Source organism: Bos mutus, chromosome 2 (assembly GCF_027580195.1).
Source record: "Bos mutus isolate GX-2022 chromosome 2, NWIPB_WYAK_1.1, whole genome shotgun sequence".
Taxonomy (NCBI): domain Eukaryota; kingdom Metazoa; phylum Chordata; class Mammalia; order Artiodactyla; family Bovidae; genus Bos; species Bos mutus.
The window spans coordinates 8,805,403-8,947,163 of record NC_091618.1 but is presented as its reverse complement, the minus strand read 5'-3'; the positions used below and the strand labels follow the sequence as shown (position 1 = coordinate 8,947,163).

The 141,761-nt window shown below is 48.1% G+C and overlaps 5 protein-coding genes across 18 annotated transcripts; 3 read left to right on the top strand and 2 right to left on the bottom strand.

Moving 5' to 3' along the window:
• The first annotated feature begins 11,123 nt into the window (after positions 1–11,123).
• Positions 11,124–41,740, top strand: STMN1 (stathmin 1). Of its 2 annotated transcripts, none has more exons than XM_070383179.1 (5): positions 11,124–11,235; positions 37,945–38,017; positions 38,521–38,693; positions 40,615–40,806; positions 41,217–41,740. In XM_070383179.1, the coding sequence occupies exons 2-5, from the start codon at positions 38,005–38,007 to the stop codon at positions 41,286–41,288; spliced, it is 450 nt and encodes a 149-aa protein (XP_070239280.1). In that variant the 5' UTR covers positions 11,124–11,235; positions 37,945–38,004; the 3' UTR covers positions 41,289–41,740. The 2 variants fall into 2 exon arrangements, with proteins under 2 accessions (XP_070239280.1, XP_070239278.1); XM_070383177.1 differs by lacking the exon at positions 11,124–11,235 and adding an exon at positions 36,183–36,256.
• Positions 41,741–70,355: 28,615 nt separating this feature from the next.
• PAQR7 (progestin and adipoQ receptor family member 7) lies at positions 70,356–81,759 on the top strand. Of its 7 annotated transcripts, none has more exons than XM_070383156.1 (6): positions 70,356–70,924; positions 74,970–75,065; positions 76,855–76,943; positions 77,573–77,622; positions 78,256–78,346; positions 79,649–81,759. In XM_070383156.1, exon 6 carries the CDS (start codon positions 79,670–79,672, stop codon positions 80,720–80,722), a length of 1,053 nt encoding a protein of 350 aa, XP_070239257.1. In that variant the 5' UTR covers positions 70,356–70,924; positions 74,970–75,065; positions 76,855–76,943; positions 77,573–77,622; positions 78,256–78,346; positions 79,649–79,669; the 3' UTR covers positions 80,723–81,759. The 7 variants fall into 7 exon arrangements, with proteins under 7 accessions (XP_070239257.1, XP_070239262.1, XP_070239271.1 ...); XM_070383161.1 differs by having other exon boundaries at positions 77,557–77,622; XM_070383170.1 differs by lacking the exon at positions 77,573–77,622.
• A 271-nt stretch (positions 81,760–82,030) lies between these two features.
• Positions 82,031–97,526, top strand: AUNIP (aurora kinase A and ninein interacting protein). The gene is given in 5 exon segments (XM_005895859.3): positions 82,031–83,543; positions 93,127–93,268; positions 94,741–95,559; positions 97,460–97,471; positions 97,474–97,526. Coding segments are annotated over 5 exon segments (1,110 nt in total). The 5' UTR covers positions 82,031–83,459.
• MTFR1L (mitochondrial fission regulator 1 like) lies at positions 93,941–111,770 on the bottom strand. 7 transcript variants are annotated; one of them, XR_011466967.1, is made up of 8 exons: positions 111,620–111,738; positions 108,196–108,339; positions 107,686–107,790; positions 104,828–104,937; positions 104,133–104,344; positions 102,563–102,884; positions 97,385–97,691; positions 93,941–95,127 (listed from the first exon to the last, which is right to left on the bottom strand). XR_011466967.1 is itself a non-coding variant. In XM_005895856.3 (7 exons), the coding sequence occupies exons 2-7, from the start codon at positions 108,208–108,210 to the stop codon at positions 97,586–97,588; spliced, it is 870 nt and encodes a 289-aa protein (XP_005895918.1). In that variant the 5' UTR covers positions 108,211–108,339; positions 111,648–111,770; the 3' UTR covers positions 96,149–97,585. The 7 variants fall into 7 exon arrangements, 4 of the variants coding, with proteins under 4 accessions (XP_005895918.1, XP_070239241.1, XP_070239248.1 ...); XR_011466968.1 differs by having other exon boundaries at positions 93,945–95,101; XR_011466969.1 differs by having other exon boundaries at positions 93,953–95,072.
• Positions 111,771–114,490: 2,720 nt separating this feature from the next.
• On the bottom strand, positions 114,491–131,844 carry SELENON (selenoprotein N). The gene is given in 13 exon segments (XM_070383137.1): positions 114,491–116,974; positions 118,405–118,506; positions 118,596–118,708; positions 119,815–119,920; positions 120,295–120,483; positions 121,087–121,168; positions 122,770–122,907; positions 123,482–123,606; positions 123,786–123,998; positions 126,772–126,905; positions 130,860–130,977; positions 131,648–131,769; positions 131,772–131,844. Coding segments are annotated over 13 exon segments (1,671 nt in total). The 5' UTR covers positions 131,830–131,844; the 3' UTR covers positions 114,491–116,803.
• Positions 131,845–141,761: the final 9,917 nt, after the last annotated feature.

The window sequence follows — 141,761 nt, the reverse complement described above, 5'->3', positions numbered from 1 at the left end:
TATTTTTGTTCTGGCAGCCTGAACAGACTGGCACAGTTGTTGTTCAGTCACCCAGTCGTGTCCAGCTCTTTGTGACCCCGTGGACTGCAGCACACCAGGCCTCCCTGTCCCTCACCACCTCCTGAAGTTTGCTGAAGTTCATGTCCATTGCATCAGTGATGCCATCCAGACATTTCATCCTCTGACACCCTCTTCTCCTGCCCTCAATCTTTCCCAGCATCAGGGACTTTTCCAGTGAGTCAGTTGTTCACATCAGATGACCAAATTACTGGAGTTTCAGCTTCAGCATAGTCCTTCCAATGAGTATTCAGGGTTGATTTCCTTTAAGATTGATTGATTTGATCTCCTTGCTGTCCAAGGGACTCTCAGAAGTCTTTTCCAGCACCACAGTTTGAAGGCACCAATTTTTTGGCTGTCCACCTTCTTTATGGTCCAGCTCTCACAACCATATGTGACCACTGGGAAGACCATAGCCTTGATTATACAGACCTTTGTTGGAAGAGTAATGTCTCTGCTTTTCAACACACTGTCTAGGTTTGTCATAGCTTTCCTGCCAAGAAGCAAATGTCTTCTGATTTCATGGCAGCAGTCACCTTCCACAGTGATCTTAGAGCCCAAGAAGAGGAAATCTGTCACCACTTCCACCTTTTCCCCTTCTATTTGCCATGCAGTAAATATTTGCCCTGGGGCTGGATGCCATGATCTTAGTTTTTTTAATATTTAGTTTTAAGCCAGCTCTTTCACTCTTCTTCACCCTCATCAAGAGGCTCTTTAGTTCTTCTTCACTTTCTGCCATTAGAATGGTATTCATCCATTCTAATATCCAAACATATCTGAGGTTTCTTCCGCCTATCTTGATTCCAGCTTGTAACTCATCTAGCCCAGCGTTTCTCATGATGTGCTCAATGCATAGATACAAACACCCTAGGGTATACAAAAACAAGTAGGGTGACAGCAGACAGCCCTGTCATGCCCCTCTCTCAATCTTGAACCAATCTGTTCCATACAGTGCTCTAACTGCTGTTTCTGGACCCATGCACAGGTTTCTCAGGAGACAGGTAAAGTGGTCTGGTGTTCACATCACTAACAGCTTTCCATAGTTTGTCATGATCCACACGTCAAAGGCTTTAGCGTAATGGATGAAACAGAGGTAGATGTTTTTCTGGAATTCCCTAGGTTTCTCTGTGACCCAGAAAATGTTGGCAATTTGATCTCTTGCTTCTCTTCCTGTTCTAAACCCAGCTTTGACATCTGGAAGTTCTTGGTTGCATAATGCTGAAGCCTAGCATGCAAGATTTTAAGCGTGACCTTACTAGCATGGGAGATGAGTATGATTGTCTGATGGCTAGCACATTCTTTAGTATTACCCTTCTTGGGAATTGGGATGAGGAGTGACCTTTTCCAGTCCTGTGGCCACTGCTGGGTCTTCCAGATGTGCTGGCATATTGGATACAACACCTTGATGGCATCATCCTTTAGGGTTTTGAATAGTTCTACTGGAATTCCATTGCATCCACTAGCTTTATTAACAGCAGTGCTTCCTAAGGCCCACTTGACTTTGCTCTCTAGAATGTCTGGCTCTGGATGACTGACCACACCATCATAGCAATCCGGCTTATTTGGATCTTTTTTTGTACAGTTTTTCCTTGTATTCTTTCCATCTCTTCTTGATCTCTTCAGCGTATACTAGGTCTCTACCATTTATGTCTTTTATTGTGCCCATCCTTGGGCAATATGTTCCCTTGATATCTCCAATTTTCCTGAAGAGATCTCTAGTCTTTCCCCTTCTGTTGATTCCTTCTAGTTTTACACACTGTTCGTTTGAAGAAGGCCTTATCTCTCCGTGCTGTTCTCTGGAAACCTGCATTTAGTTGGATATACCTTTCCCTTTCTCCCTTGCTTTTCACTTCTCTTCTTTCTTTAGCTATTTGTAAGGCCTCCTCAGATAACCACTTTGCCTTCTTGCTTTTCTTTTTCTTTGGGATGGTTTTGTTTGTGGCCTCCTGTACAATATTATGGACCTCCATCCATAGTTCTTCAGGCACTCTGTCTATCAGATCTAATTCCTTGAATCTATTTGTTACCTCCACTGCATATTCATAGGGGACTTGGTTTAATCCGTACCAGACTGGCCTAGTGGTTTTCTCCTCTTTCTTTAAGCCTGAATTTTGCTAGTGAAGCTGATGATCTGAACCACAGTCAGCTCCAGGTCTTGTTTTTGCTGACTGTATACAGCTTCTCCTCAGGCTTCCCTCGTAGCTCAGTCAGTAAAGAATCTGCCTGCAATGCAGGAGACCTGGGTTCAATCCCTGGACCAGGAAGATCCCCTGGAGAAGGAAATGGCAATCCACTCCAGTATTCTTGCCTGGAGAATCCCATGGACAAAGGAGCCTGGCAGGCTACAGTCCATGGGGTCGCAAGAGTTGGACATGACTGAGCGACTAAACCACCACCACAGTTTCTCCATCTTCAGCTACAAAGAATGTAATCAGTTTGATTTCAGTATTGGCCATTTGCTGATGTCCATGAGTGCAGTTCAGCATCTTAGCCACTGGACCACCAGGGAAGTCCCAAGTGTTCATTTTTTAAACCACTCAAGTCTATGGTATTTTTGTTCTAGCAGCCCAGACAGACTGACACAGTTACACATAGGGCTATATGGAATCTCTTAATGTTATTTCTTAAAACTGCATGTCAAGTTAAAAAATTAACTCGTAATAAAAAGTTTCTCTAAATCCACTATGGTGGACCTCTTTTGTATGTTCATGTATATATCACAACTCCTAGTTATTTCCTTCGGGTAGATTCCTAAGAGAGAAATTACTCTTAAGAAAATTCAGAGCTCTCAATCACAGCACCCTGGGGTTTATTGGCTACCACCCAAGAAGCCTTGTGGGCATAGAAAATTGATCTTTACGTTAGCGGAGGAGGAGTGGCTTAGCCATACTCATGGACTGTTCTACAAATCCTGAATGCCTCTTCACTATTTACAGTGAGAAATGTGAGTGGAAGGGACCAGGCCCTCCCTCTCTCTCCCTGTAGGCCCTCCCGGGGTAAAGCCATGTTCTAGTCAGAAGATTGATTGGTGATTGGATGCAGTTAGAGCAAGGGGAATTAGGTGACATGATGCAAATGTTAAAGATATCAGGCATAAGGACTGCCGCACACATCTCCATAGTAAGGGCTAAACCATTGCCACCAGGGACAGACAAATGGTTTTTTTTTTTTTTTGCTGCACCATGTGACAGGCAGGATCTTAGTTTCCCAACTAGAGATTGAACCCATGCCCCCTACAGTGGGAGCACAGATTCTTAGCCCCTGGACCACCAGGGAAGCCCCACAAATGGGTTTTTGGACCAGGGCACCTTCACTTAGTACTGCTTGAATGGGGCCAGCCTGTATTTGCCTTTGTAACTCTCCATTTCTGTGCTCCTGAGGTTTACTAACCCTGTCCTATATACTACATTGTCTGTTTAAGTGTGTGAATATATTCTAGCAAGTTACAGCCAAATGTTGCTGGCCTGGGAGTCCATCTGTTTCTTTAAGGCACTTGTCCTTAACTCCTGATTCAGTGGTCCTCTGGAAGGTGCCCATCCCCTCTGAAAGTATATGCAAAGTTTTGAGTGTATGGTCAAATGTACATTCTTCTGGGGGGAGAGTTTTCTGTGTTTATTAGATTATCAAGAAATTATATTAATTTAATAGTAAATATCAGGTGGCCCCCAGGGTCCAGGCTTTGTACTGAGGGTTTTACATACATTATTTCATATAATCCCCTCTGAGGTTAAGAAATTTTTCCCCAAGTTATCAGTTTTGTCAAGTTAAAGAACTACTGCTTTAAAGTGACTTCACTGAATTGCCTGGTGGTCCAAGTTAGGACTCAGAGCTTTCACTGCTGCGGCCTGGCTTGGATTCCTGGCTGGGGAGCTAAGATCCTGCAAGCCATGTGGCATGGTGGGAAAAAAAAAGTGACTTTGTAAATCTCTTCTCTGTTACAGTCAATGTCTGTGCTGCAGGGAAATCTTGTGTGCACCCCCCACCCCCCACCGCCATTTTATCTTCCTAAATGAAGAAGAAAGTTATTGGCAACGAATGAGCATACACATGATCCATGCCAAACAAAGCTGTGGAATGGCTTTGTTAATTCTTCCTAGAGACTGAGCTCCGTTGTCTGCCCAGCATCTCTAATTACCTGTTTTATTTTCTCATACACAGATCCCTGTGTGCACTCAAATTAACTTGTGAACTAGCACCTCGTATCTGCATCTCACCCACTTTGACAGCTTGGATGTCAGCTCCTCATATAAATGCCCTTTCTTTTAAAATGCAGGCCTGCTGTCTGTTTATTCTCCCTTTTAGTCTGTCAGAATCTAGAACCTTCAGGTTTTCTAAAGGACCATTGGGTTGCTTTTTATCAAAAGTGGAGGGCATTGGTGCCAGCATTCCAGTAGAAAGTCAGGCAAGAGGTTATTCCACATTCACTTATTCACTGACTAATTCATTCATTTTTCCAGACGCTGTTCCTTGACACACTGGGACTATGGGTAAAAGTCCTTGCCTTCATAGAGCCTAGGTTGTAAGGGGAAGAACACAGACAGTAAACAAACAAACAAGTAAAGTTATAGTAAGCCAGATGTTTTTAAGTGCTGATGGCTCAGATGGTAAAGAATCTGCCTGCGATGCAGAAGACCTGGGTTCCATCCCTGGGTTGGGAAGATGCCCTAGAAAAGGAAAAGGCACCGCACTCCAGTTTTCTTGCCTGGAGAATCCCATGGACGGAGGAGCCTGGTGGGCTGCAGTCCATGGGGTCGTTAAGAGTCCCGCATGACTGATCGACTTCACTTTCACCTTTCACTTTCATGCATTGGAGAAGGAAATGGCAACCCACTCCAGTGTTCTTGCCTGGAGAATCCCATGGACACAGGCCCCTGGCAGGCTACAGTTCACGAGGTTGCAAAGAGTTGGTCACGACTGAATGACTAACACAAGCCAGATGCTTTCAAGTGCTGAGATGAGAAATAAAAATAGGGGCGGGACATAGAGAGCGCCAGGGAGAAGGCAGCACATGTCTACTTCAGGAGTCAGGGAAGGTCTCACTGAGAAGTCGCAGTTGAATAGAGATCTCTGTGGTGTAGTAGAGAAAACAGGGGTTTGGGGGTCAGACCCCTGTTAAGCTAAGTTCAGATCTTGGCTCTATACTTTCAATTGTGTGACCTTGGGCTAGACCCTTACCCTGAGCTTTAGTCTCTCCATTTATGGCAATGCAAGTAAAATACCTACTTTATGAGGATGTTGGAATGCGATAATATATATAAAGTATCTGGCATCAAAACCATACATGGGAAACACTGTCATAGCTTTTGCTACATGACCTGGAGGGTCCATCCAGTCCAGGATTCTCTTATTTTTGGACTGTGTTACTTGGATCCAGAGGCCCAAGGGGAGGGACCAGAATCTCCTTCCCTTTCTGAGTTCAGCACCAGCACGGGGTCTACACCTTCTCCAGTGAAGATTTAGGTGAAAGTCACTCGGCAGCAATTGGAACACTCCACTCTGAAAAGAGGCTCTTCCTTTTCAAGAAAGACTCCTCATATTTCTCTCTTCTCTCTCTGAGAAGGGTGTGGTCGATCCAGTTCACTGATTGCAAAAACCTGGGTTGATTCAACACACTTGATCTATTTTCATCTCTTTATCACTTGCTTAAAATAAGGAGCTCATTGCTATTCTGCCCACGGCTGCATCTAAATCATAACTGGGTTGAATGTTTAATGCATTTTTCTCTCTTCTGTTAAGTACCCAAGACCTGTTTGTCTCTCACTGAAAATTCTTCTATACCTGCAGCTAGCCAAAGCCACCTTCCAAGCTGTCACCACTTCCTCCTTCTATGGTCACCATCTTTTTCACTCCTTGGTGGTAGTAGGAGGGCTTTGTGAGCCTTTTGAGTCTCTTGTTTCCCTGCGAAGGCTTACATCATAAGTACCCTCTGGACTTAAGTCTCCCCCCTTTTGACTCTTGTTATAAGAGATAGGAAATCAACAAAATGAGAAATTCAAGAAACTCCAAAAAGCAGTTTCATAAACATGAGTTAAAAGAGACTCTTGACTTCTAAAAAGAATGATATCATGCTCTAAATTCAGCCTGAAACTCTTGCTTTTTCATCTCTAACCTCCTCATGTCCAAGCTTTAATTCCTCCCACCTACCTCCTCTCCTCCTTCCCAGAAGGGTCAGTGTGATTGTCATCATTTTACAGACAATCACATCAGTCCCCCGGGGAGGGAGTCAGTGACTTGGTCCAGATTAGGATGCAAGGGCTCCCTGAGGACAGACGGGAGCCTGAAGTGTCCCTTGACTTCCTCATCATTTTAATCACGATGAAGCTTTTCTTTTCCATCAGCCTCCATGCACTTGTGATAAGAAATCCTTGCCCCCACCATGCAGACATCAGGTATAAAGAAAGGAAAAGGAAAAGTGGCTCATCCTGCTACTGGGAAAACCAGGAGTAAGATCCCCAGATAGTACAGGAAAGAGAATCAGAGCCAGCCTTTGCCTCTCAGCTAGAGAAATGGCTGTATGAAGGAAGGGGTTTCCAGCAGTGGAGGTGGAAGGCAGTGAGTCAACTACAAGAATGGCAAGAAGACAGACTCTGAAGCTAGTCAGCCTTTATCCAATCCTGATTCTAATATTTCCCAGCCTTCTTACCCTGGATAAGTTATTTTGCTCTCTGAGCCTCAGTTTCTACATCTGTAAAATGGGAATGATGATATTTTTACCTTGTAGAGTTGTAAGGATTACATGAGCTGACACATAAGAAATTGACTAGCACAGTATACAGTAAACAACAGCTATGATTATTAAATGTTTACAGTGTGCTAGGTACTGTACCAGTTCCTGGAAATAGTTGAGAAAGGCAGATTCTTCACCTCCGAGGAGTTTATTTTGTGGGTAGAACAGGCAAGTGAATATTTATCAAACAGTGCAAAGGAATGGCAGTGTCTATAGCTTTGGGGTAAATCTCCTTGTCTCTAGGTGAAGTTGATTGTATGAGAACAGAGGCTGAACTCATGACCTTAATAGGCACATAAATAATAATAACAATAATAGCAGATGGGCTTCCCAGGTGGCTCAGTGGGTTAAGAATCTGCCTGCAATGCAGGAGATGTGGGTTCAATGCCCCGGTTGGGAAAATTCCCCGGAAAAGGAGATGGCAACCCACTCTAGTATTCTTGCCTGGAGAATTCCATGGACAGAGGAGCCTGGCAGGCTACATCCACAGGGTCACAAAGAGTAGGACGCGACTGAAGCATTTAATAGCAGATAGCAACTAGCCATTTCCAGGAAGAGGGTATACAATGTCACAGTGGCCAGATATTTCATTTTATCCTCAGCAAGGCCTTAAACAGTTGAGTAACTGAAGAAGTTAGTGTGGCTTTTCCTATAATCGCCCTGTGAAGCAGACACATGCCACTTCTTAGGAAACTGGGGCTCAGAGAAAGTAAATGACATATCCAAGATCAAATAGCTAGTAAGTGGAAACCCCAAGACTGGACCCAGCTCTGCTGGCTCTGAGCCCAGCGCTTTCATCGTTTCAGATGCCTCTTTCCTTGGGCTGTGGATTTGGGCTTTGGCTAAGAAGGAAGGCTTCCCTCAGAGGACCAAAGGATCCTTGGCCTCAAGTGCTCTTTCTTTTCCTGATGTCCCTTTTCATGTGGGAGGTCACAGGAACATGAGGAAGCCAACCCATGACCTTGAGCAAATTGCTGTATCTCTCAGCATCTTGGGGTCCTTGTGTACCAGAGGGCATCCTATTCCTCCCCCTGCCTGATTCTTGGGTATGATGAGAATCAACGTAATGAGTGATGTCAGAAATGCTTTGAGGGCATTAAAAACATGGTGACAAATGCAAAGTATGATTCTAAACTTCTTCATACAAAAATGAGGACTGGTGGCCTTCAGACTGTTTCTTTCATTCATTCACTCAGTGATGGAAAATTGTCTGTTGAATACTTCCTTTTTGCCAGATACTGTGGTGAGTACCGGGACCCAAGGAAATCCCCAGGCTTTGAGGAATTTGAAGCGAGGAAAGACAGATCTAAAAAAATAATTAGCACATAGATGTGAGGGCTTTTAAAGAGATGACCACAATTGGGGAGACCGTTTACTCAGCTGTCCGGAAGTGCTATGAAGTTTAGAGAGGGGTACCATGAGCAACAATTAGAGCTAGAGAAGGTCCCCGAGTGGGAAGATGAAAAGGAAGCTACTAGAGTCGGGGGTGGAGGGGGATGTGCAGGGGAAACCAGATGCACAAGGCATGCGGGCGTATGTGAGTAGTTTAGCGCTTCCTACTCCAGGGGATCTTCTAGACCCAGGGATGGAACCTGCATCTCTGGAGTCTCCTGCATTGGCAGGCAGATTCCTGTCCTCTAGGAAGCTTATAGCCAGGGTATCAGAGCACAGATAGGAAAAGATATCTGTCTAATTAAACATGGCCTTGGGGGAAGCCAGGCAAATTAGGAAGTTAGGCAAATACTACTATGTCAAAGTGAAAGTCGCTCAGTCGTGTCCAACTCTTTGCAACCCCGTGGACTATAGAGTCCATGGACTTCTCCAGGCCAGAATACTGTAGTGGGTAGCCTTTCCCTTCTCCAGGGGATTTTCCCAACCTATGGATCGAACCCAGGTCTCCTGGATTGCAGGAGGATTCTTTACCAGCTGAGCCACAAGGGAAGCCCAAGAATATTGGAGTGGGTAGCCTATCCCTTCTTCAGCAGATCTATGTCAAAGGGAGAGGTCTATAAAGCTCTGAATACCTGCCTGACCCTCTGTGACCTTCTGAGAAAGGGTATCATCAAGATATTTTATATTTCAGTATTGTTAGAACTGGAAAGGCCATAGTAGGACTCCTGGATCCAGCCACAGGTCAGCAAAGAGCAGTGAGGAGCCTGAGGGAATGGAAAGGAGTAGGATGGGGGAAAACAACAGAATGGGAAAGACTAGCAAATTCTTCAAGAAAATTAGAGATACCAAGGGAACATTTCATGCAAAGATGGGCTCGATAAAGGACAGAAATGGTATGGACTAACAGAAGCAGAAGATAAGAAGAGGTGGCAAAAATACACAGAAGAACTATACAAAAAAGATCTTCACAACACAGATAACCATGATGGTGTGATCACTCACCTAGAGCCAGACATCCTGGAATGTGAAGTCAAGTAGGCCTTAGGAAGCATCACTATGAACAAAGCTAGTGGAGGTGATGGAATTCCAGCTGAGCTGTTTCAAATCCTAAAAGATGATGCTATGAAAGTGCTGCACTCAATATGTCAGCAAATTTGGAAAACTCAGCAGTGGCCACAGGACTGGAAAAGGGCAGTTTTCATTCCAATCCCAAAGAAAGGCAATGCCAAAGAATGTTCAAACTACTGCACAATAGCACTCATCTCACATGCTAGCAAAGTAATGTTCAAAATTCTCCAAGCCAGGCTTCAAGAGTAAGTGAATTGTTAACTTCCAGATGTTCAAGCTGGTTTTAGAAAAGAGAGGAACCAGATATCAAATTGCCAACATCTGTTGGATCATGGAAAAAGCAAGAGAGTTCCAGAAAAACATTTATTTTCTGCTTTGTTGACTATGCCAAAACCTTTGTGTGGATCACAAAAAACTGGAAAATTCTGAAAGAGATGGGAAGACCGGACCACCTGACCTGTTTCTTGAGAAATCTTTATGCAGGTCAGGAAGCAGCAGTTAGGATTGGACATAGAACAGCAGACTGGTTCCAAATAGGGAAAGGAGTACATCAAGGCTGTATATTATCACCCTGCTTATTTGACTTATATGCAGAGTACATCATAAGAAACACTGGGCTGGAAGAAGCCCAAGCTGGAATCAAGATTGCTGGGAGAAATATCAATAACCTCAGATATGCAGATGACACCACTCTTATGGCAGAAAGTGAAGAAGAACTAAAGAGCCTCTTGATGAAAGTGAAAGAGGAGAGTGAAAACGTTGGCTTAAAACTCAACATTCAGAAAACTAAGATCATGGCATCTGGTCCCATCACTTCATGGCAAATAGATGGGGAAACAGTGGAAACAGTGAGAGACTTTATTTTTGGGGCTCCAAAATCACTGCAGCCATGCAGTGCAGCCATGGTGACTGCAGCCATGAAACTAAAAGACGCTTACTCCTTGGAAGAAAAGTTATGACTGACCTAGACAGCATATTAAAAAGCAGAGATGTTACTTTGCCAACAAAGGTCTGTCTAGTCAAAGCTATGGTTTTTCCAGTAGTCATGTATGGATGTGAGAGTTGGACTATAAAGAAAGCTGAGCACCGAAAAATTGGTGCTTTTACTGTGGTGTTGGAGAAAAGTCTTGAAAGTCTCTTGGACTGCAAGGAGATCCAACCAGTCCATCCTAAAGGAAATCAGTCCTGAATATTCATTGGAAGGACTGATGCTGAAGCTGAAGCTCCAATATTTTGGCCACCTGATGCAAAGAACTGACTTATTTGAAAAGACCCTGATACTGGGAAAGATTGAAGGCAGGAGAGAAGGGGACAACAGAGGATGAAATGGTTGGATGGCATCACCGACTCAATGGATATGAGTTTGAGCAAACTCTGGGAGTTGGTGATGGACAGGGAGGCCTGGCATGCTGCAGTCCATGGGGTGGGAAAGAATCAGACTGAACTGAGTGACTGAACTGAACTGAGGATGGGGGAACCTCAGTGCAAGTGACCTGGCCCCCTAAGCCATCTGTTGCGAATCCCTACTAGCAGCCCAGGGCAACTAGGGAGAGGGACCGGGGCGTTTGAATGACAAATTACCAGCGATTACAAGGCCATTGGGCCTAAGGCTGCTTTTCCTCTCTCCAAGGGGATGAGGTTTATAAAGGATAAGTAGTGCGCTTTTTCTAGCTGGCCCAGGGTGCCTCCCACGCAATGGCTAGAGGATGCTGTTGGAGGCTCCTGGGAGTGTCAATGGACCGGCTTCCAGAAAGACGCACTAAAACCCAGCTCCGAGGTAAGCTCTAGAGCCTGGACACTGGCAAATCAGGCTTTTGGCCTGGTTGCCATGGAGACAGACAGGCAGCAGCTGCGCGGGAAGAGGGAACAGCAGCTTCGCCGACATCCAGGATTGAGACAGCCCTGGTGGGGGAGGGGCTCGGCACCGCCCTTTCTCCCCCAGATACAGAGGCTCCTGTCTGCCCCCCAACGTCCGAGACTCCCAGGATCTGGTGAGTTGCCAGGGTCACAAAGGGAGACGTGGCAGTTCTGGCGCCTCAAGCCTCGATTTTCTGCTTCCAGGCCAGCGCCCTCCCGCTGCCCTGTTCAGCTTTTGGAGCAAACAGATCTTCCGGAGCTCCTGGGCCCCGGGAGGGTTCCCAAGCTCCCGCCTTGGAGGTGATAAGTCACTGGAGGTGAATCCCAGAGTGTTGGCCACCGGAGGCCAATTTGGCCCCGTGCTCTGTCGCGGTCTCTCCGGAAAACCTGGCAGGGGCTCTGACCAGCCATTGTCTGGGAAGGGAGCTTGAAGCTGAGCCCAGAGACAACGCGGTAAATGATGGGGTTTATTGTTCCCGCATTTGATGCTACACTGATATCATTAATTTGTGGCTTCAAGCCCTGTCCTCCCTTGCCTGGCTCCTGTGGGTTATCTCTGGAGACTGAAGGTGGGAGAGAAGGGGCCTGGAATCCAGGTTGCCCGAGTCCCCTTTCGCAGCCGAGCTGCCAGAAGGCTGTGGCTCAGCATCTCGGGTTCCTCCTCTCTGGTAAGAGGAGAAACGAGGCTGAGGTCCTGGTGTCATCCGGGGCTTTGGGCTACTGGGCGTCGCGTGTCAACAAGGAGGTCACCTGAGAACACAGCCTTAGCGTGGAGGAAGAACAGAGAGCCGGGGAAATGCAGAGGCTACTGCCGAACAGACAGGCTTTTGATGTTGCTGCTATAATTATGAAGGTAGTTCACATGTGGGCGTAATTACAGAAAAAAACTCACTGTATATAGAGTAAATTGAGAAAATGACCCATCACCTTAAATCCCAGTCCCTCATGCCTGCTGGAAAGTACTGATAATTTTGTTGTGTATCTTTTCCGACTTTCTCTATGCTTGTACTTATCCTCCTATGTTATTACTGTTTTTTAACTACACAAATGATATAACACATTTATAAAAGATGCAAATACCACAGATATACATCAAGTCAAAAGCAAAGATAGTCTTTTAGTGTATTCCTTTTGCCAGAGAGAGCTATTGTTAACAATTTAATGCCCTTCATACATTAATGTCCAAACACACAGAGCTTCAGCTTTTCTTTTTTGTGCATAAATGCAGCCACAGCATCCATGTTGTTTTGCAAGTTGCTTTCCCTGCTATGATAATATGTTAGTTACTCTGCAGATTTTTGCATGTTGGTTTACCTACCCCATTCTCCATAACTGCTACTTCATATTCTGCATGATGGATGTTCTGTACTTGTTGAAGTCGTCTCCTTCCATAAACACTTGAGTTGTCTACCATCTTTTGTGATTAATAACACTTTGCAAACTTGTTCATCGATTTATGCAGGGTTTATTTCTAGAAGTAGAATTTGTGGGTTACTGTGTATGTCTTTAATTTTTCTAAGTACTAGGAGGTTTTATTCTTAAGTTTTTGTTTTGTTTTTTAAATGCCATTCAAGGCATAGATGCCCACTGCAAAAAACTGGAAAGGTATAAAAAGCTATCTGGGGAAACAAAATCACTTACAGTCCCTCCACACAGCAGTCCTGACTGTTCACTTTTTGGCAATTATTGTCTATGCCTGCTATTGTTACAACGATCAGAGCATACTGCATAGATAATTTTCTACCTGGCTTTTTAAAAAAAACTTAACAGTATAAGCATCTTCCTACGTCACTAAGATATTTTTGTAGACATCCTTTTTATGATTTCACGATAGTGTTACATGTACACACCATAATTTTTTCTCCATTGTTGGACTTCTAAGTTGCCTACATTTTTTCACTATGATAACCAGTGAATATCTTTCTGCATAAATCTGTCTGAAATCTGATAATTTCCTTAAGCTAGATTCTGAGAAGGAGAATTACTGGGTCTAGAGATAGAAATTTTGCTGAATCTGTTTTTTTTAAGTTGAATTTTGAATTGCTAATATGTGCACATGATACAAAATTCCAAAAGTACTAAAGATTACACAGTGGGAAAAAAAATGTGTCCCTCAGTTGTGGTTTTCCTTCTTACAAGCAACAATATCACCTGTCTTTTTGTGTATCTTTCCTAGGGAAAAAAATATATGTACATGTGTATATATATATATATATACACTCTTTTTTCATATAAAAACAGTAGTACATCATATACATACTTTTTTCTCTTTTCACTTAAAATTTCTTGATGATTGTTCCACATGTAAAATAGAAAACTGCCTTATTTTCTAGAAATAGTGCATAGAATTGCCTTAAATGGGTGTGCCCTGGTTAAACGAATCAATTCTATTGGTACATTTTTAGATGTCTCCCATCTGTTGCTATTCGAGCAGTGCAGTAATGAATGTCCTCACATATATGCCGTTTTGTCCATGTGTTACTGCATCCATCTGTAGAATACAGGCCTTTGGGTGGAACTGCTGGGTCCCAGGGAATATGCATTTTACATCTTGATAGCTATGGCTATCTCTATAGAGGGTGACCATTTCTTCCCTGAAGGGTGTGGACAGTTTTTTAAAGCTCTTGATTCAAATGGCCAAACTGCTTTCCGGAAAAGTGTTACCTGTTTCTACTCTCACCAGCAATACAGTGCCCTGTTCATTCCTCCCACTCAGTAGAAAGAGTATGGTGATGTTTGCAGTGTTCTTTTTTTTTTTTTTCCCAAAAGGATCTGTGTAAGATCATCAAAAGTGAGCAAATAATTACTTTTTTAAATAAAAATAAATAAAAACACAGGATATGGAAGAAATTTCTAATCCCAGTGTTGCCCCTCTATAGGTGTGACCCCAGGGAAATTCCTCATCCCCTTTGAACCTGTCCTAAGAGTTGTCATGGGGAGGAAATGAGCTAATACACTTAGTACAGTGCTTGGCACATAGCAAGGTCTCAAAAGGTGGTAGCTAAGAAGAAAATTTTAAAGGGGAAAAAAAAAGAAAATGCCAGCCCTCTAAGTAATCCCAACCGGGAGAGGAAGGGAGCCTTCCAGGCTCTTGAAGTGACCTGGGCGGTGCCAGCTTTGTTCTTTTCCTCAAATTGTCCCACTGCTCTTTCCTGCCTTGGGGAGGAAAAGGGAAACCAGGCCACCAGGTCCTGGGGAGACACAACCCCACACCAGGACTGACCCTTAGGAAAGGCTTGGGGTCTGGGACCTCACCCAGCTTCACCGGACTCCACTCGGAGGGGCCCAGGCAGAGCTTAGTCGTCGCCCTCCCTGGAGGTCCCTGCTGCAGAGCTGACACCCTGATCGGAGGAGACTGGTTAGAGAGAAGTGTAGGTCCAGCCTTCCTCGTCTCCCGCAAAGCTAACGGCGGGCGGCGGCTGCCTGTGCTCCGGGATGGACCCTTTCGGAGCAGCCCCGGTGGGCGCGGCTGGGAGGTCCGCGAGAAATCGTCGTGCGGCTCTCGCCCCCTTCCAGCCCCTCCGGGCGCCGGCTGGAGGTGCTGCAAGGAGCTGGGAGGTGTCGCCAGGGCTGGTGCTGGATGCTGCGGTCCAGCTCGGATGCAGGGCGGCCACGGGGGGACCCCCACTCCCAGCGAGGCTCGGCCGCCCCCTCCTCCCAGAACAGAGCCGCTGCCTTGAAAAATCAGCTGCCGGAGACGCCATTTCTGGTCCCACCCTGAGTCGGCCGAGGAAGAGCCAATCACCACCCTGGGTGCAGCTCTGAAAGCCGCAGGTTGCAGCTGCTTCGGGTGGGAGCGCGGATCTGCGGGGTGAAGCCATTTTCTGGGAGGAATTTGCAGTCATTTCTACTCGCGGTCTAATCACCATGTTGAGAATTTTAGTCATCCTGCCCCCCCACCCCCACCCCCTTACACTGGGAGCTTTTCTGAATTTTCCATGGAGAGCTGACAAGGGGAAACGCAAAGTGATGCAAAACGTGTGTCTTGGGTGCCAGTTGAAGTGGGGTCTAAGCTTGGCCCTGTCCTTAACCTGCTCCGTGATTGCGAGAAAGCAGTACAGCCCCAGACTTCATTCTTCTCATTTTAAAAAATGCAGAGAAGGAATAAAAGCAGACCATATCAAGGACTGGTGAGGTTGTGGGGAAATGCATTCTCTCGATTTGCCCTTATCTAGTAAAACTGAAAATATTCATGCCCTGTGCCCTGACGATTCTCTTTCTTGGTTTCTACCCTGGAGAAATACTTGCACATGTATTCAAGAAGGCTGTCCATTGCAGGATCATACCTAGTAAGAAACCAGTGAAACAGCTCAATGGCCGTCAATAGGGAAAGTACAAATAAAATAGGGCCCGTATTCATAATGAGTAACTATATTGCAGTTAGAAGGAACAACTTAGATCCATACATGCAGAGACATGGATAGAGCTCAAAATCTATTAAATAAAAGCAAAGTTATAGGATAATGCATATAATGCAGTTTTTGCAACATATCAGAACTGTGGATTTTCTAGGATATCTTCAAACATATGTAAAAAAAAAATTTTTTTTTAGTGAAAGGACTGTAAAATATACTCGTAGCTCAAGAGTGACTTTCTCTGGGGAGGAGGGGCAGGGAGTTGGGAGAGTGAGTAGAGGTGAACAGGAACTTCAACTTTCTTTGTAACTCCTAATTTTTTCTTTAAAAAAAAAATGACACTGCATTACTACCTTAAGGAATTTTAAACTGCACAGTCATAAAGAAAACACTGGAAACAAATGTCAAAATGTAAATGATGATTAATTCTAGGTGATGGGAAATATGAGTAACCGTTATTTTCTTCTTTGTACTTTTGGGGGTTTGCTTTTGTGTTGTTTTTTTTTTTAATGCAGGGATATTTGTACATAAGTGTCCATAGCACCATTATTCACAATAGCCAAAAGGTGGAAGCAGTCCAAATGTCCATCAGTGGATGAATGGATAAACAAAATGTTGCAATGGAATATTTAACTCTGCCTTAAAAAGGAAGTAATTGCTGACATATGCTACAACATGGATGAGCCTTGAGGACATTATGCTTAGTGAAATCATGCAGCCACAAAAAGACAAATAGTGTATGATTTTGCTTATGTGAGGTACCAGGTAGTCAAAATCACAGAAACAGAAAATAGAATGATGGTTGCCAGGGGCTGGGGGAGAGGAGAGAGGTATTGTTTAATAGGGGTAGAGTTTCAGATGTACAAGAGTTTTGAGCATGGATGGTGCTGATGATGGTTTCCCAGGTGGCTCTGTGGTAAAGAATCTGCCTGCAATGCAGGAGAGGCAGGTTTGATCCCTGGGAGGGGGGAGGATCCCCTGGAGGAGGAAACAGCAACCCACTGCAGTGTTCTTTCCTGGAAAATCCCATGGACAGAGGAGCCTGGTGGGCTACAGTCCATGGGGTCACAAAAGAGTTGGACACGACTGAGCAACTAAACAACAGCAACAAATGGGGCCGATGCTTGCGCAACAGTTTACCTGTATTTATTTATTTATCGGCTGTGCCACAAGGCTTGCAGGGTCTTCGTTCCCTGACCAGGGATTCAACCCAGAGCCATGGCAGTGAAAGCACTTGGTCCTAAACACTGGACTGCCAGGGAATTCCAAATACACGTGTTTAGTACCACTGAACTGTACACTTAAAATGGGTTAAATGGTAAATTTTATGTTATGTGTATTTTAACAGAATAAAAAATTGTAAAAAAAAATATAGTAGGAGACGATCCTATTTAACAAAACCCTGCTATTAGACAGTCCATCAATCTAGTACCATACATCACCAAATATAAGATGACGACTGCAGAATGCACCATTATTTTATGTAATACCAAGAAAGAAAAACTGGTACCAATTAAACTCTGATATCAACTGATTAAAAGACACGTTCTATTCCAAAGATGGTAATTTTTTAGATTCAAAAGAATATGGTAAGCAGTTTATACACTAAATGATCACCTTTAAAATCCACCCGCACAGTTCAGATTGGTTGTTTTTTCTTCCATTTGGTTGTGCTGGGTCTTAGTTGTTGTGTGTGGGATCTAGTCTTAACCGCTTAACCAAGAGGGAAATCCCCAGATTGGTTTTTAATTGTAGCACACCTGTCCTTTGTTTTTTTAACAGATTGTGTTTGCATATCATCTCAGACAAATAAATGGTGATTTGTCTACCTAAAAAAGAGAAAAAAAAAAAGCAGCAGTGGGGTTCAAGAGTGACTGTGTGTGTGTGTGTGTGTGTGTGTGTATGTGTGCGTGCGCGGGTTCATGCTAAGTGGTTTCAGTTGTGTCCCACTCTTTGCTACCCTATGGACTGTAGCTCTCCAGGCTCCTCTGTTCATGGGATTCTCCAGGCAAGAATACTGAAGTTGAGTTGCCATGCCCTTCTCCAGGGGATCTTCCCAACCCAGGGATTGAACCAATGTCTCTTATATCTCCCTGAATTGGCAGATGGGTTCTTTACCACTAGTGCCACCTGGGAAGCCCAAGAGTGACTGTGTGACCCATGAAATCCCCAAGGTCAGCCGTGGCAGGGATGATGAGAAAGTGGAGTTGCCCAGTGGGTGTGGTAATGTAGATGTCATTGGAGATCCTGGCAAGAACAGTGTCTGTAGACAGAGGTGGAGCGTGAGTCTGCATGAGGAGGATTTGAAGAGTCAGAGAAAGCAACAAAGACAGCCTTTTTGGAGAGCCTTGTTATAGGGGTGAGCAGAGAAATAGGGGATTCTGGAAGGAGTCATCAGACAGTTTAAGGCAGAATGAATTGCAGCCTGGAAACATACTAACGAAGGGAAGACTGATGCAGGAGAGAGATGTGACACAAGCGTGGGTCCCAGGTCCTCTTTTTTGTACCCCTACCCCTCCTCTTTCTCCGGCTTTGTTTCCCCAGGTTTTCTCTGACTTTCTTCTCCTTACCCCACTCTCTCTTCTTGTAATGAGCCATTATAATCAACCTTAAGATTATCAACCCTGAATATTCATTGGAAGGACTGATGCTGAAGCTGAAGCTTCAATACTTTGGCCACCTGATGCGAAGAGCCGATTCACTGGAAAAGACCCTGATGTTGGGCAAGATTGAAGGCAGGAGGAGAAGGGGGTGACAGAGGATGAGATGGTTGGATGGCATCACTGATTCAATGGACATGAGTTTGAACAAACTCTGAGAGATAGTGAAGGATGGGGAAGCCTGGCATGCTGCAGCCCTTGGGGTCACAAAGAGTTGGCCACGACTGAGCAACTGAACAGCAACATAGTCAACCTTATCTCTGTGAGCATGCAGCACAGCAATTTGCTCTTCCTGCAAAGATTTGCCAAGTTATCCTGACCTTTCTTCATATAAAGCAGTCCTTCAGGCCATTAAAATAGGATCTTTTCTGTCCCGGATGAGGATTTGTTGACTCAAGAAGACTCTTGACAGTCCCTTGGACTGCAAGGAGATCAAACCAGTCAATCCTAAAGGAAATCAACCCTGAATATTCACTTGAAGGACTGACACTGAAGCTGAAGCTCCAAACTTTGGCCTCCTAATGTGAAGAGCCGACTGACTCATTGGAAAAGACCCTGATGATGGGAAAGATTGAAGGCAGGAGGAGAAGGGGATGACAGAGGATGAGATGGTTGGATGGCATCACCGACTCAATGGACGTGAGTTTGAGCAAGGTCTAGGAGATGGTGAAGGACAGAGAAGCCTGACGTGATGCAGTCCATGGGGTCACATGACTTAGTGACTGAACAGCAACAATAACAATAGGCCCCAGTAGCCTCTTCTTCTGCTAGTTGTCAATACCACCAGTATGGTTTGTCTTTTCTTTGGTGTGTATCTTATGAACCCAGCTGGACTGTAAGAACCTTAAGGATAGGGACTCCACATGATGTTTCTTCGGGTCCCCCATGATACTGATTGGCTGTGCAGAGTATTCATTTACTCCTTATTTACTGAGTACTTGCTGTGGGCTGGGATCTGTGCAAGGTGATCCAGATCAACAGTCCCTACCTTCAAAGAGTTCGTGGTCCAGACAGGAGGCAAACGGGTAATCAAATAATAGCAAATCAAATGTCAAGTGCTGTACTAGAGAAATGTAGGGTGCAGTGGAGGCTTAGAGAAGGAAGAGGTTAACTCCTTGGGAATGAACAGGGAAGCTTTTGCTGGGGAAATGGGAGTGGGTGGCAATGACAGAGCGCTTGAAAGACGGCCAGGAGTTTTCCGCTGGACTGGAGGAGAGAAGGCATCAGCAGAGGGAGGACGCAGAGTCACAGAGGTGTGGAACAGCACGCGTGTTTGGAGAAGGGCAGGTCTTTTGATGTGGCGGTACGGTGGGTGGGGAAAACAATGGTAGGAGAAGATCCTGGAGAGACGGGAAAGAGTGGACTGGGGAGAGCCGCGTGTGCCAGGCTAGGGAACTTGGCCGTACACCCAGGGTTAAGGGGAAGGACGGGATCAGACTTTAGAGAGAACCCTGCGGTGACAGTGGACTAGAGGCTCACTTGCTTTTGGCAGTCATGGTTTTAGAAACAGTTTGAGTGTGAGCTAAGTCGCTTCAGTGGTGTCCGATTTTTTGTGACCCTATGGACTGTAGCCCTACAGGTTCCTCTGACTATGGGATTCTCTAGGCAAGAATAACTGGGGTGGGTTGCCACGCCCTCCTCCAGGGGATCTTCCTTGACCCAGGAATCCAACCGGCATCTATTACATCTCCTGCATTGGTAGATGGGTTTTTTCTTTTATCCCTAGCACCACCTGGGAAACCCTAGAAACAGTTTGTGCCTGTGTGCATGCTAAATTGCTTTAGTCATGTCTGACTCTTTGCAACCCAGGCTCCTCTGTTCATGGGATTCTCCAGGCAAGAAGTCGGTTGCCATGCCCTCCTCCAGGGGATCTGCCTGACCCAGGGATCAAATTCATGTCTCTTACCTCTCCTGTGTTGGCAGGCGGGTTCTTTACCTAGGAAGCCCATAGAAACAGTTTACTTATATTTAATTAGGTGCTGATATTTTAAAATCAGGAAATTTCACAAGAAAGCCTAAATTCCAGCTTCTTGAGCCACACATTGTTCTAGGATAGACTTCAGCCAAAGCTATCTGTTAATGGAAGCTGTTATGAATTGAATTGGATCCCCGCCTCCCACCGAAATGCTGAAGTCCTACCTGTAACCTTGAACGTGACCTTATTTGTAAATTGGGTCTGTTCAGATAACCAGGAGAAGATAAGGTCATCAGGGTAGGCCCTCTTTTTTTTTGGCTGCACTGGTTCTTTGGTGCATAGCTCTGGCTTTCTTTTGTTGCCGGGGCATCTCTTGTTGCAGAGCGAGAGGCTCAGGCTTCAGTCATTGTGGCACCTGGCCTTGGTTGCCCTGCAGCACATGGGATCTTAGTCCCCAGACCAGGGATGGAACCCCTATCCCCTGCATTGGAAGGCGGATTCTTAACCACTGGACCACCAGGGAAGCCCCCAGGGGAGTCCTTAAGCCAGTACAACTGCTGTCCTTATATAAAGGGGAAGTTTGGACAGATAAATGCACAGAGAAGAAGATATGAGGATGTGGGCTCGGGGAGGGGGTTGCTATCTATAAGCCAAGCAACAGCTGAGGCTGCCAGAAGCTAGAAGAGAGCGTGGCGGATTCTCCCTCCCATCCCTCTGAAGTAACCTGCTGTCATCTAGATTTTGGGTTTCTGGGCCCTGGAACCATGAGAGAAACATTTCTATTGTTTGGGCCACCCGATTTATGGCACCTTGTTAAGGCAACCCCACGAAAGTAGTACACCCCATTCCTCCCCCTTAGATGGGGCCCCCATCCTCCAGTGGTTTGAGTTGTTAAATTTGAGTTGATGCCCTTGTTGGGAATGGATTCGAGGTAGGGGGCAGACTGAAGCCCATCTAGGCGGTGGTCTGTGGTGACCCAGTCAAGTGGTGGGAAGGGGGCAGTCATGAGCGCACCGCGGTGCTGGTGCTCACTGACTGATGTAAGGGCTTAGCAAGAAGCCCAGAAGGGCTGGAAATCAGCTCTGAGTTCCAGAGACACGGGCTTTTCTTTCACTCGTGTCTTTTCTCTTACACAGCATCCTCCTCCATCTGACACCCCAGCCACACCCTCCTCTTCCAGGCTTGAATGCTACTCCGTGAACACGTCCTCCTGGCCTCCGGGGTTGGGGGGGTGCGGTTCAGCAGCCTTGGTCTCAACTTCCTGTGACAGCTGTGACCTCTGTTCTCACTGAATTGCTAAGATTGCTGATAAGTGCCAACTGCTTGGAAGTTTTTATAAGTAACTGGGAACATGTTTTGTGCCAGTCCACGGGAAAATGGGCTATGGAATGGCCCAGAAATTTAATGAATTAAAAGTAATGCTGTTTTTAGGCTCACGTGTGTCCATTCAAGAAAAAGACTAGGTCTCAGATGAAAATCATCCTTCCCTGTTCGAAACCCCAGCAGCCCAACAGAGGGCGAGTGCTGCTACCTCACCATCCCCATGCTCACATTTTGATTATTTGGAAAAGGATTCAAAGAAACATAGAAAGCAATCCAACCCTCCCATCCCCCCGGCCCCAGCCTCACCAGTAAAAGAAATGTCAATGGCCAAGGAAATAAGCGACCCCATGGACTACAGCCTACCAGGCTCCTCCGTCCATGGGATTTTCCAGGCAAGAGTATTGGAGTGGGGTGCCATCGCCTTCTCCCTAAGGAAATAAGATGCTACATGCAAGGTGGTATCCTGAATAGGATCCTGGAACACAGAAAGAACCCCAGTAGGCAACTGGGGAATCCAGGTAAAGCCAGTCACTTAGTTAATAGTATTGTGCCAGATTTAATCTTTTGGTGTGGATAAATGCACCATGATTATGTAAGATGTTAGCCTAGCAGGGAGCTGGCTGAAAGGTCTGTGGGAACTAGGTGTACTACCTTTGCAACTCTCTGGAAATCTAAAATGATTTCAAATTTAAAAGTTTAAAAAGAAGTTAAATATATATATTTTATAAATATATTTAAATGTCTCTGTGATAGTTGGTGCAGAATATATATATATATATATACTTAGATTTATGCTGTTTGTCCCTCAGCCTAAGTGTGGTTTAATGGCCAAAAAGACATCAACCAGATGGTTAACATTTGGTGAGTTCATGGCACTGTAGGGATACAAAGACAAAACCACATAGAATCCTGCCCTGAAGACGCTTACTCTCTACTGAGGAGAACAAACATACTTATGGATAGCTATAATACAGGACAGTGGATGGGGATCAGAAAGATTGATCAAGACCTTGAAGGTGGAAAGAATTTCAGTACACACAAAACCAAGGGCTCAAGGCTGAGAGTTGCTGTCAGCAAAACACACAGGAGTGTGACTTTTTAGGAAGTGACTCCATGGACTGTAACCTGCCAGGCCCCTCTGTCCATGGGATTCTCCAGGCAAGAATACTGGAGTGGGTTGCCATTCCCTTCTCCAGGGGATCTTCCTGACCCAGGGGTTGAATCTGGGTGTCCTGCATTACAGGCAGATTCTTTACTGTCTGAGCCACCAGGGGAGCCCTACAACAAGAGAGACCACAACAATGAGAACCCCATCTAGGACTAACCCTCCCCCACCTACCCCCCACCCCCGCAACTGGAGAAAATCCATGCACAGTCGCAAAGACCCAGTGAAGCAAAAAATAAATATTTTTAAAAAGTAAAGCACAGCTTCAGATTTTTGCTGTGACTTGAGTTAGTTGTGTGATCTTGGACAAATGTCTAAAGTTTTCTGTATGGCTTTTCTCCCCCATTGTAAAATAATAGGGTTAGGCTAATAAAACAGTTTACAGTGATAGCTAAAAGCCTAGACTTGGAACCAGACTGCAAAACCTCTGTGCTCCCCTGTGGCATGGTTACTCACATGACTTAAATCTCTTTTCGGGCCTGCTGCTAGCATTTGTTAGACCTACGGCAGGAGTATAAAAGGGAAGCCCACATATCTTATGTCTAAGTATTTAAGAGTTATAAGTCAAGCTAACAAACAGTTTTTTAAAAAATACATGTTTTACCCTTGTACTGAGTTGGCCAGTACAATTTGGTATAGCACAATTGCCTGGAGTAACAGGCAAATGTGGCCTTGGAGTACAGGATGAAGCAGGGCAAAGGCTAATAGAGTTTTGCCAAGAGAACACACTGGTCATAGCCAACACCCTCTTCCAACAACACAAGAGAAGACTCTACACGTGGACATCACCAGATGGTCAACACTGAAACCAGACTGATTATATTCTTTGCAGCCAAAGGTGGAGAAGCTCTACAGTCTGCAAAAACAAGACCAGGAGCTGACTGTGGTTCAGATCATGAACTCTTTATTGCCAAATTCAGACTTAAATTGAAGAAAGTAGGGAAAACCACTAGACCATTCAGGTATGACCTAAATCAAATGTCTTATGATTGATTATACAGTGGAAGTGAGAAATAGATTTAAGGGACTAGATCTGATAGACAGAGTGCCTGATGAACTATGGATGGAGGTTTGTGACATTATGAGACAGGGATCAAGACCATCCCCAAGACAAAGAAATGGAAAACAGCAAAATGGCTGTCTGAGGAGCCTTTACAAATAGCTGTGAAAAGAAGAGAAGCGAAAAGCAAAGGAAAAAAGGAAAGATATACCCATCTGAATGCAGAGTTCCAAAGAAGAGCAAGAAGAGATTTAAAAAAGCCTTCCTCAGTGATCAATGCAAAGAAATAGAGGAAAACAATAGAATGGGAAAGACTAGGGATCTCTTCAAGAAAATTAGGGATACCAAGGGAACATTTCATGCAAAGATGGGCTCAATAAAGGACAGAAATGGTATGGACCTAACAGAAGCAGAAGATATTAAGAAGAGGTGGCAAGAATATACAGAAGAACTATACAAAAAAAGATCTTCACAACCCAGATAACCATGATGGTGTGATCACTCACCTAGAGCCAGACATCCTGGAATGTGAAGTCAAGTAGGCCTTAGGAAGCGTCACTATGAACAAAGCTAGTGGAGGTGATGGAATTCCAGCTGAGCTGTTTCAAATCCTAAAAGACGATGCTATGAAAGTGCTGCACTCAATATGTCAGCAAATTTAGAAAACTCAGCAGTGGCCACAGGGCTGGAAAAGGTCAGTTTTCATTCCAATCCCAAAGAAAGACAATGCCAAAGAATGCTCAAACTACTGCACAATTGCAGTCATCTCACACGCTCATAAAGTAATGTTCAAAATTCTCCAAGCCAGGCTTCAAGAGTAAGTGAATTGTTAACTTCCAGATGTTCAAGCTGGTTTTAGAAAAGAGAGGAACCAGATATCAAATTGCCAACATCCGTTGGATCATTGAAAAAGCAAGAGAGTTCCAGAAAAACATTTATTTCTGCTTTGTTGACTATGCCAAAGCCTTTGACTGTGTGGATCACAAAAAACTGTGGAAATTTCTGAAAGAGATGGGAATACCAGACCACCTGACCTGCAACTTGAGAAATCTGTATGCAGGTCAGGAAACAACAGTTAGAACTGGACATGGAACAACAGACTAGTTCCAAATAGTAAAAGGAGTTCGTCAAGGCTGTATATTGTCACCCTGCTCATTTGACTTATATGCAGAGTACATCATGAGAAATGCTGGGCTGGATGAAGATTGCTGGGAGAAATATCAATAACCTCAGATATGCAGATGACACCACCTTTATGGCAGAAAGTGAAGAAGAACTAAAGAGACTCTTGATGAAAGTGAAAGAGGAGAGTGAAAGAGTTGGCTTAAAACTCAACATTCAGAAAACAAAGATCACGGCATCCAGTCCCATCACTTCATGGCAAATAGATGGGGAAACAGTGGCAGACTTCATTTTTTTAAATGGCTCCAAAATCACTGCAGATGGTGACTGCAGCCATGAAATTAAAAGACGCTTACTCCTTGGAAGGAAAGTTATGACCAACCTAGACAGCATATTAAAAAACAGAGGCATTACTTTGCCAACAAAGGTCCATCTAGTCAAAGCTATGGCTTTTCCAGTAGTCTTGTATGGATGTGAGAGTTGGACTATAAAGAAAGCTGAGCACCAAAGAATTGATGCTTTTGAACTGTGGTGTTGGAGAAGACTCTTGAGAGTCCCTTGGACTGCAAGGAGATCCAACCAGTCCATCCTAAAGGAAATAAGTCCTGAATATTCATTGGAAGGATTGATGCTGAAGCTGAAACTCCAATCTTTGGCCACCTGATGCAAAGAGCTGACTCATTGGAAAACACCCTGATACTGGGAAAGATGGAAGGCAGGAGGAGAAGGGGACGACAGAGGATGAGATGGTTGGATAACATCACCAACTCAATGGACATGAGTTTGAGTAAACTCCAGGAGTTGGCGATGGACAGGGAGGCCTGGTGTGCTGCAGTTCATGGGGTCTAAAAGAGTCAGACACGACTGAGTGATTCAACTGAACTGAACTGAGTTGGCCAAAAATTTCATTCGAGTTTTCCCATAAGGTGGTATGGAAAGACCCAACCGAACTTTTTGGCCAACCCAATACTTTGACAAATATACTTGCAAAGTAACCTAGAAACCGGGTTTTGAGTTGAGAATCCTTGAGTTCCTTGGAGTTCCAGGTCAGAATGTGGCTGAGCTAGATCCCGTCTCTTCCTATTTATGGCTCCTGTATGTACCTTCCACACCCCAGACCTCATGGCCAGAGTGTATCCACACCCGTTATGAGTAGCCAGCCCTGGGTATAGGGTGTACTCAATGGCAGGGAAGTTTGCCCTTGGGAGGACAGAGCCAGGGAAGAGGTTGGTACAGTTGCTGAAAGTGGACCCTGGCTATTTGGACAGGGCGTTCTGGAGTCCTGGTTCTCACAGTGTAGTCTAGACCCATTCTCAGGGTGGGCATGGCTCCTTGGACCCAGGGGACTCCTTGCCTATGAAAATGTGCACAGCAGGAAATGGGTCAGAGTGAATCCCTTGGAAGTGCAGAGCCTAGGACAAGGACCCTGTTGACATGTCTAGGAAGATGCTGTCTCTTTGGGCCTCAGTTATTTTTAGAGGGACCCACTCACTAGGGTTTACCCAAGGCTTTCATGGTTGTGGCACCGAAAGTCCTGAATTCTAGGGAAAAACCCTTAGTCCCAGGCAAACTGGGACGACTGGTTACCCTCACTTCCTCATCTTTACAATTCAAGTTAATAAATCTCATAAGATTGTTGTGGGGTTAGCATGAGTTAACAAACTTGGAGTGTTCAGACCAGTACCTGCCATGTGGTCAGTGGTCTATGACTATGTTAAGGCTATGAACATATTTTTTCAAATTTTTTTATTGTAGTAAAACATACATAACGTAAAAAGTACCATCATGACCATTTTATACAGTTCAGTGATATTAAATACATTCATAATGTTGTGCAACCATCACCACCATCCATCTCCATAACTCTTTTCATCTTAGGAGACTGAAACTCTATCCTCATTAAACAGTATCCCTCATTCGCTCTTCTCCACCAGCTCCTGGCAGAGGTATTCCCAGAACTGTACTTGCTGGAACATAGAATATGTCTGCTTTTGTTTTTGGTTTTTGGCTGTGCTGGGTCTTCGTTGCTGAGCATGGGCTTTCTCTAGTTGCTGTGAGCAGGGGTTATTCTTCATTGCAGTGCACAGGCTTCTCACTGAGGTGGTTTCTCTTGTGGAGCACAGGCTCTAAAGCACAAGCTTCGTAGTTGCTGCAAATGGGCTCAGTAGTTGTGGAGCATGGGCTTTCGTTGCTCTGCGGCACGTGGAATCTTCCTGGACCAGGGATCAGACCTGCGTCCTCTGCGCTGGCAGGCGGATTCCTATCCGCTGTACCACCAGTCCATGATAGTTCCCTTTTTAATTTTAGGGTGAACCTCCATACTGTTTTCCACAGCAACTGTGCCATCTTACATTCTCACCAACAGTGCACAAAGGCTTCAATTTCTCTACACCCTAACCAACACTTGCTATGTACTGGATTTTTGATAGTAGTCATCCTCATTTTGATTTGCATTTACCCAATGACTAGTAAACCATGAACTTCCTGATGTTCAAGCTGGTTTTAGAAAAGGCAGAGGAACCAGAGATCAATTTGCCAGCATCCGCTGGATCATAGAAAAAGCAAGAGAGTTCCAGAAAAACATCTATTTCTGCTTTATTGACTATACCAAAGCCTTTGACTGTGTGGATCACAATAAACTGTGGAAAATTCTGAAAGAGATGGGAATACCAGACCACCTGATCTGCCTCTTGAGAAATTTGTATGCAGGTCAGGAAGCAACAGTTAGAACTGGACGTGGAACAGACTGGTTCCAAATAGGAAAAGGAGTTCGTCAAGGCTGTATATTGTCACCCTGTTTATTTAACTTATATGCAGAGTACATTATGAGAAACGCTGGACTGGAAGAAACACAAACTGGAATCAAGATTGCCGGGAGAAATATCAATATCCTCAGATATGCAGATGACACCACCCTTATGGCAGAAAGTGAAGAGGAACTCAAAAGCCTCTTGATGAAAGTGAAAGTGGAGAGTGAAAAAGTTGGCTTAAAGCTCAACATTCAGAAAATGAAGATCATGGCATCTGGTCCCATCACTTCATGGGAAATAGATGGGGAAACAGTGGAAACAGTGTCAGACTTTATTTTTCTGGGCTCCAAAATCACTGCAGATGGTGACTGCAGCCATGAAATTAAAAGACACTTACTCCTTGGAAGGAAAGTTATGATCAACCTAGATAGCATATTCAAAAGCAGAGACATTACTTTGCCAACAAAGGTCCATCTAGTCAAGGCTATGGTTTTTCCTGTGGTCATGTATGGATGTGAGAGTTGGACTGTGAAGAAGGCTGAGCGCCGAAGAATTGATGCTTTTGAACTGTGGTGTTGGAGAAGACTCTTGAGAGTCCCTTGGACTGCAAGGAGATCCAACCAGTCCATTCTGAAGGAGATCAGCCCTGGGATTTCTTTGGAAGGAATGATGCTAAAGCTGAAACTCCAGTACTCTGGCCACCTCATGCGAAGAGTTGACTCATTGGAAAAGAGTCTGATGCTGGGAGGGATTGGGGACAGGAGGAGAAGGGGACGACAGAGGATGAGATGGCTGGATGGTATCACTGACTCGATGGACGTGAGTCTGGGTGAACTCCGGGAGTTGGTGATGGACAGGGAGGCCTGGCGTGCTGCGATTCATGGGGTCACAAAGAGTCGGACACGACTGAGCGACTGATCTCTGATCTGATCTGATGTAGCAAAATCATTACCAGAATAACATCTAATTAATATCTGTCACTCTGTATGTCACAAAATTTTGTCTTCTTGTGATGAAGACTTTTTAAGATTTACTTTCTTAGCAACTTTCAAGTGTGCAATGCAATATTATTAACTCTAGGCTCCATGCCGTACATTACATCTCCATGACTCATTTATTTTACGACTGAAAGTTTATATCTTTTGACCCCTTTCACCCGTTTCACCCACTCACCCCACCCCCTCTACTCCAGCAACTACCAGGCTTTTTCTGTATCTATGAGCTTGTTTCTTTTTTGGGGGGAGTGGTTGTTTTAGATTCTACATACAAGTAGGGAATTGTCTTTCTTTGTCTGACTTATTTCACTTAGCATAATGCCCTCAGTGTGATATTAATGCCTTATCAGATATATAATTTGAAAATATTTTCTTACATTCTATGGGTTGCCTTTTTACTCTGTTGATAATGTATTTTGACACACAAAATTTTTAATTTTCCCGAAGTTCAATTTGTCTGTGTTTTCCTTTTGCTGGCTGGTGTCACATCTAAGAAATCATTGCTAAATCCAGTGTTATGAAGCTTTTTTCCTATGTTTTCTTCTAAGAGTTTTATACTTTTAGGTTTTATATTTAGATCTTTGATTGATTTTGAGTTAATTTTTTTGTATATGGTGTGAGGTAAGAGTTCAGCTTCATTTCTTTGCATGAGGCCATCCAGCTTCCCAGCACTATCAGTTGAAAAGACTGTCCTTTCCCCCACTGAATGGATCTTAGCGCTCTTGTCAAAAATCATTTGACATATATGCAAGTGTTTATTTCTAGGCTCGACACTCTGTTCTATTGGTCTGTATGTCTATCTTTATGCCAGTACCTCATTGTGCTGACTCCTGTAACTTTGCGGCAAATTTCAAAATCAAGCTTCATTCTTTTAGTTACTATCATTTTAAATATTCCATTGTATTAGAAGGGCTTCTCTTGTGGCTCAACTGGGTAAACAATCTGCCTGCAATGAGGGAGACCTGGGTTCAATCCCTGGGTTGGGAAGATCCCCTGGAGAAGGGAAAGGCTACCCACTCCAGTAATCTGGCCTGGGGAGTTCCATGGTCCAGGGGGTCACAAAGAGTCAGACACAACTATTATGCCAGTACCACACGTTTTGATTCCTGTAACTTTGCTGCAAGTTTCAAAATCAAGAAGTATGAGTCCTCCAGCTCCATTCTTTTAGTTACTATCATTTTAAATGTTCCATTGTATTAGAAAATGCTGTTTCTATAAGTGGAAGCTTACAGAACGAGGCAAGAGTTGACTGTCTTTTTGAGGGCCCTGGGTTTCGTTGCCGGGCACAGGCTTTCTATAGTTGGGGAAAGCAGGGGCTGCTCTAGTTAGTGCGTGGGCTTCTCACTGTGCCGGCGTCTCCTGTTGCAGAGCTTGGGCTCTGTGTGCAGGGGCTTCAGTAGTTGTGCTGCACAGGCTTTACTGCCTCGAGGCACGTGGGATCTTCCCGGACCAGGGATCGAATCCTTGTCCCTTGCATTGGCAGGTGGATTCCCAACCACTGAACCACCAGGGAAGTCCATTTGTGTGTCTGTTTTTAAAAAATTTTGGTTGTGCTGGGTCTTTATTGTGGTACATGGGCTTTCTCTAGTGGTGGCATCTGGGAGCTTCTCTTTAGTTGCAGTGTGTAGGCTTAGTTGCTCTGCTGCATGTGGGATCTTAATTCTTTGACCAGGGTTCAAACCTCCATCCCCTGCATTGGGAGGCGAATTCTTAACGGACCATCAGGGAAGTTCTGGAAGAGTTGAATTTGACTGAAGTTTTAGGCCTGAAGGGTGAGAGCCTACCAAAGCCTCTAACAGAATGGAGAAATGAGATATGGGTGATGGGAAGATGTTAGTTCAGTGTGGGGGTCATACCAAATTTGAGGGCTTTATGGAGCATCCATGAGGAGGTGTCCTTTAGGTAGCTGGAAATGTTTTTTTAGAGTTCAGGGGAGAGATGGCAGCTCAAGAAGGCATCCCCATAAAAAGGAATCATTAGAAGACGGCATGGACTTAGATAAGAGGGATGAAGGTTAGAACACAGAGTGAGAAGATGGCAGGGGCAGTGACATCTTGGCCCCATTCCACTCACATTTAATGTGTGTTCAGTTTAGTTCAGTATCTCAGTCGTGTCCGACTCTTTGCATACCCATGAATCGCAGCATGCCAGGCCTCCCTGTCCATCACCAACTCCCGGAGTTCACTCAAACTCACGTCCATCGAGTTGGTGATGTCATCCAGCCATCTCCTCCTCTGTCGTCCCCTTCTCCTCTTGCCCCCAATCCCTCCCAGCATTAGAGTCTTTTCCAATGAGTCGACTCTTCGCATGAGGTGGCCAAAGTACTGGAGTTTCAGCTTTAGCATCATTCCTTCCAAAGAACACCCAGGGCTGATCTCCTTTAGAATGGACTGGTTGGATCTCCTTGCAGTCCAAGGGACTCTCAAGAGTCTTCTCCAACACCACAGTTCAAAAGCATCAATTCTTCAGCGCTCAGCTTTCTTCACAGTCCACTCTCACATCCATACATGACCACTGGAAAAACCATAGCCTTGACTAGATGGATCTTTGTTGGCAAAGCAATGTCTCTGCTTTTGAATATGCTGTCTAGGTTGGTCATAACTTTCCTTCCAAGGAGTAAGCGTCTTTTAATTTCATGGCTGCAGTCACCATCTGCAGTGATTTTGGAGCCCAGAATAATAAAGTCTGACACTGTTTCCCCATCTATTTCCCATGAAGTGATGGGACCAGATGCCACGATCTTCATTTTCTGAATGTTGAGCTTTAAGCCAACTTTTTCACTCTCCACTTTCACTTTCATCAAGAGGCTTTTGAGTTCCTCTTCACTTTCTGCCATAAGGGTGGTGTCATCTGCATATCTGAGGTTATTGATATTTCTCCCGGCAATCTTGATTCCAGTTTGTGTTTCTTCCAGTCCAGCGTTTCTCATGATGTACTCTGCATATAAGTTAAATAAGCAGGGTGAGAATATACAGCCTTGATGTACTCCTTTTCGTATTTGGCACAAGTCTGTTGTTCCATGTCCAGTTCTAACTGTTGCTTCCTCACCTGCATACAGGTCTCTCAAGAGGCAGGTCAGGTGGTCTGGTATTCCCATGTCTTTCAGAATTTTCCCCAGTTGATTGTGATCCACACAGTCAAAGGCTTTGGCATAGTCAATATGTATGTACTTTACCATATTTTGTTGAGTCAGAAATCCCATTTATTTTTAAGATGTTATTTTATGTGCCACTAAGAAAATATGCTGTTGGCAATTATGAAATGGTATTCATGGACTTGAGCACACTGATTTTAAAGACACACAAATCCGGGGACAACATACATCTTAGAACTGATTAAATACGATATGTGCCAGCCACTGTGTCAGGCATCATGGAGGGGGGAGTGGGATACAGCTATGAAAAAGACTCTGCCTTCAAAAAGCTTCCAATCTCATGATGACACTTGCAGATACTTCTCCCACAAGACTGAGACACTGATACAGTGTAGGCACCGAGCTGCTCTAAGATCAGGTGCTGCTTATCAAGTGTTTATAGGCATTATTAACACAGACAAAACTGACAGCGTGTCTTTCTCGGAATTTCTAGTCCTCCCCCTCCTTTTCCCTAATGCCTGAAATTTCTGGGGACAAAACCTTTCAAATCATTTTTGAATGAACTGAGATAATGAACTAAAATACCACATGGTAGGTGGTGAACTGGTACAACTCCTATGAAAGGCAGTTTGGCACTATCCAAATTACAAATGTGTTTGTCCTTTGACTTAGCAATACTACTCTAGGAATATATCTTTCAGATATACTTCAGTCACTCAGTCGTGTCCAACTCTTTGTGACCCCATGGACTGTGGCTCATCAGACTTCCCTGTTCATCACCAACTCCCAGAGCTTACTCAAATTCATGTCCACTGAGCTGGTGATGCCATCCAACCATCTCATCCTCTGTCGTCCCCTTCTCCTCCCACCTTCAATCTTTCCCAGCATCAGGGTCTTTTCCAATGAGTCAGTTCTTCGCATCAGGTGGCCACAGTGTTGGAGTTTCAGCTATACTTACCCCTCGGATATACTTACCCAGATGGAAAACACCATCTATATTAGCTTGTTCATTACAGCATTGTTTGAAATAGCAAATATTAACCTAAGGGCCATGGACAGGGCACTGGTTAACTGGATTATGGAGCGTTCATACATTGGATCCCAGATCCAAGAAATGCTTGATATATGAATACGGAAAAGATCCCTGATATGTGTTCTGAAGTGAAAAAACGCTAAGTGCAGAACAGTTACAGTAGACTGACATTTTCTTATGAAGGGGGATTAAGACTATGTGGCCACAAATTTGCTACCATACATGTAAGCAAAACTGCTTACGTGAAGAAAACCCTAGACACACAAGAAACTAGTAACAAAGGTTAAAGTAGGGGAAGGGTAAGTAGAGGATTTGGCAGATGGGGATAGATGAGGGAGGGAAGGAGAAGGAATTTTCATACTTTATTTCTCAACTGTGTGAATGTGTTTATTTATTCAAAATGTTAAATTAATTGAATTTTAAAAAATACTCCATGGGAAAAGAGTTAACCCAGAGACTATGATTTCCACCCAAAGGAGAAAGTCTACTAGTCATCATTCATTCATTTATTCAGTAACCTATAGCAATCAAGAAACTTCTCTAGCAATAATGATTAACAAATCAGCACTGAGAGGGGCCAGGCATCGTGCTAAGCACTTTCACATACATTATCTGATTTAATCCTCACCACCTCTGCTAGTGCAGGTGTCGAGCATCACAGAAGTGGAAGCTGAGGATGGGTGAGGTGGTTCTTGCCTAAAGTCATCTGCAACCAACCAGGCCCCACCCTCCAGGGCCAGCTTCCGTTCTGGGCAGGTACAACGGATACCAGAGACACAACTCCTGCCTTCTTAGGCTTAGTTGTCTAGTGAGGGAGACAAGCAAGTAAAATAGCAGATTCACAGAGAGGTTTTGAACAGGGAAGGGAGTGTTAGAGCATGATGCCTAAGGATTAGGGGACAAAGGGAACAGCGAGGCTGGGGACAAGGAGAAAACCTCTCCCACGACACCTTCGGCCAAGGACAGGCCCTGTAAACAGCAGTGGAACTCAGTGGCGCCTCTGTGGGAGACAACCCTGCAGCCTCAGAACCAACAATGAACAAAGGCAGCCGGTGCTCTGTAAGAACAGAGCAGATCTGACAACAGCCCGACTTGTTTGATCAGCGTAGACATCCTTTTGGACTTTGAAGCCTGAAGGGCTCTCCTTTAGCTGTCTACACAGATCAAATAAGCTGGATGGCTGCCATATCTCAACTTCACTTTGTGTTAATCCATAGTCACAGCCAGCTCCCCAGCAATTCGACCAAACCATCTGAGCAGAGGCAAAAATAATTCTCATCGGCAAAGACAGATAATCCCAAGATGCAAATGTTAACTCCTTGCTGCCACTTCAGGAGGGAGTGGATTTTGAAGTTAGTTCTTGGAACCTTCCAAGAAAGGAGCTTCTGCCCCTTTCCAAAGTGAGATGGCAAAGCTGTTTTCTCTCTCACAGTTGAAAGCCATTCCGATTCCAAAGCTCATTCATGAACACTCAGAAGAACTGACAATACATAGCTGTGGTCTAGCTCTCAGAAAGGCAGCCCCACCCCAAAGCCCCACCAAACCCTTTTTTATTCATAGGATCATTCTTGGGGAAACCCGACTCCAGTCTCCTCAGTCCTCAAGCAGCAGTGGGGATCTCAGGAAATCCTCGTCACAGAGACTGTCAGGACCAAGCATCTAACAACAAACCCAGAAGCCAAGTGGCATCGTTAAAAAAGATGAAAAATCTACATGAGTTCTAACATCTTCGTTCCTAGCCATGGTTTCCATGGAAATAGACATCTGCTCTAGGGAGAAAGAAAAAGTGGGGGGGGCGGGTGCGGTGGGAAGCGGTATAAGTGCTTTAAAATAATCAGTGTTTTGAAAGATTTATTTTTTTTTCTGTCATAACATTAATAGTCAGAAAGGTGAGATTTTTGTGGCAATTTCTTGTATTAAAAAAAAAAATGCATCAAATGGGTGGGACCTTCCTCTGCAAACCTCCAGTTCAAGTACAAAGACTTCTAGATAAAGCATGGTTCAGGGTATAACAGACTTCTCAGCCTTGAGTTTCTTGCTCGTGTGTGTTGCCTATTAATCTGTCACTTTTCAGTGAGGTCTTATCCCGACTCCCCTCCAGTCTTCCTGACGAATTCTGAGATTTCGCTCAGAAAACTGACAGATGGAAACACCGGATTGTTTGGTGGCTAAGTTTGGTCTGAGAAGGAGAAGGTTCTCAGGGCTCAGAATCTGAATTATTGCTGGTCCCGCTCACATGCTAAGGGAAAACCACTTAGATTGGGGGCGGGGGAGAGGCCGACCCCACACAAGGGCAATTGTTGGAGAAAATGCTGCAACAAGCATATCTCAGGCAACAGTGTATTGCTAATTGTTTGCTTTGTGTGGTGTGTCTGCTGCCTGTATAATCCAGTTTTCCTTGTCTCAAGCACCTATGAATTACATTTAACTCCTGCATATCCATAGTAAATAGCAGAACATGGGGAGTCTTTAAATGAGGACTCCTGCTCCATCAAAGAAGGTCATGTTTGTTTCTTGGTTTTGGGGAGGTGGAGCCCATCGAGCAGTAAAATGACCGTGTCCTTCTACCTTGTCAGTATCTCAAGGCAGGTGCTTTGGTGTAATGACCACCACCAAGGACAGAGCTTTGACTGGGAGAATGGGAGAAGGGGCTTGGGAACCATGTTCATTTTATTTATTTTTCCTCTGGCCTTTCTGTGTTTAAGAATGAGGCCAGCTGTTCTAAGATAGCCAGGGTCAGAGCAATTTTCTTTGTGTTTCTGCTGTGCATCCCATCTATCCAGGGCAGGGGGAACCGTGACCTTGTGGCTTCTTTTGTTTTGATTCTTTATAATGACCCAGCACCGATGTGGGAGCACGTGCTTCAAGAACAAAAGCAACACTTAACTGCAGTTTGTGTAGTCTAGAACTGCAATTGAGCTTCCTTCCCTATCGTCCGGTAAAAGGCTTGGCAGAACAGATGGAGTCTGCATTTAAGCCCAGTGACTTTGTTAGACCAGAGGAGATCAAATTCCAGATCCTTTTGCTTTTCCCCCACAGGTCTCTATAGAGGGTCACCAGCTGGGGGACCCTAAGACGGTAGGGAGAACGCACACAATGAGTTAAGGGCCACGCCCGTGCCCTGTTGGGCAGAATGGGTTAGATTATGATGATGTCACAATACAGGTGACAGGTGGAGGCATGAAGTGGCATTGTCCCGTCACAAGGGCTTGGGCGTCTTAGGTGGCTGCACCGAGGGGGCTCCGGAAGGGCAATGCGCTGTCCCAAGGGAGGGCTGCCCTTGGGGTGTGATGTGGGGCAAGGGGCTCCACAGAGGTGGAGTCCAGGGGGACCACTGTCTTGAGAGGTGGAAAGGGACCTTGCCCCACCCTTTTCCTAAGAAGGGGAGAACTGGTTCAAACCCAGGCGGGGGCTCACCGCATCACCCCCTTCCCCTGCCAGATGACCGTCCCGGCCCCCCGGCTCATACCTGGAGAACCCCCCGCCCCAAATCAGCCCTCACCCCTGGCATTGTCCGCTGGTCCCACCAGCCTGAACTACACTTCCCGAGGTGCTCCGGGGTCCCCAGAGGCGGGGTCCACTTGGGCTGTGGTTGGGGGGGGGGTGGGAAGGGGTCGGCACGTGCCGCCGCTCCCAGCCAATGCGGAGCCCGGCGGGGAGGTCACGTGTCGCTGTTTGGCGCTTTTGTGCGCGCCCGGGTCTGTTGGTGCTCAGAGTGTGGCCAGGCAGCTCGGACGGAGCAGGTGGGTGTGGGACTCTCGGGAGGAGGCGGCGGCGGTCGGCCGGGGGCAGTGAGAGGGACGCGGCGAGCGGGAGGGGCCGGCCCTGGGGCAGCGACCCCCTGCTGGAGGCCGGCGGGCGGGGCCGCGGGCCGTAAAGGGGCTGGAGGGCGGGGTGGGGGGTCGCTCCGCTTTGTGTGTGGCTCGGGCGGAGCCTGGCTTTGTCCCTGGCTCCCTGGGGGCGCGGCTGTGGTGGGGAGGGGGTGCGGCCAGCTGGGCGAGCCCGCCGAGGTAGCCCCGAGATACCTTCGAGGAGACAATAGGGGGCGTAGGCCCACCCTCCCCCGCCTCCCTGCAGGCGCGGCCCCCGCTGGGGTCCCCATTGTTTGAAGGGGCGGGGCGGCGCCCCCAGGGAGCGACCTGAGGGCCAGACTGCGGGGCCGGAAAGGGCAGCGCCCCCGCTCAGTGTTCGTGAGGCTGCCCACGGATGGCTGACACCCCCACGAGAGCTGTCCAGTCCTCTCGGCTCAGGGGCGCGGACGGCTTTGGGTGGCGGAAGACTGGGAGCGAAGGAAAGAGGTGGCGAGCCGATGGCGGGTACCCCACGGTTTCCTCCCGAGTACTAGCGCCTCCCGGCCAGCTGCGGCGGGGCTGGGGGCGAGGGGGGCGGGGGCCCGCCTCAAGGTGTTTTTGGCGGGAGTTGATGGGGGGCTACTCCGCGCGGGGAGAGCCCGGGGTGGGCGGAGTTACCCGGATGGGACCGTTAGCCCCGCCCACCCCTCCCCTTCCCACGCGCGCGGGCTCCGGGGTGTTGAGAGTTCGGGGAGATTCGAAAAGGCGCGGGGAGGAAGGGGCGGGGCCCGGGGCCGGAGTGCAGGGCGGGCTCTGATTGGCCGGGGGGCGGCCTGCCGCTATTCCTCGCCCGGACCAGGGCCACGCCCATCCTGGTTCTGGTGCGGGGAGTCTCATGCTCGTCCGACGGGCTTAGACAGTTTCCCTGTTTCCGATTTTAAGTTCCCGCTGTTGAGAACTTGTATTCCTACGTGTTTGACACTAGACTTGGGTCTGCAGGAATCATGACCTTTGAAAAGATCAAGGAATGTAGTTTTTTTTTCGTGGAAAAATACTGCACAAGGTAGCAAATAGGTGTAACCTAAGACCTAAAGCTTCATAAAATTGTTGATAATTCATGTTAACCCGCTGTTGAATGAGGACCTTAAACCGCAGGAACAATAGGAGTGAGACATTATTGGTTAATACTAGTTTGGGCGTTTTGTTTTCCACATGGCAGACACAGACAAAGCAGGGGTGGGTATTTCTCGTTTGCACAATGAGTGGTAGGCAGTGTTAAGATGGCTCCGGTCTCCCTAGGCGTTGAATCTGCACTATCTTCTCACCAGGAGGAGAATATACTGAGGGGCGGGGACCTTGTGATTTAAATCCCTGTCTAATTTTAAAAATCTTAAGTATATTTTGAACGGGCAAGCTCACTTAACCTCTTCTACAACCAACATTCTATTCAATTCAGGTTTCCCAGTGTTTGAGTATTTTATGATTTTTAAATAATTTTCTAACTAATGATGTCATATTTAATTCCACAGTAGTGGGGTTTTTTTGACATTGATTTATATGGATGTGATTTGAGATCCCTTTGAATCAATGACATGGAAATGCAAAGAAATTGATTGCATGCTTTTGAAAATCGTTTTCAGGGTTTTCCTTGCCAGTGAATCGTGTAGAGTACACTGCCAGTCTCTTGTCTTCTCTTCACCATGGCTTCTTCTGGTAGGTGATCTATGTGGAAAAGCTGAAATTGTGACGGGCTTCTAATTTTAGAATAGGAGATGGCTCAGGTCTTAAGCCATCTTAATTTGGCACTTGTGTTTTGGTCTTACCAAAAAAAATCTTACTTTATAAATTGGAGAGCAACTAAAGCAGAAAAATTACCACTTGAATGTACTGAGAGTACATAGTTAATTGTTTCATTATTAGACGATTTGGTTTGGTCTAAAGCAAAATGTGGAGTTTTGCATGTTTTTGTTCTGTTCAGGGAAATGATTGTCAAATACTGATGTCTCAGAATGGTATTTATCAATCCAAAAATGTTGAGCTTTGCTTTTCTGGGACATGGTATTTAGATAATAATTTCTTGCCTGTAAACACAGCTGCTTCACCAGCCCTCATTCTATTCATTAAATTGATTTGGTTTTTAGAAAACGATAGAACAGTTTATTAGAATAGGAAAAACTCCATTTTTCTGAATATATTATAAATATGATCAAATCCAGATATCCAGGTGAAGGAACTGGAGAAGCGTGCCTCAGGCCAGGCTTTTGAGCTGATTCTCAGCCCTCGATCAAAAGAATCTGTCCCAGAATTTCCCCTTTCCCCTCCTAAGAAGAAGGATCTTTCCCTGGAGGAAATTCAGAAGAAATTAGAAGCTGCAGAAGAAAGACGCAAGGTAAACACCAATTTACAGAAAACCAGATATTTATTAATGTAACATGGCCAGTCTGCTTTGTAAGAGGAGGAAAACAGAATTGTAGCTAGGTGGTGACTATAACTATGAAAATTACAGCCCCAGTGGCGGGGAGAGAATACCAGCCATCATTTATTGAGCTCCTATTGTGTACCATCTCCTTTAACTTACATAGTTCTCCTTTCTACTTTGACCCTAGAGGGTAGGTGTTGTCTGAGATACTGGATTAGAAAATGTTCTCAGGAAAGCTAAATCATTTTCCTGAGTCATACAGTTAGTGAGTACTGGAGCTAGAGTTTAAGCCCAGTTCTGTCTGAAACCAAAATTCATACTTTTCATGCTTTCTCTTTGGAAAATAGATTGTTGTTGATTCATTTTTTTGTCTCTTAAGGTTTTGGGGTTTGGTTTTTTAAGTTTGTGTGTAAGTCTGTGGTTTTTTAGTTTTTGTTTTGTTTTTTGAGAGCGGTACAATAAAAACATTTTAAATTGCTAGTGACATGATTGTGTTGCTCAGCTGTCATACTGGTATTATGGTAGCTTTTATCTAGTACTTCTATATTGAAGTATGTATCTTTAAAAAGAACTAATCAGAAAAGTCAGCAAATATTAATATGCTTGTTATAGAAAAACTGAGAACCACAGAAGTTTATAAATAAATTAGAAAATTCATATCCTACTTCGCAGAAATAACTATTGGTAACATTTTGGTGTATTTCTCTCTTCAGCGTCCTTCTAGTTGTTAAGAATGATACATAAATTCTCATTTAGTCCCTCTTTCTAGCAACTCTTGATTGGGGTGCATGGGTCTAATTTTAAAATTAGAGAAATGAAGGCACAAAAAGGTGAAGTGGTCAATGTGCCTGCAACCAGCGCAGTTTGGTGCTTTGAAGTCTGGTACCTTTAACCCCACACATGCATTTTGGGGCCCTGTTGAGCTGCCGTAGCGTGTGCTGGGCACGTTTCAGTGCCACGAGTGTTCTGTGTGTGCGCTGACCCACTGTCAACAGTGAATTACCTCCCCAGGAAGAGTGGCTGTATTTGCAACAGTTTTTCATCTGCTACCTGCTCTTCTATTTAGTCCAAGTTGATGCATTCCATGTAGTTTGAGTTTGTGGAAGAGATGCAGCTGAAGGCAGGACAGAATTTTTTTTTAAGGAATCAACACTGGCCCTGTAGTCATTAGCCAGAGCTTTACATAGTTATTGGCTAAATATAGTGAAACTCTTATCATGACTGGGATTTTGAAGAAGAGAATTAACAGAACCAATGGCAGATGCTCTGAAGTTTTCCTGCAAGTTGATGCTTCTAAAGACATCGGAATCTGGTAATAAGCTATTCTGAGTCTGTTGAAGGAGGCACACCATGGTAACAGAGCTCCACTGGTCTCAAAGTTAACACAGTGTCCATAGAAAAACGCTAATAAGCTTTTCCTTAAAACAAATCCTTTGGCTTAAATAGTAATCTGGAGGTTTAATCTTAAATTTTCTATGATATCTGTGGATTTTCTTTTTATCAATACGGTTACATTTTTTACAAGGAACTCATTTTCTTTAGGTAGCCTTTGAAGTTAAAAAATCAAAATTCTTTACAATAAAGTGCCATTTCTAAGTATATATCACTCAAATCATCTTGATACCATTATGCGGTAAATCTTAAAAAGATTTCCTTAAGGAGTAATTGGGCAAGAATCTCTGAACAAATATGAGCAGTTTTCCAAAGTAAATAAAAACACTAGAAAATATAATTTTTACAGTATTCTGATACGGATAATTCAGGTCCTGACTTCAGTATTATTTAAAGGGATCTAACTTTCTATCTTCAGTCCTCTCAATAATTTCTTCTGTGATTTGACCTAATTCTGTATAACATTTCAGAGAGCCTAGCCTATTAAACTTTTTTCCAGTCCCATGAAGCTGAGGTCTTGAAGCAGCTTGCTGAGAAACGGGAGCACGAGAAAGAAGTGCTTCAGAAGGCGATAGAGGAGAACAACAACTTCAGTAAGATGGCGGAAGAGAAGCTGACCCACAAGATGGAGGCCAACAAAGAGAACCGAGAGGCGCAGATGGCCGCCAAGCTGGAGCGCTTGCGGGAGAAGGTCGGTGCCCCGGCCCGGGAGGCGCGGGAGCCTGGGTGTGATGCGCCACTGAGACGGCGTGAGCTCTGCCTTGATCACGCGTGCTTGGTGTCTTTGTCATTCATTTTGTGGTTAACAAGTTAAATCAGAGATGTCTTATTTTTAAGTAAGGAATATTCACTAATTTGCAGCACAGTTGCATGTTCTTGGGAAGAGCAGTAGAAGGCTGAATCATTAGGTTCAATGAGTGACCTAGGAAGTTTGAAGATGATGACTTAGAACTCTAATTACGTGATTCCCATAATATATATAATAATAGTATATTATTACACATGTCATATAATGTATGTACTAATGCTGATTTGGGCCTCTTGGGGGCATGACCTTGTAGGCTTTTTCACTTGACTGGTGGATATACTATTTCTTTACAGGACAAGCACATTGAAGAAGTGCGGAAGAACAAAGAATCCAAAGATCCTGCTGATGAGACTGAAGCCGACTAATTTGCTCTGAGAACTGACTTTCTCCCCCTCCCCTTCCTAAATATCCAAAGACTGTACTGGCCAGTGTCATTTTACTTTTGCCCTCCTGACAAATATTCTAGAAGCTGATGTAGGACTGTATAGGTAGATCCAGACGGTATGATGTTGTTTTAGGGGCTGAAGGGGAGAAACGAAAAGTGTTTTACTCTTTTTCTAAAGTGTTGAAGTCTTTCTAATGTAGCTATTTTTCTTGTTGCATCTTTTCTACTTCAGTACACCTGGTGTGCTGGGTTAATGGCTAGTACTGTATTGGCTCCGTGGAAACATGTCTGTGAAAAGAGTATGTAGTGGCTTCTTTCAAATTGTTAGATGCTGAATATGTTCACTTTTAAATCCCAATTCTGTCCCGATCTTACAGACGCTACTGTACTTGAATGGTTAATAAAACTGCACAGTGCTGTTGGTGGCAGTGACTTCTTTCTGTCCAGGTGATAAGTTGCCCAGTGATAGAGACCCTCTAGTTTGTATTTGCTCCAGATGGGGCCTCGAGGCTGCTGGAAACACCCCGCACACACACCACTGGAGTTCTCTGCCCTGGAGTTTCTTGCTCCGGAGTTGTTTGCATTGTCCTCTTCCACAATCCTCACTTTGTTGTGATGCCTCAGCCCAGATCAGCTGTTATGATAGTCTTTCAGATGTTTATTTGCAAACAAGCATTTTTTGTTTTCTGTGTCCCCATTAAAAAGGCAGACTGAAAGGCGCAAATGCTGTTTCTAGAGAATAGTTTAGAGAAACCTTAAGATCCTAGTTAGAGATATCGGATGCTTTATTTGCTTTACGTTACAGGCTGGGGTTGGGGGTGAATCCTAACACTTGCCTGCCTTAGGAACCGTTTCTCAAGAATCAAAAGATTAGTAAAACTTTCTGTACCCCTCTAGCAAGCCCTGTAACTGATGGAGGGAACCTGTTCTCTGGAGCAGCACTGACTTGGGCGGTGAAGGCTGTGGTTGCTTCGTCTCGCGTCCAGAGGCTACAGGGTTATGGTTTTCACCGGCTTGCCTCTGAATTCCGGGAAAGCCTTTGGCAGCTCTCCTAGGCTATTTGGGAAATAGCCTTAATTACATATGATTATTTGCTTCTCAGACTATCTGCAGAAAAGCTCTTGGAAGCCACACACTTCCAGTGAAAGAGTTTCCAGGATGACTGCTAATACTGCAGTGGGGTCAGCATGTTGCCACACTTATGCCTCTGCAGCTCTTGATTTGGGTTTTATCAAACTTAGAAGGATAGCCTATCAACCTTCCTATGTGGCTAGGATTAAAGGAATATGTGTGTGTGTGTGTGTGTCTGTACAGTAGAGCACACTTAAAACTATTTAGTATATATATATATCACTAATAATGATAACCGTTTTTAACCAAAGGCTAGTGAGGGAGCTAATAAGTTTATATTGAGTTGCAAATGACTGCAGCTTTTAAGTGGCTTGAACTGACTTAGAAATTTATAAGGTGATCAATTGTAGGGGTTCTGAAAGAAGATCGAATTTAAAGAGTCATGGCTGTATAGGGCAAACAGGAAAAAGATCAAGTGTAGTTCAGTATAATGATGGCAATACCTAAACACATAGGCCGAAGTGAAGCTTGTGTGCAGAAATGCACCACTGTCCATCTTTGATCTGTCCTATAGTAGGTATTAGAGGTTTGCGTGGGTGAGATGGTACCCATGGGAACCTTTAAAGCACCAGTTGTGAGTAGCTTGGATATAAAGATGGCCTGAAAGTAGAAATTCATCAGAGTTACGATACTAGATGTCCTACAGAGAGCAGTAGGTTTTTGTTCCTGTGGGACATGTGGGGAACGGAACAGAGATCAGGAAAAAGAAGAGGGTCTAAGATACGCCTGAGGAGGGATCCCCCAGTTGGTTACAGCCAACCCCATGGTGGCCCTGACAGTGTCAAAAGTTCCCACCTTGTGATAGCAGTTGTCACAGGGAACTGAAGGAGATCCATCTTGCCCATAAAATCAGACGCCCTGGCTTTTCTATTTTACCTCTGACCTTCGGAGAGGTACTAGTCCTGGGCCTCAGTTTTCTCAAACATAAAAAGAGAAGATTGAATTAGGTTAAATAATTGCCACTTAAATTCTTTGCCTATGACTTGGAAGGAGGGCTTCCCAGATGGCTTAGTGGTAAAGAATCCACCTGCCAATGCAGGAGACTCAGGTTTGATCCCCTGGAGGAGGAAATGGTAACCCACTCCAGTATGCCCGCCTGGAGAATCCCATAGACAGAGGAACCTGTCCTCTGGGGGTCTCAAAGAGTTGGGCATGACTGAGCAACTGAGCATACACACATGTGCACAGCTTGGAGGAAAGGAAGAGGGGGTGTCCAGGAGCTCCTGGGGATTGTCAGAGCCCTGGGCCGAAGGACTCGGTCCTGTCTTGAGTGAGCCAGGTCAGCCTCTCCTGGCAGCTCTTCTGTCAGAGGTCAGAAGTGGTTTGACTGCAGCCTGGGGGCTGTCGCCATAGAACACACTCTTTCCTTTGACTTGAGTGGAAAATGAGGTGCATCCCTTCCTCTTGAGGCTTTTGTACTTGGACATGGTGATTGGCCTCGGCAGAAAGGAGGGGCTTGAGGGATGGGAAGAAAGCCCTTAAATCCACATTTAACAAACAGCTAGAACGTGCCCAACTTTGAGCTATGTGCTAGGGACGCAAAGATGAAATGGGGTCCCCGCGCATCTTGTGTTTATGCCTGAAGCAGGCGGGGGGTTGTGGAACGCCTTGGTGAGAATATGGCCTCAACCCCATGCTTGTACTCGGCCAAGTGTGTTTCGGTGGAGGGTGTAACCACAGGATTCAGTGGTCTGGGAAGCTTAACAGCGGAGAGAAGACTTGAGCCAGTCCTCTGAGAAATCAGATATGGACTTGATAACACTTCACTGGGAGGCTTTTGCAGAAATTAATCTGCGATTTGTTATATGAGTGAATTTTTAAACTGGTCAATAACGTTCGGGTAACAAAGGACATTAATATGTCTCTGGTGAGTAGGTTGTTAACATGTACTTAATGAGGACCTTTCATGGTTACTGGATCACGGCAGGCTCTCATAGAGATGCCCTCTCCATTCCCTTTATCCTGAGCAGTGGGGGCTTCAGAACACGGAACAGGCGTGTTCTGTGAACAAAGCCATTCTGAGGGAGAGAATGGAGGCGTGGGGCAGGGTGAATTGGAGAGAAGGTGACCGAGACCACAGTTGTAAGGCTGTGGAAGCACCACGGGGGTGAGGTGATGAGCCTCTGAGCTGGATGGGGCCACTGGGCTCTGGAGACACCGTACCAAGGAACTGGGAGACTACTGACAGTGGGCAACGGGAAGAGAAATAAACCACTCCAGGGCTGGCTGGGGAGTGGTGCTGCCCATCTGAGGCTACTGTGGGGTGAGCAGTTCCTTTCGGGCATTGTGACGTCTCCTCGGGTCCAAACGTGTGAGGTGGGTGCTGCTACAGGACAGAGAAGTAAACAGGTCTAGGAAGGTGAGGGAACGGCCACAGGTCTCAGCTGGTCAGGGTCTAACGGGCACTGAGTCCAGGCGCTTCCTGGGAAGGCGGCTGCTCTGGCATTTCAGCATCCCCTCTGCCCCAGATTCAGCCAGTGCTGCCGCCCTCAAAAAGGCCACGAGTGACCATCTTCTGTTACTCTAAGGAAGAAAGATCTCACCCCCGCCGCCAGGCCTTTATAGAGGTGTTGCTTGCTTCTGTGTTTTCTTCCCCATGAAGAGTTCGGATTTCCAGCAACGTGTTAGCACTGCTTTGCCCTCCCAGATAACCGCTTGGCCCCCTTACTGTTAGTTGGGTTTCTGAATCACTGTTGAAAGTGATTTGCTTGTGAACAAGAAGATAAGGCCAGGCTCCTTAGAGAGGAGCTTCCCGCTTTGAATGGGAGGTTGGAATAGGTACCCTGGAAATTACCGTCCACGTTCAAGCCTAATTCCAGGTCTTCTCTACCCGATTAGATCAGGGATCCTATCTTGGCCATTGAGGGTTCCTCCACTGAGCTGAACTTGAAGGCACCAGAGGCATTACTGGCACTTAAGTCTCTTGCCATCTGCCTTCCTCTTTGCCCAGGTCAAGTATAAGGTCCACAGTGTCCCAGTGACTGAGGTCCCTGCCAGTGGAAGCTAGCATTCTGCACTTTGGTAGCACAAGGAAGGTTTTCTACCTCATTTTATACAGGCACCCAAATTTGTAATACTTAATTGTAGAATTTGATGAGCTCTGAGATGCGGCAGTCTCAGCGGGAGGGGCTCTGGCCAATGGTGGGAAAGGCCTAGCCTTCTCCCAGTGAGATCAAGGGCAGTACCTTCCTTGGGCACCAAATCCTACCAGGGGCAAGTGCGGGAGATTACCCAGATGCCCATGGCTGCCACAGCAGAATGGAGAGCACACGGGCGACTAAGCCCTAGGGGTGCAGCAGTCCCTGGGCCCAGACTTCCAACCTGTGGCCTCACACCTATCGGGGGAGAAGCTTCTGGGATTTGGGAGGGGCCTGATGGGGTTCTCTGAGAAGCCTATGCTCCCTCTTAATGCTCTTTACAGCTCTCTCTACTTTGTGGCCATGACTAATAATTATTTGCATGATCTCATGGGATTCCCCAAGACAACCCTGTGACATTATCATGCCCATTTCACAGGTAGGAAAGGAGGCCACTGAGACAGATTAGGGTATTTGCCAGAAGTGACATAGCTGACCAAGGGTGGAATCAGGAATCCAACCCCAACCTTGTGCTATACCGCAGCTCCTCATGTTTCACAGTGAATTTATTGTCGTGATTATTTGTTTCAACCGTGTGTCTCCAGTTAGAAGGAAGTGTTCCCCCAGAGCAGGAGCTGTGCCTGTCATGTCACTGGGTCTCCAGCACTGAGCCTGGCACATAGTGGGAGCTTAATATGTGCTGAATTATATGACTATGAGTGGGTGGTGACTCCTCTGGGCACCTGAGTTGTTCCTGTCCTGTGTGGACCTGTGGGGAGTCAACCCGATTTTCTAGAAGCAAAGGCTGGCTCTGTCCTGGCTTTGCAGACGGGCCTTGAAGGTACGCAGTCCTTAACATCATTCTCAGATTCAAGATTCGAACGCACCAACTGCTGGCCTGCAGCCAGAGTGAGTCCACAGGCTTGTTGGCTTCACTCTGTGCCGTGCTTTAAATTTTTTAAAATTAGTTGACAATTAATTACAGTTGAAAATGTGATTTCAGTCTTATCTTCAAACCCAGAAAATCCTGCAAGCCTGTGCTCAGTCCCACCCAGAGGCGATCAGCAAGCTCTGAGCAGCTGCTGCCCCCGTGAGGTGGTGCTTGCACACTGCAGCGCTTCTGTGCCTCTGGCCCACCCACTTCTGTCCTTACGATGCAGGCCCCAGATACAAATACAGGCCAGAGTTCGCAGGGTTTTTTTTGGCCACCGTGGCATGTGGGAGCTTTGTTCCCCAACCAGGGATTGAACCTGTGCCCCGCGCATTGGAAGCACAGAATCTTAACCAATGGACAGCCAGGGAAGTCCCTGCAGTTCTTGACATAAATGATAGCCATTTTATCAGTCCATCAGATTTTTTTTTTAAGTCAAAAGTCCAATTGGCACAAAAGGATAGATAAAAGTGACACTCCCTTCTAACGTCCTCCAGGCTGGAGGTCCCTGTGTTCCCTTCTTCAGGCGTGCTGCATCACGGCCACCAAACCACTCACTGGTACCTCTCACGGGCCAGACACCAACTGGGCATCAGAGTCACACGGCACTTTTTCAAAATACAGAGACTCAGGAGGCTCATCAGACCTTTGCAGGTAGACTTTCTAAACTGGAGCCCAGGTGTCCAGATGTTTCAAAAACCCACCATGATTTCTTTTGCTCTGCCAAGCAGAGACCACTGTATTCTGACACAAACACAAGTCCCACTCTGCAGTCCCCACAGCCTGGTGGAGATGTGCCCAGAGTCCCAGCCATCAAGGCAGCTTCTCAGAGCTGTGCAGACTATACCCTGTGCACAGGAGCACCTAACCAAGACCTGAAATCTAGCCAAGCCCTCAAACTAAGGCCCACCCCACCCCACCCCACCCCAGAGGAGCAGGCACTACTTTCAGATTTTCCATGTCAACCATTCAATGAGAACACGTGCAGGAAGACTGTGCAGGGACACAGATGGGGGCTCCTCAGTTCTGCTGTGAGCCCAGGATGACTTCCTGTAGCAGGTGATGCTTGGGCCAAGTTGGCTGTAGGAGTTAGAAGCAAAGAAAGCCAACTTTACTTCTCTCGTGTAGTTCACCCCACTCCTTCCCCTACCTCACAACTCCCTATGCCTATCAGGGGCCCCCAACAGGGGCACTTTATTTGTAATGCACATCAAGAAGACCCTTTGAGACAGGCTAGGGTGGAAGGAGGGGTCCAGGCATGAGTCAGATCAGTGGCCTGGGGCTGCTTGGGGTTGGCTGGCTTGGTATCCAGAAGTTTCTGCTTGAGAAGCAGCGTGTACAGAAATGTTCCTTCTGGAAGGTCTCCTGAGAGACTGCAAAACCAGAGTCCACCTCTGAGCAGCCTGAATCAGTCTATCAAAGAGCAGCCCTGGGACTGCTACCAGTCCATAAAACGTTACTGGTCTGCAATGAGATAAGAACAGAAATTGAAAGTAAGCATTTAGGAACTTTTATAACAGCCTTACAAGGTCTGTTGAAGACTATCCAAGTTGAGGCCAGCATTTTTTTTAATTTCATCAAAAAATGTTTATTGTAAAATATACAAAACATAAAATGTACCATATTAATCATTTTAATCATTAAGAACATTCACAATGTTCTGTAACCATTACCACTATTGAGTATATTTAATTTTATAAAAAATCTAAGTTCTTAGATTAAAAACCTTTTTTTTTTAGTTGGAGAAGCCCTGATCTAAATCTCGACCTGTGGGCTCCCCAAAGCCTTGAAGATTTGGGGCAAATTGAAGGGCTTAATTCATTGTTTGGTTTTGTTTCCCCAGACCATTGAGATTTGCCCTGGAGAGTGATGGGGGCTGAGGCCCAGGCTCCCTGGGCTGGAGGTGGGGGGGATGGGCGCCACCCTGGGAGGGAGAGGAAGGCGGCATTGTGCTGCCTGGGCCAGGGCGGGACGAAGGGGCTCTCCCTGGGTAGGGCTGCCCAGTGCTCCGGGGCAGGAAGGCCAGAGGAGAGCTGCGGGGTGTGTGGCAGGCCTTCCTCCTGCCTCAGCCGGGGGAGGCTGTTGTTCAGAATTCTAAGAATGTCAGCTCCAGCTGGAAGGGCCCTCAGTGACCAGTGCCTACCCTCCTTGTTTAGAGGAAGAGCTTGAGGCTGAAGAGAAAGGATTGCCCAAGGTTACAGCCTTAGTTTTGGTCCCACATCCCAGGCAGAAGCGCTGTGCAGCTTTTTGGAATCACACAGTATGGAGCCCTGTTAGCTCTTCAGGGGCCGGGGGCTTCTGTGCCCTCACCTGTGAAATGAGGGTAATCCCTCGCAGGATGGATGAGTATTGAGTCTGTGCTGGGTTAAGTGAAGCGCCTAGCGCAGGGCATGGGCAGGATCAAGTCCGTCCCCTGCCCCTCCCCATCCCTTCTTGCCCAGTGACCCTCTTCTCAGTCTGCCATTTTCTCTCGCTGTGGCCGAGGGGACAGAGGAGGGCTGGCGCTCTCCCTCTGGACGTCGGAGAACAGGAAACATAAACCACTGCCCCGGCCCCCCTGCGCAACTCCTCCCCAGCTTGCTGTCCCTCCGCGCAGGGCTCTTCTGCTGACTCTCTGGGCATCTTAGAGACATTTTTGTTCCTTCTGGGGCTCAGAACATTTGTAAAAGGAGAGTGTTGAACCAGAAGAACTCAAGTCAGTTTCGGGGAGTGGGTACTCCAGTTTTGGGTGCTTTATATTTCTGTATCTTTCGTGGGAGAGTCAAACTCCCAGCGGGCCAGATTGGGCTGCCCCTGGTTTACAGCTGCCTGCCTCTTTTGATTGTCATCTCTTTCTTTTTGGATTTTCTGACCCTTTCTGACTCTTTCCTATCTCTCTTTCCTCCTTTTGTGGTTAAGGAGTTTTGAGCGCGTACTATTTGCTCCACACTGTATAAGCGTTTTGCATTTTCCATTTTACTGAATCCTTAATAATAAATATTATTATTCCATTTCCATGGGAGGAAACTGAGGTTCAGGGGGCTTCCAGTCACCGACCCAAGAGCTGGTTAGTGGCTGAGCCAGCAGGGGGCGCTCTCAACATTATTCCCCAGATGGTGAGGTCATCTGGCCAGAATAGAGCAGGCTCCACATGGTGTGTCTGCTGCTGCTGCTAAGTCGCTTCAGTCATGTCTGACTCTGTGCGACCCCATAGACGGCAGCCCACCAGGCTCCCCCGTCCCTGGGATTCTCCAGGCAAGAACACTGGAGTGGGTTGCCATTTCCTTTTGTGCTCATCTCCTCCCTCCCGTTTTCCCCAAACAGGCTCTCACTCCCACCCCAGAGACACTGCCTGGCAGGATCACTTGGGCAGTCAGTTCAGTTCAATCGCTCAGTCGTGTCCAACTCTTTGCAACCCCATGGACTGTAGCACGTCAAGCTTCCCTGTCCATCGCCAACTCCTGGAGTTTACTCAAACTCATGTCCATTGAGTCGGTGATGCCATCCAGCCATCTCATCCTCTGTCATTCCCTTTTCCTCCTGCCCTCAATCTTTCCCAGCATCAGGGTCTTTTCCAGTGAGTCAGTTCTTTGTAACAAGTGGCCAAAGTATTGGAGTTTCAGCTTCAACATCAGTCCTTCCAATGAATATTCAGGACTGATTTCCTTTAGGTTAGACTGGGATCTCCTTGCAGTCCAAGAGATTCTCAAGAGTCTTCTCCAACACCACAGTTCAAAAGCATCAATTCTTTGGTGCTCAGCTTTCTTTATAGTCCAACTCTCACATCCGTATATGACTACTGGAAAATCATAGCCTTGACTAGATGGACCTTTGTTAGGAAAGTAATGTCTCTGCTTTTTAATATGCTGTCTAGGTTGGAAGTCAGCGGGAAGGGTTTGGATGTTGGTGGAAAGATGGTCACTCATTGGTTCCTGTTTCTGACTTGAATCTCAGGTTATCACGTTCCCTACCCTCAATCTCCTTCCTCTCCTTATTTAGATGTCTAAGAGCCGAAATGTCCTCTAAGGGAACACCCAAACAAACCTCTCCATTATTCATTCATTTATTCACTGAACAAATACTGAATCCTCTGCCATGCCAGGCAGTCTTAGGCCTTAGGGATATGGCTGTGCAGAAGGCAGACGGGGTCCCTGCCCTCAAGAGCTTACATTCTGGTGGAGGAGAAAGACAATAGGAGAGCTTATGAGGAGTGCATAGAGAAAATGAAAGGGGTGATGTCATAGGCAGTGACCCGTGGCAGAGGGTGAGGAGCCTCCTCGTATGGATGGGCAGGGGATAGTGCATTCCTGGCACATGAAACAGCTCGTGCAAAGGTCCAAAGGCAAGAGCCCGCAGGTGTGAGGAAAGGGCGTGCAAAAGGCCTGCTCAGCTAGATAGGGTGAGCAAGAGGGTCTGCTGCAGGGAGGCAGTCAGGGCCCAGCCATGCAAGCCTGTGGGCCAGGGTGTAGGGGTGCAGTATATATATTCTGCATAATGTGAAGCCTCTAGGGGCTCTAGGGATGTGATGGGGTTATGTCTGTAAAAGAGCCTTGAACCACTGTGAAGAAGAGAATGGATGTAGAGTGATCAGGAGTGCAGGAGAGAGAGAGGAGGGAAGTTTGGCCTAAGGTGGGGTCAACAGGCTGGAGAGAGGCAAAGTTGGATTCAGGATCCGTGTCACAGTGGAGACAGCAGAACCCTGATGGGCTGGATGCGGGCTGTGGAGTAAGGGATGGCCCTGAGATTTTCACCTGGGCAGCTGAGTGGAGGTGTCATCTACTCCAGTGAAGAAGTCTGGAGATGGAACATACGTGGGGGCTGTGGGCTGGGAAGAACCAATGATTCCGTCTAGCCATCATAGCAGACCTTGCTGACTGCCTGTCAGTACCCATTCTCTCTTTCCTTGTAACAGAAACCTGATGAACTTTTCTTTAAGTACCGATCTTTTGCCCTTTTCCCATCCTCCTCCTTCCTGCCTGGAATGGAAACATCACACTAGAGATACAATATCCACCTTGTGACCATGAGGGTAAAAGCCACATGATAAGATGGCTGGAGCCAAGTGGTAGATGGAGCCCGAGTCTGTGGTTATACTCATGAGCTGACATACCAGTTTTGGACTGTCCGCCCCCGAGTTCTTATTCTGTGAAATAAGTTAATCCTTTTACTAGTTCAAGCCACTGTTTTGTGGCTTTTCACTGTGTGTCACTGAATACAACTAGAGCTAACGGAGTCATGTTGAGTTTGAACACACCCAGCCCAGGAGGAGGACAGGTAATTAATATGCATCACAGTGTGATGGATGTTAGTTATCCGAGGAGTCAACAGAAGCACAGAAAAGGGAACCAAGTCAGACTGGTGTAATCTGTCTGGGGATCAGTCAGGGAGGGCTTCCTGGAAGAGTTCACATCTGAGCTGAGGATCAGAGAAGTAGGAGTTGGGCAGGGTAAAAAAAAAAAAGCAGCAATGAGTGTTTCAGACAAAGGAGCAGCACATGGAGGACTGAGTGAGATGGCAATGTGAGAGTGATTGGACTGTAGATGGAGGGGCACTAGGGAGGCAGGGGTCTGGGAGGCCGTGCAAGGTGTTGTCAGTCGGGACATGGGGTTTGGGCTTGACTGGGGAGCCACCGATGGATGGCAAGTAGGGTGGGTCCAGGTCAGACTTGTCTGGGCACCCCATAAACACTTGTTGATGGAATGAACCAGGGGAAGAAGGAATGACGACTGTGGGCTTCCATGCAGGGAGGGAGCGGTTGAATGGCCTGACAGCGTAAGGACAAGCCAGGCAGACACCTGGATGCCAGACCACCACTTCTCTCACCTCCTCTTCCACGACTCCCCGACCGGACCAGCACCATCAGTCTCCAGGATCCTTCGGGGAGCCTCCACACCAGCCCCCTACAACTACTGCCCCAGCCCCTCTACAGAGCGCCCTCCAGGGCAGCCCCATGATCCCTGGAGTCAGATTCTTCATCCCGGCACCTTTGCCACCTCAGTTGCATCCACATGGAAGAAGCCACTGCTCTCTGGCCCTTCACCCTCACATGCAAAGCTGGCTTTAGCAGGAATGATGCCCCAGAGTGTTGCGATGAACATGGGACAGAACGGATATATGAGCGATGAACTCAGAGCAGGAGAATCGTCCTGACCCTGAAGGGCTCCCTCGACCTGGGCTGACAAAGAGGAAGATCCGGCATCATCCCCTGTCCCGTGGCTTCACATTGCTCTCAAGCTCTGAGACCAAGAGAGAAAATGACCCAGGTCAGGCATGAGATGTCCAACATCCCCTCGCAGGTGCTACTGCCCAGGTGGTGCCCTGCCAGGAGCCTCTGTCCAGGCCACCAGGATGGCCGCGGGCTCCGGAGCAGTGCCAACCACATGGGGCCCAGAGTGAGAGCTAGTCCCGCCCCCGCCAGTGTCTGGGCTTGATTGGCAGTGACTCGGGAGACACCTCATAGAGGTTCGACAAGAAGAGGCTACGACTTCACTCCCTCAGCTGGGAGGGAACTGGTGCTTGATGTTGCGGGGAGCAGGGGGTGGGGGCACTGAGTTGGACCCGGGGCAGGAGAAGGCCTGCTGTGTCCTCAACCTCCTTCCTGGAGAAGGGCTGAGCTTCTGATGGAAAGGAGGTCGCCCTCGGTAACGCGAGGTCCAGTTGCTTAGCAGGAAACCCTCTGATCCCGTCACCTACTCTTCTCCTGCTGTCCTCAACATGCCAGCCAAGGCCCTGCTTCAGGGCTTTTGTACCAAAGTCCCCTCTTATCTGTGGGGGATATGTCCCAAGACCCCCAGTGGATGCTTGAAATCTCAGTATGGAACCCTATCTACACAGTTGATGTTTTATCTTTTATCCTACATATACATACAGGCATATGATAAAGTATAACTTATCAGTTAGGCATCGTAAGAGATTAACAACAATAAAAATAAAATAGAACAATTATGGGCTTCCTGGGGGGCTTAGTGGTGAACAATCCGCATGCCAAAATAAGAGCACCCAGTTTGCTCCCTGGGTGAGGAATATCCACCGGAGGAGGAAATGGCAACCTATCCTAATATTCTGGCCTGGGAAATCCCATGGAGAGGGGAGCTTGGCGGGCTACAGTCCATGGGGTCCCAAAGAGTCAGACATGACTTAGCTTCTAAACAATAACAAGAACAATCGTAACAATATATGGTAATAAGTTATGTGAATGTTGTTTCTCTGTCTCAAAAGTTCCTTTTGTACAAATTCAATGCCTTTTCCATGTTTTGTGGCTGTGCCATGGGGTATGTAGGATCTCAGTTCCCCGACAAGGGATCAAACCTGTGCCCCTTGCACTGAAAGTGCAGAGTCTTAACCTCTGGGCTGCCAGGCAAGTCCCATGCCTTTTTCCTATTAATTAAGCATTTATCATGCCCAGTACCCGTAACGTTTGCAATTTGAGGCACGATGGCAGAACTAGCACACATTTCTTCACCTTCTTCACAATTTCATGGAGAGAAGATCCAGTCAGCCTCAGCATAGAATTTTTTTTTCTTTCCTTAAGCCCACAGCTTTTACCCTTTCAGTTAAAGGAAGCACTTGTCTCTCTGGCATATCTGAATTGTCAGCATCACTACTCTTGCGCTTTGGGGCCATTACTACGTAAAATAATGGTGACTTGAACACAAACACTGCATCACCCAACAATCTTTCTATAACCCAAATGGCTACTGAGTGAGTAACTGGTGGGATGTGCTGGACAAAGGGATGATTCTAGGCCTGGCGGGACCAAACTGGACCACACGAGGATTTCGTCATGTGACCCAGAACCTCACATGATTTAAAACGTATGAGTTGTTTATTTTTGTAATTTGTTATTAAAAAAAATTATTTACAAATTTATCTGGTTGGTCGTGGTTGTGATGGGTAACTGAAACGGGAAAGGGAAATCGTGGATAATTGGCAACTGTTGTACTTGCTGTTCCCTTGGTCATCTCACAAATGTTGCTTCACCCACAGCAAGGCCTTCTCTGTCACCCTCCCTAAAACAGCCGCCTCCCTGCCCCCAGAACCACAGTCTTTTCTTTACCTTCCCTCATTGTATTCACAACATTCATGCTTATTATTGTCCCCCTGTTAGGAGACAGGTGTCTGTCCTGTCCTGAGTCTGTCCTGTCCTAAGTCCCTGGCTCCTGGAATAGGGCCCAGAACATAGTAGGTTTTGCTGTTCAGTCACTCAGTCATGTAACAACTTTTTGTGACCCCATGGAGTACAGCACACCAGGCTTCCCCATTCTTCACTATCTCCTGGAGCTTGCTCAAACTCATGTCCATTGAGTCGATGATGCCATCCAACCACCTCGTCTTCTGTCATCCTCTTCTGCCTTCAGTCTTTCCCAGCATCAGGGTCTTTTTCAGTGAGTCAGTCTTCACATCAGGTGGCCGAAGTATTGGAGTTTCAGCTTCAGCATCAGTCCTTCCAATGAATATTCAGCACTGATTTCCTTTAGGATTGACTGGTTTGACCTCCTTGCTATCCAAGGGACTCTCAAGAGTTTTCTCCAACACCACAGTTCAAAAGCATCAATTCTTTGGCGATCAACCTTGTTTATGGTCCAGCTCTCACATCCATACATGACTACTGGGAAAACCGTAGCTTTGATTATATGGACCTTTGTTGGCAAAGTAATGTTTCTGCTTTATAATATTCTGTCTAGGTTTGTCATAGCTTTTCCTCTAAGGAGCAAGCATTTTTTTAATTTCATGGCTGCAGTCACCATCTGCAGTGATTTTGGAGCCCAAGGAAATAAAGTCTGTCACTGTTTCCATTGTTTCCCCATCCATTTGCCATGGAGTGATGGGACTGGATGCCATGATCTTCATTTTTTTAATGTCAAGTTTTAAGCCAGCTTTTTTACTCTCCTCTTGCACCTTCATCAAGAGGATCTTTGGTCTGTCTCCACTTTCTGCCATGGTGGTGTCATCTGCATATATAAGGTTATTGATATTTCTCCTAGAAATCTTGGTTCCAGCTTGTCCTTCATACAGCCCAGCATTTCACATGATGTACTCTACATATAAGTTAAATAAGTAGGGTGATTGAAGGCAGGGGAAAATGGGACGACAGAGGATGATATGGTTGGATGGCATTGCCGACTCGATGGACATGAGTTCGAGCAAGCTCTGGGAGTTGGTGATAGATAAGGAAGCCTGGCATGCCGCAGTCCACGGGGTAGCAAAGAGTCGGATATGACTGAGCAACTGAACTGACTGAACTGAAGCAGGGTGACAATATACAGCCTTGACATACTCCTTTCCCAATTTGGAACCAGTTCATTGTTCCGTGTCTAGTTCTAACTGTTGCTTCTTGACCTGCATACAGGTTTCTCAGGAGGCAGGTAAGGTGGTCTGGTATTCCCATCTCTTTAAGAATTTTCCACAGTTTGTTGTGATTCACACAGTCAAAGGCTTTAACATAGTCAATGAAGCAGCAGTAGATGTTTTTCTGGAATTCTCTAGCTTTTTCTATGATTGAATGGATGTTGGCGATTTGCTCTCTGGTTTCTCTGCCTTTTCTAAATCCAGCTCGAACATCTGGAAATTCTTGGTTCACATACTGTTGAAGCCTAGTTTGGAGAATTTTGAGCACTACTTTGCTAGCGTGTGAGATGAGTGCAGTTGTGTGGGAGTTTGAACATTCTTTGGCAGTATGGTGAATGCTGTAGGTGAGTTACTCCATAAACACTAGTTGACGGAAGACGCCTGGGCCACTGACGAAGCCCGCGTGGCCTATAACCAGATGTGTCCCTCCCCCCACCGTCATTGCCATGACCTCTGTGTGTCTCCAGCTCCAATGCACATGTCTCCCACCAGCTGTCAGAGGGAGAGTGGAAATTTCCATTTGACACTGAGCCACGTTCCCTGAGCTAGAGGGGCTGAGAGGAAATTTCCATGAACCACATCTAGCAGCCTGATGGAGTGGTCAGGGAGTCCAGGGAGGGACCATGGAGGACCTCTCTCATGGACCTCGTACCTGCCCAGGCCCAACCTAGTATGCAGCAGCATCCTCTAAGATCTGCAGATTGGGACTCTATCCGGGCTTATCTCACACTAGCTCCAGCCTGCCGGGGTCTGGAGCGTCCTCCAACCCTGGAGCCAGAGGGACCCTTAGCCATCATCAAGTTCAAGTTCATCATCAAGTTCATCATCCCCACCTTTTCAAGATGGAGACACTGAGGCCCAGAGAGGGGAAACAATTTGTCTGAGGTCACACAGAAAGTTCATGGACTCAAACTCAGTTCTCTGACTGCATTTTTGCTTCTTTTCTCTTTTGTCCCTCTCCTCCCTCCCAGAGTCCTCCAGCTAATCTTTCCCAAGGGCCACTTTGGGTCAGCCCAGTGCCCTGGGCCCTGAACTCCCTCCCCTAGAACCCCAGGCCTTGAGGCCATAATATTGCCACTTCCTCCGGAGACACCTCCAGTTGCCCCTGCCCCTCCACCCCACATATCCTGTCCCTGCCACCAACTTTACAACCCATTTGAACATCCTGTTGCCCTAATTGCTTCTCATATCAATTCAATTAAAATGTCTGGGGGTGGGGTCCAGTCATCAGAATTTTTTTTTTAGTCCCTGCAGCAAAGTTTGGAAACCACTGTTTTGGCCTTGATTAATATCACCTCCTCCTCCTGTCCCTGGGTCCCTAGGTTGCAGATTACACAGTGATATTTATTTTTTCGATCCAGATCTACTCTGGGCACAGGGACCTGGGCCTCAGGCCAGATTTCAGCTGAGCAAACCTCTCCCGCTTCTGCTCCTGTTCTTTGCCCTGCTCTGGGCTTCCAGTCTGACTAAACCGTGTGGTCTGACTTGTCTCACCACCAAGTACTCATTAAATATTTATTGTTAATGATGGCAGTGACCTCAGTCTGGCCAATAGGAACTTTGGTGTAGAAGAAAGAAAATGATTTTGGTGTCAGGCAAACTTGGGTTCTAATTCTGGATCTGTTCGCTCTTTCTCCGTCTTAGTTTACTTAGCTATGAGGCTGAGCGGGGGGTGTGAAATGCCTACCGTGTCGTTTCTGTAAAGCTCAAAGATCCTGCCTGATATATGAGGGCCCAGCAGCTCCGCATCCCAGTTCCTCTGGGGCTAGGCTGCTCTTGCCCAGATGGTAGGGAAGCACAATGGTTTCTGTGGGTGGAAAGTGGAAAGGAAGGTGGCTGTGACCCTGCCCAGGGGCGCTTCCTCCCAGGGCGAGGCACCCACAGTGGAGAGGTGCAGGGGGTGCAGAAACAGAAGCGGGGGGTTCGAAGGGATCCACTGGACAGGGCCACCACCCTGCCTGGGATGCAGCATGAAGCTTTGGTAGGGCTGTCTCTTGGGAACCCACAAAACCACCCCGTAAGGACAGAATATGCATTTGGGTACCAGCTGCCCGGAAGCACTAAACCCCAATCACAACCACACTAGACAAAGAATACCTCTTCTACTTCTATCTCCTCCTCTGACTTATCAGAGAGGGGATGCTTTGGGCCCAAAAGAACATGATAACATTAATGGACAACAGGACTGGACTTTGGGGGACCCATAAGTTGAGACTGTTCTTGTACACCCGAGAGGAAAAGGCTAGAGAAGCATCTCAGGTTGGGGCAAGATCTTCAGAAAGATTAAAGGGGCGCTGGCAAGAACACACGATGGGGCTGCCTGTGCCAGGCTGAAGCCAGATCGGTTGTTCAGTGACTGGTGTTTGTATTATGAAATCAGTCTTCTGCTGGTCATTGATGGAGTTGTTGCCAAGTTTCTATGCTGCCGTGGGAAGAGCCTTTATTTCTCTGAACCTCAGTTTCTCTAGCTGTGAAATGCCCCTGATTTTAAGGGCCCTGCAAGACTTTGCCAGTTTGTGTAAAAGACCTGAGTTGTCTTATTTCCAAGCAGGAAAATTAAATATGTCCTGAGCACAAAGTCTGAAACAACCTCAGGAGGTCAGGTAGCAAGCTGAAAAATGATCTCTCACACTGAGAAAATTAAAGAAAAAATTAATTTGTTGTTTAGAGGTTAATTGAGACATTATTTTTAACAGTTTTATTGAGACATAATTTACATCCCATAAAATGTACCTCTTTTAAGCATATAATTCAATGGCTTAGCGAGTTTACAGAGTTGTACAACCACCATCACAATCTAATTTTAGGATATTCAATCATCCTAAAGAGATCTCTCATGCCAGTTCCCACCCTCAGCCCTGGAAACCACTAATCTGCTTTCTGTCTAGAGATTTGCCTTATCTGGACACGTCATGCAAATGGAACCATGCAGTGTGTGTTTTTGGTATCTGGCTTATTTGACTGAGCACAGCATTTCTGAGCTTCATCCATGTTGTACTGTGTATCAGGCCTTCATTCTTTTTTATGGCCAAATGATATTCTATTGTATGGATATACCACATTTTACTTATCTCATCATCAATAGATGTTTGGGTTGTTTCCACTTTGGGAAAATGCTTCTTTGAACATTTATCTATAAGTCTTTTTTTTTTCTCTCTCTCTCTCTTCTCTTTTCTTTCCTTCTCTTGGCCAGGCTGTAGGGCTTGCAGGATCTTACTTCACTGACCAGGGATTGAACCTTTACCCTCAGCAGTGAAAGCGCTGAGTCTTGAGCACTGGGCCACCAGGTAATTCCCATTTGTCTTTGGAAATTCCCATTTCCACATAAGTCTTTGTGTGGACATGTGTTTTCAGTTCTTTTGGACATAGCCTGTTTCTCTAGCTGTGAAATGCTCCTGTTTCTGAAGGGCCCTGCCAGACTTTGCTAGTTTGTAAAAGATACCTGAGGTCTCTTAGTTCCAAGTGGGAAAATTAAACGTGTCCTGAGCACCAAGTCCTTGTGCGGACGTGTGTTTTCGGTTCTTTCAGGCAGACTCCTAGGAATGGAATTGCTAGGTCATATGTAGATGGCTCCACGTGAAATTCTTTGAGGAACTGCCACATTGTTGACCAAAGTGGCTGGATCGTCTCTACATTCCCATCAGTAGTGTATGAACACTGTTCCAATTACTTCTCATCCTTGACACTTGTTTTCTTTCTTTTAAATTATAGCCGTTCTAGTGGGTGTGAAGTGATAACTCACTGTGGTTTGGATTTGCATTCCTACAATGACTAAAGATCCTGAGCGTTTTCTCAAGTGCTTACTGGCCATTGGTAAATCCTCTTTGGTGAAATATCTATTCAAACACTTTGCCCATTTAAAAATTGAATTATCTATTGTTTTATTAGTTTTAAGAGTCCTTTATATATCCTAGATACAAGTTCTTGAGCAGATACATGATATTTAGGAATATTTTTCTCCCAGTCTTGACTTATCTTCTTTGTAGTTAGTTATCATAAATGTAAGAGTTTATTTCGGAACTCTCAATGCTATTCTATTGATCTATATATCTGTTGTTATGCCAGCACCACGGTGTTTTGGTTATGTGGTTTGATACTATATTTTGAAATCATGAAGTATAAATCCTCTACTTCATTCTTCTTTTTCAGAATTGTTTCACTTATTTTGCATTCAATGTATTTTCATATTTTAGGAACAGCTTTGGAGGTTGGATGAGGATCCAACTTGGATCCAGCTTGCCAATTTCTGAAAAAGAAAAAAAAAAAGTTTTCTGGGAGTTTCACAGAGATTGAAGTGAATATATAGATCAATTTGGGGAGAACTACTGTCTTAACAATACTTAGTTTTCCAATCCATGAACATAGATTGTCTTTCCATATATTCATATCTTTTAAAATCTCTTTCAGCAACATTTTATAGATTTCATTGTACAAGTCTTGCACTATTTTTTTCATGATAATTTCTATTTATTGTTGAGAACAGAAAATATGGTTTTATTTAGACTCTCCTTTAAAATATTTTTTTTTCTTTTTTGGAGAATCTGAACAGATCTTTTTATTTTATTTTTACAGAACAAGATTACCTATAGTTCCACTATATACTGCAATTATTTTTTAAGTAGATAAATTAAGATTTTTAGTTGGAGTTTCAACATCAGATTCTCAAAAACTCTTAACATTCATTAATAGAATGAGTATACAGAGAAGTAGAAGGATATAGTAGACCTGAAAAGCACTATGAACCTATTCAACATAATTAAGATTTATACAATTTTCACATAACAGTAGGATACAAAGTTCCCATAGATTATAAACTAGGAGACACTGGAACATTCCAGGGACATAAAATAAGGTGCAAAAATTTCATGGTCTAAAAGTATTGAAATCATACAGAGTCTGTTCTCTTATCACTATGGAATTATGTTAGATATGAATATCAAAAGATATTTGAAAATAACCCACATATTTTCAAGCTTGAACTATTTTTATTCCTCAGTGTTTACTTATTTTTGATGTGATTATGTGCAATGTTATTTATTTTTTATTGAGATATTATTGACATCTAACATTATATTAGTTTTAGGCATACAACATAATGGTTCAACATTTGCATATATTGTAAACTGATCATCACAAGTCTAGTTAACATCTGTCACAATACATAGCATACATTTTTTTTTTCTTATGATGAGAACTTTAAAGATTTTTTCTTTTGGCAACTTTCAAATAGGCAATACATTATTACTAACTATAGTCACCATGCTCTATATTATATCACTTCAGTCAAGTTCAGTTGCTCAGTTGTGTCTGACTCTTTGCGACCCCATGGACTGCAGCGTGCCAGGATATATTATATCCCTATGAGTAATTTATTTTGTACCCAGATGTTGTACCTTTTGACCTGATTCACCCATTTCATCCATTCCCTATGCCTATTTCTGACAACCACCACTCTTTTCTCTGTGTCTATGAGCTTGTTTTTTTTTTTTTGGTTGTTGTTGTTTGCTGTTGTTCACATAAGTGAGATCATACAGTATTTGTCTTTCTCTGTCTGACTTATTTTACTGAGCATAACGCCTTAAGGTCCATTTATATTGTTGCAAATGGCAAGATTTCATTCCTTTTTATGGCTAAATAGCATTCCATGCTGTGTGTGTATGTGTGTCTGTATATAGATATATGCCACATTTTCTTTATCCATTCATCGTCCATTTATCATCCATCGATACTTAGGTTGTTATTTTAATGCTGAAAGCAAAGGAGAAAGAAAGGAAAATACAATTATCCTGAGTAGGCTTTTGATAAATGATTAAGCCCATTATGGACTGTTCTACCAGTGAGATATTCTGGGATTATTAAAAGTGGTTGTTGTGTGTTTCCCCCAGAAATATCACTCTGACCATGGAGAATGTTGAGTATAGGAACAACACGGAATTCATCTCCCTTTTCCCGAGACTGAGCGGATAGCCCGACACAGACTAGATGCTGCATGTGGTAGCAACTCATGCTGACCACCAAATATCTGTTTCTTCTCCTACTGCACTTCCTTACCCCTTGGAGTTAGTTGTGGCCATGTGACTTGCTTTAACCAATGAAACATGAAAGAATGTGCTATATGTCACTCCTGAGCAGAAACTTTAATAGCCAGTGTGCAACCTTCCATACTTTAACCTCTGCAGAGGTGGCTGGATGCACCTCAAAGCTGCTCCATCAGCCTGGCCCTGGAGTGAGGATGACAAGGAATAGAGACACTGACAATGGACATGTAGAATGAGCAAGAAATACAACCTGCCTTAAACTGCTAAGGTAGTGTTGTTGTTACTGCAGCAAACCTAACTCATCCTGACTAGTGTAAATATTTATAACTAGGATAGATATTTGTTGAAAAAGATAAATGAAACTAAAAAGTAGAACATTGAATTCTGTCTTGTCTAAAACTATGAAAAAGATGTCAGAAAATCGGCTGTAAACTTCAGGAAGTTAAAGTCAGAGTGTTAAAGGAGGGGATTTGGGGTGAATTGTTTCTCTTTCAAAAGTGTCTTTTGGGACTTCTCCGATGGTCCAGTGGTTAGGAATCCATTTGCTTATACAGGGGACACACGTTTGATCCCTGGTCCAGGAAGATCCTCCGTGCCTTGGGGCGACTGAGGCTGTGTGCCGGAACTATAGAGCCAGCGTGCTACTACTGAAGCCCACGTGCCTGGAGCCTGTGCCCTGAAACAAGAGAAGCCACCACAATGAGAAGTCCATGCACTGCAACTAGAGAGCAGCCCCCACTGGCTGCAACAAGAGAAAGCCCTTGCATAGCAATGAAGACCCAGCACAGCCAAAAATAAATAAATAAAAAAAATTAAAAGTGTCTTTTGGATTCCTGGACCCAACCCAATGTGTATGTGAGTTGGGGGAGGGGCGAACTCCCACACAACACTGGACGATTCTCAGGCACAGCAAGGCTTCTGAGAATTCAACTCAGTTCTGATACTCTCTACCCAGAAACAGCATCAGATCCCACAGGTTTAAGAACTCAGTCCCATGAGACAAGCCCTCTCTCCCATTTCAGATGCCAGTCACAAGCTTAGGTTAGCACCTGTGCTTCTGACCAACCAGCTATGGGTCAGAGGTTCCAATAACCCCTTCCTTGGGTCTGATTAACTTGCTACAGGGTTTTAGAAACCCTGTGTCAGGAACAGGGTCAAAGACAAATATTAGAACAAGAGATGCTCTTGTGCCCGCATCACTTAGGACAGGACAAGGGTTTCAGAAGCTCTATGTCAGAAACAGGGCCAAAGATCAAATGCATTTCTTTTAATAAATCACAGTATCACAGTGTGTTTTAATGGATATTCAGCCTCACTCATAAAAGGAGAAATGTGAAGCAAAAGAAAACCGAGATTCCATTTGCACATAGCACTTTGGCAAACATCAAAAGATTTGACTCACACTCAGTTGGTGGAAGTGTAAATTAGTCCAATGCGAAAAAGTGTACTTTAGTGATAACTATCACAATCCCCCTTGATCTGATAATTCTGCTTCTAGGAACTTCAACTTACAAAAATCCTTGCACACAGGCAAATGTTGTACTGAAGAAAACATCTTTGTCTTTTGCCCCCACTGCCTGTGAAGATACTTTCTGCAGCTGGGTCGTCTTGTCCCTTGGTTGAAGCCAAGAGCAGATTCCATGACTTCACTGGACGTGCTCAGATTTTAAAAGTTTCCGATCATGTAAGTCATGAAATAGTTTCAGTAATTTGAAAGAGTTGAGTCACAACTTCAGGCCTCTCTCCCAGCCCAGGCTTGCTCCACAATGAAGACATCTTTCCTTTCCCCTTCCTCCCTCTTTTCCTCCCTCCCTCCACTCCATTAACCTCTGTTGAGCACCTACTATGTGTTAGGAACTCTTCCAGTTTGGAAATAGCAGGGACCAGGAAGGACGGGTGACTCTGGGGTCATCAGTATGGCAATGATAGGGACAGAGTAAAGGGACAAAGTAGGTAATGAAATAGTTAATCCCACTAGAGAATTGTAAGTGAAAAAAAAGAAGAAGAAGGTGTGGGAGACCCCTGTAAGTTAATGATTACTCAAGAAAGAAAGTTAATGATTCAGTTCAGTTCAGTCGCTCAGTCATGTCTGACTTTTTGTGACCCCACGGACTGCAGCACCCCAGGCTTTCCTGTCCATCACCAACTCCCAGAGCTTACTCAAATTCAAAGTCCCTGGAGCTTACAGTCTAATGGAAAAGACAACAATAAAATAGGAAATCAATTGCAGAAGTTAATGATTACTTAACCACAAAACCAAGCAGGTTACTTGGCATAAAGCGCGTGCAGCGGAAGCACGAGACATGCCCCCAGACAATAAAGATGGCGGCATGAGACCCACATCCTGCCCAGTGAGCTCAGCTGAGTTAATGACCCCTTGGACATGCTCTGTACACACACACACACACACACACACACACACACACAATAACTATGGAAAGGTGACATTTCAAAGCAAAGACTCTCACTGTACTGAGACCTGGAACTACTTTTCCATTGTGCCATGACAGCCCTGGCTTGACCCTGTAGGGCCAAGAAAATTCCCCTGCCCAACCTGGAGAAGGTGCTGATGATGGAAGGGTGATCTCTATTCAAGAATGAGGAAGAAGGTGGTCTTTCCCCTCCCCACTTGTCCTTTGATTGTATAACAGTAGCCCACCAAATGCTCCATGTGCAGCACTTGCCCACTTGTAAGCCTCATAAGCATCCTGTTCTAATAAACCACTGATCTACCGCTTTGCCTTTCGTGGAATTCTTTCTGTGCTGAGACATAAAGGACCAGAGTTTCTTGGAGCTCCCTGAAATGCCACATAGCATTTTCCGCAGGCATGCTGAGTGTCCAGAAGGAAAATGAGACTGGGATGGATTATCAGAGGTACTGGGTGGGATAGGGGTGCCGTTGAGGATTCGGTGCCAGTTGATATAAGTGGTCAGGGAAAGCCTCTGCTGCTAAGGTGACATTTAAGTAGAGATGTGAAGGAAGGGGCAGCCAGACATTCAGCTTTTTGGAGCCAGGCCCAGATTCATGGCCATGGAACCCACGTAGTCACATGGGGCTCTGTGTTCTGAAGGGTCCCATGCTTGATTTAATACTCTGCTATTGCTGTCTTGAAATTTTTAAGTTTTGAACAAAGCCCTGCATTTTTGTTTGTACAGGGCCCCAGAAATTAAGTAATAGGTCCTGTCTGGGGCAAAGTGAGCTTCAGACAGAAGGAACATCCGGTGCAAAGGCAAAGAGATGGGGATGTGTTGGCAGCTTGAGTCTGGAGTAGGAAAGGAGCCAGGGTGGCACCATGACTGGCTCCTTTATGCCTGCCGTATGAGGCTGCACCCCTTTCCGCAGCAAGTTATAGGATCAGGAAGTGTCTGACTTAACCCTCTGATTTGAGCTAGTTTTCTTGCTTTCCAGTTTTGTTGGGCTTCCCTGGTGGCTCAGATGGTAAAGAATCTGCCTGCAAGGCAGGAGATGTAAGAGACTTGGATTCAATCCCTGGGTTGGGCAGATCCCCTGGAGAAGGGAAAGGCTACCCACTCTAATATTCTTGTCTGGAGAATTCCATGGACAGGGGAGCCTGGCGGGCTACAGTCCATGAGGTCGCGAAGAGCTGACAAGACTGAGCAACTAACACTTTCACTTTCAGGTTTGTTGTTATTGTTGTTGTTATATAGTCGTTGGGTTGCATCTGACTTTTTAGGGACCACACAGACTGGGGTCCGCCAGGCTCCTCTGTTCATGGGATTTCCCAGGCAAGAATTCTGGAGTTGGGTTGACATTTTCTTCTCCGGGGGATCTTCCTGACTCAGGGATTGAACTGGAGTCTCCTGCGTTGGCAAGTGAATTCTTTTTTTTTTTTTTTAGCCATGGACTTTATTGTTTGAATATTTGCAATTATTATTCTATACACAAACGTTAATTTCTTACAAAACTCTGTATTCCATATTGCTAGGTCACTTCACTCTTCATTTTATGTCACATTTCCATCAAGAACTATTTCCCCAAATCACAATCTGCCTGATTGTGTGTTGTTGTCGCTCAGTTGCTAGGTTGTGTACAACTCTGCGATGCCATAGACTAGCCCACCAGGCTCATCTGTCCATGAGATTTTCCAGGCAAGAATAGTGGAGTGGGTTGCCAGCAAGTGAATTCTTTAACAGCTGAGCCAGAGGGAAAACCCCAGGCTTGGCGGAGATTTAAAACTGACTCTTTCTTCCTGTGGGTGGGTCTGCTTTCCTGGAAGTCCTGCTCTGGTTTTCCCCCAAATCAGAGCCTGAAACAGAGACTTAAGTGCAGATAGTTTATTTGGGAGGTGATCGCTGGAAGTGAAGGGAGGGAGTGGGCAGAGAGACCAGAAAGGACGCAGAGCACAAAGGAGGAGGTGTCTGCCGGTCTGCCCTGCAGACAGTGCCCTTTGGAGCTGTCTTCTCTTGGACAGGAGGCTGGGGCTTTTTCCAACAGCTCTGACACACCGTGGGTGAGGGCTGCTCCCAGGGTGTTGGCCGTCTGCATTTCTAGTCTGCAGCTCAGCTGGCAGGCTGAGCTAGAGCTTCCAAGAGCGCCCTGAGGCCAGAAAGGAGAGGCAGGCTTGGCGGGTGCTTGGAGTGGGGCTGGGGTCCTCACGTTCCGAACAGTCCGCCACTGCTGAGGCTGAAATCTTGGTGGGCCAAGAAAATATGGCCTGGGCCACTCCTGTGTTTGCCACACGGAATGGTCACTGCGGGGCCTCCCACCTGGCGATCCCTTGCTTCCCTTGCTGAGAACAAAGTGCATCCACCAGCCAGCTGCTTACAGTGAACCTGCCCTGTTCCCAACATCTCAGGACACCTGCAGCCTCCTTCTGCTGAGGCACTGGGCCATTTCTGGAGACCTCTGTGGGCGGGATCTAAGGCTGCCCCAGGCTGACTCTCTCCTATGACCCAGTTCTGGTCGGGGGCAGCACAGACCCATGACCTGCTCACGTACGAGTGCAGTTCCCTCCTCCCACTGCCTCCTCCTCTGCTGCTACTCACACCTTGGGATCCTTAGGTAAGAGTTAGAGACCAGCCACAGAGTCCAGCCCACTACCTCTCTGACTGGTTTCCCTGAAGCCACCTCACTAGGCTTGAAATGAGAAGAAAGCCACCCCATCCCACCTAACTCTTGCCAGAAAAAAACCCTCTCTCTAACTCGTCTCCCCACTGCCCTCAGGGTTGAAACCGTCCCGCCTTGACTCCCTACATTCTAGCATCACCAACGCCCCTACCTTTCCAATGTCCTCTGCTGCCACCAGGTCCCCTATGTTTAAAGTTTTTCATCCCCTAAACTTACCCTGCCACTCACACCTCTGCGCCTTTGCACATATTGTTCCCGCTGCCTTGAAAGTTCTTCCTCCTCCCCAGGGCTTGAGGAGAAACTCCTCATACTGTAAGAGTCGCCCCAAGTGGCCTTGACACAGAGAATCTCTGTAGGAAGCCAGTCCCTCCTGCATTGCACTCCCCATGCACCAAGCATGGTTGAGGTTATGGTCTTGAGTCAGATTCCCCGGGTTCCAACTCTGGCTTTGCTATGTGTACGAGTCAGGAATAGCTTCAACCATGCTGTGTAACAAACCATTTCAAAATTTGGGGGCTTACCACAAATTTTTCTTTACTTTATTTTATTTTTCTCACCTATTTGCAAGGGGATGGAGTAAAGAATTGAAACAGACTGATAGTTGGCCTTTATCGAGCAGTCCCTCTGTGCCAGGCTCTGTGAACATGTCACATGTATTATTTCATTTAATCTTCATGCCAACCCTATATGGTGGGTATCATTAACCTGTTTTAGAGTGAAGGAGATACATAACTTGCTGGTAAGTGGTAGAACTAAGATGTGAACCCAGGTAGAACACACTCATGTGCCTCACGGCTTTGCTGCCTCCAGAGGACGGAAGCACTTGCTTGGGGGAAAAGACAAGAATGTGTTCCAGGGACTTCCCTCGTGGTCCATTGGCTAAGACTCTGTGCTCCCAATGCAGGGGGCCTAGGTTCGACCCCTGGTCAAGGAACTAGATCCTGCATGCCGCGACTAAAACCCAGTACAGCCAAGTAAATAAATAAATACAAAAAAAAAAAAAAAGAGATTGTGTTTCAGACAGCTCAGGTGCCCCCTTCATCCTTTTTCTTACTTCGAGTCCACTGAAGCCCTTCCAGATGGCCTCCCTACTCAGAGCCCGACCTCTGAGGCCTTTGGTTCCTTAGGCCTGCCCCAAAATTCAGTCTCCCTGTTCCTTCAAGGGCCGAGCCCGGCACCTGGGAGGGCAGGTGGATGTTGCACAGGTTATAGAATAACTCTGGGATCCTGGAGCAGTGGAGTCACTGGGTCTCAACCAGGTGGCCTGAGCCAGGGGAGGACAGGGAAGGGAGGTGCCCTTGGCTGCCCTGGGGCTGCTCTCACCCTCCCTGGGCTGGAAGGAGTCGGAGCAGAGGGCAGTGAAGGACGCGTGCTGGCCCCACAGCTCCACCGTTTGATACCAGTACTGTGTAGCAGCTAAGAGCTGGATTTGGATCCAAGTCTGCCACTAGGCAACTGGGTGACCTCGGGCAAGTAGGATCCTCTCGAGTCTGCTTCCTCATCTGCAAACAGAGATAACGACAGCACCCCGTCACGGGCTTACAGCGTGTCTAGCGGGCTTTGCACATGGCAAGTGCGTCATGACTGATCACTGTTTCTACTTGTATTACTTTTATCATTCAGCTGTCAAGTATCCAAGCCAAGTTTCCTGGTTAAGTGCTTTTTCTCCCCCAAGCACAAATACAGGTTCACTGACGCACGTGTGTGTGTGTGCGTGCTCAGTCACTTCAGTCATGTCTGACTCTTTGCGACCCCATGGACTGTAGCCCGCCAGGCTCCTCAGTCCATGGGATTTTCCTGGCAAGAATACTGGAGTGGGTTGCCATGCCGTCCTCCAGGGGATCTTCTTGACCCAGGGATCGAACCCACGTCTCCTGCATCTCCTGCCCAGACCCTAAATACACTGTGAGTTATGAGACCTGGGATATGTCATTTCTCTTCACTGGGCTTCATGTTTTCTAGCCATAAAATGGGGAACAACACATTCAATGTGCAGGAATGCATGAGGCCAAATGAGAGAATTTAACAGTCTCATGTCTCCTTTCTGAGCCTCAATTTCCCAATTTGTGAAATGAGTAAATAGGATTATCTGGATCAAAGGAGGTAGTTTTGCCCATGGCAAGAGCTTAATAAACTATAGCTTTAAAAACAAGTCCAGGGACTTCCCTACTGGTCCAGTGGTGAAGACTCATTGCTCCCAATGCAGGGGGCCAGGGTTCGATCCCTGGTCAGGAATCTAGACCTGACATGCTGCACCTAAAGATCCTACAGGACGCAAACAAAAAGAGTCCACATGCCACAACTTAAAGAACCTGCATGCTGCAAAGAAGATCGAAGAGCCAGCACGCCACAGTTAAGACCTGGTGCAGCCAAATAGATAAATAAAGAGATATTAAAAACAACACAAAACAAACAAGTCCAGGACAAAGCAGGTGTTCCACAAACGGAAACTGAATCCAAATCACCTTTCAAGTTCTTATTCACTATGGTAGAATATGTTTCATCATGTAGAATGTAATCTCCATAATGTCCTTACTTATTTTCATTTGCTATACCCTACCTGTTCTAAATGATCAGATTTTCTATGCCACTCTTCCTAGCTATAAGAGCAATGGAGATTTACGTAATTCTTGTGTGCTTGTCTGAACCTGTAGAAGTAAAGACTTATTTCATCCTATTACATTATGATTATACAGGTTTTGTTATAAAAGAGAAGTGTACATTCCTCTAGTACATTGCAGCTGACAAACAACCTTCCTATCTACTTTAGTTTTACTTACTTCTCCTAACACCCCTGTCAGGTTGGTATTATTAGCTCTGTTTTACAGGTAATAAACTAAGGCCCACTGAGAACAAGGAAACTTGCCCAAGATCACATGGTTAGTTGGGGTAGCACTAGAACTTGGATCCTGTATCATGCCTTTGCCCCACAACTGTCCCTCTGAATAGGCTCAGAGCTCCTGAGGGCAGGGGGTGTCCCCCTGAGGCAGTCTCCCCTCAGTTCCATCCATCAGGCTGATGCTTCCAAGACAGGTCCGGGTTTCTCCCCACTCTGCCTGGTCCAGATCTTTACATACCCGAGGAGCAGACAAGCCCTACCAATGTTGGTCCATTATCTTCTAAGGGCCTACCCTTCAGGTACTCCCTCTCCTGCGGGGAGATGTTACACCAGGGAGTAGAAAGAGGGCTTTTGTTTGGCCACATGGAAAGGCCTGTGGAAACTTGGATCCGTGACCAGGAATTGAACTCGTGGCCTCAGCAGTGAAAGCGCTGAGACCTAACCACTGGACCACCACGGAATTCCAAAGCAGGTGTTTTAATGGAAGTCTAAATAGTGTGTCTTGGGCTGGGCAGGGTAGGTTAGGAAAAGCTGCCGGAAGACAGCGCTTTAGGTGGGGACTTGAATAAGACTGAGGTGCAGGGTTGGGGTGGAGCTCCCCAGGCAGCGAGGTGAAGATGGGGGAAGGTCAGGCGTATCTGACCAGAAGCAGCCTAGTGAGGTGGGCTGTGTGGGTTTACGTGGCTTCAGGGCTGGGCTGCGGGCTCTCACTGGAAAATTCGGGTGCTCCAGCTCCAACTCGCCGCCTCCCTCTCGGGTTAGCCAGGTCCAGACTCCGGAGCTTGCGGCTCAAGTCGCCGGAAGTGGGAGCGACTCCTCAGCTGAGCAGCAACTTCTGCTTTCTCGGCCTCCTAGTCTCCCTCGGCCCCAAAGACGCAGGACCTCGCCAGGCTGTCGTCGCCGGTGTGGATGACCCCTCTTGCCCCCGTGTGCAACACGTGGGCGCGGGGGTGGGGGGCGGTGGAGGTGCTGCTGGCGCCCTGCCAGGCCGGCTCGGTGGGCGGGCGGGATCACCCAGGCCTGGGCAGGCGGCGGCGGTGGCAGGGTCCTGAGCCCCGAACCCAGAGTCTGCGACCAGTTCTCCCCCGACTCGGGGCGGGGCCTCCGCCCGGCCGCCCCCTTTTATCTGCGCTCCGGATGCCTGGATGCCGAGGGCAGCCTCTCGCAGATCGGCTCGGCCTCAGGTACCCGGCTGCCGGAGAGCTGGCGGTGTTGGGCAGCGGGGCCGGGCGGGGCGCAGGGTGCATCCGAGACTCGGGGTTGGGTGTCTTGGTTTGGGGGGGTGGCGGGCGGGGAGAGGCATGTGGGGAGGGAGGGAAGACCCACAGGACCGCGCCGGCAGAGAGGGAGCATCTCCGGCTGGAGCGGGAGGCTGACTGTGAATCAGCTGGAGGGGGCGCCGCTGCGGAGAGACTGGATTAGGAGGAGCGGAGCTGGAGGGGGAGCCTCTCGGGGAGCAGCGGGAGGAGGCTGGAGGCCCGGGGCGATCAGAGCCGCAAGGAGGAGAGGAGGCGGGCGGTGGGGCGAGCTGGCCCCGGGGAGGACCGCAGTGTCGGAGGACGATGGGCACGGACCATGCTCCTCCCACGGAAGGGGGAATCTAGGGAGATTCTGGGGGTGAAAGGGGGTGTGAGTACCTGGAACTGGGTGGTGTGACGGACTCCCAGTTGGAAAATCGGAAACAGTGGAAGAGCACGGCATGGGGCTCAGAGGGGCTCTCACTCCAAAGGAGCGCAGGTCCGTTGAGATCGGGGCTCCTTTGGTGTCAGGAGACTATAAGGGATTCCCCCCACTCGTTGAGGGACGCACTTGTCTCGAGACTATAGGCTTTGAGGACCTATAGGGAAACCAGAGGTTTCCCTGGAGCATCCGCCCACCATTACCCAACTAAGCCTGGCAGGAGTGAGAGGTCCGGTCAGACCAAGACTGGGGAGTTGAGTGTGATATATTTTCAGGGCCTGGCTGCTCCTAGGGGGATGTCCGTGACATTGTAGAGGGACCCAGCCTCCCATCTTGGGGCTTATACCACCGCGGGGCCCCTTAGTGACAGGCTGCTTTTCTCCAGCTTAGTTCCCCTGCCAAGAGGTCAGTAGGGAAACTGGTCAGTGATAAACTCAGGTCCCTTTTCTGTCCCCATGTCCTGGGCAATTGTAGCTAGCTCACCTGGGCCTGCTTTCCTCCAGCAGGTGTTTCCCTGTCCTCAGAGCAGTTGTGAGTCTGAGACCCGCAGAGGAATTCCTTTAAGAGTGATTTATTTCATTCTGATCACACGGTTCAGTACAAATGGAGGCCCAAAGTGCAGTTACAAAAAACAAAAGAGGTTTCTGTTCAGTTTTGGAACACATGGAGGAGCTTTTTCTTTAAACTCAGTGGGAGGAACTGGCGAATTGGTTTGCATTGAGGGAGGTGACCTACTTGCTGAGATATCAAGAAGCCAGCCAGGGATGAAAACTTTGCTTGTATAATCTGTGGCCACTCACTGGGTGCCTGGGAGTTGACTGCAGTGGATGAAGGGCAAGAGCACTGGTTTTGGAGTAAGATAGGCATGCTCTGTCATCCTGCCTCCCTCCGGGGCTGTGACACCAGCGTAGCCACAGGTTCAAAGAGTTGCTGAGAGGGAGAGGTGAAATGTGTGTAAAGCCATTGTAAACGATGACTGTTAGTGCCTAGTCTTAGTAATAATATTTCAGGTTCTGCCATATTGTGTTATCCTTGTCAGGACCTCTCAAGAGGGTTTACTTCTGACAGCCGCATTGTTAACACTGGCCTAGCCTTAATTGTTTTTGTCTGATGAGGTTAAACAGCCTTCCATGGCAAGATGAAGTTGTCTTTAAGAGAGTGTACTGAACTGTCAGGGCCCAGAGAAGCAAAGATGAATATTTTGCTTGACAGGAAGGAGGCAAAAGAAGTAGAATTATAATCAAATATACTTATAATAGATGCTATTTAGTAAGACTGTTATGGAGAAGGAAATGGCAACCCACTCCAGTATTCTTGCCTGGAGAATCCCATGGACAAAGGAGCCTGGTGGGCTCCTTTGGGGTCCCAAAGAGTCGGAGACAACTGAGCGATTAACACACACACAAGGCTGTTAAGCTCCAAGAGGGCACGGTATGAATACCCTTAGGTGTTACCCTTTAGCTGTTAATTAACTGGGCTATTAGTTCCCTGAGGGTGGTGTTTTAACTGTGTTGTTCACAGCTGAAGCTCCAGCTTCTGACACTGAGTAAGAACTGAACTGAACTGAAGCCTAAAACAAATACTGTTGGAATGTCTCAGGGCCTAAAGGGCCCTTTGAAGTCACCGGAGAATGCATTCTGTCCTTTGACATTTGGAGAAACAGGGCCAAGAACAGAAGGGACTTGTCAGGGCCACACAAGGATTGAGTAGCTGAGTCAGGACTAGAATCAACAAAGCTGGTGGAGCCAAAGCCGTGCCAGAGCCAACATCCAGCATCTGTGACTTTGTTTTTCTTGAGGTAGCTATTATTATTCTCAGATTTTAAATGGATAGGTACAGAGAGGTGAAGTAAAGTCACACAACTGGTAAGTTCCAAACCTGAAATCCCATCCTCACATGAAAACAAGGACCTGGCTTGTCTTGAAATAACTGCCCGAGGAAACAGATGAGCAGATGCCCTCCCTGGGAGCAGCAGCTCTCTGCAGTTCTCCGTGATTACCAGCCAGGGGGCTTCTCTCTGGGCTTTATTTATTTATTTTCCTGGGCTCAGGGGTATTTCAGTTGTGTGGGTGAGCCCCATCAGGCAGCCTGTCTGCTTCGTTCACCATATGCCCCCAGCCCGGCACCCCTATGCCCCGCGTATAGTACTCATTGAGTAAAATCTGTGAGATTGGTACAACCCAGGGCTCTCCCACTCCGAAGCCCATTCACCACCTAATCCCCACAAACTGGCCTGCTGTTTTGCCCCCAGAGATATTAAGGAGCCTCTCTCTGACAGTGTGTATCAGGGGGAAACCAGGGGAACTTGGGGGGTGGCAAGCTTTGGTTGAGGAAGCAGGTGAGGAGGTTGACCTTAAGTTTAGAAAAGGGAAATGTGAATTGGAAGAGCTGAGGAGGTGGGAGGGGAGAAGAAGAAGATGATGCTCAGGCTGACAGAAGACTTCCCACTGGTGGTCCAGTGGTTAAGAATCCACCTGCCAGTGCAGGGGACACAGGTTCAATCCCTGGTCGGGGAAATTACCACATGCTGCAGGGTAATTAGGCCCACGCACCACAACCACTGAGCCCAGGTGCCCCAGAGCCTGTGTTCCGCAACAAGAGAAGCCACTGAAATGAGAAGCCTGCACCCCGCGTTGGAGAGTAGCCACCATTCACAGCAACTAAAGTCTGCAAGCAGCAAGGAAGATCCAGCAGAGTCAAAAATAAGTAAACTAAAGAAAAAAAGACATCCCACTTGGGCCAGGGAGATCCCAGTTCTGAAGTTCAGTCAAACCAGAAGGCTCCCGAACCTGCAAGACAGGCCACATATTACCGGCTAGCACAGTCTTCCACCTTCACCCTCCTGCTCAGGGATGGGGCTTCTGGGGCAGCTGGGGCTGAGGCCCCTTTTCTCTGGGGATTTCACTTCTCTTGGGTCAATGGGCAAGTGCAAATCTTCAGGGCTCTGTGAATCCAGAGAGGTTATTCTGAATGGCCTTTGCTAAGAACACTTTAATTATTAAATAAGGTCAGTGTCCCCAGAAGTCCAAACTCCAGCCATATTGTCCTGGTCCCTAAATGTACCCTCAGAGGAAGGTAAATGTTTAAAGAGATACAGATAGTTTTGTAAGGCCTCCAAACCCAGTGGAACCAGATATTGAGGCCTAAAAGAGCACTGAGATTTTTTTTAGAGAACCCAAAGCAAACTTTTCAACTTGGGAATGTTTTAAATACTAATATTCAGGCTAAGAATATTTCAAATACTACTACTATTAATAATTGATACTAATAATAGGAATAATTTACTGAATCCCTAAACTGTGCTAAAACTGTTCTCATAGATTTCATATTTGTAGCAGTCTATGAGGTAGATAATGTTAAAATTCCCATGAGGGGGCTGAGGATTAGAGACGGTAAGTCACTTGTCTTAGGTCACACAGCTAGTGTGTTATGGAAGCAGAAGTCAACTTGGTTTGTCTGAATCTGAAGTCCATCTGCTTCATGAACCTTTATAGTGTCTGTTTTCTCCTTGATTCCTAACTTCCTTCCATTCTGCTTCCTACTGAGTAGGGGACAGAAGCCAGTCAAGTTTGCCTGATATCCATCAACCAGGCCCTGGACATTTGGTCTCAGCCCAGCTTTGCCTGCCTTGCCGTGTGATCTTGGGTAAGTCACAACATTTCAGCTAGCTCTCAGTCTCCCCAAATATTTCATGCAGAGGTTAACCACGAGCTTCCTTCTATAGCTGAGGCCTGGCTAGTGGGGGCAGAGTTCAGCCTGGAGTTGACCAAGGTAGTAGTGGTAATAGAGGGGAGGGTGGAGGGTGGAGGTGGTCTTTAGCCCCACCCTCTGGTGACATCACACAAGACACCTACAGTCCCTGGAAGCCCCACCCCTAGTGACCCTCACGTATGGAAGTGCCATCCAGTGCCTGGCATCTGGCGAATTTTTTCTGTTCTATAGCAGAAGTCATCAGCCCTAGTGTTCAAGAGAAACCCTTAGGTAACTAGTGCAATTAGGGAGACTTGGAGGGGGGCCCTGGGGCTTCCTAGGTGGTGTTAGTGGTAAAGAACCTGCTTTCCAATGTTTGATCTCTGGGTTGGGAAGGTCCCCTGGAGAAGGGCATGGCAACCCACTCCAGCATTCTTGCCTGGAGAATCCCATGGACAGAGGACCCTGGCGGGCTACAATCCATGGGGTTGAAAAGAGCTGGACATGCTGAAGCGACTGAGTGTGGAGGAGGGCCATGAAGGTGTACTGGACGGGGTGGGATGCCTGGAATAAGACTGGGGTGGGCAAACTGCTCAGAGGATGCCTTGAGCCTGCCCTCTGGGTGTCCGCCCTCATCCTTCTGGTCATGCTAAACTCCTGCCCCTGCTTCTTTCCCCTGGATCCAGGGCCACTTTCATGGAGTCAGGAGATGGGAACCAATTCTGAAAATAGAGCTGTTCACATGGAACTGGGCTGCTGGCTGAGGTCTAAAGGAAACAGGGCGACTAGACCTCTGTCATCCCAGGATCTGGTGTCTGGGTTCTGCGCTCAAAGTCCACTGTGTGTGGGGGAGGAGGAGGACAGTGAGTGAGCTATCCCCTGCTGAGGAGGTGGCTGTGAGCCAGGCTTCACTGGAACAGAGAGTAGGGAGCTGGTAACTGGGTGAGACTGAGGTCCTTGGATGCAAGTCAGTTGCTAGAAGCCTAAGGAAGCAATTTGCAGGAAAGGACCTAGTCACCTGCTTTAGAACAGAGTTTTCCAAAGTGGTTCTTTGGGATGCGGTTGGCTGTGACAGGAAGCAAGGCAACAGGAGTGGCTGAGAGTATCTGGGCTCTGCAGTCACAGAGCTGGGTCCAGATCCTGGCTTCACCTCTCTCTATCTACCTCACAGGCTAGTTATGAGAGTTGCAACAAGGCTATGAGTGAGAAAGTGAAAGTGAAAGTCGCTCAGTCGTGTCTGACTCTTTGTGACCCCATGGACTATACAGTCCATGGAATTCTCCAGGCCAGAATACTGGAGTGGGTAGCTGGTCCCTTCTCCAGGGGATCTTTCCAACCCAGGGATCGAACCCAGGTCTCCTGCAATACAGGCAGATTCTTTACCAGCTGAGCCACCAGGCTATGAGTGAGCATATCGTAAACTCTTACTACATTTCAGCTAGCTTTATAATCATTACTGGGAAAGGAAATCCTTGATCATGTAAACTTGGCAAATGTATTGAGCTGTTCAAAAAGTATTTGGGTTTTCCCATTAACATCGTATAGAAAAACCTGAACAAAGTTTTTGGCCAATCCAATAGGTTCAACAAAGTGAAGCAGGCTTCTTTGGTGAAGGCCTTCTCTGATCTTTTAATATGCTCTTAGGACTTGGGAAGTTCCAAGAGTGGGGATGGAGCACTGAACTGGATGGGACAGATTTTAGGGAGCCAGGAACTAAGGCACTGCTGCATGTCATCATTCCCAGGCCTTTGTCCTCATGGTGGAATGGAAAGCTAGCCGAATTGGGCAACTCTCGGGAAAGCCTTCCTGTCTCTGGGCTCCTGTTTTCTCAAGGTAAAACAAAGGAACTGCATGAGATGCTTTCAGAGGCCTTTTCTTGGTTCCCTGAGGTTCTGAGTTGGGAAGACAAAGCTGTAGACAAGGGTGGAGGCCAGACTGTTGAGGTTAAAGACCTGTCTCTCGGGGAGGAGAAGAAATCCAATTCTGGCAAGTGGATTCAACCAGCAAGTGGGCTGGGGGGTTCTTGTGCTCTGCACAGAAGTGGCCCCACTACGGTCATTAGCAAGGTCTTGCTGATGAATTGGTTCATCAGCAGGGTCTGATTCCTAAACCTGCCAGGCCATCTTGGAATATGAAGTAGAAGACTCTTGTACTCCCCTGTTGTAGCACCTCCCATGCAGTGGTGTAATGACTTATTTAACTCCTACTTCGCTACCAGGCTGGGAAAGGTCAGAGGCCAGAGCTGACTCCATAATGTAATGCAGGAGGAACTAAGGGATGCAGATCAGGCTGGGGGTGAGGTGGAGTGTGGGCTGGGGGTGGCTTGATGTTGCCTTTGCACAACAAGCACCCTGTGTTTGCTTGGACTATGTGCGAATTACTGGGGCTTTGGGGGTGATCATGGTGCTGCTGATGGTGGAGAACTTGAGTGCTTTATCTTGCCCAGATTTCTTGCATTTTAGAATGACTGGTGCAAAGGAAGTTGCAGTAAATATCTGATGAATGAAAAACAGTAAGTTTGGTTGCTGCGTCCATTAAGCTTCTTGGGGAGAATTTGAGGGAGGGGAGTTGTCTGTCTAGCTAGTTGTCTGGATAGTTTATCAATACATATTTGATTTAATGAACAGCACGGTGAGTAATGATAAGCCTGAATTAAGCAACTAGTGTCAGGCAAAAACAGTATATAATTATTAAATTATTAATAGTACTTGCCACCTTGATTGCAGAGGGCAGTTTTGGGACGTGGTTAAAATTACAGAGAGACTTCCCTGGTGGCCCAGTGGTTAAGACTCCACGTTTCCAATGCAGGGGCTGCATGTTCGATCCCTCGTTAGGGAACTAAAATCCTACATGCTGTGCAGTGCTGTCAAAAAATAAAATAATAGTAATAATAATAAAAAGACTGCAAACTGAATTTATGTCATGCCTTTACTGCTTCTTAGGCAGGGTACTCAACTTCTCTGTGCTTCAGTTTCCTTGTCTGAAAAATGGGCATATGATAGTACCTATCTCATAGGGTGTTGTGTTGATTAAATGAATCAAATATGCATAAATTGCTTAAGACACTGTCTGGCACATAGCACATGCTGTGTAAGCATTTGCTATGCTTTGGTTTCCTCTCTATAACCTCTACCATATTATGAAGTTCCTGAAGGCAAGGATCAAATTCTTTTCCACTCTCCTCCCACCCTACACTCTGGGACCCAGCACAGGACGTGAGGCAGAGAAGGAGCTCAGTAAGTGTTTGCTAAATGAATAAATGAATGAATATGTTTTAAATGATAACTTGTATAATCCATTATAGATCTTCCACAGGGGAAAGTGAGGGGGCATTAAGGAGGTGGCAGCTTGTACTGGTCTTAAAGGACTTCAGTAGAGGGAAAGGAAGTTGGCACAGGGTCTCACATTTGGGTTAGGTGGAAATGAGGGTGGGAGCAGGTCATGGGGTCTTGAATGCAGGGTGAGGGGTTAGATTGGATTTATTTGCAGTTAGCAGTGTGGAAGGTCTAGAGGCAGGAACTTTTCAGCAGGGGTGGGGCAAGGGCTGTTTTTATAGGATCAGTTGTTACTAGGGACTTGCAGGGGGAAAAGTGGCTTTTTGAGTTGGGCCTTCAAGGCTACGAAGTATTATCAGGATGCTATTATGCTGATTTTTCATTCCACAAGCATGAAATGAATGAAAATGAGCACCAGCTACCTGCGAAGCACCAGGGGTTCACAAAATAATAAGACAAATAAGCCTACCCTGGAGGAGCTTGCATTAACAACTTAATGCCTATGAGAAATGTTATAATGGTCAAAGGACTGTGGGCATTCGAGTAGAAGGGTCAGCATCAGAGGACTGGGGGGCCAGGGGAGCCCGGGAAAATATCACAGAAGAAATGGGTTTTGAGGAATGACTAGGAGCTTGCCAGACAGGCAAGATGAGGTAAATGTCTCAGATGGAGGGAACAGCTTACCCAGAGCTACAGACATGTGAAACAGCAGGTCCAGGGGCTTGATGAGGCTGTGGCTGGGTGTGATGTGTGCTGTGGTTGAGTACTAAAGCTGGGAAAGGCAGTAGGGACCAGATCATGTAGGGTAATGAGGGTTAGTGGGAGACCCAGGCCATTTGGAAGAAGCTAAACGTAGAGGTAGCAAATCTGTTCTTAGCAAGGACATTGTCACCACCATGTGAGCACTGACGGCAGCATGAACACGGGAAGAAAACAATGGGGGCTGCTGCATGGAGCCTGGACTGGAAAGGAGTTGGCTGACATAGTGGCCTCTAAGTAACGCCTGCCTCAAACATTTATTGAGCACCTTCTATATGCCAGGCACTATCCTAGGCCCTTGGGATAGATCAAGGAGCAAAAGAATCGTGAGTCAGACCTGAGGTCTCTCTGAGGACAACTCTGCTCCTTTTTAACTCATGTAGGGATAAGGGGGTAGGGAAGATGGAGAAAGAACTGGGCAGCAAAGCCCCCCCAGTTGCTGCTCATGGGGCAGGAGGGTGAGGACACCAGCTCCCTAACTTTGCTCGGGCCTCTCTCTTCCAGCCCCCTGCCCAGCCCACAGCCATGGCCACAATTGTGGCCCAGAAGCTCAGCCACCTCCTGCCCAGTCTGCGGCAGGTCCACCAGGAGCCTCAGCCGTCTGTGCCATCAGAGCCTGTGTTCACCGTGGATCGAGCCGAGGTGCCGCCCCTCTTCTGGAAGCCGTACATCTACGTGGGCTACCGGCCACTGCATCGGACCTGGCGCTTCTACTTCCGCACGCTGTTCCAGCAGCACAACGAGGCAGTGAACGTCTGGACCCACCTGCTGGCCGCCCTGGTGCTGCTGCTGCGGCTTGCCATCTTTGTGGGCACCGTGGACTTCTGGGGAGACCCACATGCCCTGCCTCTCTTCATCATCGTCCTCGCCTCCTTCACCTACCTCTCCCTCAGTGCCTTGGCTCACCTCCTGCAGGCCAAGTCCGAGTTCTGGCATTACAGCTTCTTCTTCCTGGACTATGTGGGTGTGGCCGTGTACCAGTTTGGCAGCGCCCTGGCACACTTCTACTATGCCATTGAGCCTGCCTGGCATGCCCAAGTGCAGACCATCTTCCTGCCCATGGCTGCCTTTCTTGCTTGGCTTTCCTGCACTGGCTCCTGCTACAACAAGTACATCCAGAAGCCTGGCCTGCTGGGCCGCACTTGCCAGGAGGTACCCTCCGCGCTGGCCTACGCACTGGACATCAGCCCCGTGGCTCACCGCATCCTTGTGTCCCCCGACCCTGCCACAGATGACCCGGCTCTTCTCTACCACAAATGCCAGGTGGTCTTCTTTCTGTTGGCTGCGGCTTTCTTCTCTGCCTTCATGCCTGAGCGCTGGTTCCCTGGCAGCTGCCATGTCTTCGGGCAGGGCCACCAGCTCTTCCATGTCTTTTTGGTACTGTGCACGCTGGCCCAGCTGGAGGCCGTGGCTCTGGACTATGAGGCCCGGCGGTCCATCTATGAGCCTCTACACACCCGCTGGCCCCACAACTTCTCTGGCCTCTTCTTGCTCACAGTAGGCAGCAGCATCCTCACTGCATTCCTCCTGAGCCAGCTGGTACGGCGCAAACTTGATCTTCATCGGAAGACTCAGTGAAGGGGGTGGCAGCTGGTAGGGAGGGAAGTATAGTGGGGGCCCAAAGGTCCGGATGGGAACAGATGGGAATAGATGGGAACTTTGGCTCCAGGTGGGAACAAGTCCTGGTAAAGGTGTTTTTGTCTGGCCCGCGGTGATTCTCTGTGCATTCCTCGGCTGCCAAGGGCAGCACTGGCCAGTCCTTGGATTGAGGATTGGCTGGAGCTGCTGGGGTCTACTCTTGGGCCTGCCCCAGCTGCCTGCCCTGGGAGAGGGAAAGAGAAAGAGAAAGATGTGGGCCACCCTGGTTTTGCCTCCCCTCACTGCCTCTCTCACTTAGGGGTGAGGATGGGGGATCAGCTGGGGCCAAGACCCTGACTTGGGGCTTCCAGATTATCTGGGAGGGGGTGAAGTTGGGATTTAGGTTAGAGTCAGATCTGAGCTGAGGGACAGGGAAAGCATCAGCAGTGCCCTCTACCCAGATCCCCTTGGGAAAGGACAGCCCTCTGTTGTGTGCAGGACTTTAAGGTTCCTTGAACTCCAGCTTGGAGTTTGGGTGTTCCAGAGAACCCCCAAAGGTCAAAGATTGTGCCGGGTGGAAATGGATCCCATCCAGTGCCCCACAGCTCTCAGTCACTGTCCCAGTGAGCTCCACCCTCCTATCACTGGACTCTGTGTCCCACTCATCCTGTTCCCATCTTTCCTGGGTCCCTCATTCACAGCTCAGTGTTTATCCATTCAGTGTTTCTTGGGCCTCTACTCAGAGACAGGCTATTGATGGGGCCCTGTGGATTAATGCAGGATTAAAGGCTTTACTATCGAATGAACTGTCAGGGGAAACACTGAGGAGGGAATAATTAGTGCTGCCTGGGACCCTCAGGATCTTGGGTTGAGAAGGGTGAATAGGAGTTTGCAGATGGAGAAGAGGAAATGTATTCCAGGCAGAGGGAAAAACCTGTTCAAAGGCCAAGAGGGATGGAAGGAGGAGTCACTGGAGCTGAAATCAGGGGTGGTCTGGACTCTGATGTCCTGGATGCAATAAAATGACTGTGCCAACAGTTGCCTCCTTCTTGTCTCCTATCCTGGAGAGAGGGCCCCGGTGCACCCCTTGGGCCTGCTCATTGTGTTGGAGGAGGTTTTCAGGGGGAGCTTGGGGGTGGGCAAAGGGAGGAGATCCTGTTTTATCTTTGCCTGGGGGTGGGCCTTATTTACTGTATATGGGAACTTTGTTTTGATAGGAAAGGTGAGGTAGTTTTATTACTAAATAAATATTAGACGTTAAAAGAATATGTTTAAAATATATAATTTGACAAATATTTCATTTCTTAGTCTTTTAATCAAGGAAGATCTTTATGTATTGCCTTTTCCCCAGTACATAAGCAATAAATGGCAATATATGTACAGTGAAGGAAAATTAGGAAGTACAGGTAAGAAAATCAAAAAATCTTGAATGAATAAGGAATATCACTCCACTGCTAAAATATCCTGTCGTGCATATATTTTATCTGTGGAGATTGTGGTTATGTGTGCGAGCATTTTTATATTTCTGAGGACTTAGAACAATGCTAGGCACGTGTGTGTGTGTGTGTGCACGTGCTGCTCAGTCGTGTCCTACTCTTTGTGACCCCATGGACTGTACCCCACCAGGCTCCTCTGTCCATTGGATTTCCAGGCAAGAATACTGGACTGGGTTGCCATTTCTTTCTCCAGGGGATCTTCCTGACCCAGGGATTGAACCCCCATCTCTTGTGTCTCCTGCATTGGCAGGCAGGTTCTTTACCAACTGCACCAACTGGGAAGTCCAGGTGCATTTCTGAGGGGCTTTCAGAATTTGCAAAGTACTTTCACAAACCTTGCTTGATCCTCTTTAAAATTCAAGGCCACACAGTGAGTACTGAAAGCTAGTTCTTGACTCCAGAGTTTTAGTTTTCATTCTACTTAACGTTTTCTAAATCCTTTCCCATGAGGTTTCCTAGTTACACTTAGTTTTTTGTTTTGAATTACAAACGTAATCCGTTTAAGGTAGTGCTGAGGACCCCAGCTATGGAGTTGGCAGACCAGAACCTCCTCTCCTCTTTTTGAGGTGTTCCTAGGTTTTCCTAGGCTTCCTAGATGTTCCTTGGCTTCCCAGGTGGCGCTAGTGGTAAACTCACCTGCCAATGCAGGTAGGCCATAAGAGACACAGGTTCGATCCCTGGGTCAGGAAGATCCCCTAGAGGAGGAAATGGCAACCCACTCCAGTATTCTTGTCTGGAGAATTCCATGGACAGAGGAGCCTGGTTGGGTACGGTCCATAGGGTCGCAAAGAGTCAGATACGACTGAAGTGACTAAGTATGCTTAAGAACTCAGCGATGAGACAAGGAAAAGCTCTGATGGTTATGAGTAAGAGAGTGCAACTAACTCAAGAAAAAGAAAATGCATATTCCTTGTGCAGCGTCGCGAACGCGTTCACACAACACAGTTCCGGAATACAACTTTTGGATCAGAAAGCCAGAATGAACTTGGCCTTGGTAATCCGCTCCTCGCCTCACAATTGTCCTGGTTAAGGCGTAAGACCGCAGAGCTGGGGAAAGGGGGCGGGGCTTGGTCCGGGGCGGAGCTGACGCTGAGGGCGGTGCCTGCGCCGGGGAGGTCGCGGCGTAGCTCCGCCCCCATCGTGGCGGGAGATCCGAACGTCTGCAGAGTCTCTGATGGCGGTTGCGTGAGGTGGTTCGAGCTTCCAGCGGGTGTCCCGTTGGCTTGGTCTTCTCAGCGGCTATGAGGCGCAGAGGCCCGGAGAAGGAGGAGGAGGCCTGCGGCGTGTGGCTGGACGCTGCGGCGCTGAAGAGGCGGAAAACGCAGGTGGGTCGTTGCAGGAGAGAGGGTGGTTCAGGAGGGCCTAGGGGCCCAAAGGCGTGTGAAGAGAAGCGTTTGGGTGAACCTGGAGATGATGGAGATAGAGTCGGGGGGCGACAACGAACATATTTAGCAGTTGAGGGGAGAGAGGGGCCGGAGTCTGAAAAAGGCTGAAGAATGGGATTTGGGAAGGGTGGAGAGAAGAAAATGGGGTAGGAAGGCTGACAGGCAGGCTGTGTGGGGCGGCATGTGAAGAGGCTGGGACAGCGAGGTTTCGAGGTGAGAGAGAGTTTGGAGAGAAAATCTGCTTGAGGAGCGAAATGGAGCAGACAGACTCCTTAATGTAGAATCCCTGCGAGAAGGTAGCAGAGGCTCAAGTACGCGGAGGGGTGGGTGCGTATGCAAAGGGAAGTTCTCGCCGGGAGGGTCCGCTGCCCAGAACTGGTAACTTCAGGGGGGGGGAAAAATAGAAGAAAGGAAAAACAGAAAAATAGTGAGCATCCACTGATGTCACATACTGTATTAAGTATTTAATATGTATTATTTGTATCATCATCTTTATGAGAGTAAGGAGACTGCCGCCGCCGCTAAGTCGCTTCAGTCGTGTCCGACTCTGTGCGACCCCAGAGACGGCAGCCCACCAGGCTCCCCCGTCCCTGGGATTCTCCAGGCAAGAACACTGGAGGGGAGGGGAGGTTAATTAAGCCAGGTTCAACCAACTAGGAGAATTGGAAATCAAACACAGGTTTGGCACATATGCAAGATTCTGTTAGTCATTACAAAGAAACAAAAGTATGAGATAATAATATTTACTGTTTATTGAGCATTTTAAGCCGGACATTGTGCTGAATATTTCCAACGAGTTATTTTGTTTGGTACAGTTCTATGTAGTAGTAATATATGTAATGTATGTAGTAATATGTTTAACATATGCAGTGAAATATCTAACATTTATAACCTTTCCCTGTCTCAGAGGCCACAGCTTTCTTGGGTATCCTTCCAGAGATAGTCTGTGCATCTACAAGCAAATGCATAACTATTCTTTTAAATAGTAGCATCATATATGTTGTTCTGCAGCTTGCTTATTTCACTCACTGTATCTTAAGGATTATTTCATATAGCTCACAGAAAGCTGCTTCATTCATTTTAAGGACTACATAGCATTCTGTTATGAAATAGTATCCATTATAAGCAATAATAATGTCTTAGTCAGCTGGGCTACCATAACAGAATACCATAGACTGGGTGGCTTAAACCAACAGAATTAATTTTTTCATTGTTCTGGAGGCTGGAAGTCTGAGATCAGGGTGCCAGTATGGTTGGATTCTGGTGAGGACTTCCTGGCTTGAAAACAGTTGCCTTATTCTTGTATCCTCAAGTGGTCTTTTCTTGGTGTGTATGTGTGTGTGTAGAGAGAGACAGAGATATATGTGTGTACTTGACCTGAGGCCACAAGAAGGCTAGTGTTGCTGAAGCAGAGTGAGGCAAACAGGAGTAGATGAGATCTAAAGAGTGTGGAGAGCATAGGTGGCCAAATAATGTCATGTCGGTATTAGAGCCTCAACATAAGAATTTTGGAGTACACGATTCAGCCATCGCAAGTATATATGTGCTGTGTTTAGTTGGTCAGTCACGTCCGACTCTTTGTGACCCCATGGAATGTAGCCCGCCAGGCTTCTCTGTCCATAAGGATTCTCCAGGCAAGAATACTAGAGTGGATTGCCATGCTCTCCTTCAGGGAATCTTCCCAACCCAGGGATCAAACCCAGGTCTCCCTCATTGCAGGCAGATTCTTTACCCTCTGAGTCATAGGGAAGCCCGCAAGTATATATAGTATTTATGTTTACCAGTCTTTTCTTGATAAGAAGCTGTCTCTGCTACTGCTGCTAAGTCACTTCAGTCATGTCCGACTCTGTGACCCCAGAGACATCAGCCCACAAGGCTCCCCCGTCCCTGGGATTCTCCAGGCAAGAACACTGGGGTGGGTTGCCATTTCCTTCTCCAATGCAGGAAAGTGAAAACTGAGAGTGAAGTCGCTCAGTCGTGTCCGACTCTTAGCGACCCCATGGACTGCAGCCCACCAGGCTCCTTCGTCCATGGGATTTTCCAGGCAAGAGTACTGGAGTGGGGTGTCATTGCCTTCTCCAGAAGCTGTCTCTAATCTTTTGCTATTAAAAACACTTATGAAATGAAGAGTTTTATACACACATCCTTTTGTACATATGCAAATAAATCATCTGCAGGATCAATTTCTAGAAATGAGATAACTCGTTAAAGAGTGTATATTTTTAAAATTAAGAACATGAAACATGTAACCTTGTTTAGTAAATACAAAAGTCTCTTTCTTCTATCCAGTGGTTAAAATATATATCACTTCAGAAATCTGAAACATATTTCCTGTAGCACAGGAGTTCTCCAGAGAGAGTCTGTGTCAGCCTTATATTTTTTGTTGACTATGTTTGTCGAGCCTGGTAGGCTGCAGTCCATGGGGTCGCTAAGAGTCGGACACGACTGAGAGACTTCACTTTGACTTTTCACTTTCATGCATTGGAGAAGGCAATGGCAACCCACTCCAGTGTTCTTGCTTGGAGAATCCCAGGGACGTGGGAGCCTGGTGGGCTGCCGTCTCCGGGGTCGCACAGAGTCGGACACAACTGAAGCGACTCAGCAGCAGCAGCAGCAGCAGCATTTTTGTTGAATTAGTAAAGTCATCTTGCTTCCTTGTCAACTTTTTTGTTCTTCTCTAGTATGTGAATGAGTATGCTCCAAAAATAGGAGTTTTATCATATTATAGATAGAATGGTGACCTTTTCCCCCACATATAGGGGAAACGGCTAATTAATGGGTGGTAGGGAAATAAACGTATTTATCAAAAATGACCAAAATATGCAATGGGTGTTTTTTACTTCTGGAGTTAGGAATGAGCCTTTTATACTTTTAGAATAAATACATTCTTGATTGATGTGAGATGGATGGGAAATCTGTGTACCAGTTTAATTTAGAAAGAGAAGCAGAAGAGAGCTAAGAGAGAAAAAGGGATTACCCCTCAGGGAAGAGGAGAATCAATATTTATTTCTATGTCTGTAACTCTGACACTCCAAGTCACACCTTTTCCTTTGATGATGTTATGATGAAAACATTTGTCTGTTGATCTGGTGCGTGGCAGGAGTCCTCTCTCCAGGACCTCTAGGCCCTTTCCTCTGATTTCTGGAGGCCTGGGCCTTACGACTGTAGTCACTGACGCCATTATTCCTAAAGATACTTTTGTAAACATTTGTTCTTCCACTAGTTCCTGTTCCTCTGATGTTAAGATTTCCAGCCCAAAGCGAAGTCCTAAAGATTCCCTTTTACAGGATGTAGAATCCTGCTTCTTCCTAGATTAGCTATCCAATAGGCCTGAATGAGTTTTAATGTCAAGTGTCAATGAAAAATTAATAGTCAATTTAAGAAAGAAAGGGAAAATTTTATTTGGGCCAGCTTGAGGATTATAATCTGGGAGACAGTTTTTCAGAAAGCTCTGAGGACTACTCCTCCTATACAGGTCAAGGCAAGGTTATATTAGTTTTTGAGATAAATGATTATATATGCAAAGTAATAAATTGAATTTACATAGGCAGGAGGAGAAGGGGACGACAGAGGATGAGATGGTTGGATAGCATCACTGACTCAATGGACATGAGTTTGAGCAAGCTCCAGGAGTTGGTGATGGACAGGGAAGCCTAGTGTGCTGCACCTCATGGGGTTGTAGAGTCGGATACGACTGAGCAACTGAACTGATTATGAAAAGAACATCTTTTTTTGGTGTTAGTTCTAGAAGGTCTTGTAGATCTTCATAGAACCGTTCAGCTTCTTCGGCATTAGTGGTTGGGCCATAGACTTGGATTACTGTGATATTGAATGGTTTGCCTTGGAAATGAACAGAGATCACACTGTCGTTTTTGAGATTGTACCCAAGTACTGCATTTCGGACTCTTTCGTTGACTATGGGGGCTACTCCATTTCTTCTAAGGGATTCTTTTCCACAGTAGTAGATATAATGGTCATCTGAACTGAATTTGCCCATTCCTGTCATAGCTTTTCTTCCAAGGAGCAAGTGTCTTTTAATTTCATGGCTGCAGCCACCATCTGCAGTGATTTTGGAGTCCAAGGAAATAAAATCTGTCACTGTTTCTGTTGTTTCCCTATCTATTTGCCATAAAGTGATGGGACCGGATGCCTTGATCTTCATTTTTTTAATGTTGAGTTTTATGCCAACTTTTTCACTTTTCTCTTTCACCTTCATCAAGAGGCTCTTTAGTTCTTCACTTTCTGCCATAAGGATGGTGTCATCTGAATCTCTGAGGTTATGGATATTTCTCCCTGCAATCTTGATTCCAGCTTGTGCTTCATCCAGCCTGGCATTTCGCATGATGTACTCTGCATAGAAGTTAAATAAGCAGGGGGACAGTATACAGCCTTGACGTACTCCTTTCCCAATTTGGAACAAGTCCGTTGTTCCATGTCTGGTTCTAACTGTTGCTTCCTGACCAGCATACGGGTTTCTCAGGACGGAGGAAAGGTAGTCTGGTACTTCCATCTCTTGAAGAATTCTCCACAGTTTGTTGTGATCCGCACAGTAAAAGGCTTTAGCGTAGTCAATGAAGCAAATGTTTTCTGGAACTCTCTTGCTTTTTCGATAATCCAACAGTTGTTGGCAATTTGGTCTTTGATTCCTCTCCCTTTTCTAAATCCAGCTTGAACATCTGGAAGTTCTTGGTTCACGTACTGTTGAAGCCTAGCTTGGAGAATTTTGAGCATTACTTTACTAGCATGTGAAATGAATACAAGTGTGTGGTAGTTTGAACATTCTTTGGCATTGCCTTTCTTAGGGATTGGAATGAAAACTGACCTTTTCCAGTCCTGTGGCCACTGCTGAGTTTTCCAAATTTGCTGACATATTGAGTGCAGCACTTTCACAGCATCATCTTTTAGGATTTGAAATAGCTCAGCTGGAATTCCTTCACTTCCACAGCTTTGTTCATAGTGAGGCTTCCTAAGGCCCGCTTGACTTCACATTCCAGGATGTCTGGCTCTAGGTGAGTGATCACACCATCGTGGTTATCTGGGTCCAAAATGCAGTACTTGGGTACTTTTTATTGGCCATCTTTGAAAAAAGACAATTACAGTTTTTTGTAGTTTTCAGCAAATTCGAAAAAATTAGGGCTATTATTTTTAAGTATATTTTCTGCTGTCTTTCACCTTGTTTTTTGGAATTCTTGTTATATGTGTGCTCCATATTCCACAGACCATTAAGAATTTATTCTTTTCAGTTTCTCACTCTGCTTCGTTTTGGATTGTTTATATTGTTATAACTTCAGGTCCCACTGTTTTTTTTTCCTGTAGTCTCTATAATCTATTAAGCCCATCTACTGAATGTTTCATAACTTATATTTCTTTCATTATTTTCACATTTTCCTGTAAATGCTTGAGCATATTTAAAGTTTGCTAATTCTGTCATCCTTTATATGTACACACACACACACACACACACACACACACATACATACATACGGGCCTAACAGGTCAGCTTGCAGTTCCCTGGATCTTAGTTCCCTGACCAGGGAGTGAACCCAGGTCCTCAGCAGTGAAAGGGTGAAGTCCTAACCACTAAATTGCCAGGGAGTTCCCAGTCATCCCTGGTTTTTCTGAGTCTGTTTCCATTAACTGATCCCCCACTCCACCCCCACCTCCCCATTATGGGTTATTTTCCTGCATTTCACATATCTAGCAATGTTTTGTTGGGTACTTGACCATGGTTCTACATTGCTGGGGGTCTGGATTTTGTTGTCTTTAAAGAATATTGAAATTTGTTTTGGCAGGTAGTTACTTGCTAATCACACTGCTCTTTTTTTTTCTAAAAAGTATTCATTTATATTTATTTTTGGCTATGCGAGTCTTCATTGATGCATTGACTTTTCCTCTAGTTGCAGAGTGGAGGCTACTCTAGTTGCGGTGTGAGGGCTTCTCCTTGCTGTGGTTTCTCTTGTGGAGCAAGGGTTCTGGGGTGCACAGGCTACAGTAGTTGCGGCTCCTGGGCTCTAGAGCACAGGCTCAATCAGTACTTGTGGCGCATGGGCTTAGTTGTTCCTTGGCATGTGGTATCTTCCTGAATCAAGAATCGAATCCATGTCTCCTGCATTGGCAGGTGGATTCTTTACCACTGAGCCACCAGGGAAATCCCAGTCAGCTTGTTTTTAAGCTTTGTTAGGACTGGTTGATTCAACAAACATGAACTTGGGGAGACTCTGGGTGATGATGAGGGACAAGGCAACCTGCTGTGCTGCAGTCCATGGGGTTGCTAAGAGTCAGACATGACTTGGTGACTGAAAAAATAGCAGGACAGGTTTGGAATAGTTTTTGTTCTGGGGCCAGTTTAGAATTGCTAAGGGGTGATCCTTCTAATTCTGCTAAATGTCCCTGATGTTAAAAAGGTCTTTCTAGGAAGAAATGTGTCTTTAGGTCTTCCATCCATTTTTTGATTGGGGTTTTTTTTTTTTATATTGAGCTCCATAAGCTGTTTGTGTATTTTGGAGATTGGTCTTTTGTCTGTTGCTTTGTTTGCAAATGTTTTCTCCCATTCTGAGAATTGTCTTTTCATCTTATTTATGGTTTCCTTTGCTGTGCAAAAGCTTTTAAATTTAATTAGGTTCCATTTGTTTATTTTTGTTTTCATTACTCTAGGAGATGGGTTGAAAAAGATCTTGCTGTGGTTTATGTCAGAGTATATTTCCTATGTTTTCCTCTAAGAGTTTTATAGTGTCCGGTCTTACATTTAGGTCTTTAATCCAAGTATCATATATTAACATATATATGTAGAATCTAGAAAAATGGCACAGATGAACTTTTTTCCAGGGCAGGAATAGCGATGCAGATGTACAGAATGGATGTGTGGACACAGGGATAAGGTGAGGTGGGATGAACTGGGAGATTAGGATTGACATACATACACTACCATGTGTAAACCAGGTAGCTGATGGGAACCTTCTATATACTACAGGGAAATCAGCGTGGTGCTGTGATGACCTAGATGGGGGCATAGGGGTGTGGGTGGGAAGGAGGTCCAAGAGGGAGGAGTTCTATGGCTCAAACAGTAAAGAATCTGCCTGCAGTGCAGGAGACCTGGGTTTGGTTCCTGGATTAGGCAGATTCCCTGGAGAAGGAAATGGCCACCCACTCCAGTATTCTTGTCTGGAGAATTCCATGGACAAAGGAGCCTGGTGGGCTACGGTAAATGGGGTCACGAAGAGTCAGACCCAACTGAGCAACTACCACCTTCACTTCTCACTTAGTTGTGCGGCAGAAACTAACAACACTGGAAAGCAGTTATACTCCAATTTAAAAAAAGTGTTTCTACGTTGGCTAGTGAGAACCCTCCCAGCCCTGTGTGAGCTCTAGAATTGTTCATCTTGTGCTTCCTGGCATTTTTTGTCTGACCTCATGGGGTTTTGCCTACCACACAGGTGGGTTTGTTTTCAGTAATGAACTGAAGGGCTCTCTATGTAGATTTCTGGATGTGCTTCTCTGTGCTGCAAATCCCAGCCACCTCATCTTTCCCCAAATTCCAGTCTCAGCCTGCTCAATTCATCAAGATGGCAGTGCTCTGCCTGGGTATCTCTCTACATACAATGCAGTCTGACAAGTGCTACCTAGGGCGACCCAGGGTTCACCTTATTTTTCCTGCTTTTGGGGATCAGTCCTGCACTGCCTGTTATCCATCATCCAAAATCAGCTGTTTCTATATCTGATTCAGTTTTCTAGTTTTGTATGGTGGAAGGAAATACTCCATACTAATACTACAAGTCTATGAATTTTATGCCCAGGATTTTCCAAATGTTAAAATGAAGTCAACTTTGGGCTAGAATTAATAATTTGGCTCAAATTTCAGGCCTACTTCCAAATTGGTACATTGTTGTTGTTCATTTGCTAAGTTGTGTCTGGCTTTGCGACCCCATGGACTGCAGCAGGCCAGGCTTTCCTGTCCTTCACTGTCTCCTGGAGTTTGCTGAAACTCATGTTTATTGAGTTGGTGTTGCCATCCAACTTATGTCCAACCATCTCATCCTCTGCCATCCCCTTCTCCTCCTGCCTTAATCTTTCCCAGCCAGGGTCTTTTCCAATGAGTCGGCTCTTTGCATCAGGTGGCCAAAGTATTGGAGCTTCAGCATCTATCCTTCCAATGAATATTCAGGGTTGATTTCCTTTAGGACTGACTGGTTTGATCTCCTTGCCGTACAAGGGACTCTCAAGAGTATTCTCCAGCACCACAGTTTGAAAGCATCATTTCTTTGGCACTCAGCCTTCTTTGTGGTCCAACTCTTACATCCATACATGACTACTGGAAAAACCATAGCTTTGACTATATGGACCTTTGTTGGCAAAGTGGTGTCTCTGCTTTTTAATATGCTGTCTAGGTTAGTCATAGCTTTTCATCCAAGGAACAAGTGTCTCCTTGTCAAGTGGGCCTTAGGAAGAATTACTACAAACAAAACTAGTGGAGGTGATGAAATTCCAGCTGAACTATTTCAAATCCTAAAAGATGATGCTGTTAAGCTGCTGCACTCAATTATGCCAGCAAACTTGGAAAACTCAGCAGTGGCCACAGGACTGGAAAAGGTTAGTTTTCATTCCAGTCCCAAAGGCAATGACAAAGAATGTTCAAACTACTGTTCAAATGTGCTTGTTTTGCATGCTAGCAAGATAATGCTCAAAATCCTTCAAGCTACACTTCAAAAGTACATGAAACTGGTACATGGATATTGGCAAATCTCATTCTTTGACTTTCACAGCCAAATTGAATATAATCCTACTTTCCCTACTGTTTGGGCATTCCACAACAAGCAAATGGAAACAAAACCAAATCACAAATAAAGGAGCATGGGATGAGTGTAAGTGTAGTGAGATTTGTGCTGCTGCTTTGCTCCTCCTCTTATTAACAGCCAACTATTATTGTTGTCTGAGAATTGTGTAAGCCTTTTTTATATCAATCAACTCACCAAATCCTCCTAACTGCCCTGTGGGCTTGGTACTGTTATTGTCTCCATTTCACAGATGAGAATGATACAGAGATCGAACAACTTCTAGAGGGTCATGCAGTTAATAGGCTGTGGCAAAACTGGTGTTGATTTGAGCAGAAGCTGTGTGACTTGGGAGCCATGCTGTTAAACCACTATGTGACTATTTGAAAACTATTGAAAATGAATCAATTGCTGCTGCTGTAGAATCATAAATTATCTTTAAGTATAAAGGAGAGAATATCTTCTGTGGAATCCCTTCAACAGATCCTGTTTGTTTAGTCAGCCTGCTGATTTCCACGGGGAAGCACAAAGAATGGGCTAGAATTGGAATATATGATTCTTGAGGAAAAACAGACACCATCAGTATGGCAGAAAACGGTGGAAGGAGAGGTACAGCCAAAACTAGAGAAGCGTATATGTGGAGTCCAAAAGATCTAGTGTGGTTCCAAGAGGGCAACTGCTGTTTATTGAGTCTTTCCTGTCTGAGCTATCTTGATATTAATCGTTTCTATTATTCTTTTTCTCCCCTTCCTTAGACACAGTTAATCAAGTCAAGCACCAAAATGTTAACACTCCTTCCTGGAGAGAGAAAGGCTAAAATTTCTTTTACTCAAAGAAGCTGTCCATCTGCAGGCACTCGGCAGACCAGCATTGCTTCCTTCCTCACCTCGCAGCAAGGTATGGTGAGCACACTGAAAGCAATCAGGGTGCGAAAGGGAGTGCACGCATTCTTCCAAGCTGGAACATTTACGAGAAGTGGTGTCACCAGTGCTTTGCGTTAAACTTGGCTGACTTATTAGACGAGTTATAAAGCACAAGAAAACATCGTCTTTTGGAAAGCAATATATACGTGCTTTTACAAACATGCTTTTCTGGTTCTGTTTATCACAGTCTAAAATTAAATATTGGTATTCTTTGACAGAGCAGTGAGGAAAGGTATACTTGAGGGTTGGGGGTGGGGAGCCATTAGTAAGGTATATGTATTAGTAAGGTATATGTCTTGGATTGGCCACAGTTAATAGTCTGTATAAGATTAATTGATAATTGATATGTCTATATGAAGCTTCTCAAATTAATCAAAGTTCAAAGGTGTTTTTTTCTTAGAAAGCTTGGCATAAAGTTGGCTTGTGTCTCATCATTCCTTGGCAATTCTTTGTTCACATGTTCCTCTTTGGGGACCAGCTGCCTCAGAGCAGGCTGGGGCTTACAGAGCAGGATTCTTGTCAGTTGAAGGGTGCTGGGAAGAGTTCTAATTCTTGGTGCCATTCCCAGGACTGCTTTGCCTAAGCCTTCAAAATGCTTTCTCCCTACCAGAAACAAAAACTTAAAACGATCTTTTGCTTTAAGCAACGAGTGCAGATTTTTTCAAAACCACTTTCCAATTCGAAATTCTTGTATATTCTATATAGTCTGTATTGAAATCTTAGAAAAAGTTGAGAACGCTTTTAAAAAATAATTTCTGTAGTATATTTCTTGGAGAAAGAAAGAAGAGTTATCAGCTTTGTTTATAATTAGATCTTGGCCTCATTTGTGGGGGAGTAGGAATTTCATGTTACATTTATCCTTAAGGCAGACAGGATCCATTCCACACCTGATAAAACATACAGGCTGGACACTAATAGTTTTTTTAATTGTCCTTTCTACTGATTGACTTAGCAAATAATTGTATCTTTATTCCATTTTCCATGAATATTTGGGGAGCAGGAGACTTACATTCTGTCAGAAGATTTCTGAGTTGGCTGGTTAATGTGATCTCTGAGACTTTACAAAAATGGTATATACTGAACATGTTTCTCAAAGGATAATATCCAGGAGTAATATTTGGCCAGCATCACTATTCAGAAGAAACTACATGTTAAATAAAAAACAAAAGCAAAACTGATCTTCCCTATTGTGTTAAACAAACCCATAACACGAAAATGTGAAGAGTAGGCTGTGGTCTGATTATATGCCATGTTTATTAGGTAGGTCAAAGCAAGCACCCATATATTTTGAGAAGGGGAATATAAGAGCTGTGTTTTAGACTAGAGATTGAAAGCAGGAAGGTCAAAGGTAGTATGGTGGCTGATACTGATTACAGAAAAAGCCACCTGAATCCTACTCAGGTGGAGTTTTCCTGCAGAATAATATTTGTTCATCTGTTTTACTAGGAAAGACAAATGGTGCTGACCAGAGGAGTGTTTCATCTCATACAGAAAGTCAGACCAACAAAGAGTCTAAGGAAGACGCAACCCAGTTGGAACATCTGACCCAGGGCTTGCGGGCTGACTTCATGGCACCCCGTTTAGCCACTTCAACCCCTGCAGACATCCAGGAAGCTAGACTTTCTCCTCAGTCTCTCAAGGCTTCTTGCCAGCATGGAATAGGAACCCCATACTTGACTGTGCCATGTTTGTTCCGGCCTGATACCTCAGTCTGTGCTGGAGAGAGTAAGGCCTCACTGGCCTGCTCCTTCGCCCACGACCTGGAGAGTTCTTGCTTGCTGGACCAAAAAGAGGGAGAGGATTCTTCCTGTGAAAGGGAATGGCTTCATGGATCTAAGAAAAATAATTATCAGAGTGTGGAGAGACACAGTAAAACAACTGGGCACAAGGGCCATCAGCTCTTGGATAAGACTAACTTGGAAAATGTGTCTGCCAAAAGAAGCAGGCAGGCCCCTGTCCTTCAAACATACAAGGATTCCCGGCGCGGAGCAAACATGAAAGCAGTAAAACAAAGCTCTTGCCCTATTCCTGGGTTTTCCTGGGACAGTGAAAGGAATGACAAGGACTCCTGGAGTCAGCTTTTCACTGAGGATTCTCAGGGCCAGCGGGTCATTGCCCACAACTCTAGAGCTCCTTTCCGAGATGTAACCAACGACCAAAATCAGGGCTATGGGCGGGTCCCTAATAGCCTTTGGGCTCAGTGCCAGGACAGGACCACCCAGTTCAATCTGCAGCCTGATTCGCTCTTTACCCAGGACTCTGAAGGTAATCAAGTTATCAGGCACCAAGCCTAAATGTCTTTGTGAGGGTTTGGGTGTTTGGTTCTAAAAGTACCTAGAAATGACATAAGAAAACATCTTCAGGGGGTGAGTATGTTTGAGGAGGGGAATGTAAGATTTTCGTTTTAGAAAGGTCTTTCAGGAGAATGATCTTTGGTGGGAGGGAAGCATGGGATGAGGCTGTCGTTACTGAGCATTTTGTGTCAATAAAGCAGGTGGTACCACTTGTTGAGACAGTGTGACTGGCTTCATGTCTTGCTCTGAGGATGAGGTGGCTGGTGAATTCCCTGCGTGAGTTTGGAAGCACGGAAGGTGAGCACGGAAGGGGCAGGGCAGGTACTCATCCCTCCACTAGAGCCCACTACGCAGCCTGCACAGAGGGACCTCTTTGCCCTTTTAGATGCTTCTGACTTGGAAGCTGCTTCTTATGGATATGTGTTTTTCTAATCTTTGGCTGTAATTTTACCCATTCAACCTAAGCTTGTCACCATTATTCTTGACTTTTTTGAGTGATGAGGCAATTCTCCCAGACCAGGCATATAGGGACAGGGAGGATAGACAGAGAAGTAGAATGATTAGGTAGTTTTGTTATTTTATTTTTGTGGTAACTTTACAGTACTTTAGGATTATAGATGTTTAAACATCTCCCTGAAAAGGGCTGACTTATAATGATCTAAACGGGAGAGAACCCCCTTTGAAAACTATGAATCCAAATAAATGACTGTTTACAAAGCTGGCTCTGATGGTAACTAAAACATTACCAATTTCGTTTTTTTGAAAAAGCAATGTTCCGTCACTGCCATGGGTCTGATCTGAACACAAATCCAATCTGATTTGTGTTGTATTCAAGACATCATCCACCGGGCAGCAGTTTCCCATGTTGCAGGTGTGGTACGTAGGAGGCTTAAAAATAAGCCTCTAGGGGGCAAGCGTGCAAGTTATAGGATGGACTGGCTTTAAGAAGTTAAGTGTTTCTAAAGGGAACAAGAAGCTCCCTAGGTAAGAAGCTTCCTCCTATAAAGGCAGGAACCTGTTTACAAAAGCTCATATACCTTGAAATTAATAGGAATTCTATACCTGTAGGGGATACTGGGTGGTCACAACTCAAGAGATGGACACAACCAATGCAGTATCTCTCCAGATCCTTCCTTTAATGTCAGGTAATACTTCAACCCAAACACACAGCATACATACTGTAGTGAAAAGGACCTGAGGGCATCTGAGTCATGCATGGTATAGTAAGTACAAACCTCGGCCCCAAGCAAAGGAGCTGTCAAGGGCCTGGAAGATTCACTCTTCATTTCTCTTTCCTGCTCGGCTTAAAGTCCATGGAAGAGAAAGAGCTTTCAATCAGTGGAACCAATGAGGCATCAGGGCCTTGGAGGGTAGATTTGGTTGTACAGTATTACAAAATATATTTAAGAAAAAAAACACCCCAGGCCTCCCAGCAGTATCCCAAGCCTCAGCTGGTCCAGTGGCCCAACCTCTACATGTAAGTGTTAAGACAGGGAAGGGGGAGAGAATGATTGCTGGGCATTGGTGTCAGTTCATGATGGAGCAGCATAAGATTTTCCCTGCCCTGTGAATGTGCACATACATTTATAGCCCCCTCCCCTCAGCCCTGCTCTGCTGCAAGGAAGCGGCTGAGAGTGATTGACAGCTGGGCACAAAGTGTTCGGTGAGACCAGTTATGGGGTCTAGTGCAGTGAAGTCAGTCTTTCATTTAGGACCTACTTTCACACAGGAGAAAGGACAAACCAGAAAGTTCTATCTCACCCTTTAAATTGAGAGATTCCAACGCATATAATTACCTGTGTCTCAGCTCAAAGCAGTCCTTTAGCTTCTAAGGTTTGAGTATGGAAAACATATAATGCAGCTCTTCTTAGTCCAAGCTCTAGCTTTCGGCAAGACTGTTGCAGATTTCTAACTGATAGGCAGAAACATCTGCGGTGAGGGAGGCAGCACTGAAGGAATTCCAGGAGCGTGAGACTGAGTTGTAGAGCTGAGTGATATCAGTTCCCTTTTCTACTGATATCTTCTTCCTTCAGAGCAAACTTCCTCCTTAGGACCTCAGAGATAAGAACAGCAGGATCTTCCTCCTTCAGTGAACTCCGGCTCCTAGAAATAGAATAATAGCTTATGTTTATTGAGTACTTTGGTTTTTCCAGTAGTCATGTATGGATGTGAGAGTTGGACTATAAAGAAATCTGAGTGCTGAATTGAAGCTTTTGAACTGTGGTGTTGGAGAAGACTCTTGAGAGTCCCTTGGACTGCAAGGAGATCCAACCAGTCCATCCTAAAGGAGATCAGTCCTGAGTGTTCATTGGAAGGACTGATGCTGAAGCTGAAACTCCAATACTCTGGCCACCTGATGTGAAGAGCTGACTCATTTGAAAAGACCCTGATGCTGGGAAAGATTGAGGGCAGGAGGAGAAGATTGAGGGCAGAGGATGAGATGGTTGGATGGCATCAGCGACTCAATGGACATGAGTTTGGGTAAACTCTGGGAGTTGGTGATGGACAGGGAGGCCTGGCATGCTGCAGTCCACGTGGTTGCAAAGAGTCGGACATGACTGAGCGACTGAACTGATTTAGCACTTATTCTGTCCTGAGCAGTGTTTTGTGTGTTGGAATACAATCTTATTTAATCCTCACAACACTCTTTATGAGGTAGAAGCTATTACAATCCTTTTTTACCAATGAGGAGATTGAAGCACAGCAATGTTATGACTACGCCCAAAGTCATTAGTCAGTAAGCAATGAGTCCAGAGTTTAAAACCAAGCTTGCAGATCTCATCTTTTAATTAGACATGGTTTTACTATTTCCTGCAATGGCTATAAAATGTGGGCAAAGGACCATTAACCTGTTGGTACTGGCCTGTCGTGGCTAAGCTTCTGATCCCACCTTCTAGCTCTATCTTATAAGCAATCCAGAATTTACAGTTAAATGTTCACATTATAAGACCCATGGGAGCAAAACCAGTTCCAGATTAGGGTAGGTTCAAATTACCTGATAACCTCAGGTATCTTCCCAGAAAGTAGTTGCTTGAAATCCTAGTGAACTTACATATAATCCTCATGAAGGCATTTTATTGGTCATTATGCTAGATATAAGGGCTAAGATTATTATTAAACCTCGAAAACCAAACCAAGAGGAACTACCTTCAGTCTGTCACATTTCTGAACCGTGAGGACAGGACTACTTTCCCATTCTTACTCATCAACCCAGCTCCTCCTATCAACAAAGGAGAAAAGATCCCAGGGCATGAGTGAGAGAAAAGGCTTAGCTGTAAGGGATCATAGATCTAACTGGTACAAGAGGCAAGTGTAAGAAAGTTGGAGAGTCAGTCTATAAAATACTGATCAGAAGAAGAAAGCAGCAGCAACTGAATTTGGGAATGCTGGAGATCAAAGAACTGGGGGGATCTGTATGACCAGCCTGACTAGGGACAGGTAGTAGGATCCACTACCAGCACCCTTGTCTAGTTTTCAGAAGAAAATGGGACCAGAAAACAAAAAGGGATCTTGTGTGAGGTGAGTCACTGTCCCTTTAAAAGTAACTTTATCATTTCAGGAGGCAGCCCTCACCTCCCCAGCCCTGAAAACAGCTTTTTTTTTTTTTTTTAAAGGCAAAATAATTTTTAATGGCATAAATGAATAAGCAAACAATGTACAACGTCTGAGCCCTAGTTAACTCATGTGTAGCTACAGATTGATTAATCTGTTTGTAGGTTTACAGATGGGTTCTGTAACTAGGACACTTAACAAAGGATAATTCTGAAACGTAAGATTTACACGTCTGCAGATACTGGCTTCGGAGAAGGCAATGGCACCCCACTCCAGTACTCTTGCTTGGAAAATCCCATGGACAGAGGAGCCTGGTAGGCTGCAGTTCATGGGGTCGCTAAGAGTCGGACACGACTGAGCGACTTCACTTTCACTTTTCACTTTCATGCATTGGAGAAGGAAATGCCAACGCACTCCACTGTTCTTGCCTGGAGAATCCCAGGGACGGGGGAGCCTGGTGGCTGCCATCTATGGGGTCACACAGAGTCGGACACGACTGAAGTGACTTAGCAGCAGCAGCAGATACTGGCTTATTTGCATCCACCGAACAATTTTTCTTTATTTTTTATTGAAGGATAATTGCTTTACACAATTTTGCTGTTTTCTGTCAAACCTCAACATGAATCAGCCATAGGTATACATATATCCCCTCTCCTCTGAAGCTCCCCTATCTATCTCCCCACCCCACCCCTCTAGGTTGATATACAGCCCCTGTCGAGTTTCCTGAGCCATACAGCATACAGCCATACAGCAAATTCCCATTGGCTATCTATTTTACATATGGCAATGTAAGTTTCCATGTTACTCTTTCCATACATCTCACCCTCTCCCCATGTCTGTAAGTCTATTCTCTGTTTCTCCACTGCTGCCCTATAGATAATTCTTCAGAACCATTTTTCTAGATTCCATATATATGTGTTAGAATACAGTATTTATCTCTTTCTGACTCACTTTACTCTGTATAATAGGTTCTAGGTTTATCCACCTCATTACAACTGACTCAAATGTGTTCTTTTATGGCTAATATTCCATTGTGTATATGCACCACAACTACTTTATCCATTCATCTTCGATGGACATCTAGGTTGCTTCCATGTTTTATCTATTGTAAATAGTGCTGCAGTGATCACTAACTCCCGGAGTTCACTCAGACTCATGTCCATCGAGTCAGTGATGCCATCCAGCCATCTCCTCCTCTGTCGTCCCCTTCTCCTCCTGCCCCCAATCCCTCCCAGCATCAGACTCTTTTCCAATGAGTCAACTCTTCGCATGAGGTGGCCAAAGTACTGGAGTTTCAGCTTTAGCATCATTCCCTCCAAAGAAATCCCAGGGCTGATCTCCTTCAGAATGGACTAGTTGGATCTCCTTGCAGTCCAAGGGACTCTCAAGTCTTCTCCAACACCACAGTTCAAAAGCATCAATTCTTCGGCACTCAGCTTTCTTCACAGTCCAACTCTCACATCCATACATGACCACAGGAAAAACCATAGCCTTTGACTAGACGGACCTTTGTTGGCAAAGTAATGTCTCTGCTTTTGAATATGCTATCTAGGTTGGTCATAACTTTCCTTCCAAGGAGTAAGCGTCTTTGATGGACAGGGAGGCCTGGCGTGCTGTGATTCATGGGGTCGAGGAGTCGGACACAACTGAGTGACTGAACTGAACTGAACAATGGTGTATGATACATGTCTCTTTCAATTTTAGTTTCCTTGGGGTACATGCCTAGGAGTGGGACTGCTGGGTCATATGGTAGTTTTATTCCTAGTTTTTTAAGGAATCTCCATACTGTCTTCCATAGTGGCTGTATCAATTTACATTCCCACCAACAGTGCAAGAGTGTTCCCTTTTCCCCACGCCCTCTCCAGCATTGTTTGTTTGTAGACTTTCCGATGAGGGCCATTCTGACTGGTGTGAGGTGATATCTTGTATTTTTGATTTGCATTTCTCTAATAATGAGCAATTTTGAGCATCTTTTCATGTGTTTGTTAGCCATCTGTATGTCTTCTTTGGAGAAATGTCTGTTTAGGGCTTCCCCCCACTTTCTTATTGGGTTGTTTGTTTTTCTGGCATTGAGTTGTAAGAGCTGTTTGTATATTTTGGAAATTGATCCTTTGTCAGTTGTTTCATTTGCTATTATTTTCTCCCATTCTGAGGGTTGTCTTTTCACCTTGCTTCTAGTCTCCTTTGCTGTGCAAAAGCTTTTAATCATGTCCCACTTGTTTACTTTTATTTCCATTACTCTAGGAGGTGGGTCATAAGAGAATCTTGCTTTGATTTCTGTCATCGAGTGTTCTGCTTGTTTTCCTCTAATAAGAGTTTTATAGTTTCTAGTCTTACATTTAGGTCTTTAATCTATTTTGAGTTTATCTTTGTGTGTGGTGTTAGGAGGTGTTCTGATTTCATTCTTTTACATGTAGCTGTCCAGTTTTCCCAGCATCATTTATTGAAGAGGCTGAAAACAGCTTTTTAACTGCATTAAAAAATACAGCTGCACGCCTGGCCTCTGGACTTTGAGGTTAAGATGTCAAATATTTCAATGCCCAGAATCTACATTTAAATAAACACTTCTGGTATGTCCCATGCAGTAGAGAAACACTGCAGGCAGATGACTCTCAGGCTGGAGCTCCAGGGCTTCTCTGCTAGATGAGTTTCTCATGGTAGGTATTTCCCAAATCCCCTCACACTCCCATCAGAAACACCTAGAGTTCTACTCCTTGGGTGTTCTGCTTTGGTAAGTTTAAGGTGTATTTTGAACAAACCCAAGCAATTCTGATAGGCAGCCAGAGTTAGGCACTAGGCATCTCAAAAGCTTTGTTCGTAAATCTGTGTTTCCAGGGTTGGTTTGAATAATGGACCACTATTTAAAGGGAATTCTCCTTCCACCAAGTCTACTTTTTGAGATACTAAAATAACTATTATGCAACTGTACTTTGAAGGATGGGGCACAGGGACAGTTATTACTAGCAGTATGAGAACTGGAGTGGTGAAGCCTTGCTGGAGGACAGAAGCTGGATTAGATGAGCCTTCTTATTAAACCTCTGTTTAGTAACATTTGGTTGGGTTAGATCATCCCAACCAAATGTAAAGTGCTGCTCTTTTTTCAAACTGGGGTCCCCAGGCACTAGCAAGCGGGCAGCAAGCTTTGTGAATGAAATTACACATTGCTACTAATGAGGATTTACTATGTAAGTATTTACTTTCTATTAGATAATTGGCCACAGGCAACTTAAACAGTAGGGGATTCAGTGGCTAAGACTCTGAGGTCCCAATGCAGGGGGCCTGGGTTCAATCCCTGGTCAGGGAACTAGATCCCACATACCACAGTGAAGATCCCATATCCCGAGTGGCATAATGAAGACCCAGCACAGCCCCCTTTCCCGCCCCCCAAAATGATCATCATAAGCTCCTTAAGGTATACTTACAGGTCTTGGCTCTGCTTCATCCGGTGGAAGTCCTTTAGGATACCCATCATATCTGCAAAGCTGCTGGCCTTGGACAGAGAGACGCAGTCATCCTCTTCAGATGAGCTGCAGGTAGCTTTGTGTTCTGGTTTGCAACATTCAGGGCTGGCAGAACAAAGCAGGGGGACTGATGGAAGCTCAGGGACCTCTATCTCGGTCTCCTCGGTGATGTCACTAATGACAAAGGAAGTTGTAGAGTGGAATGAGGATCCAAAACAAGGTAAGGGAGAAGAGACATTTGAACTTCCTGGAGATAAGAAATCTGGCGTTAATGAAGCCGAAGCTGAAAGAGAAAACAATAGGCATGGATGGACATTGGGGCTAAAATACAGCAGTTACATCTCCCCACAAGCACTGCCTACCAAATATTCATTTCCTGGGCTGACACCATGACATTCTGGGTTCCTCCACTACCTTCCCCTCTCAGGATCTCAAGAAGATGTAGCAGTATTATGCTTTTCCAGTGTTCAGAAGGGCAGAAAAACCCACCCCATAAAGGCCTTGCTTCCTAAAAGCTCCCATTTTGCAGCGGGCAATGGAATGACAGCATTCTTTAGACTGAAGCAATAGTGTAGAACCATGGCCTGATTTTGTCCTTTTCTCTAACTAGGCCAGTGCTTCTGACTGTGCTCCTTTAAATGCAGCTATCTGTGACTGGAAGAACTGTTCTACAGACAAAAACCAGAATGGTGATAGTTCTCCCAGTTCCCAAATTTTAATGGAGAGAATTTCCTCAATTTCTAAGTTTCTAGGGAATATTTTTGGATTTTTCCTAAACTACTTCAGCATGTCTCTTGGATGATTAAAAAAAAATGTAGCGAACAAATATAAATGGAAAATTCAAGTCCATTTTCTCTATAAAACTGCCACATGAGAGAATTAAATACATAAAAATTTTCAAAGAGAGAACCATGATTTTCACATGTTCTACCAACTGACAAGGTTTGGGAGCTATAACTTTGAGTCAATGAGTAGCAAAAAAGTGAGAATGGGAGGAATATGAGGGTTAAACACTGAGCATCCTGGGAAAGATCCACCTGTTGGTATTTCCTACATCTGGTCAGCCCATCCATTCCCAGTGATTCTCCCTTAACTGCAGACAGAAAGGCTGAGGGATGGAGAGGTGGTCTCTGGTAGAAAGTCAGAGTGCAAGGAAAAGGAAAATATGCTTATAAAGGGAGATATCTCTCAGTGGTGGGGAAAACTTATTTCTCATATTGAAAAGGAAAGCCACTGAGCACTCATGGAAGACATGATCTTAAAAGACATTTGGAAGAGAGGTGGTTTTTGTGGCTGAGGGAGGGAATCTGCCTGGGGCCCCAGATTAAGTGAAGATTTTGTTCTTAACCCAACCAGTCTGCCCCAAATGGCTGACAGAAACCATCCAAAGATTATATAGGCTAGCCAGGCTTTAGGGCAGTCCCAGAGCCCTAGACTCCAGTACCCCCAAATCAAGGACCATTCTTATCCTGTCCAAAAGCTAAACAAAAACAAACAGCCTGCTATTTGGTCCTGGCTCAGGGGCTCCTACCTGCATCAGCTGCCACTATTTTGGCAATCTGGCTGCGCAGGTGGCTCAGCTCATCCTGCAACTCGGTGGTACGGCTGAGGGCTGGCAGGGCTGGCTTCTTCAGGGCCAGGAGCCTCTCCTCTGACCCACGCAGGTTGGGCACTGAGGCATTGCGCTGCATGACGATCAGAGGGCTGGGCTTCCAGGTGTGCCTCAGGGGGCGTGTATCGCTCCTGGACCAGGGAGAGAAAAGTGTCAGAGACATGGGCCACTGCACTGCTTCCAAAATTCCTTCATACACTCCTGCAAGAGTTATATAGCTAGACTTCCCTGGTGGTCCAGGGATTAAGAATCTGCCTGCCAATGCAGGGAACAGGGTTTCACCCCGATCTGGGAAGATTTCTCATGCTGCAGGACAACTGGACTGTGTGCCACAGCTACTGAAGTCCATGCCCCTGGAGCCAATGCTCCACAATAAGAGAAGCCACTGCAATGAGAAGCCTGTGCATAGCAACTAAGACCAAGTGCAGCCAAAAATTAAACAAATAAAGGAGATTAACTTCCTTGCTCTTAAAAAATAAAAGTAACACAGCCAGGTTCTACTCCCACTCCTAGCTCTCACTCCTGTTGCCCTCCGTCTCACTCTTCTTCTGCCTACCACCTCATCTGTGAAGAAGCTTTTCATTCCCCAGTCGGCAGGCTACTGCCTCAGCTACCTGACCCGGGCATAAGTCTCCTCTTCATCTGCAGCAATCCAGGCGATGTCAGCCAGGGTAGGAACTGGGGGCACATCCCTCAGACACAGGTCAGAGATGTTGGGCAGGGTCTATGGGGAAGGAAAATTCATTAACATTTACTGCCATCGTGATGAGACAACTGGAAACTGGGCAAAATACATAGGGGAACACCTAATCCAGCACTGGGTGTAGGAAGACTTCCTAAAGGATGTCCAGTTGGAAGCAGTTTGAATAAGAGGCCAGAAGTAAGAGTCTATGAAATTACAAATAATTCAGCATGGCTGGAACAGGAAGGATAGAGTGGTGGGGAGTTGGGAGAGATTGGGAAGTGAGTTAGGAGCTTTGAAATAATGAGCCATTGAAAGGTCAAGTAAGTAAGGATTAGATGTGAGCTTTTAAAAGATTACTCTGGCTACGGTTTGGAGCATGGATGGGAAGGTGGAGAGCAATCATAAGATTTTACTGGAAAAAAAGAGTCACACTCATTTAAGTCTTACCTGTCATGGCTTTTAAGCTATAACTGCAGAAGTAAGTAGCTGTAATGGAGACCGGTATGTCCCAGAGCCTAAAATATTTACTATCTGGTCCTCTGCTGACCCCTGGCTAGAGCAAAGAAGTCTTCAGTGGGACTGGCAAGAGTTACTTTTTAACAGAGATGCCCACTGTCTAGCTTTCTGGTTGTGAGAATACAGGTGCAAGGACATGGACAATCTGTTGTATCAACAGGAGATTTCTCCTGGCAAGCTCTTTACAACACCTTTGTAGCATATCGGGATCTACATGTTATAGCAACACAGTCAGAAACAAAGTTGATAATTTGACTATTTAGATTTAAATTTTAAAAAATGGCTAATTAGACAAAAGGAATTGTAATGTAGTTCCTTAAAATAGCTCCTCCACCCAAATGAACAACTAGGGAACAGGGAGATTGCGTGACACCATGTTAAATGAAAAATTAGGAAGGTTCAATTATATTCTGACTGTTTACAACAAAGAAAAATACATGCTTAGAAAAAGACAAAAAAGAACTAAAATGTGTGTCATGACTATGTGATTACAGGCAACTTGTTTCCCCTTTTTCATAATATTTTCATATGGATAAATTAAAAAATAAATCAATAAGATTCCCTTAAAAATATTTAAGGTAATCAATTTACAACACGGTTTCTCAAAAATCCACCTGTATATGAGTTAAATTCAGATGTTTCTGCTACAGACTGTTCAGTAGGTAGATCCAGAACTGATAGCTCTGACGTTTTGATAGGGAATCTGGGTCTCACAGAAGTGAAGTGATGCTCCAAGATTACAAACGAGCTAATGACGCAGGAGTTAATGCTAAGATGGGCCATTTAGGGAACGCCTCCATTGGCTTTCCTTGATTAGCCAGAAGGCTCCTCTGCTATTGGCAATTAAATGAATTAACAAATAAAAGTACTTAGCACAGTGCCTGGCACATAGTGTGGGCTCAATAAATGTAGCTATTTATTACTGGTATTACTAATACTACTTCTGCTCTGTGGGAGCCTGTGCCCTTGATTATCTGCCCAGGAGCATCCAGCCAAAGGACTAGAGAAGCTATAGTCAAATGTGGGGGCAACCATAACTGATTCATGCTTCCAAGCTGTCCTTTCCTGTGTTCCTGAGGCTTGAGGCAGCCAGGGCCACATTCAGCCCTAGGCAATAACTGGGTCAAGAGACAACACCCTGCACCAAACCCCAAACCCATTCCAATTCAGACTCCAGATAAGCTCCTACACAGTTTGCAGCTCAGCATCTGATATACAAACTCAGCTCCTTCATTTTCAGGCACATATTTCTGTCTCCTTTGTGTAGGCAGAAAGCTGAAGTAGTTCTTTTGTGTTCCAGCTCCCCAAAGGCACAGACCTTAAGCATCTAACTTGGAGCTGATGCTTAATCATTAGTTCTTACAGGGAGGCAACTAGGACTAACAAATGCTACTTAGCTTTCCACTGCACAAGGGAGTCTTACTCACCTGGGTCAGACAAGTCTGTGCTATAGTGAATGCTAAAGGCCCTTTGGGCACAGAGGTGAGACTGAAATAGCCCAGTAAAGGAATGGCTAAACTTGGCTAGAAAAGAGAGGATGAGGAATAAAGACATAAGGGAAATACTGTAAATAGGTAGCTAAGCAGGGCAAGCCTTAGGCTAGTGAAGAAAAGCAATTTAATTGTTAGTCGCTCAGCTGTGTCCGACTTTTTGCGACCCCATGGACTGTAGCCCACCAGGCTCCTCTGTCCATGGGATTTCCCATGCAAGAATACTGGGTGCCATTTCCTTCTCCAGGGATCTTCCTGACCCAGGGATCAAACTTGGGTCCCTCACGGTGCAGGTAGATTAGATTCTTTACTGTCTGAGCCACCAGGGAAGCCCTGAGTGACAACACCATATTAAAAGAAAAGCAGAGTTCATCTCAAAATCACACACAGCACTCAGTGTTCTGTGAGGGGACCTGCCAGGGTTGCAGGCACACACCTTAGAGCACAGACATGGCTAGTCTAGAGATCCAGTTCAGCAGGGGCCTTTGGCCTACTCTGATACACTGGATTGCTGGAGCCTGATGAAATTTGAGTTGCTTAGCAGAGGCATCAAAGATGCAATATGATTAATTTATGAGCAGATTGGGAGCTTGACTTGTGGTCACAGGTTTGTGTGCAATCAGGAAGCCACAGTGACCAGCACACATTAAAAGCAGTTAAATATTTTTTGAAAAATGAAGACGATCAGGAAAGCAACCTGTCTTTGCAACGCCAAGTCTGGGCCACAGAAGCAGCACCACTCTCCCATACGCTCTGGGCCACTATTTTCCAGCTCACTTACCTCAAAGGATGCCCGGGGACATGGCTTCAGGGGCAAGTTGGTCCCAATTCGTCTCACTACACTTCGAGCAGCGCCATGCGGCTTATTTTGCCAGATTGGGATGGTCTAAAGCACAGAGAGATAGCCACAACCTCAGAAAAAAATCCAACTACTGTCCCCATCCTCTCCCCTACCTTCCCTTTAGCAGCAACCTTCACCTTGGCCAGATACATAAGAGGACACCTGCTGTTGCTGAGGCACAGTAAATGCTGGGAGGATCCAGAGAAAAGGGTGAGGAATTAGCGGCCCTCCCTTCCCACTACACAGAGTGACAGAGACACACTGACCCCCTAACTGCCCCAGTATCAGTTGGTTCTGCCTGGAAGGAGGGGATGGAAGGCAGGACTCTTCAATTCCAAGCCTGGGTGGGGGAAGAGTTAACTTGAGGATCTCAGAACTTCCTATAGAACTTTTAGCAGGTCTAGTGCTTAATCTTCCCCATTACACCCTTGCCTTGGGAATGCCCCTTACCACATTGGCTTCCATTCCTGACGTTTCAACTGGCTCCTGCACTTGAAGGACAAGGCAGCCACTGGGCAGCGCTAGAGGCTTGAGGAGGCAGGGAGTGTGATGCCTTCATATCAGGCCATCTTAAGGAACACCAGACTTCTCTTCCTGTGAAACAATCCCCACAGGAGACTCAGTGGCTACCACACAAGCCCCACAAAACCAGGCCCTACAGTGTTAATCGCTCAGTCGTGTTCAACTCTTTTCGACCCCATGGACTGTAGCCCACCAGGCTCCTCTGTCCATGGGATTCTCCAGGCAAGAATACTGGAGTGGGTAGCCATTCCCTTCTCTAAGGATCTTCCCAATCCAGGGTTCAAACCTAGGTCTCCCACATTGCAAGCAGATTCTTTACCATCTGAGCCACCAGAGAAGCCCATGACTAACAATGAGGCTTCTCGGACGTTTCACAGGGGAAGAAAACCAGCCAAAGAGGCTGTGCTCACCCAACCATGGCTTCTACAAATCCAGACCCTTAGAGGTTCTATTTCAGATGCACCATGCTGGGAGCCTTCCTGAGTCCTTAGGTTTCCTGAGGCAAAACTTCTAAAGAATATATATGTATAATTGAATCACTGTGCTGTATACCCAAAATAAACATGATGTTATAAATGAACTATACTTCAATTAAAAAAATGTTTTAAGTCGGTAAGACTAAAAACAAACTTCAATGTAAACAGAATCCTTTGGTAGATAAAAAAGCTCATGGGAAAAGCAGAGTGTAGGTGCCATCCAAGTCCAACATTCATTCCTGAGGATAAGATATAAAAAAAAGTCCAGCATGTGCCACCCAGCCTAGCACTGCTGGACCACTACACCGGGCAGATGTAAAACAGACAACAGGAGAAAGAAGCCAGTTTGGCCAAAGTCACTCTACCGGGCTACTGGGGAAGAGCCAAAACTTTTTATCCTGGCTCAGCCTTCAACTGGCTTAATAGCCTTAGGCAAGTTACTTAATCTTTCAGAATGCAGTTTCTCTATCTGTAAGAAGACCTGTAATAGCTTTAAGAGCTGCCACTCAGGGATACCGAGAGGGTCAATCAGTGAAATAAGATTTTAAAGTACTTAATGAACTGTTGAAACAAGACACAGATGGGCGGATTCCTCATAGCTGCCCTTGCATGGTGAGCAGCTGCAGTCAATGAACTCATTCAGTCCCTTGTTCATCAAACACTTAATACTCGCTCTGTGCCAGGACCTATGCTGGGCACTGTAGGGGCTATGGAAAGAGTAAGACACAGCCATGCTCTCAAGGAACTCACAATCTAGAAGAGAGACAGGACTCGAATACCTAATTCTACCAGAGGCTGAATATCACTGTCTAAGAAAGGCACATCATGCAGCTGGCCAGGTGAGTTCAGCTCCCTGGCCCCAAGGCCCCATAGTGAGTTCAGAGGGGCTAAGAAGGGAAAGAAAACAGCAACAATAACACAGGTTTAGGAAAAGAAGCAGAGAAGGCAATGGCACCCCACTCCAGTACTCTTGCCTGGACAATCCCATGGACGGAGGAGCCTGGTAGGCTGGAGTCCATGGGGTCGCTGAGGGTCGGACAAGACTGAGCGACTTCACTTTCACTTTTCACTTTCATGCACTGGAGAAGGAAATGGCAACCCACTCCAGTGTTCTTGCCTGGAGAATCCCAGGGATGGGGGAGCCTGGTGAGCTGCGGTCTATGGGGTCGCACAGAGTTGGACACGACTGAAGTGACTTAGCAGCAGCAGGAAAAGGTGAAGAGATGTATAAAGAGCAGAGTATGGTAAGGCCATAAAGGTAGGGGAGGTGGGGTGCATGTCAGGTAATGGTCAGGTCTCGAGGGCTGGGAATGTTCTAGGTAAGGAGTCAGTGCAGAGCCAAGGGCAGCCTCTGAAGAGGGGTGGGCTGGACTAACCAGCTCTTTCCAGAAACCTCCCTTGGACGGTCTCTCTTCACCTCTAGGAGAGGAGGTATTACTCCGCGACATATGAGGAAAGGAAGCTAGAAAAGAGGAAGGGACAGCTTTAAGGTCACTTAGTGGCCACGGCAGTAGAAAGCACCGGAGTCTGGTCCAGATCCTCCTGCCTCCAACCTGGGTTCCATCTTCTCAGCAAAGTTCAAGACTTTTTATAAAAGTCCTTCGGTGTGCCAGGCTCTGTGCTGTCAGTGCCTGCCACAAGCTCCACACAACAGTGCTTCCCTGTGTTTCTCACTTTAGTCACTGCAGCCACTACCTCTCCAAACTTATCTCCAAACTCGGTTGGACCTAATCCTCACGTGGCAGCCAGAGGCCTCTTTTTAGAACACATTGGGAATAGATCTCTGCCAAGCTTCAACCCCTCATGCTTGCTAGAGCCAAGAAGATAACACCAAGACTCTTCAGCATGGCCAGCAGGCCCTCCCTGTCTTTCTCTCCCAGCCGACAAGGCCTCTCCACTCTGGTCCCTGCACGCTTCACCGCCACACCCGCCTTCCCCTGCCCTCCACCCACATTGGCCTTGCAGCCCCTCAATGGCCTTGTTTACTCTATTCCCTCTGCTTGAAACCCTACCAGCCTACCAGCCTCTTCCCCAAGCTCATCCTCAATTACTCCTGGAGCTCAGCTGAAGCATTGCCTGCCCTTCCCGGACGGGCGTCCCGCGTTTCCTCCGGAGCAGCAGTAACTAGATAACGGTGTAGCTTGTGCAGTTTGTCCGAAGGGCGGGACTTCCAGGTACAGCCCTAAGCCCGCTCCGTACCCGGCAGGCACTCGAGCATTTGTCAAGAAACGAACCAACAAGAACGCCGACTTAGCCTTGAACCCTGAACAAGTGTCTGCCTAGAAGACTCCCCACGGCTCGCTGGCCGCGCGCCTGGTTCCCACCGCCTCCGAGCCTGCACTGCCCTTTCCGGGTCTGCTGTCCTGGTGTTTTTACACACGGTCCCCCAGCGCCTCCCGAGCGGGGCCTGGCCGCATCATCCCGGTCCCCGCCGAGGCCGCCGCGCTCAGCGCCGTTCTGTGCCAGGGGAGGGGGAGCAGCCGCGGGGAGCTTCGTCCAGGACACGCCTCCCTTCCCCCCTCAACAGCCCGACCCGACGGGGTCAAGGTCGGCCAAGTTCTCGCCTCGGCTCGGGGGTGGTGGAGCACCCATGAACTCAAAGGCCCGGCGCCGGGTCCCGGAGGAAGCGAGGAGGCGGCAGAAACGAGAAGCCTCTGGTGCGGCTGGGTGACTCGGGCGCGCAACTGCCCCCCGGGGACTCAGTTTCCCCTCAGCCGAGTGTGGCGGACAACACGAGTTCCCGCGAGAACCGGCGCGGGCCCAGCAGCCGCGGGCAGCGCACGGCGCCCGGCACTCGGCCGCGCGACACGCCGGGCCGGAGGGCCGCGCTCCCGCTCGCATTCCCGCTCCGGGGCGGCACTCAGACCTAGTCTCACCTCAGACTGCAGCTCCGGATTCACTCACCTCACGGCCCCTCCTACCACAGCGGGCCGCCCAGCCTCACTCGCCCTCACTTCCGCTGACCCACCCCCCGGAAGCGATCCCTTGCAGCTGCGCGCCGAGCCGCGGCCGCGCGCGTCTTCCGGAAGCGGGCTCTGCTGGGGGTGGGGCGAGAGAGGATCCTGCGGCCGAGGCGGGGCGGTAGAGGGTAAACGCCTGCCATAGGCCACGCCCCCTGAGGGAAAAGTTGGTGGCACTCGGAAACCCCTGAGGTCAGCCGGCCCTTTCCTGCTCTCCACGCTTAGTCCCTATCCAACCTTTGGAACGGATCTGTGTTGCTATTCGGCCTCCAAATTGATCGGTGTCTGCTGTCCCCACCTCGACTATAAACTTCCGAAGCTTCGTGCCGGCGTTCGAGGCTCCAGGCTTAGTGCTTGCCCCACCTCATCTCACTCTGGTTCCTTCAGTTTATTTTTTGCAAATTAATTTATTTAATTGGAGGCTAGTTACAATATTGTATTGGTTTTTGCCATACATTCACATGAATCAGCCATGGGTGTACATGTGTCCCCCATCGTGAACCCCTCTCCCACCTCCCTCTGGTTCCTTCAGTTTATGCTTCCCAGCCAAGACCCTCTACAGTCTTCTCTGCACCAAGAAATGAGCCTCTTTCTCCTCTTGACTCTTGCCCTCCAGTGCTTTGTAGCTTTCTTCTATTTTAGCTGTTGTGTATCACACACTCATACCCACCACGGTATATTGTGAGTTGGTTGATCAGATGGGTAGACTGAGAAGCGAGACACCAGAGGCATTGCAAGAGAGACCCACATTCCTTCCAGGCTCACTCACCCACTCCCTTATTGTGCTCAACGTCCCCCGCCCGCCCGCCCGCCCAGTCTTGGTCACATGACTTGGTCACCATGGCATCCAGGCCTGGGTCACATGCCCTCCTCTGACTTCAGGGTGACTGTGCCTGGCTCCCAGGCTGCTGTTCTTTGGTCTCAAAGCTTGAAAGTCCTAGCTGCCAGGGACAGATGGGCTTCATGGTGGGGAGAATCTGTGCTGTCATACAGGCCTTCTGGTCAAACAAACTCCTTACTTTAATGCCCTATTGTTGCTCTCTTGAAATTAAAATTTTTTTTCAACAAAGGCCCTGCATTTTCATTTTGCACTGGACCCTGCAAACTATGTAGCTGGTCCTAGTCAGAGACGGTGTCCACCCTGATTCCCACCATACTGCAAATGATGAAATTTGACTTCCAGGTCCAGCCCTCTTTCCAGGATGAGAAATTGTTGCTTTAATCATCACTTTCCCATCCTGGGCAATGGCAGATCTTGCAAATCCATTCTAGCTGCCTTTCCTTGGATGTGGTAGTGCAGTCTCTCTTTTTCCTGAAGATCACTTTTACCCAGCACATGACTCTATCCCCCAGCAGCTGTGCTGGCTGCTCACAGCTGCCCCATTCTCAGAATGGAAGCCCTAACCTAATAAGTTACTCTACCTCTAAGCCTAGGAGCGACTGATACAAGGTACAAGAGGCCAGTTCAATTTGGTGGTATGGTTTAGGCTCTAGAGCCTTTCTCCTGTGATCTGGCCAAGGTTTGGCTTTCAGATTCTATTCCTGCTCAAGGTTCTTTCTTTCCCCCTTTCTTCTTCAATAGCCATGAAATTAAAAGATGCTTACTCCTTGGAAGGAAAGTTATAACCAACCTAGATAGCATATTCAAAAGGAGAGACATTACTTTGTCAACAAAGGTCTGTCTAGTCAAGGCTATGGTTTTTCCAGTAGTCATGTATGGATGTGAGAGTTGGACTGTGAAGAATGCTGAGCGCCGAAGAATTGATGCTTTTGAACCATGGTGTTGGAGAAGACTCTTGAGAGTCCCTTGGACTGCAAGGAGATCCAACCAATTCATCCTAAAGGAGATCAGTCCTGGGTGTTCTTTGGTAGGACTGATGCTGAAGCTGAAACTGCAATACTTTGGCCACCTGATGTGAAGGGCTGACTCATTTGAAAAGACCCTGATGCTGGGAAAGATTGAGGGCAGGAGGAGAAGGGGACAGCAGAGGATGAGATGGTTGGATGGCATCACCGACTCAATGGACATGGGTTTGGGTGGACCCCAGGAGTTTGTGATGGACAGGGAGGCCTGGGGTGCTGTAGTTCATGGGGTCTCAAAGAGACGGACACGACTGAGTGGCTGAACTAACTTGTTCAATCCTTCTTTTATAGGTTTTTCCTTAAGTTCACACCCTCAAAAAAAAAAAAAAATTACCTAATGTTTATCTCAGGCTCTAAGATGATGGATTTAACTTCAGAATCTTTCTCAACACAGAACACCAGATTCTAAGAATAGTAAGTTCTCTAGGTCTATCACAAATTTATTTTAAGCAAGTTACTCAAGCCTTCTGGTGACAAATAAACTAGTCCTCAAAGGGACTCCAGCCACGCTCCCTCGTCCATCTGCCAGCTCCCGCACAGGTGGTTCAGTCACTAATTTGGCTCCTCGCAACCCCACAGACTATAGCACACCAGCCTCCTCTGTCTTTCTAGTGATTCATGTCCATTGAGTCAGTGATGCTATCTCACCCTCTGCTGCCCCCTTCTCTTTTTGCCTTCAGTCTTTCCCAGCATCAGGGTCTCTTCCCATGAGTCCATTCTTTGCATCAGGTGGCCAAAGTATTGAAGCTTCACCTTCAGTTATCAGTCCTTCCAATGTATATTCAGGGTTGGTTTCCTTTAGGATTGAGTGGTTTGATCTCCTTGTGGTCCAAGGGCCTCTCAATTCAAAAGTTATCAATTCTCCAGCAGAGGAGTGAGATGGAGAACAGAAAACAACATCCGGGTCAAAGGAAAGGCACTTAGAACCACCCTAATCTCTTCAATTTTATTGTAGGACACACTGGGGACAGAGGAGGGAAGTGGAGGAGCGATGACAAGAGGGCAGCTGGGGGCCTCCCCCACCATGAGCCTTTGAACCCAGTAGGGGATCAGGCAGAGGCAGCAGGGGAGGATGCAGGAAGTGCAAGCATCACCTTCCATGGGACAAGGATCCCTCATCATGGCGTTGGCCTTCTTAGCCCAGCATGAGGGGAGGAGCCTGCTGGGTGGGAGGGCTGAATGTCTGCAGACACCAGGTGGCTAGTGGGACGGGTTACTGCCACCCATGCCTGGAAGCACTGAGACAGGCTTAGCGCCGCCCCCTCCCTGTAAGCGCCATGAAAGCGCTGCCTCCCAGGAGGGACACAAAGAACCTGGCCGAGCTTGCTGGCTCGCACCTCATTTGCTCTAGAGAAGACAGGGGAACCTGACATACTGGTTTGAAAGGCTTTCTTTTTCGCCTTGGTGAAAACAGGCAGGGGAGAGAGGTGGGAGGGACGAGACAAAACACTGCCAACATCAAGACACAGGCTGAATGTCAAGCCCACCACTGAGTCACCTTGCGCAAGTCACTTCGCTTTCCTGAGACTCAGTTCCTTCATCTACAAGACGAGAATGACGGCTATCCACCTTGCGTCCTTTGTTGTGAGGAATAAATGAGAAAACACATGTCATCTTGACACAGTGCCTTAGACGGAGAAAGCGCTCAGTAACTAGCTATTATCGTGATACGCAATGCAACATTGAGAACAAGACTGTGAAGACTCAGTAACTAGCTATTATCGTGATACGCAATGCAACATTGAGAACAAGACTGTGTAGAAGGCTCAGTGTGGAAACTCTAGTGGCGGGCAGGGGGACTCAGGTGGGAGGCCGGGGAGTGCATCTGAGGAGATGTTTGCCTTCTTTCCCCTTTCAGGCTGAAGAGGGAGCCCCCCCACCCCAACCCCAGTGGGGCTGGGAGGGGCATACATAGGGGTGGGGAGGGGTCTTCGTGAAAGCCCCAGGGCTCCTCATGGGCCCAAGTGGAAGATAAGGATACAGTTGGGGGTATACGGATCCTCTGGGGACTATTTTTAAAAAGTTGGTCAAGAAGAAGGAAGAGAAGGGGGATGTTTCTTCCCACAGGAGCAACTGCAAAGACATCAAGCTGGATCCACCTAAGCTTTCAGATCCAGCCATCATGGGGCGGCTGCTGGGGGGACACCATCGTCCCCTTCTTTCTCCTCAGTGCCGGAGCTATCAAAAATACATATAAACTGTGAGAAAGTTCACATAAAAATGCTTTCTGCATGTATAAAAAAAAGACTGGCCATGGTCAGTGGCTTGGGATGTGGACTCAGCGGCCAAGGAGAGCTGGTGGCCGCCCAGCGGTAGATAACCTGGTCTGGGTGGCCTGACAGCTAGGACAGCGCCTGCTCTGGGGGAGGCTGCGTTCTCTGGAAGACGTTTCTGTGGAGCTGAGGTCTGGGGTGGGAGGCGGGTGGGGGCTGTTACGGAGACAGTGGCTCCATGAGTCTCGCTGTGACCTGTGCTGGGGTAGGCCGTAGGGGAAGCTGAGGCCCTTGGCCTCAGTGGACTCCTTGTCAAGGGCAGAAGCTTCCTTCACAGTAAACCTCCCAGAGAGCAGGCCTCCAGGAAGTCCTGAAACAGGTTCTGGGGTCCTGTCGTAAGATTGGATTGAGTGGTCTGGAGAGCAGCAGGGTACAGTATGACTTCCCCTTCTGAAGGAGAGTTCTGCCCAGAGCTTCCGGAAGGCTGACGTCACCTGGGCAGGGGACCCCAGGCACAGGAGGGCAGCCAGGCAGGCCTCTGGCCTGGAAGAAGGCTCCAGACAAACAGGAGTGCTTCCTTGGCACCCCCCACCGCAGGCCAAGGCTTCTGGATGTCTCTTTTGGAAGGGGTGAAGGTAAGGAGAGGGGGTGGCCTGTCTTTTTAGCACCCATTCTTCCCTATTGTTTGCCCTGCAAGGGCTGGGACTATGTGCCTGAGTGGGGTAGGTCCAAGGAGATGACCCCAGGCCATCTCTTTTGGGGTCTCAAGCAGCTACCAGAGCCAGGAATGTAGTTAAAGACTGTGGCAGCCAGCGCTCAAGGTCAGCCAAGGACGCCCTGTCCACCCACCTCCGAGGCAAACCTCAGATGGCCGCCATTAGCTGACCCCGGTCCCCACGGGCAGCCTGAGAGGTGGAGCGAAAGGCTTGGTGTGTGACACATGGGAAGGCTGCTCTGGAGCTCCCGGGAGGAGAGGCCAATCCAGCTCCCTGTCCAGCTGGGGTCTCACCGGCCGGCAGGCTCACTAGGGCTGGAGGAGGGGCAGGCCGCGCCGGAGGCCTTCCTTCAGGAACTGCATGTAGGTGGCTGTGGATGGGTCTTCAAAGGTGGACGAGAAGCTGAAGACGTGGTTCTCAATGTCCTCGGGCTTCATGGATGTGATGTCCAAGAAGTAGTTGGCGTTGATGTGGTGGACCTGGGGGAAGAGCTGGGTGAGGAGAGCGGGGTGGGGGGCCCAGTGCCCCCTGCAGCCTCGACTTTCCTTGTCTGGGCAGATGACGGGCAGGCTGGGCAGCCGTGAGCACTGCTGCAACCGTTCCCCTCCTCCTCCACTCACAGGGCTCTCAGCCTCCAGGGCTCCGCACCTCGCCCACCAGGCAAAACCTAAGGCCTTTCAATATCACCCCGCCCCCCAACCCCGCCTCTGTGCCCTTTGACCCTCTCATCTCTGATCCTACAACCCCTGAAATCCACATTCACTTCTGTCAAAATACTTGCATGCCCAGGCCTGTGTTCCCATCAGCTTCTCACTCCAGCTAGTGAGCACCTTAAGGGCAGGTACCCGGTAAACGAACGGGAGAGTGCAGGCAACCCACCGCCCAGGCGAAGTCCTGTCTGCCCAGCTCCACCACCTGGGGCTCTGCTAGGCTGGGTCCACTGAGGGGGTCGTCCACTGAGGGGGTCGTCCATGGACCGGTGTGAGCTGGCTGATTCCCCAAGGCCTTCCCTTCCCTGAGCCTGAGACAGAAGCTTCCCTGGTGGCTCAGCTGGTAAAGAATCTGCCTACAATGCAGAAGATCCTGGTCTGATCCCTGGGTCAGGAAGATCCCCTGGAGAATGGAGTGGAAACCCACTCCTTGCCTGGAGGATCCCATGGACAGAGGAGACTGGTGGGCTACTGTCCGTGGGGTCACAGAGTTGGTCACGACTGAGGGACTGATGCTCAGGGCCAACCCAGCTCCTGCTCCTCTGCTGCTCCCCACCTGCTGACCTCCCACCCTGCCCATCCCCCAGGACTGAAAGGAGAAGGAGCTGCTTTGCTCAGAAGAGCAAGCGATGCTGAGGCTCACAGGTGGGCGCCTGTTTTCAGAGCCAGCTATGCTTCTTTCTTGTGCGGCTTTTGCCATGTCTCTGAACCTTTCTGAGCCTCAGTTTGTAAAAATCACCATTTGTGATCATCGGTCTCGCAAAGCTTCTGTGAGACTCCTGCTTGAGGACGTGAGTGAGTGCTGTGTCAGGGGCCCTTAGGAAGAGCGGGGGTCTTGCCTCTGCCTGGGTGGTGTCAGATCCTTTCTGCTGCCACCAGGCCTGCCACCTGCCACCCCTCATCCCTGCCACGCCAGGGCTGGCTGCAATGGTCTGAGGTGAGACTTCCCTTCTGGGTCACATTCCTGTCTACTCTGCTGCCCACTGTGCCCCAGAGTGCTGCTGAGGTCCCCATTCTGAGGGAAGGTCCCGACACCTGCAGGCAGGCCGAGGGGACATCAGGGGATAACTGAGGCTCGGACTGGCTAAGAGACCAGCCAGGAGGTGGCAGAGCCAGACCGGGATGATGAGGTCTGTAAGCCACGGCCCTGGCTCGCTGCTGCTTCTGCCTGCGGCTGAGGCCGGGTGGCGGGGACCTACCACAGTGCCATTGGGCAAGCAGATCATCATCTCCACGGGGAAGCTGTACTTCTCCAGGTGCAGGCCGGCCAGCTTCTGGTGGGATGGGTTCTCCTGGTTGTTCTGCAGGGACAGTTGGGTATGTTCCTGCTGCCTGGGCTCCACTGTCCCAGGGGCTCCCATGGGGCTCTTCCCACCCACCTGCTGCTCACCTGCAGGTCCTCCAGCTCCTTCACCAGGGACCAGGTGCTGATGAAGCTCTCATTGAGGAGGGCGAGGATGGGCGAACTTTCCAGGACGGTCTCCCGGAGAGTCCGCCCCGAACCTGTTCAGGTATAAGCAAGGTCAGGACCCCACATGTCTCACTGGGATCTCAATCAGCAGGAAACCTCAGGGACTACAGAACACTCTGTGCACCCAGGTGAGATGACAGTGATTCAAACAGCGCCACAGAAGAGGTACTGAATTCCTGGTAGCTGTAATTAACATCAGTAACATACTGGAATCCTGGGCTGAGACTTGGTGTTGGGCCCCACCTGGCCCAGGGGCTTGCAGACAGCTTCTTAAATCCACTAAATACTGCCCCAGGGCCTTTGCACAGACTATCCTTCTATTTATCTAAAACACTTCCTCCTGTCACTCGACAAACCCTTACTCATCCTTCAGAGTCTCAGCTTGTGTCACTCTTTCAAGTAAGCCTTCCCTGACCCCCAGTTACACACTGTTGGGCCACTCTGGACCTTGCCTTGTGTAAACTTGCCACACTTGTAGCATCTGCCTTCTGCACACACTGCGTGCTCCCTGAGCCCAGGGACCGCTTCTGACTTCCTCGATGCAGGATGCCCAGCACCTAGCCTAAGGCTAGGCACAGGAGGTATCCGGGATGTTTGTCGATTGGCTGGACAAGGGCTGGGGCGGAGGTATCCGGGATGTTTGTCGATTGGCTGGACAAGGGCTAGGGCACTGTTTGCTCCTCTTTGTAACTCCCATCAGGCACCCAGAGAATTCTGCACCAGGGGGTCTTTGGAGTATTTTTCTGATTAAGTGAAAAGTGTCCAGGCTTTGGCACTATTTTTCTCTGACTTGTGTGCAACACTTTCCAGAGCACGGACACTTTCACATCTGTTTTCACAACGGTGGGAGGTAAAGTATGTTATCCTCTTATTGCTGAGAAAACTGAGGTCTGGGAAGGAAAATCACTTGGCCAAAGCCTCCTGGCTGAAGATGGCAGAGCTGGACTCCTTCTCCAGAGTCCAGCAGCTTCCTCGGAGCTCAGCACAGCACCCCAGAGCCCTCAACGCACCTCCCTGCCCCATGCGGTCCTCAAGCAACCTCGGGCTCTGAGAGCAGAGTCCCGTGGTCTCAGAGCCCCCTGCGCCCACAAGGAGTGACGCCGCCCCCTCTACCCGCAGACTGGCGGGGTCTCCTCACCTCAGCAGGACTGGTCGTCCAGGGCCCCCCACAGCAGGATTGAGTGCACCAGCTTGTTCTTGGCCTTGGCTTGGTCAAAGGCCTCGGTGAACGGCAGGTAGGTGACCTGGGGCCAAGTGGGGACAGAGAGAAGCTCTTGTGTGCGGCAGGGCCCCACTGCAGGGGCTGAGTGTGATGTGCATGTAGGTGTGTGTGTGTTTGTAGTGGATATACGTGTATGTGCACGTATGCACATGTATGGATATGTGTACGTATGCACGGACGTTTGTTGTGTGTGTGAGATGCTGAGCCAGAGCATGGCTCCGCCAAGTTCTGAAAGACAAAGGGGTGGCTCCCCGGCCCAGGCTGAGCCCCACAGGGAGGCAGCCTGAGCCACAAGCCCTGCCTGGCACTCGGTGCCCAGGGCCCACCTGCCGCTCCTCAGCTCTCCTCCCAGCCCCAGGAAGCCCGCCCCTGCCTGTGCCCACTGTCCCGCCTCACCTTCTTGAAGGGGTACATGGCCACCTCCAGGCGCCGGGCTGCCTCCTCCCAGCTCAGCTCCTGCTGCCACTGGATCTCCTCAAATACAAACTGGAGGGGCTCCCCTGAGGGCAGGCGGCTGTCGATCAGGTTGCCATCCTCGTCCAGGATCACGGAGGGCACCGAGGGGCCCAGCGCCTCCAGCTCCATCTGGGCCAGGGGTCAGTGAGGGATGTCTCAGTAAGGGGCAAGAGTCCTCCAGGGGCCCCAAGAGACCCTCAGAGACATGCCATTCATTGTAGAGGCGGGGAGACAGGCCCAGGGAAGGGCAGGGTCCGGTCAAGGCTGTGTACAGAGCCCACTGTCCAGCCAGGGCTCCACCGTGGGAAGCCGGCTGGGGCCCATGGCAGCTGCTGGACTCCGCGTGCAGGAATACGTGTCCTCCCAGGATCCTGCTTTGCCTGCCAGGAGCTCTGTCACTCCCTGTCCCAAGGCTCCTAGCCAGCTGGGTATCCCTGCAGCCAGGCTGAGAGACCCTGTGGCAGGGTTCTGCCTCCAAGCCCCACCTTCCAACCTGAGGCTTCCTGGGTGGCTCAGTGGTAAAGAACCCGCCTGCCAACTCAGGAGATGCAGGAGACCCAGGTTCGATTCCTGGGTCTGGAAGATCTCCTGGAAGAGGAATGGCAACCCACTCCAGTATTCTTGCCTGGGAAATCCCATAGACAGAGGAGCCACCGGGCTACAGTCTATGGGGTCGCAAAGAGTCGGACGCGACTACGACTAACCACGTGAAGGGACCACCTGTGCGCTCACCTGGGGTATGTAGCCGATGTCCACCTCCATGTTGCTGCTCTCACTGGCCCCGTACAGCCACTCCATGTCCACATTCAGAGACCTGGAGACGGGAGAGGGCGCCCAGGGCACAACGCCATCATCAAAGCCCATCAGACGTCAGACTTGATCTCACCGAAAGCCTGACGCTGGCCCCATTTTATAGATGAGGACGCTGAGACTCAGCAGGGTGAACCCAAGGTCTCAGAGCCACTGGGATGCTGACGGCAGAGCCTGGGACCTTTTCTTTCCAGGCTGCCTCTTCTAAAGGCACTAGGACCACACCACCCTCCACCAACCCAGGCCTGTAGTGTACAAAGGGCTTCTACATCCACGGCTCAGGCACTGCCCGCGACCCATGACTCTTAGAGGCAGCGGTCATCAGTGCCTCCCCCAGCACCTCGAGTTGGGCAGGAGTGAAAAACGGGTACTGTCCTCTCGCTGCAGGCCTCCTCCACTGTCTCCAGTGGGAAGTCTGGCCTGATCATGTGCAACCTGCAGATCCACCACATGAGGGCGCCCCAGGACAGGCTACCAACCACCTTGGGCCGGTGAAGCAGGCACTCCACCGCCCCCTCCTGCTCCTTGTTTCATCCAATCCAGGACCCCACCTCCACCCCTGGGCTGGGGGCAGACGTGCCCTGGGCTGAGCCCCCGCAGCACAGGGACTTGCTTGCTGAGCAAGGGAGAGGAGGAGGGCCGGTCTTTCCTCATCATTTTCCCATGGGCCCCTCGTTGCCCTCGGTAACCCTGAATGAGGATGGCAAGTCGCTCCTGGTCCTGGTTTCTCTTCCCAGGCTGTCCCGGCGACCCTCTCACTCCTGTCTAGGACCCAGCCGCCCATCTAAAAGATGAGGAAACTGAGGCCTGGAGGGGCCCAGGGTCTTGCCCACAGCCACTGGTGTTACAGCTGAGACTTAGCTCTGGGCCATTCGGCTCCCAGCCCGGGTACCGTCCTGGTACAGAGTCACTCAGGCCCCCCTGAGCTTGCCATCTGGGATAAAGCTGGAAAGGCTCTCTGCATCCCCCCAACAAGAGGCTGATCCTGAGCAGGTGGAGCAGGTGGAGCAGGCAGGCAGGCAGGTGGAGCAGGCAGGCAGGCAGGTGGCTGGCATTGAGCCCTTCCAGAAGCCACCCCCAGTCCCCACCCAGGGTCTAGGGTAGCAACTGCAGGCAAGGAGGGCCTGCCCCTTAGGTCTCTGCATGTGCTGTTCCCTCTGCCTGGCTAAACCCTCCTCAGCCCCCAGGTCGCTGCACAGATGTCCCTTCCTTTGGGAAGGCTTCCTGCACCCCCACCAGTCAGGTCCCTGCCCACCTGCCAGCCTTTCCCTAAGGTGCCAGGGCAAGGTGTGGTCACGGGTTTGTCAGCAGAATGAGCAGGGGTGGGGGGCTCCAGCTTCAGGGAGGGGCTGAGGGCTGCTGCCTTGGGTTCCAGCACAGAGCTGGCTGGTCACTCCATCATCCCAAAAGCATGTCCCAGGTGCTGCCTGGGATGACGGAATGACCACCTCCCTGCCCCCGACCACCTCATACTGCCTCCTCCGAGGTCAGCTCCAGGTGCCTCCCAAGAGGAAGGGCTCTGGGGAGAGACTGAGGGGGGCTGAACTCTGGGAGCTGGCGGGGGCACACGTGAGCAGGATGCTAGGGTGGGATGGAAGCTCTCACCTGTGGTTGGGCACGAAGAGCCGGAAGTCACGGACGTGGGTGGCATCTTTGGAGAGGACGACGTGGCCGGTGAACTGGCCGGGGGAGAACCAGAAGGGGAAGTCGGGGGGCTCGCTGAGCTGGAACTCGGCATGGATGCTGGAGGGAAAAGACCTGGCTGGGAGTGCGTCCCCTGGCCGAGCAGAGCTTGCCTGCCCACCCCCTTCTGCCCCAAAGCCTGGAACCCACGCAGGGATGGCCAGACTCTGGGTGGGGCAGAGGGCTGGGCAGGGGGCGGAGGAGTGTGTGGGGCAGGGAGAGGGGAGGCCCTCAAGGTGCTGCCCTACCTTCAGGGCCCAGTTTCCCCGCGCCTTCCCTGGAAGCCTAGCTGACCCTCCTCTGAGCTCTCACAGCCTCTCCAGGGGCTGTGTGACCTGGTGTCACAGCTCTTACGCACCCCCTTCCATGTGGATGACAGTGACGGCCATCAGCCCCATGCTAAAGCACACTCAGCACTTTTCCCTTCCTCCTGGAGGAAGTCACCCCTTCCCTGGTGCATGAGGAGGAATGTGAGGCTCAGAGAGCAAAGCTGCTTGGCCAGGCCCGCAGGGCAGTAAGTGGTGGTGATGGGGTGGCGGGGTCTGGCCCTGGCTCCCGGGGCTGTACCCTTCTGTGCTGCCCTGGAGTCCCAGGCCCAGGTGAAAACAGGGATGGGGCTGCCAGGACCCCTCACCGGAACATCACGGTGTAATAGAAGTCGCTGATGGCGGTCAGGCAGGCCACGGCCCCCTGAGGGGCAAAACGGGTCTTCACGAAGGGCCGTGGGTGGAACATGCTCAGGAGCCGGTGGATGATGACCTGCGGGGAAGGCAGTGGGTCCCGGGGTTGGCTTGCGGGGACCTGGCTCCCCTGGGTGAGTGTCAGCCCTGGACCAGGGGTGGGGCCAGACGGAGGCAGGAGTGCAGGACGAGGGGCAGGCCGGCGGCCTTGGGGTCCAGGTGCGGGGCTGGGGCATGGGGCCATGGGGCTGCCCTCACCTCCTTGCCCTTGGGTGGCGGTGGATAGAAGCGGTTGTTGGACAGGTAGCCAGTGAAGACACTCAGCTCACTGGGGATGATCCACCAGGGCTCGCCTAGCTCCACGTGGCCCTGGGGCGGGAGGAAGGGCCGGAAGTGGCGGGCGGCAAACACGGCACTCGGCGAGGCTGCCGTGGTCCAGTTGCGGAGGCCAGACAGGGCCAGGCGGGAGACCTGGGGCAGGGAGACCGTCAGTGCGCTGGGGCACTGAGAACCTCCCAGGCCGCCTGGAGGTCTCCTCGAGCCCTGAGCCAACCCCCAAACCCAGAAACAGAGGCTCTGGGAGGCTCCTGCTCTGGTCAGGACGGGGTGAGTCTGGCGGGTACCGTCCTGCCAGAGCTGAGGCTCACTTCGCCTCCCCCAGCCCCTAGCCTGGGAAGCGGTGTCCCTGCGGCCCCTCGGGTCCAGCCCAGGCCAGACACCTCTTGCGAGGACAGGGGAATCGAGGCAGCAGCAGGGTCACCTAGGACTGGAATGGGGGGCTCTGGGGGGGCTCTGTGTGTAGGCCCTGACCGCCTCTTCCCGCCTTCCAAGCCCAGGTCCCACTTCCCTTGTGCATAAGCCAGCAGACCAACCCCAGGTGCCCCCACCCCACCCCGGGCTTCCTCACCCCTCCACCTGCCCTGCTTTCTGCTCTCTAAGCTCCCTCTCCAAGTCTCCTCCCTGCAGCTAACGTCCTGGGTGACAAGAATTCAGGAGTCTGTCGGGGGAGCAGCAGCCACCTTTGGGTGAAATCTCTAGGGTCAGGGGCAGGATGAGACCACAGAGGAGGGGGAGGAAGGGCACCGCTACTTCAAGTGTAGTCTGGGCCATGCTGGCTGGGCACCCCGGGCACAAGGCCTCCCTGAACCATTTCCTCATCAGTAATCCACCCCAGTGCTGTCGGATAAGTGACGGGCAGGAGAGGAGGCAGGTCAGACTATGCAGGCCTAGAGCAGGAGGCGGCCATGGACCATGCAGGTCCCCTGGTCAGAGCCCCACCTTCAGTGGCTCTTCCCTGCCCTTATGGGTCACCAAAAGCAGCTGCCACGGCAGTGAGTGCCTGGCCCCGCTCAGGGATCCCAGCCGCCAGAGAGCTGTCCCACCTTTGACAGTAACAAGTCCCCTCCTCCACCTCCCTGGTGAGGGGCCCTGGGCTCAAGGAGACTTGAGAGGTGGGGCTTAGGGAGCAGAAAACAGGGCAGGCAGAGAGGGTAAGGAAGCCCAGGGTGCGGCAGGGGCACCGGGCTTATGGTCTGCTGGCTTAGGCACAAGCTGAGATGATGGAGGAGAGTTCTCAAAGCAGCTCACAGGCAGGTTCTCAAAGCAGGGCTGGCTGAGTGGGGCCAGGCGGAGCCTGTCTGCCTGCTGGTCCTGCTCACAGACTGTGGAGCTCTTGGGGAGCAGCCTGCAAGGTGGGGCCTGAGCTAGGGAGGCAGGGCTGGGGTCTTCCAGACCCCACCTCCCCTGTCAGTGCAGGTGGGCCCCTGCACCTATTCTCCCCACTCGGTGGGAAGGACTCATCCGCTTAGACAGCACTCCAGCCCGTCAATGGCGGACCTTCTCCACCCAGACCGTGCTGGACTCTCCCCTGGACGTCCTCAAGGACCTCAACTCCAGCAGTCCAGACTGACCCCACACCCTCCCTACCAGACCCGCGCCCCTCCTCCAGCCCCCATCAGGAGATGGGTCCCCACGCACCTGGCCACCAGCCAGAAGCCTGAGATACCCCAACCACCCCTCCCACCCCCTTCCTTTAGGAGCCCTGCGCTGCCTTTCTGTCCTCCCAGCATCCCTCGGGCGGTCCTTCTTTTCCATCACCAAGGCCTCCCCTTCCCCCTTCCTGTCTTCCCGTCCCTCCTGGGAACTGGTCTTCTTCTCTTCCATTTCTCCCCAGCTGCCACCCTGGAAAGCCTAGATCTGATGAGGGATGTCTCCTATTTCAAAACACACTATGGTATTTGGCTGCTGCAGAATGAAGGCCAAAGTCAGGCAACTGAGCCCCTGGGCCATCAGGCAACTTCTCTTCCAGTCCCACTGATGGGGATGCCCCTACCTGGGGTCCAGTCACCCCCTCTCTCTGCCCTTGGGGTCCTGCCAGGCATCTCCTGCCTTCAGGCCTTTGTCTGTGCTGAAGTGATGGTTCAGCTGAGACACAAAGGCTGAGCAGGTGTGGGCAAGACAAAGAGAAAAGGTGTTCTTGGTCGAGGGACCAGCATGTGAGCTGGCTCACAGGTGGAGGGAAGTCTGGACACCTGGAGCCGTGGACAGCTGAGAGGAGAGGGCAGGGGAGCGAGCAGGAAAGGCAGCAGGGCCTGGGGATGCCAGATCCTGGGAAGGCTTGAGACCTTGTCCACAGGGCCTTGGGTTCAGGTGGGGCTGGTTAGGATGGCACTTGTCAGGGTCATTCCCCACCCCAGAGCCCCTACCAGGGCCTAAACTTCAGATCCAGTTCATCGGAGCTCAAGAGAGCACCTCTCAGGGGCCAAGTACTGTGCTAGGGGCCTGGGGATTCATAGATGTGTGTCACAGGCCTTGCCCTGAGGAAATCGCAGCCTTGGAGTGGAAGACTGACCTGTAGAAAGTAATGATCATAAGCAAGGTGGCTGCATCAGCATGGTCTCTAGCATACCAGCTATTTCCTCCAGCCAGATCCTCCCTACCCTGTGGACACCGGCCTGAGCCCTCCTCCCCTGCAGTTGCTGTCAGAAGTCATTCCCTCTAGGGAGCCATCTAGGTCACAGGTTCATGCTCATCCCTCCTAGCTCCCCTACCAGACCGGGGGCCTGGACGGTGGGCACAGGGCCTGGCATGCTGGGTGCACAGAGGGCACTGGATAAAGGAAGGAAGGAAGGGAGGAAAGACGAGCAGAGCACAGACCATTCTCAGGAGGCGAGTACACACAGATGGTCCCCCCATCTCTGGTCCTGTCTCTGGGAGGTCCCCTGCCCCTCCTGCCCCAACTTACCCCTAGGAACCCATCTTTGCTCTTGGTCATGGACTCTGGGAGCAGAGGCTGGAATCGGGCTTCTATGGTGAGAGTCTCCTCGCTGGGGTCAGGGGGCAGCTCCTCCTCCTCGTAGTTGGCCGTAGGAGTAGACCCTATGAGACACAGGCCACCAGAGAGGGGTCCTCCCTTAGACGGCAGGGCCTTACTTCCTAGGATGTCCGCATGGGCCAGTGATTAAGGAAGCCATGCTTGGGAGGGATGGGGTGGGAGGTTGTAACAGGTAACAATCACCAAAGTAACAATATAGATTACATCGTTTATCAAACATATACAAATAAATTGTATATGTATTGGGCTAGCCCAAAAGTTATTTGATTCTCCCATAACATCTTACAAGGCTTCCCTTTTAGCTCAGTTGGTAAAGAATCTGCCTGCAGTGCAGGAGACCCGGGTTCAATCCCTGGGTTGGGAAGATCCCCTGGAGAAGGAAATGGCAACCCACTCCAGTATCCTTGCCTGGAAAATCTCATGGACAGAGGAGCCTGGAGAGCTGCAGTCCATGGGGTCGCAAAGAGTCGGGCATGACTGAGCGACTAACACTTATAACATCTTACAGGAAAACTTGAACGAACTTTTGGGCCAACCCAATATGATATACCGGAGAAGGCAATGGCACCCCACTCCAGTACTCTTGCTTGGAAAATCCCACGGATGGAGGAGCCTGGTGGGCTGCAGTCCATGGGGTCGCTAAGAGTTGGACACGACTGAGCGACTTCACTTTCACTTTTCACTTTCATGCATTGGAGAAGGAAGTGGCAACCCACTCCAGTGTTCTTGCCTGGAGAATCCCAGGGACGGGGGAGCCTGGTGCGCTGCCATCTATGGGGTCGCACAGAGTCGGACACGACCGAAGTGACTCAGCAGCAGCAGCAGCAATCTGATATACAAAGTGTACGTATAATGTATACAACATAGTATATCCCGCATATACAATTTCTCCTGTATATATCACATTTTGGCTTCACAGTAGTCCTGTGAGCAATATTATTAAGTCCATGTTACAAATGAGAAACTGGAGGCTCAGAGGGTTGAAGTCACTTCCCAAGGACACACAGCCAGGCCAGGCTGGCTGGTCCCCTTCCCTCAGCCCATCTCTGGGGTGAGGTCAGCTCTATTTCCTGGACCATTTGGGGCAAATCCCTCAGCCCTTCTGGGTTTCCTACATGAGAGATGGAACCCATGCTACTATGCATGTCCGGTCTTGGGGGCCTCATGGAGAAGCAAGGGCTGCTCGGGGAGGTCAGGCAACGTGGAATCAGGCAATCTTTGGTGTCACAGAAAGAGCGCTGGTCCTGAAGTCAGGAGACCCGCTTCTCCCGGATTTCCTGGGTGGCCCGTTTCCCCATGGGTATAAGGAGGGGCTGGACTGACAGGAGCTGAACTTGATTCATTGGATCTCTTCCTGCTCAGAGACCTGCCAAGTCTGTAGTCCTTCAAGGGTGGAGGGAGTCAGGATGAAGGCTTAGGGGGGTGGCTAATAGCAGGGAGGGGCCCCATGACGCAGATAATGGAATGAAGCATGGGTGGGTCTCGCCATGACTGCTCTCTTGGGGGCAGAGACCATTGCTTGGCATTTGTTGATGGACGGACAGACTGGATGGGTACATTCAAAGGAGTGCTTACCCAGGAATCACTGGAATCACCAGGATGCCTTTTTAAACTACAGATGCCCAGAACCCCCTGAGTCAGACCTACTGGGTCAGTCTTCAGGGGCTAGAACCTGGAGAAAATGTGCTTTTGATTAGCCCCCCACCCCCTACCCCCAGTGGCTTCTGATGGAAACCCCTGTTCTAAAGCATCCCAGTTACTTCTGCATTTCTAAGTCAAGGCAACAAAATTTCCAAACAGCAATCTGGAAACCTCAGAGGAACGGAGCAACAGGAATATGTAGGGTTACTGGTCAGCTTGCTTATCCAATCATTTTCCTGTCATCACAGGTAATTCTGAATAATAATGCCATGCATTTTGTGGCTCTTTGGTTTTTAAATAAAATTTGTATTTCCTGACTTATACGTAAACTTTGCTCACTATAGACAATTTGTAAAAATGTTAAGCTACGAAGCAGAAAATTAGGCATACATGACTGTACCACCTAGAGAGGACTGTTTGCCTCTATTTCCTACTTAGATTTGGTGTTTCTTTTTGGTTTTATTTTTTGTTCATCCGACAACTTGGTCCAGTTTTGTACTCACAGTGGCTCAGGTGGTAACGGAGGGAGAGATTATTTTCCCCGATGGAGAAAAAGATTTGTGTAAAAAAACTAAAGCATCCCCAAGCTCAGCAAGCTTGGCCAACATGTCATTATGAGGGAACTCTGGCTCTCTAGGCGCAGAAAAGGACAAGGATGTGGCTGTGTGGCTGCTTGGAGAAGTGCGTGCAAAATACGAAGTCAAAGCAAACCCGCCCGGGACTGACCTGTGTACTTGCCCATCTGCTTTCATGACAGAACCTGACTACCCCGGGAGGCACTGACACGTCTGCTCCACCAATTAGCATTTTTCATCTGACTCTTCTCCTCTGACAGGGACTGCAGGCCACCGGGCCGGGACTAAGCTGACCTACCCAACCCCATCCTGAGACACAGAAAGCCCATCTCAGACCTCGGGCACTTACTTGCCTGAGAGCAGTGGCGTCTCTGTCTTTTCCATCTATTGACCTACTTATACCAGGCGATCTGGGTAACAAGTAGATGCCCAAGATCAGAAGTTCAGGAAACATCACAAGATATGGACACAGAGGTTAGGGTGGTGATGGAGCGGTGGGAGAGACATTTTATAATTCATTAGAATGCTTTAGCTCATCTTTACAACCGAAATCAAATTACATCCAGGCAAAAACGGGTGACAAAGTAGGATAGGAATCTGACAGTTCCCCAGGAAGGTTTAATATTTAGTAGTAATAGCAATAGCTCCTGTCTATTGATTATCCAGGCTTCCCGGGTGGTGCAGTGGTAAAGAATCTGCCTGCCAATGCAGGAGATGAAGGAGACTCGAGTTCAATCCCCAGGCTGGGAAGATCCCTTGGAGTAGGAAACGGCAACCCACTCTAGTATGCTTGCCTGGAAAATTCCATGGACAGAGGAACCTGGCAGGCTACAGTCTGCTGCTGCTGCTGCTGCTAAGTCACTTCAGTCATGTCCGACTCTGTGTGACCCCATAGACGGCAGCCCACCAGGCTCCCCCATCCCTGGGATTCTCCAGGCAAGAACACTGGAGTGGGTTGCCATTTCTGTCTCCAATGCATGAAAGTGAAAAGTGAAAGTGAAGTCGCTCAGTCGTGTCTGACTCTTCGTGACCCCATGGACTGCAGCCTACTGGGCTCCTCCATCCATGGGATTTTCCAGGCAAGAGTACTGGAGTGGGGTGCTATCGCCTTCCCCAGGCTATACAGTCCACAGGGTCGCAAAGTCAGACACGACAGAGCACACATACCATGCCATTGACTATCTATTGCATACTGGGCACTTTGCAGACGTTTTCTCTAATCCTCAAATCAGCTAGTGCAGGACCCGAAGACAGAAGCTCCCTAAACCTCGCCCTACACCCTCCTCGCACCCTCCTTTCCCTCCTGGGCAGGCTGGAGAGGCTTCCTGCTCCCCAGTCTCTCAAACTATACACATTAGGATCAGGTCAGCATCCATCTCACAGGCACTGCTAAGAGATAACTCAGACGGTGCTTAAAGTGAGTCTGGTCCTGGGAAAGCGGTCCGAGAATGTTAGCTTGTAATATTCACCTGTGAGGAGAACAGGCTTGGGCGTGTGTTTGTGTGTCTATGTGTGTGTGTGTGTGTGTCTGTGTGTCTCTGTGTGTGTGTCTGTGTGTGTGTCTGTGTATGTATCTGTGTGTGTGTCTGTGTGTGTGTGTGTTTGTCTGTATGTACTCATGGTGAGGCAGCTTGCCCAAACCACCCACTAGAAAGTATCTCTGAAGCCCAGGGCACCTTCCTCCTACTCCAGGCAATTCTCCTGCTCAGAGCAGACACAGGGCAAGAACCAGAGGGCGGTGCCCCAGGTCCCTCCTCCTGGGTCCCCAGACCCTCCTGGTACCTGTCAGCTTCTCAGCGATGGGCTTGAACTCCTCGGGGCTGATGTACATGTCCCGGTCAGTGTCCAGGGAGGAGAAGAGGAAGAGGCCTTCTGTCCCCAGGGTTTTCAGTGCTGAATCCTGCTTGGGAGGAGGCGCTGGGTTGAGCAACCGGATACCCACTGGTATCCCAAACCGCTTTCGCCACCACCTTCCTGAGTTCTTTCAGCCCATCCATCTCCCAAACATCTGTCCAAATGCCACTTCTGCACGCCCCAGAGCCCAGGTCCCCCGTTCCCATCCCTCTGGGTCCCTGTTACACTCCGAGCCTTCGTCCACTGTCCACTCTCCAAGTGCCCGCTTCGTATCCGGATCCATCTGGAGTCACCCTCTTGGTCCACCCATCGTCCTCCCTGGCCTCCCCTCCCCACCGTCCCAGCGCCCCCGGCCCCGCCCGCCCGGATGCTCGGGTCCCAGTCGCTCTCAGTGCTTTGTCTGCGGTGAACTGTTCCAGCGCCCATCCGCCCGCTCCCCTAGGAGCCGTCGCAGCCCCGGCCTCGCTCGGGGCCAGTCTGATCACCCCCGCATCAGTCCTTCATAGCCCGCCCGCTTTCTGGAGCCCCCCTTTTCCTTCCTGGCCGCCCTCCCGGCCCTCCGGCCCCGTCCCCCTCCGGTCAGGCTGCCCTCCCATCCCCGCCCCGTCCCCCACCGGCCCCCGGCCCCTCGGAGCCCTGCCCGTCGGTGAGCCCCGCCGCCCGGGCCCACTCGAGTGTCCCCGGCCGGCCACCGCGCCCTCCCCGCCGACTCGGACCTGCCTCGCGGCCGCCTGGGCCTCGCTGTAGCGGGCGAAGGCCCGGGCGGCGGCGGCGGCCGCGGCGGCGGCGAGCAGGGCCCCCAGCAGCGCCAGGGCGCGGGCGCGGCGCGGCGGGGCGCGGGCGGCGCGGCGGGGCCGGAGCCCGGAGGCCCGCGCTCGCCCGGCCGGGTCCGGCCCATGGCGGCGGCTCCGGGCGGGGTGGCCTCGGACGCGGAGCCGCGGCGGCGCGGGCGCGGGCGGGGCCGGGGCCGGGCCTGGGCGCCGGGGCGGGACGGGCTGGGGCCCTCGGTCCGGCGCACGGCGGCGCTGCTGACTCGCGAGTGCAGGGAGGGAGGCGCGCCGGGGCCCCTGCTCCACACACACCTCCCTGCCGTCCGGCGGTGTCTCCTTCCTTCTCTTTCCCCTCCCCGAACGAAACCGGGCCTCCGCGTCCCGCCTAGCCTAGAGGAGCCCGGGAGCACTTCCAGGCTGAGCACCGGGAGAAGGAGATGCGAGGGAAGCCAGAGGCGGGTCGGGTACCCACTCTCCCCGCATCCCACCCTGCCTCTTATCCGACCTGCTTTTTGAAATGTCTCTATAGTCATCGCGAAACAGAAAACTACCCAAGTTCAGCCCTCCCTGTTTCTTTCATGGTCTTGCTGGAAGGCCACCTCTGCAAATTCATTAGGGACAGGAGCTACCTGTAAGGACACAGGCAGGTGCAGCGCTGAACCCTCACCTGCGGGGCCCAAGTTTCTTCACCTGTAAGGAGGATTCAGAGAGGCTCTTCTGTGGGTTGGTTGGTGTCGTTCAGTCGCTCAGTTGTGTCCGACTCTTGGCGATCCCATGAACTGCAGCACGCCAGGCTTCCGTGTCCTTCACCATCTCCCAGAACTTGCTCAAACTCATGTCCATTGAGTCGGTGATGTCATACAATCATCTCATCCTCTGTCCTCCCCTTCTCCCACCTTCAATCTTTCCCAGCATCAGGGTCTTTTCAAATGAGTCAGTTCTTCCCATCAGGTGGCCAAAGTGTTGGAGCTTCAGCTTCAGCATCAGTCCTTCCAATGAATATTCAGGACTGATTTCCTTTAGGATGGACTGGTTGGATCTCCTTGCTGTCCAAGGGACCCTCAAGAGTCTTCTCCAACACCATAGTTCAAAAGCATTGATCATTCGGTGCCCAGCCTTTTTTATGGTCCAACTCTCACATCCGTAAATGACTACTGGAAAAACCATAACTTTGACTATAGGGAAATGCCCAGGCGGGTGGAGGTGGCAGCCCCCAGGCACAGGGCAAGGCCGGCTGTGAGTTACCCTCTCCCCTGCTAGACCTGGCCTGGACACTAGAATGGTTTTTCTGGAGAACAACACTTAGGGGAGGGCCTTGGGCGTGGAGATGGGTGGAGTTTGAGGAAGTACTTTCAAGTCCTCAGAAATCTTGGTTCCACTGGGTCTCTTTTCCGTTTTATCAAGGGCCCTGAGATCCCAGGGGTGGCTGTGCCTGCACTTTCCCACGAGAGGGCAGCAGCTGCCAAAGCCTCTGGACAGGAACCCAGAGTCTGGGGAGCAGCCGCGCAGTCCTTGGAGATGACTGCCAGCCCCAGGGCAGGGCACCGCCCAGGTCTGGGATGTCAGGGGGAATTTAGCGGGTACTTAGCACCCAATGTGTGCTGGACTTGGTGCCATGAAATTCATGCCATCCTATTTCATCCTCAAGCCACCCAATGAGGCTTGTTTGACTCATTTTAAAATTGAGGAACCTGGGAATTCCTTAGAGGTCCAGTGGTTAGGGGGCTTCCCAGGTGGCTCAGTGTAAAGAATCCTCCTGCCAATGCAGGAGATGCAAGAGATGTGAGTCAAGAAGATCCCCTGGAGTGGGAAATGACAACCCACTCCAGTATTCTTGCCTGGAAAATTTCATGGATAGAGGAGCCTGGTGGGCTACAGTCCATGGGGTCGCAAAGAGTCGGGTGCAACTGAGCGCACAGGCACGCACACCAGTGCTTAGGACTCTGTGTGTTCCCTGCTGGGGCCCAGGTTTGCTTCCTGGGCCAATAACTAAGATTCTGCAAGCCACAAGGCAGTGCCCTCATAGAAATAATAATAAATTAAAATTGAGGAGCCTGAGCCCTGACACCCAGGTCTATCTGAGTCCAGATCTCTTGCCATGCTGCCTCTCGGGATGATCCAGCTGACTGAGTGGTGGGGGTGGCACTGGTCTCTACCACCACTTCTGTCCTTCATGGGTAACCAGCCATGACAGTGCCATGTGAGCAGGGTCCTGCCTTCCTAGTGCCCATAAATGACCTGGCACATAGTGGGCACTCTCATGTCTTTTGAATGACTGACACCCAGGGACCAAGAGTTGTGGACCCTGGACCCAGCCCTTGCCCAGCTTTCTGGCCCCCCATTCTCCGAGGGACCCACAGAGGCCTGACATCTGGTGTTGGCTTCTGAAGGCGTCCCACTGTGCCACTTCCAACTCATTATTGCTGATGTTTGGGGACACCCTGCATACGACAGATGCTATTAGAAAACCAAATTCCGTTCTTTCAGGAAGCAAAGCTAACAGAGCACAAAGCAGGTTGGGGGAAGATTGATGAGTCAAGTCCCCTGGAAAATAAATGAGGGGCGTTTTCTTCACCAGATCACTTTTACTTATTACACTTGCTTTTTGTTAAAGACACAGGACCCCACTGGTCTCGGTGGCCCAGGGCTGGAGAGATGTGACTGAGATTGGGAGGGGGCATGTCTCTCAAAGCTGTGGGGTTTCTGGGCAGAGGGGGAGCGGAGAGGGGTGGACTTACAAGATTTGACTCAAGTCAGTGAAACTCTGGAAAAAGGGTCAATCTTGGGATCCAGCTCTGGGGAGACATCAGCTCTGGCCTTGGCAGTGTCCGGCTGGTGGGCACCCTTCCCAGGAGGGCTTGCCTCCAAGCCAAGGACCGGGGCACAGCAGGACAGAGCCTTGAGAGATTGGGCCAGCAGGGCGGCTGTAGCCGGGGGCAGCCCTGCAGGAGGTCTTTGGCACCTCCCATGTGGGCACGGTGATATTTGGTAGTAGCACCAAGGTAAGTGGCATGTTGGCCATATCCTTCTCACCCATTAGCAGGGAGATCACTCATTCACCTACTCAACGAACAGTTACTGAGGGTCTTCTATCGTCTGTTCTGGGCACTGGAGAGCCATCAGAGGATAAAGTGAATCTCTGATCTTTTTTTATTGAATTAAAATTTTAATTAATTTTAAAAAAGGAAGATCTTGAGAAGGATCCTGGTATTGGCAGTGAGACACTGAGGGTCTATGATCTCAGGTCTAAAGAAAAAGAGTAGACTAGCCAGTGGTTACCCTCCCAGCCGCCACTTGACATTCGTTTCAGTTCATTCCAGGAGGACAGAGAAGGGCAGGGAGGTAGGGAGCGTCTCAGCAAAGCTGGCTTCAGCTCTGGTCATCTCACCTACCCACTGCATTTAAGGAGCTCCAGGTTAAGAGTTTCAGAACATAAGGCACCTAGTCCGTCACTCAGGAGAAGGGAAGTCATTCCAGGTTTCCAGAAATCTCCTATCTCAGATCTGAGAGTGTCCAGGGTTTCAGCTGAGCTTTTCAGGCCAACCAGCAGTTACTTGGTTAGTCCTGTGGCCTTGACCCCATCTCTGGGAAGGGCTACAGTCAGAGGGAGTAGGGCGAGTCTAGCCTCCAAGCCTTTGGAGGCACAGTTAGATAGCGAAAAGAAGGACCCTGGGCTCACTGATTCTAGGAGCGAAACTGGTGTGGGCAGCATCTCTCCTGGGCTGGACAGAGTGGAGGCTGGACACACAGCAGATCTGTCCCTATTGCAGCTACCAGCCCCAAGAATTGCTCCCCGGCCTGTCTTGGCTTCCCTTGGTCTCAGCTGCCCCTGAGATGCGCCTGTCGTGGCAAGTCCATCTCCAGCCCGCATATCTCCAGGGCCGATGTGAATCAGGTGGACAAAGTTCATTGGTTCCCCAACTACAGCCCAGTCAGTCCGGCTCCTCTTGTTCAGCTCGGGTTTCTCTACCATGCAGCAGCCTGGTTTGTCCCAAATTCCCTCACATTCCCTGATGGTTCCGGGTTGACCGATCTGCCTGGGGCCCCAGAGGATTCTTGCTCTGATGCCCAGACTGCCCCCTCCTCACTCCCCTCAGGTGTAAAAACACCCTGAGTATACTCAGCTGGACAGGTCTAGAGCAAGTAGAGTCCTCGGAGCCCTTAGCTGAGCAGGGAAGGTCGGTGTCTTGGACCCCGAGAGACTAGCAGGGTCAGGGAGTGGGGTGGGCAGGCCGGCACAAGATTCTGTCTCCCACTGACTTGGAACCCTGTTCTGCTCTGGCTTGAGCTGTCTGGCCGCAGCTGGTGTGTGGGGGGGTGGTTCCCACTCCATGCCCGCCAGGGTGGAGTTTCCGGGCTCGCTCCTCAATGCAATGGGGGAGCCAAGGGCCAGAGTCTCTGGTCATCTGGGCAAATCAGCGAAAACTCTGACTCCCGGGAAGTGAGTGCCTGGCGAGAGGGATGCATGCAGAGGAGGGTCCCCTTGGCTGTCAGGAGGGGTTAAGAGAAGCTTCACAGAGCCGATGTCCAGCCGGGTCCAAATGCGGGAGCTCACTGGGTGGAGCACTGGGAAGAACATTCCAGGGGCAGGCAGAACAGAGGCAGAGGCCCCGGGGCACGTCTATGGCTTTGTGAGGATGTAGTCCCGTGGGTCTGGGCAGAGGGGATTCAGGGCAGAGGTGGGGTGCTGTGAAGGGAGAGGCGGCAGGAAAGACACGCTGAGCTCCACCCAGCTTGTGAAAAGCTTGGACTTCACGCTGGGGCAGTGCAGTCACAGTAGGCCAGGACCTTCCGCCACTGAGGCACCTTCAGATGCTGGGGACCCGTCCCTGATCCCGTGTCCTGGCTTCTGCCTGGAGGCACAGGAGTTCCATGTTCACACCCCGGGTGTCCATGCAGACACTCCCACTGCTCCCCTGGAAGAGGAGGCAAATGGCCTTGGTGCCGGGTCACGGCCTCATACCCCAGCTGTGGCTCTCTCCCTCTCACACACCCACGTCCACACCTGCCTGCCTTCTGGAAGCTTCCTCTTTTCTTCTGCTCCCTGTGTCTCTGGGGTACAGGCGCCAGGAAAAAGTCTCTCTCCTGCAGGGGGCTCTGGCGCTCTCGAAGGAGTAAAACCAAATGATTTTTCTACAGTAGCTCTAGATGGCTAGTGTAAAGTTGGCTCAGTGGGAAAGAATCCACCTGTAACACAGGAGATGCAGGTCCAGTCTCTAGATCAGGAAGATCCCTTGTAGAAGTGAAGTGAAGTGAAGTGAATGTTGTTCAGTCGTGTCCGACTCTTTGTGACACCGTGGACTATAGAGTCTATGGAATTCTCCAGGCCAGACTACTGGAGTGGGTAGCTGTTCTCTTCTCCAGGGGATCTTCCCAACCCAGGGATCGAACCCAGGTCTCCCACATTGCAGGCGGATTCTTTACCAGCTGAGTCACCAGGGAAGCCCACCTGGAGAAGGAAATGGCAACCAGCTCCTGTATTCTTGACTGAGAAATCCCATGGACAGAGGAGCCTGGCGGGGCATAGTCCTTGGGGGTCGCAAAGAGCTGGACACTACTTAGCAGTTGAACATGCACGCACACTGGCTACTGGGATAACAGACCTGGTGGGGGTGGGGGTGGGGTGAGCGGGTAGTGAGAGCCATTTGGCTCTGTTTTCTTGTGTTTCTCCTCTATCGTCTCAGTTCAGTTCAGTTCATTTCAGTCGCTCAGTCATGTCTGACTCTTAGCGACCCCATGGACTGCAGCGTGCCAGGCTTCCCTGTCCATCACCAACTCCTGGAGCTTACTCAAACTCATGTTCATCAAGTCGGTGATGCCATCCAACCATCTCATCCTCTGTCATCCCCTTCTCCTCCCACCTTCAATCTTTCCCAACATCAGGGTCTTTTCAAATGAGTCAGTTCTTCGCATCAGGTGGCCAAAGTATTGCAGTTTCAGCTTCAGCATCAATCCATCCAATGAATATTCAGGGCTGATCTCCTTTAGGATGGACTTTTTGGATCTCCTTACAAGTTCAAGGGACTCTCAAGAGTCTTCTCCAACACCACAGTTCAAAAGCATCAATTCTTCGGCTCTCAGCTTTCTTCACAGTCCAACTCTCACATCCATACATGACCACTGGAAAAACCATAGCCTTGACTAGACAGACCTTTGTTGGCAAAGTAATGTTTCTGCTTTTCAATATGCTGTCTAGGTTGGTCATAACTTTTCTTCCAAGGAGCAAGCGTCTTTTAATTTCACGGCTGCAGTCACCATCTGCAGTGATTTTGGAGCCCAAGAAAATAAACTCTCTCTGTTTCCATTGTTTCCCCATCTATTTGCCTTCAAGTGATGGGACCGGATGCCACAATCTTAGTTTTCTCAATGTTGAGTTTTAAACCAACTTTTTCACTCTCCTCTTTCACTTTCATCAAGAGGCTTTTTAGTTCTTCTTCACTTTCTGCCATAAGGGTAGTGTCATCTGCATATCTGAGGTTATTGATATTTCTCCCAGAAATCTTGATTCCAGCTTGTGCTTCATCTAGCCCAGCATTTCACATGATGTACTCTGCATATAAGTTAAATAAGCAGGGTAACAATATACAGCCTTGATGTATTCCTTTTTCTATTTGGAACCAGTCTGTTGTTCCATGTCCAGTTCTAACTGCTGCTTCTTGACCTGCTTACAGGTTTCTCAGGAGGCAGGTCAGGTGGTCTGGTGTTCCCATCTCTTTAAGAATTTTCCACGGTTTGTTGTGATCCACACAGTCAAAGGCTTTGGCGTAGTTAATAAAGTAGAAGTAGATGTTTTTCTGGAATTCTCTTGCTTTTTCGATAATCCAACAAACGTTGGCCATTTGATCTCTGGTTCCTCTGCCTTTTCTAAATCCAGCTTGAACATCTGGAAGTTCACAGTTTATACACTGTTGAAGCCTGGCTTAGAGAATTTTGAGCATTACTTTTCTAGTGTGTGAGATGAGTGCAATTGTGTGGTAGTTTGAACATTCTTTGGCATTGCCTTTCTTTGGGATTAGAATGAAAACACCTTTTCCAGTCCTGTGGCCACTGCTGAGTTTTCCAAATTTGCTGGCATATTGAGGGCAGCACTTTCACAGCATCATCTTTTAGGATTTGGAATAGCTCAACTGGAATTCCATCACCTCCACTAGTTTTGTTTGTAGTGATGCTTCCTAAGGCCCACTTGACTTCACATTCCAGGATGTCTGGCTTTAGGTGAGTGAATCACACCATCGTGGTTATCTGGGTCATGAAGATCTTTTTTGTGTAGTTCTTCTGTGTATTCTTGCCTCCTCTTCTTAATATCTTCTGCTTCTGTTAGGTCCATACCATTTGTGTCCTTTATTGAGCCCATATTTGCATGAAATGTTCCTTTGGTATCTCTAATTTTCTTGAAGAGATCTCTAGTCTTTTCCATTCTATTGTTTTCCTCTATTTCTCTGCATTGATCACTGAGGAAGGCTTTCCTATCTCTCCTTGCTATTCTTTGGAACTCTGCATTCAGATGGGTATATCTTTCCTCTTCTCCTTTGCCTTTAGCTTCTCTTCTTTTCTCAGCTATTTATAAGGTCTTCTATCATCTAGGACCTTGGAAAGTCAGAGGGGTGATTTGCCTCACACCCAACACTAGCATCTTGGCAGCCAGTAATCAGTCCAGTGTTCCACATGGGAACAAAGTGTCGCTTGGGAAAACCGAGGCTTCTGTTGGCATTGCAGGAGTGGCTTTACCTGCCTGGACCCCATGGGCCTCTCAACAAATAAGTACCTACTCTGTGACGGTCCAGGAACACAGCAGCGAAGAAGACAGACTGGGTACTTCCTCCCTTGGACCTAAATATTCTAGCAGGAGGAGAGAGATGATGAACACCCAGAGAAGATGGTTTCAGATAATAGTGGACACGAAGAGGTAAGACAATGTGGCGTGGGGTGATGCAGGCAGCGGTGCGTGGCTTCAGCTAGCAGCTCATGTTTACACTGCAGCCTGAGGGAGAAGAGGCCATTCTTTGGAGAATGGAGGCAAGGACATCCCAGGCCGAGAGAAGAAGAACCGGCAAGTGCAAAGGCCCGGAGGTAGAAACAAGCTTGGTTTGTTCAAGAAACGTGAAGAAGGCAGAGCGCGTCATCGAGAGAGTGACAAGAGAAAAGGTTTGTGACAGAGGCTAGGGCCATGTCATCGAGAATCTTGTAGGCTGTGGCAACACGTTTCAGTTAGATATGATGGGAAGCCCTTTCAGGTGTTAAGCAGGGGGAGTGACATGTGATTTTATTTTATTCATTTATGCATCTGTGCTGGGTCTTAGTTCCAGCTCGTGGGAATCTTCCATCTCCCTTGCAGCACGTGGAATCTTTAGTTGGAGCATTTCAAATTCTTAGTTGTGGCATGTGGGATCTAGTTCCCTGGTCAGGGATCGACTCCACACCCCACTGCATTGGGAGAGCAGAATCTTAGCCACTGGACGCCCTAGAGAAGTCTCTGTGATTTGTTTTTGAAAAGACCTTTTTTTAATAGCCAAAAAAGAGAAATAACCCAGATTTCTATTGATGAGTGGATAAACAAAATGTGGTATAGCCAAACACTGGGTGTTATTCAGCAATTAAAAGGAGTGAAGCGCTGATGTGTGTTACAGCGTGAACAAACCTCAGAAACATTACATTGAATGAAAGAAGCCAGACACAGAGACCACATATTGTGTGAGTCCATTTATATGAAATGTCCAGAACGGGCAGATCTACGGAGACGTTAAGTACATTAGTGGTTGCCTGGGGCGGGAGTGGGGAACGGGGAGGAGAAAGGATGTGCTAATGGATACAGCGTTCTTTTGGGGGGTATTGAATGTTCTAAAATTAGATTGTGGTGATGCTTGTACAACTCTGTGAATATACTAAGAAACATGAATCGTATGCTCTAAGTGGGTGAATTTTATGGCGTATGAATTAGAATTCAATAAAGTGTTTTCTGGGTAGAGAAGAGACTGAGGAGAGCAGGAGTGGAAGGAGGGAGCCAAGAGGCTCATTTAATCCCCTTGCTGGGCTGGTGAGGAGCTGGAAAGAGGTGGGAAGATGCAGTCAGCCATGTGGTGGTGGAGACAGGGCTTGCTGATGGCTTAGGGGAGGGTGGTGAGACCAAAGACAAGCATCGATTAGGGCTTGAGCTTGGGTGAAGGAGGAAACAGAACAGGCTCTATCTTGAAATCAGGACTCCATCTTGAGCCGGACTGTGCACTTTGAGTTATATGCCCAGTATCTATGGAAACAGACCAACTGGAAAACCAGGGCCCTGGAAGGAAGAGCCCCAGGGCTCATACCTAGACTCTCCTCGCCTAAAAGAATACCCTAATTATCTGTGTAACGGATAGAATCATACATTCTATTATGCTTGTTGGGATATGACCACAGGTCTGTTGATAATTGTCCACTGTTAACTACCTAGGCTTAAGGCATATGAATCATAGGTTAACTTTGTATCTTTCTTTTTCCTTTGTTCAGACTAGTTTCTGGGAACCTTGTACACTTAGGGTTATAGGTTTTCACAAAACCTGGTCGGGGTCCTTGCCTAAGAGGGGACTCTGCCTTGCACCCACCGGTGTAGTGAACTGCACTCCACTCTCTGCATTGTCCTGAGTGAGTTTGTTTCCCGGGACTCATGGCTACAACAAGGGTAGGTGGTAAGGCCATTTCTGGAAGTCTGAGAGGCCCAGGCTGGGGGCAGCTGGGTCAGGTCTGCTGTGTGGAGATGCCCTGAGCTGCCAGAGAGGCCGCGGGTGTGGGAGTCTGGAGCTGTGAGCTGCTGGACTGCAGACTTGGAAGTTGCCAGTCTCCAGATGACATCTAAAGCCCCCAGATTCAGTGAGATCTCAAAGGAGGGTGAAGAGGCCTTCAGCCTGTGTGGCCTCAGCAGCTGAATGTGGTCCCAGACGTGGCCAAGCCTTGGAGTCTGAGTGGCTTTGGCTGGATTCACAGGCATGGGGCTGGGACTATGATTAGCCAGAAAATAGATTAATTGGAGGGGTCATGACAGCTTTTGGCTAGACTCTCAGACTGTCCAGGCAGAGAGATTGGT

Coding starts and splice junctions, on each gene's coding strand:
- STMN1 (XM_070383179.1), top strand. Junction 38,694..40,614: donor CTGCAGAAGAAAGACGCAAG/GTAAACACCAAT, acceptor ACTTTTTTCCAG/TCCCATGAAGCTGAGGTCTT. Junction 40,807..41,216: donor TGGAGCGCTTGCGGGAGAAG/GTCGGTGCCCCG, acceptor ATTTCTTTACAG/GACAAGCACATTGAAGAAGT.
- PAQR7 (XM_014478260.2), top strand. CDS start 79,670: ATGGCCACAATTGTGGCCCAGAAGCTCAGCCACCTCCTGCCCAGTCTG.
- MTFR1L (XM_005895856.3), bottom strand. Junction 104,345..104,827: donor GAGACTTATGCCCGGGTCAG/GTAGCTGAGGCA, acceptor TCCCTGGTCCAG/GAGCGATACACGCCCCCTGA. Junction 97,692..102,562: donor ATGAAGCAGAGCCAAGACCT/GTAAGTATACCT, acceptor TTCTATTTCTAG/GAGCCGGAGTTCACTGAAGG.